The sequence below is a fragment of the Mirounga angustirostris genome, unplaced genomic scaffold (assembly GCF_029215605.1).
Source record: "Mirounga angustirostris isolate CCGP_5_RB_7025 unplaced genomic scaffold, mMirAng1.0.hap1 SCAF_13, whole genome shotgun sequence".
Classification (NCBI taxonomy): domain Eukaryota; kingdom Metazoa; phylum Chordata; class Mammalia; order Carnivora; family Phocidae; genus Mirounga; species Mirounga angustirostris.
In genome coordinates, this window is record NW_026991721.1 from 95,281,570 (window position 1) to 95,407,594 (window position 126,025).

General features: G+C 45.0%; 4 protein-coding genes and 1 pseudogene across 36 annotated transcripts; 2 read left to right on the forward strand and 3 right to left on the reverse strand.

Moving 5' to 3' along the window:
* Window positions 1–2,266: 2,266 nt before the first annotated feature.
* Window positions 2,267–3,884, forward strand: LOC123856768 (large ribosomal subunit protein eL8-like; annotated as a pseudogene).
* A 1,320-nt stretch (window positions 3,885–5,204) lies between these two features.
* IFT46 (intraflagellar transport 46) lies at window positions 5,205–22,383 on the forward strand. The gene is made up of 12 exons (XM_045894916.1): window positions 5,205–5,375; window positions 6,089–6,185; window positions 9,009–9,085; window positions 13,365–13,504; window positions 16,908–16,982; window positions 17,128–17,221; window positions 17,655–17,783; window positions 19,276–19,397; window positions 19,752–19,818; window positions 21,017–21,077; window positions 21,358–21,443; window positions 21,897–22,383. Exons 3-12 carry the CDS (start codon window positions 9,044–9,046, stop codon window positions 21,990–21,992), a joined length of 912 nt encoding a protein of 303 aa, XP_045750872.1. The 5' UTR covers window positions 5,205–5,375; window positions 6,089–6,185; window positions 9,009–9,043; the 3' UTR covers window positions 21,993–22,383.
* On the reverse strand, window positions 5,456–35,180 carry TMEM25 (transmembrane protein 25). 24 transcript variants are annotated; one of them, XR_008507563.2, is made up of 10 exons: window positions 35,104–35,180; window positions 34,493–34,586; window positions 33,942–34,283; window positions 32,951–33,278; window positions 32,646–32,777; window positions 32,052–32,152; window positions 31,837–31,926; window positions 27,715–27,807; window positions 24,591–24,698; window positions 5,456–5,565 (listed from the first exon to the last, which is right to left on the reverse strand). XR_008507563.2 is itself a non-coding variant. In XM_045894913.3 (9 exons), the coding sequence occupies exons 2-9, from the start codon at window positions 34,560–34,562 to the stop codon at window positions 31,612–31,614; spliced, it is 1,098 nt and encodes a 365-aa protein (XP_045750869.1). In that variant the 5' UTR covers window positions 34,563–34,586; window positions 35,104–35,180; the 3' UTR covers window positions 30,334–31,611. The 24 variants fall into 24 exon arrangements, 15 of the variants coding, with proteins under 15 accessions (XP_045750869.1, XP_045750868.1, XP_045750867.1 ...); XR_008507562.2 differs by lacking the exon at window positions 5,456–5,565 and adding an exon at window positions 12,289–12,869; XR_008507561.2 differs by lacking the exon at window positions 5,456–5,565 and adding an exon at window positions 22,263–22,400.
* Window positions 35,181–35,266: 86 nt separating this feature from the next.
* Window positions 35,267–40,118, reverse strand: TTC36 (tetratricopeptide repeat domain 36). Its single transcript, XM_045892887.2, has 3 exons — window positions 39,145–40,118; window positions 37,834–38,022; window positions 35,267–35,620 (listed from the first exon to the last, which is right to left on the reverse strand). Exons 1-3 carry the CDS (start codon window positions 39,260–39,262, stop codon window positions 35,358–35,360), a joined length of 570 nt encoding a protein of 189 aa, XP_045748843.1. The 5' UTR covers window positions 39,263–40,118; the 3' UTR covers window positions 35,267–35,357.
* Window positions 40,119–40,195: 77 nt separating this feature from the next.
* KMT2A (lysine methyltransferase 2A) lies at window positions 40,196–116,269 on the reverse strand. 10 transcript variants are annotated; one of them, XM_064577377.1, is made up of 38 exons: window positions 115,814–116,268; window positions 113,613–113,711; window positions 89,125–89,194; window positions 83,821–86,474; window positions 81,817–81,994; window positions 80,681–80,915; window positions 78,830–78,894; window positions 78,036–78,413; window positions 77,619–77,692; window positions 76,306–76,437; window positions 75,626–75,739; window positions 71,637–71,783; window positions 70,894–70,989; window positions 70,562–70,682; window positions 69,475–69,597; window positions 68,868–69,052; window positions 67,821–67,994; window positions 66,515–66,625; window positions 66,138–66,211; window positions 65,314–65,507; window positions 64,900–65,006; window positions 63,559–63,696; window positions 62,391–62,549; window positions 62,019–62,136; window positions 61,818–61,896; window positions 60,597–60,757; window positions 60,217–60,399; window positions 57,398–60,000; window positions 55,782–56,599; window positions 54,560–54,634; window positions 53,663–53,721; window positions 52,430–52,600; window positions 50,520–50,594; window positions 47,035–47,209; window positions 46,761–46,868; window positions 46,244–46,327; window positions 45,710–45,839; window positions 40,196–45,190 (listed from the first exon to the last, which is right to left on the reverse strand). In XM_064577377.1, the coding sequence occupies exons 1-38, from the start codon at window positions 116,249–116,251 to the stop codon at window positions 44,915–44,917; spliced, it is 11,181 nt and encodes a 3,726-aa protein (XP_064433447.1). In that variant the 5' UTR covers window positions 116,252–116,268; the 3' UTR covers window positions 40,196–44,914. The 10 variants fall into 10 exon arrangements, with proteins under 10 accessions (XP_064433447.1, XP_064433448.1, XP_064433442.1 ...); XM_064577378.1 differs by having other exon boundaries at window positions 55,782–60,000; window positions 83,821–83,957; window positions 86,151–86,474; window positions 115,814–116,267; XM_064577372.1 differs by having other exon boundaries at window positions 46,761–46,864; window positions 47,031–47,209; window positions 55,782–60,000; window positions 115,814–116,269.
* Window positions 116,270–126,025: the final 9,756 nt, after the last annotated feature.

Below are 126,025 nucleotides of genomic sequence, written 5' to 3' on the forward strand. Positions count from 1 at the left end.
CCTATTAAATAAATAAATGAATAAATGGGCAAAATAGACATGTCGCCAAAGAAAGTATACAAATAACCAAAAAGCACATAAAAAGATGCTCAACATCCTTAGTTCTTTGGGAAATGCAAATCAAAACCACAATGAGATACCTCTTCACAGCCAATAGGATGGCTATAATAATAAGTGTTGGTGAGAATTTGGAGAAATTAAAACCCTCTCACAATGCTGGTGGAAATGTAAAATAGTGCAGATGGTTTGGAAAAACAGTTGGGCAGTTTCTCAAAAATTAAACACAGAATTTCCATATGACCTATCAATTTCACTCCTTGGTATATATCCAAGAGAATTAAAAACATATGTTCATACAGGGGCGCCTAGCTGACTCAGTCAGAAGAGTATGCGACTCTTGAACTCCGGGTGGTGAGTTTGAGCTCATGTTGCACGTAGAGATGACTTATAAATAAAAATAAACTTTAAAAAACATATGTTCATACAAAAATTTTACAATGATGTTCCTAGAAACATTATTCATAATAGCCAAAAAGTGAAAACAATGCAAATATCCATCAATAGATGAATGGAAGACAAAATGTGGTATATCTATACAGTGGAATATCAGTCATAAAAAGATACTGATACATGATACAACATGGATGATCCTTGAAAATATTATGTTAAGTGAAGGAAGCCAGTCATGAAAGACCATATCTTATATGGGAAGACTTGCTCTGAACCTGTTCATTTCACTTGTATGAAATGTCCTGAGTAGGCAAATCCATAGAGACAGGAAGTAGGGCTTCGAGGCACTGGGAGAGGGAAGGAATGGCGGGTGAGGTTTGTTGTTGTTGTTTTTTTAAGATTTTATTTACTTATTTGATAGAGAGAGACACAGCAAGAGAGGGAACACAAACAGGAGGAGTGGGAGAGGGAGAAGCAGGCTTCCCGCAGAGCAGGGAACCCAATGCGGGACTCGATCCCAGGACCATGGGATCATGACCCGAGCCAAAGGCAGAGGCTTAATGACTGAGCCACCCAGGCACCCCTGAGGTTTGTTTTTTGAAGTGATGAAAATGTTCTGGAATTAGAGGTGGTGATTGCACAACTTTGTGACTATACTAAAAACCACAGATTGTACACTTTAAAAGGGTGAGTTTTTATGGTTTGTATCTTTTATTTTATTTTATTAAGATTTTATTTTATTTTTTGACAGAGAGAGACACAGTGAGAGAGGGAACACAAGCAAGGGGAGTGGGAGAGGGAGAAGCAGACTCCCCCTGAACAGGGAGCCCGATGCGGGACTTGATCCTGGGACTCCGGGATCATGACCTGAGACAAAGGCAGACACTTAACAACTGAGCCACCCAGGCACCCATCTTTTTTTTTTTTTTTTAAGATTTTATTTTTAAATGAACGTGGGCCTTGAACTCACAACCCCAAGATCAAGAGTCATATGCTCTACTTACTGAGCCAGCTAGGTGCTCCTAAATTATATCCTTTTAAAACATGTGTGCAGGAGGGGCACCCGGGTGGCTCAATTGGTTAAGCGTCTGACTCTTGATTTCTGCTCAAGTCTTAATCTCAGGGCCCTGAGTTCAAGCTCTCTGTTGGGCTCCACGCTGGGTGTGGAGCCTCCTTAAAAAAAAGTGTGCAGGAAGCAAGGCTTATGCCTTTTTTATAAATGAAGAAAATGATGACAAGTTTAAGAAATTTACACAGGGGCGCCTGGGTGGCTCAGTCAGTTAAGTGTCTGCCTTTGGCTCAGGTCATGATCCCAGGGTCCTCGGTTTGAGCCCTGCGTCGGGCTTCCTGCTCAGTGGGGAGTCTGCTTCTTCCTCTCCCTCTGTCCTGCTCGTGTTCTCTCCCTCCCTTGCTCTCTCTCTCTCAAATAAATAAATAAAATCTTAAAAAAAAAAAAAAGAAATTTACACAAAGTTCTAAGCCAGTATATAATGGAAATAAAACTCAAATCCAGTCTTCTGATTCTGTTGGCAGTTCCCCCATGCCAAAAGTCAGACTTTGAGTAGACCTGATTCAGCCGTTCTTCCCTACATCCTATATCATTTTATCCCATATCACTGGCTCAGCTCTGTAGCACTCATCCACTGCTGAAATGGATAAACAGCATTCTTTTATTGAGTGTTTATTTTGTGTCAGGTACTTTACATGTTATCTCCAATCCTTTACAACAATCCAGATAAGGACACTGAGGATCAAAGAAGTTAAACACCTCTCCAAACTCAAACAGCCTGTAAATGGTAGAGCCAGGATTCAAAGCCAGCTTTTCTCAAGATGACACTGCCTCTTTTTATGTCTTGTATATTCCTTGATGCTTACTGAACACTTACAATGAGCCAGGCATTACTCTAAATTCTTCACATGGATTATCTCATTTATTCCCCACAAAACTCTCTCTCCTCCAGCCATTCAAGATGACAAAAGAAAAGGAGGTTAAGGGGAACAAGGTGGCCCCAGCTCCTGCTGTCATGAAGAAGCAGGAGGCCAAGAAGGTGGTCAATCCCCTGTTTGAGAAAAGGCCCAAGAATTTTGGCATCAGACAGGACATCCAGTCCAAAAGGGACCTCACCCTCTTTGTCAAATGGCCCCGCTACATCCGACTGCAGCAGCAAAGGCCTCTTCCCTGTATATGTCTACACGTGCTTCCTGTGATTAACCAGTTCACCCAGGCCTTAGACTGCCAAACAGCTACTCAACTGCTTAAACTGGCCCACAAATACAGACCAGAGACAGAGCAAGGAAAGAAGCAGATTGTTGGCTGGGGCTGAGAAGAAAGCTGTCAGCAAAGGGAATGTGTCCACTAAGAGGCTGGCTGTCCTTTGAGCTGGGGTTAACACTGTCAACACCTTGGTGGAAAACAACAAGTCTCAGCTGGTAGTGATTGCATATGATGTGGATCCCATTGAGCTGGTTGTCTTCCTGCCTGCCCTGTGTCATAGGATGGGAGTTCCCTACTAGCATTATCAAGGGGAAGGCCAGGCTGGGGCGTCTGGTCCACAGGAAGACCTTCACCACTGTTGCCTTCACATAGGTTAACTCAGAAGACAAAGGAGCTCTGGCTAAGCTGGTGGAAACCATCAGGACCAATGACAATGACAGAAATGATGAGATCTGCCGACACTGGGGAGGCACCATCCGGGATGCAAAGTTGGTGGCTCACATTGCCAAGTTAGAAAAGGCAAAGGCTAAAGAACTGGCCACCAAATTGGGCTAAATGGATGCTTTTAAATTTTCTGTACATAAAAGTAATAAAAAGTTCTCTTTCAGTGAGTGTCAAAAAAAAAAAAAAAATCCTCACAGGAATTCTCTGAAATAGGTACCACTAATATCTCTATTTTACAGGTGGGGAAACCAAGGTATAAAGAAGAAATCTAGGGGCACCTGGGTGGCTCAGTTGGGTAAGCATCCAACTCTTGATCTCAGCTCAGGTCTTGATCTCAGGGTAGTGAGTTCAAGCCCCGAGTTCGGCTCCGCCACTAGGCGCAGAACCTACTTAAAACAAAAACAAAAACACAAAGAGGAAAACTATTCTATCACAGATGTCAGGGCTAGAGAGTAGCAAAACCAGGATTTAAACAAAGGCTACTCAACTTCAGAATCTGTACCCTTAAGCACTGCATTATAGAAGCTCACAGATTTTAAAACTTTGCATGCCTGGGAGTATATATGTCAAACTGTATTTTTTATTTTTGTTATAAAAACATACTGTAGAGCGCCTGGGTGGCTCAGTCAGTTAAGCGTTAAGCGTCTGCCTTAGGCTCAGGTCATGATCCCAGGGTCCTGGGATCGAGTCCCACATCCTGCTCCCTAATCAATGGGGAGTCTGCTACTTCCTTTACCCCTCCCCCCTGCTTGTGATCTCTCTCTCACGATCTCTCTCTCAAATAAATAAATAAATACATACATACGTACATAAACATATTGTAAAAAAGTCAAATTGTTAATTTTAAAGAAGTACAAATCTTGCCTGGAATTATTGTTTTATTGTGGCAGCTTCCAGGGGCCTTCGATATGGACCACCGAAGCTCAGACAAGATGAATTGATGCTGATTCTTTGGAAATATGACATTAGCTAAATTACACTGCATAAGAAAAGCACCCCTGCAAACGTGCTTCCTGAGGAGAGCTTTAGAGGCAGTTTGTCATAATGATTAGAAGCTGAGACTTAGGAATTTGACCCGTGCTTGACTCCCATTTTGACCACTTACTAGCTGAGTGCCTCTAGGCAAGTAACTTTTATCTAATCTGTCAATTGGCAGGAACATCTATCTCATAAGGTTGTAAAGTTAGATAATATATTAATAAATAAGGTTATATAATCTAAGTGCTGCTACATAGTAAGTGCTCAACAATACATACACATTATTATTAGCAATAACAGACAACACAAAAATTTTAAAATGTTTTGCAATTCCATTTTTAACCCCATGTGTCTCAGGAGAGGTGTCTTCTCATTTTCCTTTTTAAAGCCACATCCCACTTTCCTCTGGCAGGTTTTCAGGGTCAAATTTCAACACTTTTGTTTCTCTCCCTCTCTCCCTCCCCAAATTAACTATGTTTATGGTTTTGAAATATTTGTTACTTCATCTTCATTCACTCATTCCTTCATTCACCTATCCAACAAGCATTTTTAAAAGTGCCTAATTTATGGGGCGCCTGGGTGGCTCAGTTGGTTAAGCGACTGCCTTCGGCTCGGGTCATGATCCTGGAGTCCCGGGATCGAGTCCCACGTCGGGCTCCCTGCTCAGCAGGGAGTCGGCCTCTCCCTCTGACCCTCTTCCCTACTCATGCTCTCCCTCTATCATTCTCTCTCTCTCAATAAATAAATAAAATAAAAATCTTTAAAAAAAAGTGCCTCATTTATGCATGGTACTGCTGCTATAAAGAACTTAAAAATTAGACACAGACCCTGCCTAAAGAAGCTCTGTCTTCTCCAGCAAATAAAAATACAGTATTTCTATATACAAAACACTATTTCCAGAGCGGAGGGCTGACTCCACCAACCGACATTCGTCGGCCGGCTGCGCCAAGCTGTGATCGCTAGATGCCGCCACAAATGCATGCCCTAAAACCATAGAAAAACAGGGGACCGCACTGCCCAGAGAGGCTCTGTCCAAACGCCACCAGATCCTCCCCCGATCCCTTTGCTGCTGGGAGAGACGCCAAGCGCGGGTGGAGAAGGTCTCACGAGACTGAAAGCAAATCTCGCGATGTTTATTTATTTATTTATTTTTGCCTAGCGACTGACAACAAGGCCGGTCGCTCCACGTCGAAGCCCCTCAAGTGGCCTGGCCTAATACTGGAGTGAGACCCCGGCCCGAGGCTGGGGTTCTGTCCACATAGAGGAGACGGATTCAGAGGGGCTGCAGGTAATTCGTACTCCCCCTAGCAGAAAGAGCTCTGCCTTTCTCCCTCCCGAGAGGAATCTAAGGGGACTCCCCTTCCCTCCAACCCCCCCATCTCTTCCCTTCTCCTTGACAACCATTCCTTCTCCTCGTCCTTCATGCCACAGCAACCACTCCGCTTCCTTCACTCCCCAAGAAACTGCTGCGATCCGACCTGCAAGACAGGGCGTTGGAGATGGGGGGGATGCTCTTGGGATTATTGGATGGGACCGAGAGACCGGAGTTTATCCTCTCTTCGGGTAAACAAGGTGACTCCGGAGAGAAGAACTCTTTCTAGAGCCTCTGCAGCCCCTTCTCCCCCACCCCCACCCCCGGAAACCCCAACAGCTATGGGAAAACTGAGCGAAACTAAGGAGAGAGCTGCGGTCTAAGACGAATACTGTTCTGCCCTTGTGCGTGTATCTACAGCTTTGGGGAGCTGCTGCCTAGATTAGCTGTCTTTTCCCTCCACGATTCCCTCCTTCCTCAGCCAGGCTGTCAGCAGTTCCTAAATAACAGTTGCAGCAGAATGATTTAACCGATTGACTTGGGGCCAAGAAGCCTTAAGGAAAATTTGAATGAGGGTGAAGGTTACAAGTAAAACCGGTGACTTGGGTAAGGAGGAGGAACCTAGGCTGGTTCGGAATCAGCTCATATCCTGTGATATGAGCTAAGTAATCATGTCTCCTTTCATTTAGACCAAGACTGTTGAAAACCAGACATATGATGAGCGTCTAGAGATTAACGACTCTGAAGAGGTTGCAAGTATTCATACTCCAACCCCAAGACACAAGGGTAAGAGAGAAATAAAGAGGAAAGAAGAGAAATGGTTCTCAGAACAAAGAATAGGATGGATCCATGATGGTCTCCAAGAAATTCCCATTTTATAATAGCAAATGTTGGCTATCAGAGTCAAGTTTGGCAAATACTTGCCATTATTTGTGTTTTCTGACTACTTAAGGCGGGGAGAAAACACAGCCCCCCAGATTCAGGATTTTCCTCCAACATGACCAGTGTTTCCTATCACTATTTGCTTTGTGATATGCTCTGCTCACAATCTGCCAGGGATTCATGGTTGGTTGGTTGGTTGGTTGGTTGGTTTGAACTTATCAAAACTGTTTTGCTCAGTTTTGAAGATGCTTCAGTAACCTGCCCTTAACTTGCAATCCCAATCAAAATCTCAGTAGAATCTTTTAACAGGACTTGACCTGTTATTCAACAAACATTTCTTGAGTGCCTACCATGCGTCAGCTTTATGCATGGCACTAGGCATACAGTATTCAAAGAGACATTGACCCTGCCATCCTGATGCTTGTAACCACGGGAGATCGATGACAAATGAGTAAACAGACATAATTACAAATGTGGTAAGCGCATCGATGGAAGCAAAGGGTTTGATATGATGGAGAATAATAGTGAGGAGTGGGGTCTACTTTTGACGGGTTGGTCAAGGAAGACCTGAGGCAGTAACATTTGAGACCAAAAGATGAGAAGGATTCAGACAGACATTGAGGAGAAGTCGGCCAGGAAAAGGGAGCAGCAGTGAAATGTGAAAAGGACCTCAGGCCAGAACGGACTTGGGTTCATTTGAGGATTTGAAAGAGATCAGCATATGGTAGGAAGGAGTGGTATCAAAGGCACGCAGGCAAGAGGTAGGCAGAGGTAGGCAGGAGGCCTAACAAGAGGAGCTTTTGAGGTCATGTTGCTGGTAGGTGTGTCTTGGATTGAAAGGTACAATGATGAGAGTCAGGAGCCAGTGGGAAGGACTGTTGCAATGGCTGAGTTGAGGTGACAGTGACTGGGATGTGGTGAGGAAGGTAAGAATAGAGAGAGGAGGCAAATAGAAGGTAATTGCTGATGGGTTGGGTTTGGCTCTTGGGTTAGGAATCAAGGATGACATCTGGGGTTGCTTGTTTATTGCAGTAAGAATACCTAACATAAAATTTACCATTTTAATCATTTTTAAGTGTACAATTCAGTGGCATTAAGTGCATTCATATTGTTGTATAACTATCTCTACTGTCTATTTCCAGAGCTTTTTTATCATCCTGAACAGAAACTACTCGTTCAACAATAACTCTCCATTCCCCTGTCCCTGGCAGCCCCTGGTAACCTCTATTCTACTTGGTGTCTATGACTTCATCCATTCTGTGCTCCACGAAAGTGGAATCATACAACATTTGTCCTTTTGTGTCTGGCTGATTTCACTTAGCATAATGTTTTCGTGGTTCATCCATGCTGTAGCCTGTGTTCGTTTCCTTCCTTTTTCTGGCTGAATAATATTCTATTGTATGTATAACCACATTTTGTTTATCCACTTGTCTGGATACTTGGGTTTTTCCACCTTTTGGCTATTGTGACTCTGCTGCCTGAACATGGGTGTACAAGTATCTATTTGAGTTCCTGCTTTCAATCTTTCAGGTGTATATATATATGTATATGTGTATATATATATATATATATATATACCTAGAAAAGGGTTTTGATTTGAGCATGTATATAATCTCGCCGGCCATGGACATTATCATTTGTTTTCAGTTTGGGCAATGTAGTAGGCTGAAAAATGGTGTTTAACTGGCATTAATTTGATTTAGAAATCATTGAACATGGGGCACTTGGGTGGCACAGTCGGTTGAGCGGCTGCCTCTTGGTTTCAGTTCAGGTCGTGATCTCGGGGTCATGAGATCGAGCCCCAGGTCGGGCTCCACGCTCTGTGTGGAGTCTGCTTGGGATTCTCTCTCCCTCTCCCTCTGCCCCCACCTAAAATAAATAAATAAGTCTTTTTTAAAAAGCAATCATTGAACATGGTTTTCATGCGAGTTACTTACATCTGATTATACTTTTATTTTATTTTTTTAGATTTTATTTATTTATTTGACAGAGAGAGACACAGTGAGAGAAGGAACACAAGCAGGGGGAGTGGGAGAGGGAGAAGCAGGCTTCCCGCCGAGCAGGGAGCCCGATGTGGGGCTCGATCCCAGGACCCTGGGATCAGGACCTGAGCCGAAGGCAGACACTTAACGACTGAGCCACCCAGGCACCCCTGATTATACTTTTAATTGTTCAGACTATTTTTATTGCTCTTATCATATAGATGCTGATTCAGACTTACATTTGTGACTATTATTTGCCAGGAGCTGGGTCAGTTCCTTTCACTTGAGTTTTGTCATTTGATCCTTACAGCAGTTCTGAGTGATAAATATTACTGCCTTCCTTCAGATGTGGGAATACTGAGACTCAGGCTAAGTCATTTTGTCCATGTCCTAGAGTTGTTCTTTAATCCCAGTCTTCTATCAATCCAGCCCTCTTATCACTTTATTAATTACTAACCTCATTTTACCAATGTGTGAACTAAGAGCAGATTTTATATGATTTATGTAACAGCAGATAATCAACTAGTATAATGTCTAATCTGATGCCTTACGCACAGTAATGCTTAGTAAATATATCCTGAATTGAGTCGACAGAGCCATGGCTAGAATTCAGTCTCCTGTCCTTTAACTAGATATTCTTACAGACCCTGCTCCATAAAACAGAACAAAAAAAAATATTATAAACTAAAAATATTTGTCTTTAAAAATCATCTTAATAATCTAAAGGGAAAACTTCTCTCCTAAGGACTTCTTCATTCCGCCCATCTTCCTAACAAGACTATGGCCGACAATAGCGATGAGTATGAAGAGGAAAACAACAAGGTATGGTACAACCATAGCTTCTCGTGAACTTTCTTGCTTTGAGCTGTTGGTAGTTAGTTTGAGGTGTTTAGTTTCTTGGATACTCACCTCCAGGGGTTGGTTTGGGTACCTTTGAGCTCATGTAGGAAAATCAGGAGCAAAGAGTCTTAAGATTTTGATTCCTTCAGGAGTAAAGCCTACTAGTGCAGCTCACTTTTTTGGTGAGGAATTTCATATAGCACAGGCCGGAGTTTTGCAAACTTTACTGATCATAAGAATCAAGTAGGATACTTATATTTAACAATACGTATTTCCAGTAGTGCCCACCTGAAACTACTGAATCAGAATCTTGAAGGTAAAAGCCTGAGAATTGATATTTTTAGCAAGCACTCCAAGTAATTCTTAAGATAAAGCAAGTTTGGAATTATTGGTCTGGCCATCTGTTCATTGTCAACATTTGGGATTCTGCCAATATTTTGTGAAAGAGACTTTAATTTTGAAGTTTTAAGACCCAGATGTCACTTTGTTGTTGTTCTGTGAATGTAGAGGATTACTGTTTCTGAATGAAAGATGGAAAGATGCCTACAGCTCTAGGCAGGACCGGGAAGCTGTGCACGTGCTCTGCTTAACGGCCACTGTGGCCGGTCTTAACACGTAATCCAGAGGTTACTTTTTTTTTTAAGATTTATTTGAGGGGCACCTGGGTGGCTCAGTTGGTTAAGCTATTGCCTTAGGCTCAGGTCGTGATCCGGGGTCCTGGGATCGAGCCCCGCATCAGGCTCCCTGCTCAGCGGGGAGCCTGCTTCTCCCTCTCCCTCTGCCTGCCGCTCCCCCTGCTTGTGCTCTCTCTGTCTCTGTGTCAAATAAATAAATAAAAATCTTTTAAAAAAAAGATTTATTTATTTGAGGGGGGGGTCAGAGGGAAAGGGAGAAGGAGAGAAGCAGACTCTCTGCTCAGCAGGGAGTCCCACACAGGGCTATATCTCATGACCCTGAGATCATGACCTGAACCTAAGTCAAGAGTCAGAGGCTTAACCGACTAACATACCCAGGCACCCCCAATGGTTACATTTTAATTGTCCTTCAAGAACAGGAGCTTTGCAGGGGCGCCTGGGTGGCTCAGTCGTTAAGCATCTGCCTTCAGCTCAGGTCATGGTCCCAGGGTCCTGAGATCGAGCCCCACATCAGGCTCCCTGCTCAGCGGGGAGCCTGCTTCTCCCTCTCCCACTCCCCCTGCTTGTGTTCCCTCTCCCACTCCCCCTGCTTGTGTTCCCTCTCTTGCTGTGTCTCTCTCTGTCAAATAAATCAAATCTTTAAAAAAAAAAAAAGAACAGGAGCTTTGCAAACAAGTGAAGGATATCTGAAGAAATGCAAAAAGCTGTAGTAATGTAGACTGACTGCATAAAAAGCCTAAAAGGTCATAAAAAGCCTAAAAGGGCCCACTTTGGGGTGCCTGCCTGGCTCAGTGGGTGGAGCATGCAACTCTTGATCTCGGGGTCCTGAGTTCAAGCCCCACGTTGGGTGTAGAGATTACTAAAAAATATAATAAAGTATTAAAAAAAATAGTAGAGACACCTGGGTGGCTCAGTCCTTTGAGTGTCAGATGCTTGATTTTGGCTCAGGTCATGATTTCGGGGTCGTGAGATTGAGCCCCACCTCCAGCTCCTCACTCATAGGAGTCTGCTTCTCTCCCTTTCTGTCTGCCCCCCCACACACATGTGCACATGTGCGCTCTCTCAAATAAATAATCTTTTTAAAAAAGTAAATAGGGGCGCCTGGGTGGCTCAGTTGGTTAAGTGCCTGCCTCCAGCTCAGGTCCTAAGGTCCTAAGATCGAGCCCAGGGTCCTAAGATCGAGCCCCACATCGGGCTCCCTGCTCAGCGGGGAGCCTGCTTCTCTGTCTCCTCCCTACTCGTGCTCTCTCTCTCTGTCTCTCAAATAAATAAAATCTTTTTTAAAAAAAGTAAATAAAGTAGTCCCACTTTATGACTAGTGTGCTCTTTTAACATCTTACCCACAAAGTAATTTTTAGGCATTTTTCTCTGACATACAAAGCCCTCTGCCTTTAGATCAGAGATTTTGCAAAGCACAGCTTTGAAGAAGCAGACAAAAAAAAAAATGAGCAATTTCCTAAATTGACCTAATTTTGCATATTCACCCTAAATTTCTCTAGTCTCCATCATGCTGTGGCCAATATTCAAGACTCATTTATCTTTCTAATTCAGTGTACAGCCAGAATCAGCAGAAAGGATATATTTTTGAATGGCCTTTAAATTGACCATCAGTATTCTTAAAAAGCTCCCTTTGCCAAACAAGGATAGCTTTGGCAGATTTTGAATTGAGAAAGAACAATTTGGGGCACCCGGGTGGCTCAGTTGGTTAAGTATCTGACTCTTGATTTTGGCTCAGGTCATGGTCTCAGGGTGTAAGATCAGAACCAACCACCCCCCCTCCCCGGCCCGCCCTGCACTGGGCTCGGCGCTGGACATGGAGCCTGCTTAAGATTCTCTCTCTCCCTCACCCTCTGCCCCTCCCACTCTCCCCTCTAGAAAAAAGAAAAGAAAGAAAGAACACATTAAGAGATTCTTATCAATGTATACCAATAGAGCTAAATAAATTGTGCAACATTGTGTCATATGTCACACATATATTACAGATCAGTTAAAATATATCTTTATCCATGTATAATAAATCTGTGTTATGCTTAGAAGAACATGTGACCAAAAGCATTTCTGATGTCCTGTAATGTCACATTTTTTATGTCAATAATTGCTTTACTGTAAGAGAAACATTAAATAATTTTTAAAACTAGAACCAAACATCTGTTAACCTCAATATAAGCCATATGGCATATGGAAACCAAGCTTTCAAAACCTACTTTTATTTTTTTAATTTTTTTTTAAAAAAATTTTATTTTATTTTTTTTAAGTACCCTACGCACGGTGAGGGGGTTGAACTCACGACCCTGAGATCAAGAGTCACCTGCCCTACCAATTGAGTCAGCCAGGGGCCCCTCAAAACCTATTTTTTATTTACTTTTTTTTTAAAAGATTTTATTTATTTGACAGAGAGAGACACAGCGAGAGAGGGAATACAAGCAGGGGGAGTGGGAGAGGAGAAGCAGGCTTCCCGCGGAGCAGGGAGCCTGATGCGGGGCTTGATCCCAGGACCCTGGGATCATGACCTGAGCCGAAGGCAGATGCTTAACGACTGAGCCACCCAGGCGCCCCTCAAAACCTATTTTTAAAGGAGGCCAATTGGTTATCCCTCAGGTCCTACGGATGGGCATACCACGGAGGCAAAGACATGGACCCTGCCTCAGATGCCCCTGCAAGTCCCCAAATCAAACTCCTCAGACACTTGAGAGGGTAGGATGGTACTGAGAGAAACCAGAAGCTCGGGAAGTAGGTTGTAATGCCAAGAACGGAAGGGTCTCTTGAGAGAACATGTAGTCATTGCATTTAATCGATGGGGGGGAGGGCAATAGGGGCAGGTCAGGAACCGAAGAGAAGTGTCACTGAATGGAAGTAGAAGACTCCCAGTCCCTGGCACTGCTGGTCGGAATTCAGGCGCAGGGTTGATTAAGAACCTTCTTCTGATAGTTACAAGCAGCTTACACTGGGCCATCTTGCAAATTAAATGCTAGGTTTCCTGTGATCCTTGTGAGTATGAAGATCCCCTAACGTTGTCTTCTGACTTCATGTTCCCCCATTTCCTTCCAAAATAACTCATCACAGGTGTCTTCGTCCTCTAACTTTTAGAGCTGAAGCTGACTGGATAAGTTTATGCACAATTCTTGGGTCTCCTAAGTAATAGACATAATAGACAATTATTGGATAAAATGTATACTGAAGTCTCAAGGAGAAAGACAGAATATGGTTATAGAAAGTGAGGACTGGGACACCTGGGTGGCTCAATCGGTTAAGCGTCTGCCTTTGGCTCAGGTCTTGATCCCAGGGTCCTGGGATCGAGTCCCCCATCGGGATCCCTGCTCAGCAGGAAGCCTGCTTCTCCCTCTGCCTGCAGCTCCCCCTGCTCGTGCTCCCTCTTTCTGACAAGTAAATAAGTAAAATCTTAAAAAAAAAAAAAAAAGAAAGAAAGAAAAAGAAAGTGAGGACCTAGTTTTTGGCTAAGCAGGAGTAGACAGAGGTCCTTGCGGCCTTTCTGGGGAGTGCCAGCCTCTCTTTCTGGTGAATCAGTGCCAGGCGGGAGGGTATCTGTGTGAGCACTGGGAGGGATCGGGGCATAAGTACACTAAGCTTCTCTTTATGTGATGCCTTCCATGCCTGCCCTATCTCAGGAGAAGAAGAAGCCCACGCAGCTGACACCTCAAAGGGGCTTCAGTGAAAATGATGATGATGATGATGATGATGATGATGACTCATCTGAGACGGATTCTGATGAAGATGATGATGATGAGCACGGGGCCCCTCTGGAAGGGTGAGGCAATCCCCCAGCCGAGGATCCCCAAGCAGGGAGGAAGACACTGGCCTGGGAGGAGATCAGTTGGAGTGAAATTCTAGCATCTCTTTTGATCTCCCCTACTTAGGATTTTCAGATGTCTCAGAAACCAACAGAATGAATTTTCTTTCTTTTCTGGCTATACTGCCTCGCTGAGTCCTATGATGTCACTTGCATGATCTGAAACATTTGTGGGCTCGAGGGTTCATGAGGATTTGCTGAATAAATCTAAAAGGTGGTCCCTGCCTTCAAGGAGCTCCCATTTTGGGAAAGGGAAAATAAAATTTATATAGATACCCAAGCAATTCTGTTTAGCAAGGAAAACACACATGCACAGGAGCATTTCTGCTTTAGGCTCAGCTCCTTTTTGGAGGGGTGGAGAGCAAGTGCTTTAGGAGCCCCAAGTGGAGGCAGATGTTCCTGGGTGATGCTTCGGCAAAAAAATCTCCTTACCCAGGGGCGCCTGGGTGGCTCAGTCGGTTAAGCATCAGCCTTCAGCTCAGGTCATGATCCTGGGGTCCTGGGATTGAGAGCCTCCCCACCCCCACTCGTGCTCGCTCTCTCTCAAATAAATAAAATAAAATCTTTAAAAAAAAATCTCCGGGGTGCTGGGTGGCTCAGTCGGTTAAGCATCTGCCTTCGGCTCAGGTCATGATCCCAGGACTCTGGGATCGAGCCCTAAATCAGGCTCCCTGCTTCTCCTTCTCCCCCCTGCTCGTGCTCTCTCTCACTCTCTTGCTCTTAAATAAATAAATAAATAATCTTAAAAAAAAAAAATCTCCTTACCCTGTTCCAGCCCACATGCTAGATGAGTCATGACCCATCCCTAGAGGTTTTTTTTTTAAAGATTTTATTTATTCATTTGACAGAGAAAGACACAGCGAGAGAGGGAACACAAACAGGGAGTAGGGAGAGGGAGAAGCAGACTCCCCGCCGAGCAGGGAGCCCGATGCGGAACTCGATCCCAGGACTCCAGGATCATGACCTAAGCCGAAGGCAGTCGCTCAACCAACTGAGCCACCCAGGCGCCCCACCCCTAGAGGTTTTAATCAAAGTGGATTCTAAGGCCCATCCATTTCAAATACCATTACTGTTAAAGTGATGATGGTGTAGCCAATCAGTAGGATTCCATCTGGCCATTGAAAAATATAAGGCAGCACTCTCCACACTGTAAAGAACAATCTCCAAGAGAGAGTGTTAAGTTTTAAAAAGGTATAAAGAGTGTTTATGCTGTGCTACCGTGTGTATAAAACAAATATTACAGAGACTATCTCTAGGAAACACTAGAGACTAATAATAGTGATTACATTGGAGGAGGGACTTGGTGGGAAGGGGACAAGGGTGGAAGTGAGCCATAACTTCTCACTATATACATTTGTACCTTTCCCTTTATATCATCAGTATGTATCACTTATTAAATAGTTTAATAAAAATAAGTTACCTGTGGATTATCCACCTGCAGGTAGACACTAAGTAAATGAGACAAAGGTTTAATTGCAGACTGACTTTTCATGCTTCCCAGTTTACTTTATGAATATATATATCCTGCTTTCATAAATTATAATCTGGGGAAATGGAAACTTCATATCAATAATATATTTGATTTTTTAAGCTACTCTCCCCAGAAGAACTTTCCAAGTCACTTATGTACTTTGCCAATGTTCATTACATTTTACTTAATTATAATTAATGTGTTCTACTATTTTTTTTACTGTATACATTTCCTGTATCAATACAAGTACTTTTTTTTTTTAAGATTTTATTTATTTATTTATTTATTTATTTATTTGAGACACAGTGAGCAGGCTTCCCACCGAGCCGGGAGCCAGATGCGGGGCTCGATCCCAGGACCCCGGGACCATGACCTGAGCTGAAGGCAGATGCTTAACGACTTAGCCACCCAGGTGCCCCTACAAGTACTTTTTAATAACTATACAATATTTGAGGTTCCTGGCTGGCTCATCGGTAGAGTGTGCGACTCCTAACCTCTGGGTTGTGAGTTTAAGCCTCACATTGGGCATAGAGCTTACTTAAAAATTAAAAACAATAGTAACTATACAATATTCAACTTAATATATCTAACCGTCTCTCAAGTATTGGATATTTTGTTTCTAATTTTTTACTTATATAAATAACACTGTTAAAAACATCTTTGTAGGGCGCCTGGGTGGCTCAGTTGGTTAAGCAACTGCCTTCGGCTCAGGTCATGATCCTGGAGTCCCGGGATCAAGTCCCGCATCGGGCTCCCTGCTCAGCAGGGAGTCTGCTTCTCCCTCTCCCGTTCCCCTCTCTTGTGCTCTCTCTCTCTCAAATAAATAAATCTTTAAAAAAAAAAATCGGGGCGCCTGGGTGGCTCACTCGTTAAGCGTCTGCCTTCGGCTCAGGTCGTGATTCCAGGGTCCTGGGATCGAGCCCCGCATCGGGCTCCCTGCTCAGCGGGAAGCCTGCTTCTCCCTCTCCCACTCCCCCTGCTTGTGTTCCCTCTCTTGCTGTGTCTCTCTCTGTCAAATAAATAAATAAAATCTTTAAAAAAAAAAAAATCTTTGTAAAAATTCTTATTTTTCTTGGGGCAAGTTATTTTCATGTCAGAAATTAAAATCTCGGGCACTTGGGTGGCTCAGTCGGTTAAGCGTCTGCCTTCGGCTCAGGTCATGATCTCAGGGCCCTGGGATCGAGCCCTGAGTTGGGCTCCCTGATCAGTGGGGAGCCTGCTTCTCCCTCTCACTCTCCCCTGCGCTCTCACTTGCTCTCTCAAATAAATAAATAAAATCTTTAAAAAAGAAAAAGAGGGCGCCTGGGTGGCTCAGTTGTTAAGCGTCTGCCTTTGGCTCAGGCCATGATCCCGGGGTCCTGGGATCAAGCCCCGCATCAGGCTCCCTGCTCCGCGGGAAGCCTGCTTCTCCCTCTCCCACTCCCCCTGCTTGTGTTCCCTCTCCCGTGTTCTCTCTCTCTCTCTCAAATAAATAAAATAATAAAAATCTTAAAAAAAAAAAATTAAAATCTCATGTTATGTCAATTACACCTCAATTTAAAAAAAAGGAAATTAGAATCTCATACCGTACTTTCTCTTCATCCCTTTCATTCAGAAAAAGGGAAAGAATTTATGCTATATTCTAAAATGTTTAAAAATTGTTTTAGATTTTCTGCAGCTCTTTTCTTCTTTGTCAGAGATCACTGAGCTAATTATAATCCATTTTAAAGTTGCCTTGCGAACTACCCTGGAAAGGCAGATGTGGGCAGGGCACAAACCAGGTTCAGAGTCACAGGGTCTGTGGTCAAAGTGAAGGCCGGTGGCGGGGGAGGGGCGGAGCTGGTGCTGAACCAGGGCTCAGCCACATTTGCTCTTCTCTGGCCACCTTGAACCATATTTTCCTTTCCCCAGGGCCTATGATCCTACAGATTATGAGCATTTGCCAGTTTCAGCTGAGATTAAGGAGCTCTTCCAGTATATCAGCAGGTGAGCACTAGGCCCTCCTCCCATGACCCCCACCCCTTTCCTACCTCTAGTCTGAAACAAGCCTGTTCTTCCTAGATTTTTTTAGCCTGAGCAGTAACGTTCATTTCTCTGACTTTCTCTACATTCCCTTGGCGATGTCTCCTAGGTACACACCTCAGTTGATTGACCTGGACCACAAACTGAAACCTTTCATTCCTGATTTTATCCCAGCTGTTGGGGATATTGATGCATTCTTAAAGGTACAGTTGGCACATCCTAAAAATGACTTCTTAGGTGTTTCTTCTGACCTCTCTATACTGTTAACAACTCAACTAATTTCCTTGGCTAGCATTGGCTATCTTGATGTATATTCTTCATTTCACTGGAGTTCTCAACCTTGCTCTCCAAACTCTACTCATTGCTATTTAGGTAATACTTGATTATATCATTATATATTCAAAATTTGTCATTCATTTACCTCCTAATTATCAGCTGTACATTTAGGGCACTGTAGATCATGTATTTTTTTATAGATCGTGTTTTAGTACAGCATGATACACAAACATGTCTTTTTAATACTAGTAATAATAATGAATGGGAAGAGTTCTTCCTCTTCAACTTATTGGAAACAAGAGGTGTGACCTTTTTATGTGCCCCCCCCATTTGTTCTCTTTCTTCCTTTCTCTTAACCAGGTCCCACGTCCTGATGGAAAGCCTGACAACCTTGGCCTGTTGGTATTGGATGAGCCTTCTACAAAGCAGTCGGACCCCACAGTGCTCTCACTCTGGTTAACTGAGAATTCCAAACAGCACAACATCACAGTAAGATACTGGCCTAGTACAGACCCCACCCGGAGAGGGCCAAGAGCAGAGGCTGTCTGGTATCTGTGCCATCAAAAGGGATGGCTGTGGTTTCAGGCCAACCCTATTTTTTAATTTTTTTATTTTATTTAATTTATTTTTTTAAGTGCTTTTTTTTTAAGATTTTATTTATTTGAGAGAGAGAGAATGCGAGGGAAAGAACACATGAGAGGGGATAGGGTCAGAGGGCAAAGCAGGCTCCCTGCCAAGCAGGGAGCCCGATGCAGGACTCGATCCAGGGACTCCAGGATCATGACCTGAGCCGAAGGCAGTCGCCCAACCAACTGAGCCACCCAGGCACCCCAACCCTATTTTTTTAAAAGACAGTTCATTGAGATGTGATTTACTTACCATGAAGTTTGCCCTTTTGGATTATAGAATTCAGTGATTTTTAGTGTATTCACAGAGCTGTACAAACATCACTGCTATCTAATTTAAGAACACTTTGATTATTTCAGAAAGAAACCTCATACCCATTAGCAGTCACTCCTCATTCCCCACTCCTTCTAGACCCTGCTAAGTACTTCAGTTCCTTCTTTTTTTCTATTTGAGTGGAGTTGACACACGTTACGGTAGGTTCAGGTTACAGCACAGTGGTTGGACAAGTTTATACACTCTGCTGTGCTCACCCCAAGCGTGGCTGCCATCTGTCACCACACAGCGCTATTACAGTACCACTGACCTTGTGCCTTTTATTCCTGTGACTTACTCATTCCATAACCGGAAGCCTGTATCTCCCTCTCCTCCTCACCTGTTTTGCCCATCCCTCCCACCCCCTACCCTCCGGCAAACACTAGTTTGCTCCCTGTATTTATAGGTCTGATTCTGCTTTTTGTTTATTCGGTTTTTTTTTACGATTCCCCATTTAAGTAAAATCATATGTCACTCCTTTTTTTATGGCTGAATCATATTCCATTGTATGGACATACTGCATTGTGGTTCTCCATTCTCTAGTTGTTTCCACTTTTATTAACATGCTGTTGTGAACTTGTATGTACGTACAAGTTTTTGTGTGGGCATATATTGTTATTTTATTTTGAGTACATATGTAGGAGTGGGATTGCTGGGCCGTGTGCTAACTGCTTAACATTTTGAGGAACTGCCACACTGTTTGCCAAGCAGCTGAATCATTTTACAATCCCCCCAGCAATGAATGAGAGTTCCAGTTTCTCCACATCCTCGCCAACACTTGTTACTGCCTGTCTTGTTTATTCCAGCCATCCTAGTGGTGTGAAATACCATCTCAGTGTGGTCAGTCCTATCCTGTTGACCTGCCCCCTTTGCATGGCTCCAGAAAATTTTACGAGTTTCCTCTCATCTGCACTGGCTGCCATCAGGCTTCCCCATTCATTAGCTACCTGCTGTATACGAAATAGCGCAAGGATGAGCCATCCAATTAAAATAAGAGAGCTACTTTAATGCCATCAGCCAGGGTTTCCCCTTATTTTTCTAGCAACATATGAAAGTAAAGAGCCTAGAAGATGCAGAGAAGAATCCCAAAGCCATTGACACATGGATCGAGAGCATCTCGGAGTTACACCGTTCTAAGCCCCCTGCGACTGTGCACTATCCCAGGTAAGAAGTAGCAGCCTCTTCCCCACAGTAACCGCTGGGCGCCTTCACCGCCCTCAGGCCCAGTGCTCCTGAGAGGAGGGCCCCCAGGCAGAGGACAGACTGGATTAGCCTGCGGTCCTGTGGATCCTGACAGCTACTGGCTGAGACTGCAGACATAAAGATGATTTATCTGGTATTACTTAGCCATTCTTCCAGACCGCAGAGCTTGGATAAATAAGTCTGCCCAGTCTGTGTTCTCCTGAAATCCACATGTGGCAGACTGACCACCTCCCTTCATTCCAGAATCTCCTGACCCAGCGGTTGCTGATGTCATCAGCCCACATTTCTTGTTCATATTTGCCTCTGTCCATATAGGCCCATGCCTGATATTGACACGCTGATGCAGGAATGGTCCCCAGAGTTTGAAGAGCTTTTGGGCAAGGTAAGTGGAGAGAGCAGGAACTACACAAGTGTGGCATTTACTTGAAGACCCAGTGTTTGCTCTCTTCCTGTATTTGTTTAAGTTTTTTTTTTTTTAATTGACCAACTTTAAGTTTATTTATTTATTTATTTATTTATTTGAGAGAGAGAGAGAGTGCGAGCACCAGCATGCAAGCAGGGGGTAGGGGCAGAGGGAGAGGGAGCATGGAGCCTGACTCGGGTCTCGATCCCATGACCCTGAGATCATGACCTGAGCCAAAATCAAGAGTCGGACACTTAACCGACTGAGCCACCCAGGCATCCCTTAAGTTTTTCTTTTTTTTTAATTTTATTTTTAAGTAATCTCTACACCCAACCTGGGGCTCGAACTTATAACCCTGAGATCAAGAGTCGCATGCTCTACCGACTGAGCCAGCCAGGTGCCCCTCTCTTCCTGTATTTTATTATCATTCACTTTTTAATTGGAGTATAATTCACAACAGAGACATACACACATTAATTTTCAGCATCTGAACAGCTTTGTATAATGAACACATCAGATCAAAACACAGAACATCACTAGCATCCCGGAAGCCCACTCCTGCTTCCATACACTTCCACCTCCAAACGTAATCACTATCCTAATTTTTTTAAGATTTTATTTATTTATTTAACAGAGAGAGACACAGTGAGAGAGGGAACACAAGCAGAGGGAGTGGGAGAGGGAGAAGCTGGCTTCCCGCGCAGTGGGGAACCTGACTGAGGGCCCGATCCCAGGACCCTGGGACCATGACCTGAGCCGAAGGCAGACACTTAATGACTGAGCCACCCAGGCGCCCCAGTGTCCTGATTTCTAACAGCATAGATCAACTTGCCTATTTTGGGTGCTCTCTAGATCTAATCATCCTCTTTTGTGTCTTATTTCTTTTTCTCTTAAGAAAGAAGTCAGGGCACCTGGGTGGCTCAGTCTGTTAAGCGTCTGCTCTTGGCTTAGGTCATGATACCAGGGTCCTGGGATCGAGTCCCGCATCGGGCTCCTTGCTCAGCGGGGAGCCTTCTTCTCCCTCTCCCTCTCCCTCTGCTGCTCCCTCTGCTTGTGCTTTTTCTCTCTCTCTCTGACAAACAAACAAACAAATAAATATCTTTTAAAAAGAGAGAGAGGTGCGGGCCCCGGTGAAACCTCAGCCTTTTGACTCTGGTCTGTCCCATGCTCGTCCTAGGTGAGCCTGCCCACGGCAGAGATTGACTGCAGCCTGGCGGAGTACATTGACATGATCTGTGGTAAGCTCTTCCATCCCTTCCTTTTCCCCGTCTCTGGACGAATACACTGTGGGGTTTTGCAAAGGCTCCTTTGCTCTGGGAAGATAGCATCTTGAGCTACAGCCAGTTTGCTGTTTGGCAGCACTGAAGGTGATATTTGGGCTTATGTGACTCCCCACCAGGTCGGCCCTCAGAGTCATAGCGACACATCCCATCTGGGAGGGCCATGGCCATCCTAAACGTAAATGCCCCATAATTCCCAGTTGTGTTTGGTTCTGCTCATGGGAGCTCTTGATTTCAGCCATCCTAGACATCCCTATCTACAAGAGTCGGATTCAGTCCCTGCACCTGCTCTTCTCCCTCTACTCGGAATTCAAGAACTCACAGGTAAGACTAAAGAAGTGTCTTCTGCCGTAGTGAGGAACGCTCCCGTCTCTACTCCTCCAAGTCAGCTGGGATTTGCCCTTGGACAAGGAAGAGTGTTTCTCCAAGGCTTACCATCACCCTTCCCTGTGACTCAAAGAACAGCAAGCAGGAAGGGTGGGGTTTTCACAGGGAGGGAAGCAGAAGAGCTGTAGGCCTTTGGCCTGGGGGACACGCCAGGGACACTCACCACAGGGCTTAAGGAATGGACGCAGGGCAGAAGGAAAAAAGGGGTTCATCTTTGAAGGGGGTGGGGCAGATTGCTAGCTGTTTTTCAAAGACACCACCAAGGAATTGTTCTGAAAGTGGAATTGGGGAAAAATTGGAGCTTAACGGGCTGTAAAGAGGTTCGTTCTTGCTCAGATGCAGCAGGTAGCCTACCAGATACTCCATGTACCCTCTCCTCTTTCCTCACAGCATTTTAAAGCTCTAGCTGAAGGCAAGAAAGCATTCACCCCTCCATCCAACTCCGCTTCCCAAGCTGGAGATGCAGAGACATTAACCTTCAGCTGAGACACCCCCAGGGTCTCTCTGCTCCCAGGCTGAGCTGCCACCTCTGCCCTGGCTGAGGCGACACAGTCATCAGCCATGTGGCGACCGCGCCCGCACCACAGCCTGACTCGGACGCGGACGTCCTGCTGCCCTCTGTGCCAGAAAGTACTGCATGTGTTCCTTAAATGGCTTCTGCCTGTCTCCGGTTTTCCTCCCGTGGGAATTATGCACCTACACCACTGTGGGGACTTGAGTTAGAAGAATAGAAGGACTGGAACGTCTGGGATTCTGGGGTGCTCAGGTTGGGAGGAAAGCTTCAAAGATGTTCTTTTTGAGACAGCGACGGAATTCTTTTTTTCTTTCATTCTTAACGTTATTGGCAAAGATTTGGCAAATAAAATGCTCTATCTTCCAGGTTGTCCTGCTCTTCTATAATATGAAAAGAGAAAAGACAGACTGAGTATAAGGCGGAGCTAAGGATCAGGCCCAGTAATGGCATTAAGTGAACCGCAGTTTCAGCAAATCAACTCTGTGAAAGAAAAGCACATCCCTCGCCTCCAGGGTTGGCCGTACAGGGCGATGATCTTCTCCCAGAACTGACTTTTCCTAGGGGTCTCTCACCAGTTACTGCTGCCGCCGCCTTATAGTTTACCTGCCTGTCTGGCTCCAGACCTGGCTGGTTGTGGTCTCCAGAGAGCCTAGCTGTTGCACCATCGGGTGGGAGGTGACTGTGCCCTGGACGAGGGAGGAAGCGGCGGTGGAAGGAGAGACGGGACGATTCAGGAAATAATTGGGAGGCTATATCAGCCAAGCTCCAGTCAGGACATCAGAAAACGTGCCAGTTCATTCTTCTTTCTTTTTTTTTAGAGGGTGGGGAGGGGCAGAGGGAAAGAGAATCTGAAGCAGACTACACCTACCCTGGAGCCCAGTCTCACGACCCCGAGATCATGACCTCAGCTGAAATCAAGAGTCGGACACTTAGCTGACCGTGCCACCCAGGCGCCCCCATGCTAGTTATTCTAACACGGGGTGTTAACGGTGGGAAATTGGTCACAAAGCATTGGAAGGGCTGACAGAGCAAAAGGGAGAAGGGAAGGTGGGCTGCAGGAAGGAGAGGTTCAAGGGGAGGCATCTGCTGCAGGTGCCGGAGGCAGAAGGGCTGCTGCAGTGGTCTCGAGGGGCTGAGGGGGCGCCGCACCGAAGCACTGAAGTCCGCACGCCCTCACCCCACTACCGGCTCAGCTGTGAGTAATGGCTGCGACTTCCTTTCTCCCACCTTCTCGTATCCTGCGGGCGCCTCCCACTGGCAGAAATCAATAGCTGGCAGGGGAATCTGGAAACCCAGCAGTAGAAAACAGAAGGGAGGGTGTGGGGCTGAGAGGCAACAAATAGATAACCAGGAGAGGTAGAACCACAGACCTTGCTGGTAGACTGGATGTGGGGGACAGAAGGAAAGGAATCGGGGATGACACCCAGGTGTTTGGGCTTGAGCAGCTGAAGGGGTAAAGGAGCCAAGTACAGATGTGGGGGGAAGTGGGGCAAGAATTGATTGGAGGGGAGAATTACATTAAAGTGCTACACTGTCAGCCTAATCTATACACAATAAACACATAGATGGGATGGGAATTGTTTCTGACAGACTCTTCCACCAGGTGTGAGGTTCACATCATGCTTCAATTTGAGGAAAAGGAACATTCGTGCTCAGGGCTCACTGTGACATCCCACTGGAACCAGGCGCTCTGGTCTCAGATGGATACCAGCAATGCTCACATTTAACTCATAGGGGAAAAGTCAGGCAAAGTATGACAGGAACTCAAATTCCCCATTACTTTTTCAGGGAACACTCAGATTGCCTTCTTTGGCTAGAGCTGAGAGTCAGTACTAATAAATACCATTGATTCTTGTTCTCCACAGTAGTTGCTTTGTTTTGTTTTGTTTTAACCAGGTCCCACGCCCAACGTGGGGCTTGAACTCACAACCCTGAGATCAAGGGTCGCATCCTCTACGGACTGAGCCAGCCAGGTGCCCCATTATCCACAGTTGTTCTGTTCTATAAAGTCACGGCAAACACCCAATTAGCAAATACTCAACCATCGATCCTCGGGGAGATACAAGGTTAGGTTTCTGTGTGCCCCTGGTGTACCATGTTCATCAACCACCCATGGATTCACTGAACTCACAACCCCCAGCACTATAAATCATGCAGTACTGAAGCTTATCTAACACACTTTCTCCATGAGACACATCACGGCCTTATTACATGTAAGAGCGCTAGACAGCACGTCAGCGCCATGCTTGGGGGTCATTTTAAATAGCAAAATCACCAGCAATAAGCAGAAAACGTAGCAATATGTAGAACATGTTTACAGTATGAGAGCTGAAACCAGAAGGCAGAACGTCCCCTTTTTCAGCCTCAACAGGGAAGGTAGGTGTCGGGTGACTTAAATTTTTCACTGCTCTGAGCATGTCTGCAAATCACTGTGGAAACCCTGCAGGTATTGATTTGGGATAGCAAACATATTTTAGTGAGGAAGTGGATTCACAAAGGTGGAACCTGCAAATAACACGGATCAAGTGTACTTCCTGCCGCAGGCACTGTTAACCACGGCCTTTGCTTACCTTGCCGCTCCTTTATATCCAGCGCAGCCCCCCAGTGACCATCCCAGGAGCTCTTCTCTCCGCCTCAACGCCTGTCCTTATTCCCTGCTGACTCCTTGCTCTGTGGCCCTAGAAAAAATCCAGTAACTTCTATACCTCAGTTAACCTAGCTATGAAACAGTTACAATAAACACTAATTAACTGTGAGGCTTGTCCCATGGGCAAAAATATGTGAAAAGATTAAGTGCCCCCACATGTAATATGTGGTAGTTATGTTACTAAGTATAAATTTTCAACTAGGCCTCCTAAAACTGCATTTGGCTACTTTATCCCCACCTGGAGCTCCTCATTTTCCATACTCCCCCAAGGCAAACTGCAAAACCAATCTGCTTGCCCTGCTCTACCCATGATTCAGGAAGCCCCCCTTCTTTTTTTAAAAGATTTTATTTATTTATTAGAGAGAGAGTACGAGCACGGTGAAGGGCAGAGGGAGAAGCAGGCTCCCCACTGAGGAGGGAGGCCAGTGTGGGACTCGATGTGGGCCTCGATCCCTGGACTCCGGGATCATGACCTGAGCTGAAGGCAGATGCTTAACCAACTGAGCCACCCAGGTGTCCGGGAAGTCCCTCTTCTAACTAAACTCGTATGCACGCTATTTCCCTTGCTTGAAGTGTCCCTCACCTTCTCTGCTGATCCTAGGCTTTCGACATTTGGAAATAAACATTGAATACCATATTTACATCTCACTCCCTCCTTTAACCCTATACAATGACAGTATAAGAATAATAATTTTGAAAAAGATATAGACCAGCAAGGATTGATAATAGGAAAGAAAATGACAGAAGACTAGGCAGCAACAATTTTGGAAGATGGATAAGTGGTAATTGATTTAGTGGGGTGGGGGGAGCCTGAAATTTGCCTATAGAGGAGAGAGACAGAGAAACCAGTAAGAAGTGAGCCACGTCACACTGCAGAACCCCGGGAAGGATCAGGGATTGAAACTGCCAGGTATTTCTGACGGCACACATGCAGGGTGGGGCTGAAAACAGGAGAGTTGGTTGGAGGTGTGTAGAAGGATTAAATCCCTAGAAATGTCCCTCTCTGTGCTGCCCACCTCTCTATCCCAACAGAATATAGTCACCTTTGAACCAGGGAGGCTCTGGACATGAAAACACCAAGCCACTATGAGGACAGCAGTAAGGGGCCATATTTAAAAGAAGTGGATAGGGCGCCTGGGTGGCTCAGATGGTTAAGCGTCTGCCTTCGGCTCAGGTCATGATCCCAGGGTCCTGGAATCGAGTCCCGCATTGGGCTCCCTGCTCCTTGGGAGCCTGCTTCTCCCTCTGCCTCTCTCTCTCTCTATGTCTCTCATGAATAAATAAATAAAAATCTTTTAAAAAATAAAAAATAAAATAAAAGAAGTGGATAAAACAGAGGAGTGAGGAATGAGATCCTCAGCTCTTTCCCATGCTTATTTATACCTCCAAAGCAGTATAATGGAAGAGTCCCCTCGGCAAACTGATCAGCCAAAAAGAAAAGAGCTTTAGATATTGACATGGAGTCTTTAAGCACATGTCCAGGTCCCTACCTCCCCATCAGCTTCCAATCAGCTTTCTGGTTATCTCATTCTTGTGTGTGTACACCTGTTTGCAACTCTCATTTTAAACATGAATGTACAGAGATCACCGGACTTTGAAGAAAGCCAGAAAAACAGAGACTAAAACTGGCAAAACAAAGCAAATCAGAGAAACAAAGCAGGTAAGCAAAGGGGAAAAAATCAGTAATATTCATAGACCAGTTCTCAAACTTGGTTGCACATTAGAATCAACTGGAAATCTTTTCTCTCTCTCTTTTTTTTAAGAGAGCATGTGTGCAAGCAGGAGTGGGGGTGGAGGGGAGGATCAGAGGGAGAGAGAGAATCTTTTTTTTTGTAAAATTATTTATTTATTTATTTATTTATTTATTTATTTATTTATCACCCAGCTGCCCCGGGAGAGAGTGAATCTTAAGCAGGCTCCATGCCCAGCACAGAGCCAGACACGGGGGTTGATCTCAAGACCCCGACATAACCTGAGTCAAAATCAAGAACTGGACACTCAACTGACTGAGCCACCCAGGTGCCCTGGAGATCTTTTATTTTATTTTATTTATTATGTTTTTAAATTTTTTTAGTGAGTTCTACACCCAATGTGGGGCTCAAACTCACAACCCTGAGATCAAGAGTCACATGCTCCACCGACTGAGCCAGCCAGGTGCCCCAACTGGAGATCTTTTAAAGAAAAGTTTCCTTGGGATGCCTGGGTGGCTCAGCTGGTTAAACATCTGCCCTCAGCTCAGGTCATGATCCCAGGGTCCTGGGATCGAGCCCCGCGTCGGGCTCCCTGCTCAGCAGGGAGTCTACTTCTCCCTCTCCCTCTGTGATCTCTCTCACTTTCACTCTCTCAAATAAATAAAATCCTTTTTTTAAAAAAAGAAAAATACAAAAATAAAAACATGTTTATTTATTTATTTTAAAGATTTTATTTATTCATTTGAGACAGAGAGATAGAGAGAGAGAGATGAGCAGGGGGCGCGATAGAGGGAGAGGGAGAAGCAGACTCCCTGCTGAGCAGGGAGCTGGACGCAGGGCTCAATTCCAGGACCTGGGGATAATGACCTGAGCTGAAGGCAGACGCTTAACCAACTGAGCCACCCAGGCACCCCTAAAAACATGTTTAAAAAAAAATTGAAAAGCCTTTAGGCAAATTATCTAAAAAAAAAAAGATTCAAATAACTAAAATCAGAAATGAATGTGGAGACAGTAATACCAATTCCACAGAAATAAAAAGTAGAGAGTACTATGAACAACAAATTGGATAACCATTGAATAATGTATAGAATTGTTAAATCAGTATGTTTGTACCCCTGAAACTAATATACCATTGTGTGTTAATTATAAATTTTTTAAAAAGTACCTAAGGGGGGGCACCTTTTATCTTGGGGTCATTTGAGCCCCACAATGGGGTAGAGATTGCTTTAAAAAAAAAAAAGTACCTAAGGTCAGATCATTCAGGGCCTCCCAGGCAATAACACAGTTGAACAGATTAAAAAAAAAAAAAAAGGAAGGTTGAACAGAGTAAATTAGTGGCAGTAACTCCTCACTCACCTACATAGTATGCAGCCCCTCCTGTCATGGTGTCATGGTAAGCCCAGGATGCTTCCTTATCTTTTGATTGTGGGTTGGACCATGTGACTTGCTCTGGGAGGTGAAAAACCAACAACAGATTGGTTAACCTAGATGAAATGAACAAATTTCTAGAAATACAAAGTAGAAAGTCTGAAAGACCGATAGCTAATAAGGAGATTGAATCGGTAATCAAAATTTTTAAATCAAAGTAGAACAGGGGCGCTTGGGTGGCTCAGTCATTAAGTGTCTGCCTTCGGCTCAGGTCATGATCCCAGGCTCCTGGGATCGAGCCCTGCATCGGGCTCCCTGCTCTGCAGGAAGCCTGCTTCTCCCTCTCCCACTCCCCCTGCTTGTGTTCCCTCTCTCGCTGTGTCTCTCTCTGTCAAATAAATAAATAAAATCTTTAAAAAAAATAAAAATAAAAAAATAAAGTAGAACAGGTAGGTTGCTGGTTGGCAGGGAATGGGGGGGTGGAAGAAATGAATTTTTTTTTTAATAAATTGAATAGAATTTTCTCTTTTTTTAAAGATTTTATTTATTTGAGAGAGAGAGAGAGCATGAGCAGGGGGAGTGGGAGAGGGAGAAGTAGGCCTCCCGCCGAGCAGGGAGCCTGATGCAGGGTTTGATCCCAGGACCCTGAGATCATGACCTGAGCTGAAGGCAGCTTAACTGACTGAGCCACCCAGGCACCCCTATCCATCTTGTTTTTTGATACATCTCAAAGGAAGTTGCAGACATCAATACACTTCACCCCTAAACACTTTGTCATGCATATAATTAACTGGAGTTCAATATTTATTTATGGTTCTTTTGTCAGGTGAAATTTATAGTGAAATGTACAAATCATATTACCATTTGATTTTTTAAAAAAATATTTTATTTATTTGAGAGTGAGCAAAAGACCACAAACAGGGGTGGGGTGGGGAAGCAGAGGGAGAAACAGACTTCCCGTTGAGCAGGACCCTGGGATCATGACCTGAGCCAAAGGCAGACGCTTAACTGAGCCACCCAGGCGCCCTTACCATTTGATGATTTTTAAAACTACAGCTTTATTGGAGTGCCTGGCTGGCTCAGTTGATGAACATGCGATTCTTGATCTCGGGTTTGTGAGTTCAAACCCCACGCTGGGGATAGGGTTTACTTTAAAAAAAAAAAATTACAGCTTTATTGAGATATAATTTGTACTTCATGAAGTTCACCCTTGTAAAGTGTACAGTTCAGTGGTTTTTTTGGTCTGTTCACAACGTTGTGCCTTGATCACCACTAATTCCAGAACATTTTTATCACCCCCAAAAGAAATCCCATTTTCATTAGCAGCCGTTCTCCATTCTTCCCTCCCTCCAGTCCCTGGCAACCAGTAACCTATTCTGTCTCCGCAGAATTGCCCATTCTGGGCATTTCATATAAATGGAGTCACAGATGGCCTTTTGGATTTGGCTTCTTTCACTCAGCATCTTTTCAAGGTTCACCCAAGTTGTAATTTGATGGGCTTTGACCTGCATAATGAGCAGGGGCTTCTTCATCAGCATTTCTCAGAAAGGAGTCTTTACATCAAATTCTCCAAGGGGTCTGGGATTCAACAAAGGAACAGGGAATCTCTAAGGGAAAACTGGAACACTGGTTTCAAAGTCCACCCCTTTGCAAACACTTGCGTGGACGGATTTGCCTGGAAGAACCCACCTTTCTGCAGAAGTAAGACCTTGAGGGTAGCTGAGAGGAGCACAAGGCTTGTAGCCTTGCCAAAGAACCATCAAGGAAGGGGCTCCAGGACCTCCCAAAGGAAACAGTGGACGACCGTCACCAGAGAGAGGCACCCTGGCTTCTAAACGTTCTGGGGCCACAAAGCAGCTTACGTGCAAAACCAGTAGAGGCTGGGGCAGCCTCAGCCACTCCCATGGAGGCCAACCCTAATGAACAATTGAGAAGCAGGAAGGTGGGCAGAGAACCCAGAACTATGCAAGCCAAGCCCATCTGTTGCTCAGAAAAGGATATAAATTTGCCCTCAGGAAACTCTAGGGCGCCTGGGTGGCTCGGATGGTTAAGCGTCTGCCTTTGGCTCGGGTCATGATCCCAGGGTCCTGGAATCGAGTCCCGCATGGGGCCCCCTGCTCAGCGGGGAGCCTGCTTCTCCCTCTGCCCCTCTCTCTCTTCCTCTCTGTGTCTTACGAATAAACAAATAAAATCTTAAAAAAAAAAACAACAACAACTCTCATTTCTAGTCTTTTTCCCTGATTCTCCCGAAAAAAAATTTTTTTTTTTTTTTTAAATCACAGCCTAGTCTGAGCCTTCTGTACCTCTAACCAGGACAAAAGAGCTCAGCCTGGCTTAGCCACACTCCTGAGAGATGGGGAGTCTGCCAAGTGGAGAGCTGGGATCCCCGATCTGGCACTCCCAAAAAGGAGCACGCCAGCCCTACATTGAGAACAGTGTAATTAAAGAAATAACATTTATTTTTAAAAATAAAAGACCTGAAGCAAACAAGTTAAAGTGAGAAGATTCAACCGAATCGAGTGGTGGATACACAGGTGTTTCCTCTACTCACTGTGTGATTTAAAGATTTCATTTTAAAACCATAAATGAAGAAATGAAACAGACATGTAACATTCACTTAGTCAAGTTTATTAAATCTACTGTGTGCTCAGCACTGTCCTAGGCAGTAACAGGAGAAAAATTATAAAACAAGATATCAACAAGGGAAAAATAGACTCTGCACTATAATAATCTGCTATCATTTCCATGTTGCTTTCCAAAGAGTTCTTAGGTTGTTTTGGAGTATGTGGTCCCCCCTTTTCCCATGTTCCCCTAAAAGCTTCTAGCTCTGTCCAATAATGTGCCACTATGACCATCCCCTGAAGAACTGAGGGTGGACAGGAAGAGCGGCTTCCTGCTGATGAGGCAGTCAGGGGCTGCTCAGGGGGTCCCATGGCGGGGGAGACATGTTGAGAGGGGAACCATCAACCCCGAGGGCTCAGGGCACTCACAGTGAATCAGAGGAAGGCCAGACTTGGGGAAGCCACAGACAGGGCCCTGGGGCCCTCACTCACCCCCTCCTCCCCAGGGGATGTGCTTAAAGTGCCTACACTGTAAGAAAATGATGCACAGCTACTACATGCTGCCCAGGGTACCACTGGACTTCCCGCCTCCCTCTTTTCCTCCTGACTTGTGCTAACACCAGGCCCTGGCACTGCCAGGGTGAGGTCAATGGGGAAGTATAGTGCCCAGTGGGGAAATGGAGAAGGTCCAATGTATAACATATGATGCCCAAGAGGAGGCGGAGACAGAGAAGGGCAGAGAGGTATGCAGCAAAAGGGATTAGCTTGTGCTTGGCCACTGCCCCCGGGCCAGAGGTTGGTTCCCGTGTAAAGGGCAGTTTGGTTCGATACGGCTATCGGGGTCCTAAATTTTCCCTGAGGGAACAAAGCTGCACAGCATGGGGAGGAAACTGAAGACATGCAGGGCCCTCCCTGTGCCCCCCGCACTGGGCACACCCCCGTGCCTCTGTACAAAGTGCTAAGAGTACTGGTGTGTGGCACAGGGCAGGCCCAGACCGGCCGAGCCATGCCACACTTAGATGCCAGATAACCTGCAAACACACCTGCACAAAGAGCTCCATCCGCCAGGGCACGGGTGTCACTGAAGGGCCCCCCTACCTGAGTTAGAACAAGGGGCTGAGGTGCAGCCGGTGGCTCTGCCAAGATACCCGTGCCCCTGAGGGTCAGATCATGAGGATGACACAGAGGGCACCCCAGCCAGGAGGGCAAGCAGAAGTAGCAGGGGCATGACCTCTTCCCAGTGGCAACAGGGCCAGGCAGCGGTGGCCTTGGAGGAGGAGGAGGGGGCCCAGGAGCCAAGAGGGCACCCCCAATCTTGCCCTGCTCAGAGCCAGATCTCATCACTGCTCACACTGGACACTCGATAGATATAGCCCAGCATGGGGAGCTGGATGAAACCTGCAGGGGCAAAGATGCCCGTGAGACGCAGTGAGCCTCACCGCCTGGAAGTTGGGAGAGCCCTCTCTGCCCATGGAGACTCTGAGGCCTCTGGCAGAAGCACAAGGGCTGGGGAGCAGAGGAGGGGGGCCACAGGCCCATGTCCCAGTACCTCGGCTGGTGAGGAGGCCACCGGGCTCTGGGTCCAGCAGCTCTGGCCGGCTGTTATTCGGAGCCATCTGCCGGTCTGCTGGCTTCCCTGCTGGGTGACAAACGGGTATGCCCAGGATGAGGTGTGTGCCTGATGGGGCCTAGCCCCTCCTAAGTACCAGGGTCTCTCTTTTCCTCAGAAGTACCTCTGAAGATAAAGTGGGGGCAGAGGTGTACCTCTGGAATCTGGAGTGAGGTCGTTGAGCTGCAGGTTGGACGGGAGGGACATGTTCTCCCGTGGCAGGCGCACGTTGTTGAGTTTCAGGTTGTTGGAGTCACTACAGGGCGGACAGAGCCTGGGATATGCCCCGTCTCCAGCAGGCCCAGATTCCTGCTTTGGGGCCCATTCCAGAACTAGGGAGACCCCCGGTTTCCAGCTGTCCCCATGCTGCATCTCAGGTCGGCCCATCCAGCCCGCCCCAGGAAGTTACCTAGAGATCAGGGATGGGCGCCGGGAGGGGCCTAGGGAGAAAGAAACCACACACTTTCTCAGGGAGCCCACCCACTTTGGGTCTCTCCCTATGCCCTTTCAGACCCAGGACCCTCAGGCAAGGGATCTCGCCAATGCCCAGCTTTCGCTCTGGGACAGACTGGGTTCTCAGTGCCCAGCCCTGCTACCTGAGTTGCATTGGGTTTTACCCGTGGACATGCCCAGGAAGATCAGCGATGACCTGTCCTGCCAAGCCCCACGTGCTGCCCTTGCTGCTCCTCCCTCTCCTTCTCCCTGCTCCTCAGCCACCCTCACCACCCGCCCCACTGCTTTGGCCCTACCTTTGGTCTTCTTCTCTTTCCTGCAGACCAGGCAGGCCACCAAGGTGCTGAACCCCACCAGGGTGCCCAGGGCAAGCCCTCCAGCCACAACGATGCCCAGCAGCGGCACTTCCACTCGGGTGGCCAGAAGCCCTGCAAGGTGTCCTCTGGTTAGGTTCGAAGTGGGCAGGGCCCCCCAACTCTGAGATGCCAGAGACAGGTACTACTCTGTCTTCCTTGCTCAAGGTGGTCGGCACAGCTCATTCAGAAGACTCACCCAGAGGGCCCCCAGTCTTCTCATTTCTGCACTGTGATCCTGCACCCACCTGAGGCCGTGCTGGGCCAGTCGCTGGCAGTGCTCACCCGGGGCCGGAAGCGAGGCGCTGGTGACACCCACGTCGTTGGTGGCCACCACGGAGAGGTTGTGTGCCAGGCTGCTGAGCTGCAGCTGCACGGTGTGGTTGCTGAGCCAAGGGTAGTTCTGGGCATCCAGCACCAGGAAGTCAGAGGCGTTGACAGTCACCGGCCCATCCTGGTCGATCCAGGTCACATTGGCAGGTGGGTTGGCACGCACCAGGGCAAAAAGGACAACCAGGAGGCCTGGCCCCTGAGCTTCCCGGTACTTGGCCCCGACCTGGGCAATCTCTGGTTTAACTGTTGCAAAGCAGAAGCCAATATACTCTCACCACACCCCTCAAGACTCCTTGCCCTTTCTTCCCAAACCCAGAAGGGAGCCAGGAGCTTGGACCTCTCCTCAAGGGGGCACTGGGAAACAGGATGGCTGGGTCTCCCTGAGAAGCAGCATTTCATAGTGATTAACAGTAGAAACACTTGGGGCGCCTGGGTGGCTCACTGGTTGAGCGTCTGCCTTGGGCTCAGGTCATGATCCCAGGGTCCTGGGATTGAGCCCTGCATCGGGCTCCCTGTTTGGCAGGAAGCCTGCTTCTCCCTCTCCCCCTACTTGTGTTTCCTTTCTCACTCTCTCTCGGTCAAAATATAAATAAATAAAATCTTAAAAAAAAAAAAAAAGCAAAAAACAAAAACAGTAGAAACACTAGAACCAAAATGTCTCGATTTGAATCCTGGCCGTGCCTACCAGCTGTAGGACTGCAGACTTAACCAATCTGTGGCTCCGTTTTGTCATTTGTGAAATGGGGCTAACAATAATAATTACCTCATAGAATTATCCTGAGGATAATGTGAGTTAATATTTGCAAAGTGCTTAAGTGTTAAGGAGTCTATCAGACCACCTGCCTGGCGGCTGCTGGGCCCCCCTCAGCAGAGAACCTCTGTCCCTGCCCACCTCAGGGCACTCACATTGCACGTTGAGGATGACGGAGGCATTAGCTGACCGGCCACTGCCGGGGTCCTGCAAGGAGCAGTTAAGCTCATGCTGGGCCCTCTGGGCAGTAACAGTGAAGGTGCTGGTGCCTCCAGAGAAGGCCTCCCCGCCCACGCTCAGCACTCTCGAGGTGCTGGCCTCCTGCAGCTGTCCATCCAGGTACCAGGCCAATCGGGGGGTTCCAGGCCCCCCTGCCACCCGGCAGGTGAAGGCGTGCCGCTCGTTCTCCCGAAGTGCCAGCTCGGCCCAGGTCTGACCATCAATTTCTGGTGCCAATTCCCCCCAACCTGGAACACAGCAGGGGGTTCTGCGGAGAGCTGGGGGAGGGGTGGAACTGGTCTGTGACCAGCACGAGATCCAGTCACAGCAGGGCAGCAGACCAAGAGCCGGAGCACCCAGGTTCGCTGGACCGTGGGTAGGTGGGAGAGGGGAAGCCAGCTCTGGTGCTCTGGGGCCTGAAGCGGGTACCCAAACCCAAGGTGAGGGGAGAGGCGGGGGCTTGGCCAAGGGGTGAACGGGGGTGTACCTGAGCTCAGAAGGGCTGGCAGGAGCAGCAGTGTGTGCGGGAGGGCGGCTGGGCCTGGGGGCAGCGCCATGGCGGCTCAGGCCTAGGCCCCAGGCTGCCGAGAGAAGGGACGTTAGCCCCGACGTTAGCCAGGTGACCGCGGGCAGGCTCAGTAATTCCTCCAGGAACTCACTCTCCAGAAACAACAATAAACCGTGCACCGACACACAAATGGAGACTGACCCGCAGTGGCGAAGGCAAGGCCGCCCAGCGCGAAGGCCCGAGCCCACCCAGCACACAGCCGCCCAGCGTGCGGCCGCAGAACCGGGCGCCGCCCCCCGGGGACAAACAGGCGCCGGCCCGCTGGCGCAGAGACCGCGCGCAACCGCGCAGCCCGCCCGGGGCCCGACACGCGCGCGCGCACACGCAGACTCGCGGCGCAGGGCCCCTCCCCCAAAGGGACCGTCCTCCCGGCCCGTCTCTCCCTCGTCCCTTCCCCCTGCCATCTGTCGCCCCACGCCCGCTTTCCAGCCTTCGGGGACTAGGCGGAAGTGGGCCGGAGCGGCGGGGGGTCCGGGCGGTGGGGGTCGCGCGGCAACCCCGCGCCCCCCCGTCCCCCCAGGGCGGCTCACCTGGCGCCCTCCCCGCGCTCAGCACGAGCGACTGCTCAGGTCTGCGGGGCACTGCAGTCCGCGGCGGGGCCGGGCGGGGCCGGGCGGGGCCAATCAACGCTCGAGCCCGCCCGGCCCCGCCCCCGCCCCGCCCGCCCCCCGCCCCCCCGGTCCCGACCGCGGCGGACAGCGGAGTGCCCTGCGGCTGGGGCCCCGGCGGCTGGACGCAGACACGGGCGCGAGTCCGGGAGAGCCAGCAGCTTTATTGGTTCGGCTCAGCGGCCGTTACAGGGCCCGCGCAGCTGCCTCATCACGTCGGCCAGCATGCGGTTGCACAGCGCGGCGTAGGGGTTGAGCAGCACCAGCTGGCGCCGCGCGAACGAGCTGCCCAGCCGCGCCGCCCGCTCGAAGTCCCCGCGGGCGTCGTCGTTCCGGCCCTGCAGCCGCGCCAGGAGCCCGCGCTGCACGAAGCCCTGGCGCGCGGCGCGGCCCCGGCCGCCGCTCAGCGTCACGGCGCGCTCCAGGTCCTCCAGGGCGCCTGCGGGAGGGGCGAGCGGGCGGGTCAGGACCGCGGCCCCGGGGCCCGGCCACCCACAGCCCGCCTGCCCTTGCTCCTCAGCTGGGCACCGTTCCTCCCATCACCCCGAGGCCGACTGGCGAAGCTGGCAAGACCTGCGCTGGGCTGCACAGCCCGTCTATAGTGGCAGAGCTGGGAGTCCCTATTAGCTTTCAGTATCCAGGACACCAGAACACCACGCGTGCTGGGGCGATTTTGAATGGTCACTATGTTCATGAATCCGGCCCGTTGTCCAGCAGTGGTAGAGGGCTCAAGTTCCACTCGGACGCTAGTAAGCATCTATCTACCCTGTGCCGGGGGACTGACTCTGAATCTCAGAGTCTAAACAAATTATAATGTACTGGTAACCATTTCTTACAAATAAAATTCATTTCTCTTTCTTTTCCTTTTGCAGGCGTTTCTCTCCTCTCATTCAGGGTATGCTTTAAACCTGTTCTCCCTCTGACTGCCTTTCCTCATTCTTCATCTCCATGATCTTCTTTATATTGTATACAAATGCAATATTTTGTGTTTCATTAAAGGAGATCTTGGAGCCAGAGCTGGCCCCGGACATGGACATTGTTACGTTTATCATTCTCAAAATACTTGGATTGGGCATTAGAACTCTGAACTCAACCTCAGGCAGCTGGTATGTACCTTAGAGCCCAGCTGCAATTCTTCTGGGCTCTGCCTCGGTTCACTCCTGCTCTCTAGTCCGAAGAGCTGTCAGGGTCTGGAGGAGCTCCAGCATCATCCTACAGAGAGGCCCATCTTTGTCCTGTCTCTGTGTGTTTTGAGCCCAGAACCCAGCAGGGGCTGTGCTCCCCAGGCCACCCAGATGGTTAAGAAGCTCTCTGATCACAGCGGTTCTGGCTTTCCCTCCCAGGAGCTGGTCTGGAGGAATTGAAAACCTTTTCCAGGCAGCATCAGTCACCTCTGTTCCTCTCTGGGGTTTTGGTCTGCAGACTGTCCTTGCCTGCTTTTACAGCCTGGCCCAGCCCTGCCCTGCACTGCCATGCCACAGCCAGGTAACCAAGCCTGGAAAAGGGGCCTGTGGTTCCCCACTGTTCCCAGAGTGGAGTCCAAAGGCCCCAGACTGGCGTTCCTTCACATCCGTCTGCCCTCTGGTCCCCAGCATGGCCTTCTCTGTCCCATTGTCCCCATTCCAGAGTAACCCAAGTGCAGCAGGTTTGATCCAGTCACTCCCCAGTTAAAATCCTTTAACGATTCACCATGTTTTCAAGACACAGTGCAACCTCTGCCTAACATTCCCGGTTCTTCACCATCAGGTCCCTATTTACTTCTCCAGGCTCTACTCTACCCTTTCACTCCTCCCCGATCCAGCCAGCATGGAGATCTGACATTCCCTGTACCTTTTCATGCCTCTGGGTCTCTACAGGCTCCCACTCTGTCCCCTCCATCCAGCTACCTCCTACTCATCCTTTCAAACTCACCCCTCGGGGCACTTGGGTGTCTCAGGCCTCTGCCTTTGGCTCAGGTCGTGATCCTGGGGTGGAGCCCCACATGGGGCTCCCTGCTCAGCAGGGAGTCTGCTTCTCCCTCTCCCTCTGCCCCTCCCCCTCCTCTCTCTCTCAAATAAATAAATAAAATCTTTTTTAAAAATTAAAAAGAAAAGAAAACTCACCCCTCAGGGGCAGATACCACACTGAACCCTCTCAGCTTGTTACACACATAATCACAATTATGTGTCTGTCCTACCCTCTGGACTGTGAGCGTTCAGGGGCATTCGGAGCACAGACTCAAGCCCTGCCACCTGGTTCAAATCCCAGCTCTGCTCCAGGTTCTTCGTCTGTAAAATGGAGGTTACAATAGCACAAACCTTTTGGGGTGGTAGTGAGGATTAAATGGGTTACTATAGCTCACGTGGAAAGTGCTGGATGCCTGGCACGTAGTAATTGCTGTAAGTAGTCTGTCTTGCATCTCTGTCCTCAGCGCCCAGCCCACTGCTACAATAGTAGACTCTCATTAAATGTTTGTTAAATAAACGAGTGGAATGCAATCTCTTCTGATTTTCACAATCGCCCCGAGAGATTACAGGGCCCGTAAGGTATCTCTTATAAGTAAGAACATAGGTTCCAGAACAGTTTAGTGACTCCCCAGCCCCACAAGCACTTCATCTCTGGTCTGTGGACTCCAGGGCCCCCCTGCAGAAGCTCCGGGCCGTCTCCCCTCACCTGCCACATCTCCTTGGAGTCGGCGGGCCTGGGCCCGGTTATTGTAGGCAGAGGCCCTCTCAGGCAGCAGGTTGATGGCTTGGCCAAACCTCTCCAGGGCTGTGCTGAGGTCACCAGCCTCTGCGGCCATCACCCCCTGCAGCTCCAGGACCTTGGACTGCTCCATCTGTGCTCGCGGGAAAACTCCATCTGTGTTGGGGAGGGAGCCAGGAGGGGACAGGTACGCAGTTGGGAGCAAGAAGCAAAAGCTCCCTTGGCTTTAGGAAGCTGGGGCCTGAGCGGGAGCAGACTGGGCTGGGATGTGGGTCACAGCAGAAGTCGGATGCAGTGTCGTGGGCAGAGGGAGCTGAGGTCACCAAGGCTGAGAGCTAGCACTGTCTAAGTTCCAAAGGGACCTGGGAAAGGGACTTTGGTCGGCTCATTGCCAAGAGAATGAAGCCCAAACTCAGCCCATAGCTAAATGCCTTACTCAAGGTCACACAGCTCCTAAATGCACAGCTTGGATTTGAACCCAGGTCTTCCAGGCTCCTTAGCCTGTCCCCATTTTGTTCTACTAGTCTGCCTCCAACATGAAGACCACCAAGACATACTTGGGTCATGAAAACCATGTCAGCTTTTCAGACTGAAGTCTCCATAAGACCCAGGCTTCACTCCTTTAGAAACAAAGCTCATCAAAAACTCCTGATGGGGGTGGGGGTGGCGGCTGGCTGGCTCAGTCAGTAGAGCATGCAACTCTTGACCTCAGGGTCATGAGTTCAAGCCCCATGTTGGGCATAGAGCCTACTTAATTAAAACAAAAAACTCCGGATGGAGATATAAGGCCCCATTAGAGACTGAAGGGCGGGCCAGGGAGTGCATTCACTCTGTGGAGGGATTAGCTCGGGGCTGGGCTTGTAAAGGTGTGTAACACTGAGGGCTTGCTTAGGTTCTTCATGCTAAGATCGGAACAATTCAACTGAGCCACCCCTGCGCTTCCATTCCGTGTGGAGTGAAACGTCCTGTCATGACTAAGATGTGTGTTGAGCATCACCCCACCACCCTTTCCCCCAGCACAGTTGAGCTTGGATTATGGGGTGGGTTAAGTGGTGAGGTTAAGTTCAGAGGTATGATGGCTGAAGGACAGACAAACTGTGACTTGCTCCTTTTGGCAGAGTAACTCCACCAGTGCATTAAGGATCAGCCAACCTCTCGCATTCCGACCTCAATCATTGTCCATGGGTCATGGAACAAGGGGCCTTGTGAGACCACCATCCTCTGCCACCCGGCTGAGGCCAGCCGGTGTGGAGCGCTATAGTCGAAGGTCAAACTCACCTTCATCAACGTCTTCCTTCTCCACTTCCTCTCCCATGTCCAACCCAACAAGGTCTCCAAATGGGTGGTCAGGGTTGAAGATGGCCTGCAACACTGCCTGGTCATTTGGAGTCCCCATGGTGCTCAACTCCCAAGTCCCAGAAGGTGACTCAGGACACAGGAGGGAGGAAGAAGGGGTGGGGGCTGAGCCTCGCGGCCAGTTGATCTAGAGGGCAGAGGTTCTGTTTGAGGTCCATCCCCCATGAGGAGTGTCTTCCATTCCTTGGCTGTAGTGTAAACTCAACCTCATTTGGCCTGGGGTTAGCAACCCTGGCTTAGCAGAATATTTACAACAGTTCTTTTTTTTTTTTTTTAGATAAATGCATTTTTTTTTTTTTAAAGATTTTTATTTGTCAGAGAGAGCACAAGCAGGGGGAGCAGCAGAGGGAGAGGGAGAAGCAGGCTCCCCACCGAGCAAGGAGCCCGATGCGGAACTCGATTCCAGGACCCTGGGATCATGACCTGAGCCGAAGGCAGATGCTTAACGACTGAGCCACCCAGGCGTCCCTACAATAGTTCTCAACTGCCTTTCCACCCCCACCCATCTTAGGGGGAAGAGAGTAAATGAATCCAATTTCTGCCTTAGGGTGGAGTGAAGCAAAGAAGAGTGCTGTTCAGGTTCTCCCCGAAATGCTTTCATTTTCATATATTCCTAGACTGGGAGGAAATCGGCCGAAGGCCTCTTGATCGCCCACGGATAATAAAAGGGGGGCCATTGGGAGGTAAAGCTCTTTGTCTTCCTGACCCCTTCCTCATATCCGGGATTAATTAGGTCCTGAACACAAACCACTGATGAGCATGGGAGGAAGACACAGTTCGGAGAGTCAGTGTGGACTGGGGCCCGGAGGGAGGCGAAGCGGAGTGATTTAATGATTCCACCTTCAAAGAGAGGGCCGTGGCTGGTACTCTGCAATCTGGCCACCAGCCACTCGCTGCTGCTCCCCCCAACGCCCGCCGGCTCTTTTCTCCCCCCCCACCCAAAGCCAAAAGAAAGTTTGATCGTGTGCAGCAATAAACTTGACATGTTTATTAATTAAACTATCACTTAAATAAAAAAAAGTGCATAGAAAATAAACATGTTTAAAAACTCCTTTTTTTTTACAACTATGTACACTTTTTACTTTTACATTCAGTCTTTCGTAGAGAGCTTTCAGCATTATTATTTTTTGAACTATTAAAGTATTTTCCTTCGTCCCTGTCACAGGGAGTTAACACTGATGGACTTTAGACACATTTTTTCCTTTTTTTTTTTTTTTCTCTTTTTCTCTAACCAGAAGCTTGGAAGAACACAAGGAAAAAAACCAAAAGATCTGTTATACATGATAAAGTTGTCAAGAAATGTCTTATTTCTAGAAAAGAAGCTTGTCATCTGTTGAGCTTTTGAAACAATTATTCAACTACCTGTATTTACTAAAGAGACTGTTAAAAGTTCAATAAAAGAAACACCACAAGTCTATTTTCTTGGTTGAAAGACAGAACTAGAGTACCTCGGAACAAGATACCAGGAAAGCACAGAACACAATTTTCCCCTAAATGCAGGTGGTAACCCCAACATTCATAACCGAAAATAGAGAAACAAGGAGTACAGGTACTGACTGGCAACATTCATGGGCAGAAAAAATCTGGGTGACACCATTTCCGCGTTCCTCTCTGACCCTGGGAACGGACCGCGTCACCGTCCCTTTGTGGTTTGGGTCCCCCCCCAACTTCAGAGGATCCGAGGAGCGCCAGACTGACGTTTTCCTGCCACTACTAGCAACTGTAACACAATCCTTATCTATAGTGTTAAGAGAATTAAAAGCCATGGACTGAACTAGGCTTTGTTACATGGTGCATTACTATATTAGTTCCTATATATATCATATTTATATTTATTTGAAAACCAAAACAAAAAAGTTGCAAGTTTTCAGAGTGTGAGACTTGACTGGTATTCATGATTCGGCACAAAACCATCTGCTCAATAACCTTGTATTGCTTTAAAATGAAGGAAATGAAACATAAAATTACACCCAGCCCTTTGCAATGACCCGCTTTTCCTTTAAAAAGAAAGAAAACAAAACAAAACAAAACAAAAAAACCAAAAACCCAAACCCAAACTTGATTTCTAGTTAAAAAAATCCCAAATCAAACTTAAAAGTTAACATGTGATAAGGTTTTGACCTTTAGTATTTTCAGATATTTGATTGAACGTCAGTCCTTTAGAAAGATACATTCATTAAAAGATTTTTTTTTTGTTTTTTTTTTTCCTTAATGTTGTTGTATATTTTCAATCACGGGAGCTGCATGGTGCTCACTGCATTGACCGGGGGGTGCTGACAGAGGCAAGCGGGGTGGCGGACTGTATCCCGGCAAAGGAGTCTGGTTGAAAACTTCTATGGATTATAGCTGCCAGGGCTTCCCCCTTAATTCTGGTGATTGGTCTAAAAACCGGAGGGGCTATGCTGGAGGTGGTGGACGGTGACAGAGGGAGCCAAGGGACCAAGTTCCGGCCGTAGGGTCAGCGCCATGCAGCATTCTGGCTACACAGACATCACCGGCCACCAGGAAATGCGGCCACAACAGATTCTAGCAGCAAAGCTCTCCGGGAGCTGGCTCGCTCCCAGAAAACTGACCAGGCTTGCAGCTGGGACTCCTTAGGGATTCGGGGTGCCCCTTGGGGGATTCCTGGGAATGACCCACCACAGTTCCTCGGTCTGCACTTTTGTGCGGAGATTCCCTTGGTCACTTTCAAAACAAACTCAGGTGTTTTGGAGACAGATATGCCGGTTTGTTTTGTTTGTTTGTTTTTTGCCTTTTTTCCCTCTTGTAGGGAAACCTTAGCTTATTCCCCAAGTTGCTGGCAGGTATGCTGAATTTTGGCAATGGACTCAAGGCTGAGCTAGAAGAGGAATTACTCATTTCTATGGTTGACAGTTGGGGAGTGAAAAGGCAAGGCAAACCATCTGCAGCTGGCAAGAGAAGGAGAGAAGTGGGTCCCTCCCCTGGCCTCAGGGTTCGGGATTGGTAGAAAGAGAATGAGGAGGGGGCTCACAGTACAGCATGGCCTAGCAGGGCATTAACTAGGTCTATTGAGCTGAGTTTCCCCCACCCCCTGACTGGCCTTTGGGTCTTTCTCAAGGTGAATTTGTGACCCATCAGTGCATTAATCATTTCAGTAACAAATGCAGCTTAAGGTTTTTTTTCTTAAAAAAAAAAAAAAAAAAAGGAATAAAAGGATTTACAAAAAAACCTCACACAGTGCAATAATCAAGGAAACCAGACACTAGTGGAACCCCTAGGGCCACTGTATCTTGTTCACGGGCAAAGGAGGAAGGGAGGCGAGGTCTGGGTAGAGTGTTTTTCCCCAGTCCCCTGCTGGCACTTCTCCATGATGACAAGGAAGTCTCTGCCATCCTGGCCACAGTGCTGGGCTCCCTGCATGACAGCAAAAACAGTGACAATGTTCCAGCAAAGCCACCAGACACAGTTCTTAAGGTCACGGAAGAATAGGAAGCCCAGGGTGGAAGGCACAGCAGAGCCATGAGTCCTGGGGCAGAGAGCGCAGGGCTGAGTCGTATTGCTTTGCTAGACTTCCAGAGGAATGGGCTTCTTGTGGGAGAAAAGGGCGCCCTGCCCTCTACTGGACTGCACTGCTCTGAAACCCAGTGGCCGACAGAGGCAGAGAAGAATCTGCGTTATCGTGAGTGGTCAGACTGTGCTTCAGTTTCAACGGGCTGCCCCACAAGAGGGCACGGGGGGGATCCATGGGTTCTTTGCAGGTATAAGGACTTGGTGGGCAGAGGGGAAGGGGACGAGGTGACCGATGAGGCAGATGGTGAGGAAAATGTCAGGCTGCCATTCAACTTGGTTGCTATCTCGGAAGTAGGGCAAGAGGAGGGAAATGGAGATTCCAGCTCTCGCCACTCCGAGCTAGTCCAGAAGGGAGAGAGAGTGTGGGGAAGGAGAGGGGACACTGCTGTGTCAGGATACTACCACTGCCTTTTGAGGAGCTTCGACACGGGAAGGAGGGGAGTGGCCCAATGGAGTAGGGTGACCTTCCTTGTCCATTTATTGTCAAAGAGCAAACCCAGGACACGTTTATGTCAACAGGGCACAAACAAGCTACACATTAAACAACAAAAGTACACCTTCCAGGGGGAAGTTGGGCAGGAAAAACCAGACTTTGTGTGTACAGCTGAATATTTTTCTCTAACTTCATCCTATGAAAATAAAAAATTATTAAAAACCGATCTTCTTTTAAATTAGGATAATACCGCGGTTTAAAAAATAGCCTTGTCATAAGTGCTTCTCCCTATGAAGTGCTTCTCATAGAAAAATATACAAAATATATTTACATTTATAAAACCTTAAATAGTAAACTGTAAACAGAACAGAGTAAAATCCAATGACTTAATTTAACAGGTTCAGGACACCGTCTTGGGGAAAGGAGGAGAAGGAACATTTGATGCTGTTTTGACCACGTCCTAAGGAGTAATCAGGGCAGTAGTGTCATTTAATTTACTTAGCCTGTGGATTTTGCGCAGGTGGCAGAGGTCCCTCGATACAAGGTGGTCTAGTCCCCAAGTTTTGGGCCTTGAAATCTGATTAGTGTTCTGCCTTCAACTGGACACCGACCATTTAAAAATGAAGTCTTCCTATGTCTTAACAAGGGGAAAATAAAGTTACCATGTCCTAGGAATGGGGCCCAGGGGTCATCCTGGTTGTGATACTCTGGTTGTTGCATGATTCAGATCCTATTTAAATAATCGTTTTCCTCTTCTAAAAAATCATGCTACATATATTTCTTTAAAATTCTCCGTGGAGCTTTACGAAAACTCCAAATTCCGTCTGGTTATGACCAATGGCTCCTGTCCACTTCCCCACTGGGCGTGCTTCCAGGCTCAGGGGTTGTGTTGTAGGCGTACACGATGCCTGGCAGGGAGTGTCCTTGAGCAGGGAGTCACTCCCCTCTACCACCCAGAAGAACAGGAAAGCAGTGGGATGAAACAGGGGGGAATGAAGAAGGTGGAGGGAGGCGGAGGAAGAATGAGAGGGACACTGCTCCTATTGTCGAGAAAGGAAATCGGCTGAGATAAGGCTCCTGGGGGTAACACTCCCACTTAAAGCCCACAGGCTCCACGTTTGGTGATTCATTGGCACAACCCCAAGACAGTCTTTTGACACCAAAGGTGCTAAGAATCCTGTCTCCCAACCAGAAGTGAACTCTCAAGTGGGAGGATAGTAGGGAAAACCACCAGACCTTCTCTGTTTGGTCAACAGACGGCTACAGGCTGGGCCCGGCAGGCAAACTATCAGGTATCCAACCAGCTCTCTCTATCGGGGCTCCCGGCTGACCCCTCCCTTGGAGTGCTTGGGAAAGGGCCAAGGCGAGGATGGCAACTTCTCTCCGAGGAGACACTCAGGCCCCATCTCCCAACATAACGAACCCTCCACAGGCTCCTTCCAGGCAAGTCTGCCAGCGACCCCATTTCCCACTCTTTCACGGCGTACAATCAGAGGGGCCCCAGTAGAAAGCCGGCCGCGGATCTTTTCTTCGAGACCTCATCTCTCTCTCCAGGACTAGGATCACACGTCTAATGTGAATATAGGATGTAAGGGAGCCCAGCCATCACGGAGGCCCCTCAACTGTGCCCACTCAATCCTGGAACTCCTAGCTGCTGGCAAAGGCCTTCAGCATTGCTCTGGATGGGCCTGGGTCCTAGGACTCCGACACTGGGGGCGAGGAGCAGCTCTAGTTTAGGAACTTCCGGCATTTCTTGGCACCACAGTTGCAGGGTAGCTTGTTGCTGGCATCCTCGATGGGGAACTTATAGTCGTAGGTGAGCTCCTCCCCACGGTAGATCTTGCGCATAGCAAAGATGACGATGTGCTTCTGCCCGTCGATATTGATGACCCGAGAGTAGCAGTTAGGCTCACACGAGTGATTGATGAAGCGTGCAGCGTTTCCGTGCATGGTGGCATCCACCACCTCCGAGTCATCGATTCGGAACATGTAGCAACCGATGCCCTACACGTGAAGGAGAGAGGGAGACCTTGTCACTTAGCCCAGCTCAGGCTGGAGAACATTTCCCAGCCCTTTTCTGATGTGGCCTACAACCGCTGACGAAAAAAGTTTCTTCTAGTAAAATGTCCAGATTTCTCCCATCTTTCAAGATGCTTCCATAGCAAATTCCTACATTATAGCTACTAGACTAGACGTTTCTTAATGTCTCCACGGGAAAGAGAAACCTAAGACATCGTGTCATTAGGTGCTTTTGATCCTGGGATCCACTCAGACAAACCTTTCAAAGAGTATCCTTGTACACTAATCCTTAGGATGGATTCTGAGCTTCTCCTGGGCCCACCACAAATTTTAAAGATGTCAAAATATCAAAATAAAAAAAAAAAAAAAGGAAAAGGGAAAAAAAAAGTATGTTTGAATTAATAAAATATACTATTTCTTTTGGGATGTAAGGATCATATTTTTAGCTGATGGCTCCTTTCTCAAACAACACAAGAACTGGGACAGTGAAAGCGAGAGACTCACCTTGCTGTCATAATACTTCTCTCGCTTGTCAGTCTGGATGGAGCGGATGACATTGCCAGCATACTCAATCACCATCTCACCTGCGTCAATGTTTCTCTTACAAAAAAGACCCCGGCCGTGGATGGGAGACCTAGGACATAAAGATGGAAAAGAGATCGGCCACCAATTTCGCCAATCAGGTTAACTGTGTGAATACATGAATAAATGAATAAAACCTGCTCTGTCAGTTCCCCAAGAAGGACAGACCCTTGGAAAGAAAAAAAAGAACCTGGACCCACTTGATTTGAGTATATTACTTATTCTAACAAATGGCCAAGAATGAAAGATTTCTCCATTCGGGAGCCCACCAGAGTAGCAATATTTTAATGGTTACTATGTTAAATTCCTTGTTCAACGCAAGGAGGGGCAGGTTCCGTTAATAGCAGCTAGAAAAACCTCACTTACTGAATGAGGGAGGTCACTCCAGCATTTGGTCTGCTTTAATTTTGGAAAACGATTAGTTCTCTGTAATTCTCTCTGCAATGTTAGCCGTACCTGTAGACACCAACTGCCTCCTTAGAAGTCTTTTTTAAGTGCCGGAAACGCATGGGCATTGGCAGATCCATACTAGTTGCCCTCCTACAGAGATAAGGCACATTATTAATGAATTCTCTCCAGGAAGTCATCAGTTTTGAGTCTTGGATTGAAGGTTTCTAGAGAATATGACCACATTATTCCCTTTGTTCAATGCCAAGCATGATAACAAGTGTCTTGTAAAATGAGGCCTATAATATACCCAGTCCTTTCTGACCATGGTAACTGTGGTGGTAGTGGTATGTCCAAAGCGGACAGAGTTCACTTTGGTTAAAGAAAATAAAATATACACCTTACAGTTACCTGAATTTCTCCTCTCCTCTGCCCAAAAGCTAGGGCTACTTTAATACAGACTACAGTTCAGTCTTAAATGTGATCCGGGCAATTCTGATCCAAGCAAAACCACACAGTGCCCTGAACAGCCAGAGTAGAGGGAAGCAAAGAGTGCTCCTGAAGACCCCCTCCACTCCAGACTTACCGAGCTGACTTCAGCTGTACCTCCTCCTCTTCCTCATCATTGGGGTTGTACTCAGGAGGCTGCCGGTGTTTGGAAGCCAGGAAGTTAAACATGTCAAATGCTGACTTCCTGGAGCCAAAAGATTAAAACATGCTTTAACAGAAATGCTTTGAACAGAAGCAGTGAAGGACAGCTTTGACACTGGAAATCTCAAAGGTGATGTGGGGAAAACGATTGTATCATCAGATAATAAAATTGGGACCCAAAGCTGCTTAGGAAAGAGAACGGAACTTGCCTCAGGTGAACTTCAGCCCTGGCTGAGCCATGAGGGTTCAGGGGGGGTTCGTTGGCTTCCTCTGGTTTGTGGAAACGGAATTTGTAATTCCTACAGTGCTTGGCACCAGAGAGCTGCTCAATCAGGAACACGACTGCATCGTGAAGAATCCCCAGCATCCTCAAACCGTTAACACCTGTGGACAGAAGGCACCAGGGAAGCGAGGGTGCGGCCAACAGGAAAGTGCCTGGTACTAAAGAAAGGCCTGAGCGAGAGAACTCTGCCAGAGGCTGCTCACGATGAACGACATTGAACACTAGCCAAGAATTAGCATTAGCGAACCATTAAGATGACAGAGATGCAGGTCTATCAATACAGAAAATGTTCATGGTAGATTGAAAAAAAAAGACAAAACACGTCACCAAACTATTTTCTATGTTCTGTATGTACACAGATAGGCTATATGTATTATTTCATTTCATGGTCACAATGCCCACATGAGGCAGGAATAATTACCAGCTTCATTTTCAGGTCAGTCAACCTAGGCTCAGAGAATTTGAATACCACACCCAAGGTCACACAACTGGTGTGACAAGATTTGAAGCTTGGGCTATGGAGCTCCAACCATGACCGCGTTTTCGTTTATAGGTTAATGGGGTATCTGGGCTCTGTAACTTCATACTCACATGGGTACCTCACTAAAATTTAAAAGAATGATTAGTAATAACCCCCTAACACAGAACTCTCTTTTGTATTGTTATACTGAATGTCTGGAATAATACACTCGATAGATGCTTTGTTTTACTCAGTCTCATGCCATTAATGAGCATTTCTGATTTCTTTTTATTTTATAAAAATAAATGTATGTAAGTTGCTGGCATAGATGGGGAAAGGCTCTCTGAAATAACTGGTTTCTTTCACTAAAGGGATGGGATGGGGCATCCCAACAACTGCCACCCCGCTTTGACACGAGAAATAGCAATGTTTGGGGCGCCTGGCTGGTTTAGTCGGTACAGCATGTGATTCTTTTTTAATTTTCTTCATCTTTTTTTTAAAGATTTAATTTATTTATTTGAGAGAGCACATGAGCAAGGGGGAAAGGGAAGAGGCTGAGGGAGAGGCAGGCTCCCCACTGAGCAGGGAGCCTGATGCGGGGCTCGATCCCAGGACCCTGAGATCATGATCTGAGCCGAAAGCAGACGCTTCACCGACTGAGCCACCCAGGCACCCCTGTCAGGTTCATTTTTTTAAAAACTTTTTATTTGAGTATAGGTGACACAATAAGTTCATTATTTAATTAATCCTCACCACAAATTTTTGAGGTCACAGTTACATTCCTTTTTAGATAAGGAGACTGAGACTCAGAGAAGTCATTTAGCTTGCACTCAATGTAATATTGATCGCAAAGGGGCAGAAATGTAGTTTGTACTGTTTTTTTCTGCCTCCAGAGCTCATGGTTTCTTACCACCATTCCATGTGGCAGTAAAGGACATGGATAAATCAAAGGAATTTCTGTCCTGTTGGCAAAAACAAGGGGGGGTGGCGGCTACTCAGTGTGAGGCCGAGAACACATAGTTTAGGACACTGGCTTACCCCAGGGGCAGGATTTTACACATCAAATAATCAGTTCAAAGTGACTACTGGCAGAGGCCATGTACAACTATCCTTTCTTGGGGTGCCTGAATGACTCTTGATGTCGGCTCAGGTCATGATCTCAGGGTCGTGGTATCGAGCCCCACATCCGGCTCCATTCTCAGCGTGAAGTCCTCTTGGGATTCTCTCTCCCTCTCCCTCTCCCCCTCCCTTCTCTCGTGTGCTCTCTCTGTCACATTAATAAATAAAATATTTTTTAAAAAACAGGGACGCCTGGGTGGCTCAGTCCTTTAAGCATCTGCCTTTGGCTCAGGTCATGATCCCAGGGACCTGGGATTGAGCCCCGCGTCAGGCTCTCTGCTCAGTGGGGAGTCTGCTTCTCCCCCTGCTTGAACTCTTTCTCTCTGTCAAATAAATAAATACAATCTTAAAAAACAAAAAACCAAAAACTAAATTATACTTTCTTGCCTCCTAAATATTTCCTTCACCAATCTAAAAAAAAAAAAAAAAGATACTATCCAAAGTTAAAAGGCAGCCCACAGAATGGGGAAAAACATTTGCAAATCATCTCTGATTAATATCCAGAATATATAGAGAACGCCTAAAACTCAACCATAACAACAACAAAGCCTGATTAAGAAACAAGCAAAGGCCTTGAATAGACATTTTTCCAAAAACGATCTACGAATGACCAGTGAGCACATGCAAAGATGCTCAATGTCATGAATCATTAGGGAAATGTAAATTGAAACTATAATGAGATACCGTCTCATACCCATTTGGAGGGCTTCTATCAAAAAAGCAGGGGATGTGGAGACATTGGAACCCTTGGGCACTGCTAGTGGGGATGTAAAATGGTACAGCCACTGTGGAAACAGTATAGCAATTCCTCAAAAAATTAAAGATGGAATTACTATTTTTTTAAAAAAAAAGGAATTATTGCATGATTGAGCAATTCCACTTCTGGGTATCTGCCCCCCAGAAATGGAAAGTAGGGTCTTGAAGAGATATCTGTACACTCACATTCACACAGGAGAATTATTCACAATAGCTAAAATGTGGAAGCAACCCAAGTACCCACTGATGGATCGATCAATAAGCAAACTGTGGCATATAAAAACAATGGGATATTATTCAGCCTTAAAAAGGAAGGAAATTTTGCAATATGCTACAACATGGATGAACTTCGAAGACATTATGCTAAGTGAGATGAGCCAGTCCCACTTACATAATTCCACTTACATGAGGTACTGAAAGTAATCAAAATCGTAAAGACAGAAAGAATAACGGTGGTTGCCAGGGTCTGGAGAGAATGGGGAATTTCAGTTTTACAAGAGAAAAAATGAGTTATGGGATGGATGGATGGTTGCTCAGCAATGTGAATGCATTTAACACCCCTGAACTGTACACTTAAAAATGGTTAGGATGGTAAATTTTATGTTATATATACATTTTACCTCAATAAAGAAATTCATCTGCTTAGAAAAAAAAGAAAAGAATAAAGTCCCAATGCAATATTACAGCAGATAGGAAGCCTGAAAGCATTATGCTAAAGAATCCAGTCGCAAAAGGCCATACATCGTATGATTCCATATAAATCCCTAGAGACAGAAAGTTGTTTAATGGTGGCCAGGCACTGGGGCTGAGGCATGACTGCTAATGAGTATGGGGTTTCTTGGAGCGATGATGAAAATGTTCTGGAATTATACATAGTGATGGTTGCACACCTCTGTCAGTAGACTAAAAACCACTGAACTATATGTTTCAACATGGGTTAACTGTATAAGAATTATATCTCAATGAAGTTGTGAAAAATTATTTTAAAAAAGGTTGATGCTTTTGTAGAATCAACTCTATAGCTTTAGACCAGAATACTCTGAGACAGGAGTAAAATCACCCCTTGTGGTCGTTACCTGCAAACGAGAGCTGCTTTAGGCGGGCATTTGACCGAGCTTCCTGGACTTTATCTGTCAGTGACTTCCAGGCATCTGTGAGGAAATAAAATATTCCATCAATTATCTCTAACACCAGTGGCAAGCAAAAGCATTGAGCTTAGAATCCTTACAGGGTGAAAACACCCTGCTAAAATGGCTTTTTGTTGTTTTCTTAGTTTCGATGAGTTCCGTGCATAAGAAAGCGGCCGAGAAGGTGCATTATCCAACAGTTAGACAGGAGGCTCACGCCTTCTGAAAATGACCCCTGAATCCCCAAAGCATTCACATCCTTTGATGGTAGTCTGGGTCCCAAACCTGAATGCTGGATATCACTTCTACTCCCTATGCTTCTAAACAAAACAATACTAGCGTTAACGATTTAACCCAGACTACGGGGAGACCTTAAACCTCTGTTCTGTAAAACTAAGGGGGTGTGACTAGAAAACCTCTACAATCCCTTCCAGCTCCAACTTAAGATTCTAGGATCTCCTACTGTCTGTTGGGCTCATTACCACCGCTTCACACTCAGTGTGTTGTACGTGGCACTCATACACTCAACGTAGTCTTTCTGTTCTCCTTATGTATCTTTTTTTTTTTACGTATCTTTTTTTTTTAGTGATCCAGGCCTGAATCTTCAGAGTCACAATGGACTCCTCTCTCTACTCTCCATATTCAAGCAGTCCTGAAGAGTGTCTGTTCTTTCCTGCTGGGAACGGGCTTTATTACCTGACATCTCTGCTGTAGCGATGGCCTCATTAGTGAACTCTTGCCACCTCATGTCTCCAATTTAGTCCACCTTAAAGGGAGCTACCCCGTTAAGCTTCTTGAAATTCTGCTTTTATTCCATGTCCCCAGATTTTCAAAGGCCTCATGGTTTGGCACTGAAGGCCCTTCCAAAACCAGTGCCCAAACCACCTTCGCAGTTTTCTCTCTCACTAGTACCTGACTGGGATTTCAACATCCTCTCCCACCTGAGGGCACTCTAAACCCACCACGTGCAATCCTAACTTTGCTGATGTCCCTTTTTAGAAAGCCTTTCTCATTCCTCTTTTCCTAACCCAAATTCTATCATCTCCTTTAACGGACTCTTCTATTCTACCATTCTTCCTGGGTTCGACAACCCTAACTCAGTCCCAGGGATCTTTCCTTCAAATTCCTTTATTACTCACTGCCTAGATAACATTTCACTAGTCCTTCGGTAGCTAATGAACACCTATATGCTTGGGATACAAAGAGGAGTGAGAAAATAAAATGCCAGCCTTTCCACGAAGTTCCCTGTTGAGTAAGACGTAAAAAAGTAAACAGACTTTATAAAAACAAAATTTAAGCTATAAGAAAAGCATTTAAGATTCTAAAAGGAGCAGAAAGGAGGGAATGGGAGTGCTTATCTGCCTCAGAAGGTCAGGGAAGACTTTCCAGGCTGAACCCTGAAGGACAAGGTAGAGTTCACCAGATAAGCCAGGGTAAAAGAACATTCTGGGCAGAGGGAAGAATTGGGTGAAGGCACAGGGGTGAGAGAGAATGGCATCTGAGGTACACAAAGAGGTGGTAGAAAACACGACCGGAGAGAGAAGACGTCTCACGTGCTCTGCTACGTTATGGACTATTACTCCAATAACACCAACTTCTTAAGGACGAGTTAGACGGATAATGGTGTCAAGCATCTTCCGTAGCACCAAGCACACGAACTGCCCACATCAACAGTACTAACACAAGCCAGTGTGGAGCTGGCTGAGACAGAGCTTGCACTGGTGAGCCAACCACATTTTTTTTTTTTTTTAAGTAATCTCTACACTGAACGTGGGGCTTGAGCTCATGACCCTGAGACCCAGACAGAGTCAGAAGCACTACCGACCGAGCCAGCTGGGCGCCTCATTTAATCCACTCACCTTCAATACTTTCTGCACAGATCTGGAAGCCATCATCACTTGAAATTTCAAAAACAAGTCCTTTCTTGGGCTTTTTCTCAGCAATGCTTTCTTTCCTCTTCTGTTCTTGCTGGAGCCAAAGCATCAGTGGAGAGCTGAAATTACTTTCTTCTTCTTCCACTGTTTTAGGTTCTACGAGGGAGAAAATAGATAGGGGCCAAACTGAGCACTGATACATTATCTTCAAGCCTACCAACATTCCACAGTTGGTAGGATTACTCCCATTTACAGATAACAAAACCAAGACTCAAAGATGTGGAGCAACTTGCCCTGGGTCATAGCTGGAAAGTGACTAAAACTAGGTTTGTTTGTTTTGTTTTACCTGAAGTCATGCTGTCTCTGTGGTAGTTTCTGGTATGAGAATTTGACAGTTTTTCAATAAGCAATTGCCCTCAATAAGGTCAAAGCTAAAAAATAATAATGATTAATATGAATGAAGCACTATACACGAGGCACTCTTCTAGGAACTTCCTGTAGATTAATTCAGATAAACCTCACAATGACCCAGGGAGGTGTTATTATTATGTACACTTCAAAGGCGAGAAACCTGAGACAGAGAGATGGTAAGTAACTAGCCCAAGTTCACATAATTAGTGAGTGGTAAGCTGAGATTTCAACCCATTTGGCTCCAGAGTCTGCCACCACCTTGCTCTGCGTTCTGACAGAAAGAGGTGCCTCTGTCCTCTTGAGGAATGAGCCACCAACAGAATGTGATCACAGCCCAAATGTTATGCCTGAGCATTTTCTCTATCTTCCTCTCTTCTGGGAAGTTCCTTCGATGGAAATGGGCAAACCTTATATCCAGATCTCTGTAATCTTGAAGTGGCCAGTTCTTAATGATCAAATTCAGTAGTACAGATGGAAAGTGCTATGGAGATACATCTGCGGCTGTGACCAGATACATGGTTTTCTTCAGCGACAACTAAGGGATGGGGTCAGGTAACCACTAGTTATGAAGACCACACTGTTGTTAAAGCAAGTAGAGCAGAACAATGGACAGATGTCCCAGACTCTATAGTGGAAGGGCACCGGACCAGGGAATAGATGCCCTGGTTAGTCTACACCTTTGGCCAATCACTTAACTTCTTCGGAGCTTAAACTTTTTAATTTAGAGAATTTGTAGATAATGCAGGCAATTTTTATAGTACTTTTGACTTCGAAGTTCTAATTCTAACCTGTTACCCACCCACATACCTGTACTTTCTTGCTCATTTGCTGGATTTTGTGTTGCCTGAATCTCAGGAAGAACTTGCCTAAATGAGAAGAAAACCCAGTGTGAGATGTAACAACAGCTACTCTTCAAAGATAAACACTGTCCACGCCGGCCATACCACTGTATCGATTACATAAAACTACTAGAAATGGACCACAGGATGTCTTGTATATAACCTGCTGGATAAACACCACCACACTACTGTATGGTACGTAACATAAAACTCTCTTTTATGAGATTCTTTCCTAAATATTGACATTAAGCTTGGGCTTTTGGAGTTTGTAGATTATGTCCTTGAAATTTTTCTCATACCCTTGGTATTAGAAAAAAACGAAAGGACACTTGTTAGAAGCAGTTTTGGAGTTACTTAAGTAAATTAACCGATTTAACTAAAAACAAAAGCAAGCTGCAGGAGCCAGTAAACCACAACCAATTTTCATTTTTGAAAATTAAATATATCTTGGCAACAACCCAAATGCATATCAATAAGGGGCTGTTTAAATAAGTAAAAAAAAAAAAAAATCAAGTACAGAACAGTAATGATAGCATTATTCATTTTATGTAAAAAGGGTATATATATATTCATATACACACTGTGTGTATCTGTGTTTGTATAGAAACGTGTACATGGATGAAAACACATTATTAGTGATGGTTATTACCAGGGAACAGAGGGGAGGAGGGTAGGCAGGACGAGCACGGAACCACTTATCTATTATTTAAGTAATTATGCATTAAAAAAATTGTAAGTATGTGTTACTTCCATTAAAAATAAAAAACTTCGGTACCAAGAACAGTACAAATGAGGAGGAATTATTGCTTCAATGAGGTGGACAAAACGGAGGGCTTGACCTTAGACAAACGATCTTCGTATTTACCCTGTGGGCTGCCCACACTCCTTTGACTGCTCCACGTTAGCTGTGTCCTGCTGCTCAGCCTCTGCTCCTGGAGCCCTGGAACAGAATCATTGGATCTTTTCAAGAAAAACCACCAGTAGGTATGTACTGAATGTGGAGGTCAGTCTAAAGAAATGACTCTGTCGGGATCTGACAAAATTTATGAGCTGGGAAAACTAATCTGTGCTTCTAACAAGTTAGCCAGTGGTTACCCTGAAGGCATTCTGACTAAGAGAAGGCACGAGGAGCCTTCTGGAACACCAGGAATGCTTTGTATCTTGATCAGAATGGTGGCTACATGGGTGCATACATATGTAAAATTTCACCTGTGCACTCAATGCACGTTACACCCCGTGCTTTCAAAAAGGACTTCATGAGGATCTACAACAGGTGGCTTTGCCCACCAGATAGGAATAATCATCATCCCTCAGCATCCTAAGACTCAGCAAAAAAATCCCCAAACAACAACAACAACAAAACCCAAAAGCAACAAACCCAAGAGCAAACAGCAGCATTGTTTTAAATCAGAGCAAAGCGGGGCCTGGGTGGCTCAGTCGGTTAAGGGTCCGACTCTTGATTTCGGCTCAGGTTATGATCAAGGGTTCTGAGATTGAGCACCGCATTGGGCTCCATTCTGGGCATGGAGCCTGCGTGTGATTCTCTCTCCCCCTCTGCCCGTCCCCACCCTCCATAAAAAACAACAAAAAACCCCCACAACCCCTCCTCCCAAAAAAAACCCAAAGACAGGGGCGCCTGGGTGGCTCAGTTGTTAAGCATCTGCCTTCGGTTCAGGTCATGATCCCAGGGTCCTGGGATCGAGCCCCACATCGGGCTCCCTGCTCAGCGGGAAGCCTGCTTCTCTCTCTCTCACGCTTCCTGCTTGTGTTCCCTCTCTCACTGTGTCTCTTTCTGTCAAATAAATAAATAAAATCTTAAAAAAAAAAAAAAAACCCAAAGACAAAGCGTAATTAGAGATGTGGTTCTATCCAAGAGACAAACTGTCCACGGATGGCACTAAATTTTGCTCTATAAATCACCACTGTAAGGGGGAAAAAAAAAAAAAAGTCAAAACCCAGAACAGCCCCGAGTAATGCAACGTGGAGACAAGAGTGTCCTTCCCAGGAAAACTGCCACTTCAACAGCCTCTCACCCAGAGCAAAAACAATCCCACCTACCCAGAGTAGCTAATATTTCGATCTCTCACCCTGTGACTGAGGTCAGGGATGGCGTGCTGGCTTCTTGGTCTGGAATGTGTGCTTCAGAAGAACTGGTCCGCAAATGGGAAACTTTGTGCTTCTTGCCATTCCCTTTGTCCAAAGGCAGCTGAAACCGTTTGATTTTTGGTTTGGGTTTAGTGGGAGCCGGCAGCGCGGGGCTTGCTGAGGGCTGTCCAGAGGATGGAGAGCCCCCGGGAGAGGCCGGGCTGGCTTGCATAGCTGAGGATAAAGCCTTATTCTGCTCTAGCCCCATGCTATTAGGAGCATCTCCTGTCTGGGTGAAGTTGGATCCCTGGGTCCCTGCAGCAGAATCAAGTTCGCGCTGGGACGGGAGAATCCCAGTTTTGCTGGCAAGGAGCTGGTTCACGCGCTGAAGCTGATAGTGTTCTTCGGCGTCCCCAGAAGGAGAGGCGGCTGCGACGCCCGCAGTCTGAGCAGAGGGGAGCACGCAGATGCTAGATGCCGCTGCCCCCAGTTGTGGAAACATTCCCGCGCTGGGCGGTAGAGCCACGGGCTGGTCCTGCATCCCCAGGCTCTGCTGGCTAGCTTTGATTAAAAGGTTGCTGATTGAGCCAATATCCGGGGCACTGAGCAACCTGGGGTTGGTTAACGCAACATGTCCCGGAACGGACGTGCCACTTGCAGGGGCGGTTGTGGTCTGCATGGACACCACATTCAAGACGGAGGCACCGGACGCCAGGCCGGACCCAGGCCCCGCGGTGAGGTGGCCAGTATCCTGGCTTACGGTGGACGCGCCCGCCGCCGCGGACGCTGTGCCGCCCACACTCTGGGGTAACAGGGGTGCCTGTTCAAAATACATGATGCCAGATTTAGACCTTTTTATGATGTTGGGGACAGTTCGGTGAGATGACGTATTAAGTGACCCCAGATCTAACAGATTGGGATGGTTTGGCAGCTGGGAGGGTGTGAAGTTAATCAGGGTCATGTTAGAGACCACATCGGAAGGGGCAATGGTTGAAGGGGTGCTAGAGGGAGCGAGTTTTTTATTCTTTCGGGTCTGTAGACGAGATATGGGTCTTTTCTTGAGTGCAGAGGGTGGAGTGGCTACTGTGGTACTGAGGTCTGTCCTCTGGCTGGCTTCTGAAACCAAAAGTTGGGGATCTGGAGGAGGCTGAACCCCAATAAGTAGGCCTGAAGGAGGACTGCTGATGTTAGGTGGGAAACTACTTTGAGCAGCTGCAGGGAAGGAATGTAAGTGCTGGTGATGAGGCATGGGGAGCAATCCTTTGCTAGCAGGAGGGAACAGAGATGGAGACGTTGGCAAGCTTGGATTTAGTCCCGTGGCTAGGGTGAGACCACTTCCCATGGGCCCCAATACTGAAGTATTTGTCTCCATCACATTGGGTGTAGAACTAACAGAAGAGGTCAATTGGATTTTTTGGGTCACTCCATTTGGAAGAGTTTGGAGAACATAAAGTGGCTGCATGTTCTGGTTAACCACAATGAGTTTCTCAGTGGCTGGTTTCAGGTGGGGTGGAGTGGTCTGGACAGCTGCATTAGAAATCTGAGATGGGCCAGGACTCTCAGTAGAATTGGGCACATATTTCTGGTTCTGGATAGGAACAGTAGGGGAAACAGGTACCTGCAGGCCGGGGGTGCTACTGTTTCTAGTTAAATCCTGATTGTTGCCATGCCCTTGCTCCACCGAACCACAAGGAGGGCTGGAGATGTGGTCTGCGTCCATGTGTCCTTGAATAAAATGATCTGGAGTCATGTGGCCTTCGGGGGTGGGATCCACTCCTGGACTCAGCAGTGCCGAGTCGCCTTCAGAGGAGGCCACAGACTTCTCGGTGATGGTCACTCTCTTCTCTCCTGAGTCAGAGATTACAGCCAGTCTACTGGCATTCTGGCTAGGGACGGTGGGACTCCGCGTGGTCAGGACAGACAGGTCGGACGGTAGCTCCAGAGGCAGCTCAAACTGCTCCTCTGCCGAGATAGAGGAGGAGACGCTACTGTCCACGGGTTCCGCCGTCGGCAACTGCTGAGAAAAGACCTCGAAAAGACCCATGTCCTTTTCCCGATTACTGTCGAGACCCAAACCTTCACCCAGATTCAGGAGTTCCGACGAAGAGGACTCCGGGCTCTCGCCCAAAGCCTGCATGGAAGGAGTATTCTTCAGTACAAAGTCCATAATGTCCGAGGGCAGGATATTCCCACAGTCGTCACTGTTGTTGTTATCCGAGTCCGACTTGAGGAGCTCGGTATTGTAGGTGTCCAGGAGGTTCTTGTCCGACGGGGTGCTCGTGTGGACCCGGCGGCTGGACTCCAATGAGCTGAGCTGCGCCTCCAAGGAGTCCTGTCCCTGTGTTTTCACTCTGCTTACGGAGTGGCAGTTATCCATCTTTGGCTCGTTTTTGTGGCCAACGGAACTCTTAATGACATGTTCTTTCTCCCCGGCATCTTCGGGTCGCTCGATCTTTAAGTTCTCCGTTCCGTTTTCTTTCCCGTTTCTTTTTGGAATCTGGCTGCTCTTCCTCGTGGTGGCGGTGACGCTAGTATCGCTCTCCGTGCCATCATCGACACCATCCAGCTGTGAGATTTTGGGAAGGTCACACTGCTCCTCCTCCCGAAATAAATTATGGGATGCCAGCCGCTCGTCTCCGCCTGAGGAAATCACTGTTCTGGTGAAATTATAATAGTACAGGTCATCTTCATCGGAGGTGCTCAGGTCGTCGGCCCCATCCACCTGTCCTTCAGCTGATCTCTTGCCCCGTTTCTTGCCTGTGGAGCTGCTGTAGAATGGAATGTCTTCTTCGCCGTAGGATCTCACTCCGTAGAGCGGGGTGAGCCCGAAGAACATGTTCGAGCGCGCCCGGGCACTGCGACGGGGATATCTCCTCTTGAAAGAGCCATCCTCCTGAGGTTTGGGACCATCTGGAAGCATCAGGTTTCTGTCCTGTACCGGAAGATTCTGATAGTTGTTACTCTGAGGATCCTGGGATGAGGTATCATTGGGGCTTGGCTGGGCCACCGGACCATCTCCTGGACTTTCGGAGGCTGCAACTGGTTCTGTGGGAGGAGATGCGGACTCTATTTGCAAAGGGGAAACAGGGCTACCTTCTTTCAGGGGATTCTTGGACTGGCCCTCACTTTCCATTTTGAGGGGTGTCAGTGTTACTTTGACCGTGCGTTTCCGGGGTGTCTGTAATTCCTTGGCAGATCCTTCTACTTGCATGGATGGAGCTTTGGGGACTCCCGGAATAGAGAGGACTTTGTCTCCGATCTTATCAGAAGAAACATTATTACATGGTCGTTGCCCCATAAACTCAGGAGTCAAAACCTCGTCCACAAACTCCGGCTTTAGGTTTCCTTCCTCACCAGCTGACACCTGACCAGGTTCCAAAAAAGATTTACTGGAATGTTTTTCTTTGAAAGTTTCTTTACAAGACTTTTTCCCTTTCTGTCTCCGGTCTCTGGAACTAGATCCCACGTGTTCATTGATGATGGATGATCTGTTGCTCACTCCAGATAGCTTCAAGGTTCTGACTCCCGCGTCTTCATCGGGAGGGGGGTTTACCGATTGGTTAGAATCTGTGTGTTGGTCCCGATCATTCCTCTGCCCTCTCAGATGGAGTGGGGGGAAGGAGAGGGCCTCTTTAGAAGAAAACGGCCCTGAAGAGAGTTCAGCAAAAGTACCAATCTTGCTAGCATTTAATTCTCCAGGTGTTGTGTTATGAACCTGAGCAGCCAGTTTGGGAATGCCAGGATAAGCCATGGTATGTGCAGACCCCTCCGAACTCTTGGAACTTGGCACTTTGGTCTTTTCTCCCTTCAAAGAGGAGCCCTTGGATGCCAAGTCTGAAGCGCTGGAATGCTTCATTTCGGAAGAGGAAGACCCATCCAAGTGGCTGGTTTTAGTGCCCATAGTAACCACTGTCCTTTGCAAATTTGAAGAGGTGGAAGTGTTTTGCCCTAAATTAGTATTTGAATTCAGTGGTCCTAAGACATGATCAACTGCTTTGGCACTTGACTCAAGATCTGTGGCAGTCCCGATGGTAGAGACTGAGGAAACACTATTCCTGGAGTAAGTACCCCCAGTTCTCATTGGAGACATGATCCGGAGTTTAGACCGCTGGGGTGACAAGGAAGAAGTGCTGTGACGCCGGGAGCCAATGCTTCGGAGTCCAGAGGAGAGTAAAGGGTCACCCACCGTGACTATTTCATGAGTGGTTGGGGTAGGACTTCCTGAACAAGAGAGAAAAAGTAATAAAGTCGATTACAGAGAGAACGAATGTGTGGTGGCCATTGCTTTCAATGACTTGGCAATGGCTTATAACTGAAAACTGCAAATCAAGACTCAATGAGCAAAAGCCACTAAGATAGAGTGGCCTGAAAGAATCACAAGCTCATCTCTGAGCTGACCTTTTTGGGTCAAGTTAGTCAATGAGGTAGGTCCTTTACCTGCAGAAGGCAACGGCCGACAGCCAGGGGATCTCTGTGTTGGAGAATAACTAGGTGTGCGAATCCTAGGGACCTTTGAGATGACGTGATAAAAACAGGAGCCAGAGGTTTGCGAATGAGGTCGGTCTGGTGAGGGAGGACTTACAATTTCAGCTGTGTTTTGACTTTCTTTAGATGCAATTTCTGTGGTAGGGAAGAAAAACTCTTACTTTTAAAAAAGGTCCAATTAAAATATCAAACAAATGAACCAACACAAAGCAAGCTATTAGGTAAAGATCAAAATAGAAACAAATGAGACCTCCCAGAGAGACGACTTTCCCCACCTTCAATCACAGTACTCCCCCAATCTAATTCGAGTCCCACCTTGATTACAGACTCACCTGCAAAAGATGTGGGACTGTGAGCGATGGTCCTATTTTCATCGTGCTCGACAGTGCTGTTGATATCCGGCTCTACAACTGGAGGACGGCATTCTACGATCTTGCACGTATACACACAGCGCTTGCGAGCGTCCGTGGTGCTCCAGTAAACCCTGGAACACCTGGGGAACAGATTCACACAAATCCCCATGAGTGAGAGTACAGAAGTGGAGACGAACATTTGTCAAAGCGTCTTCTCATCCTAGCTTCCCTGCTCTCCTTGATTTACAGAATTTAGCTTGACTTCACGGATTCTTATTATAGATCCCCCTGGCTAGGGTGTTCCAGGCTTTTCGAAGTTCCTGGTTCTTCCTAGCCTCTCAGAAAATAGCATCAAATCTTTTTTTATTGTAGTGTAAGCAGGAGACAAAAATAGTAAAGTATCCTAAAATGCAGAGAAAGGAAAATACTAACATCTACTACATGAAATAGTTATTGGCCTTCAGGAAGGGACGCCTGTCCCCCGCAAGGTGTACACAGCGAGGAAAGAGCAAACCTGAAGTGTCCCCTGTGGGAGAAAAGCCCCATTAAGACAAGGGAAGTGTAACTGCTTCAGATCTGCTGGATGCTGATGGAGCCTGGCTTATACAAAGAGCTGCCAGCTAAATGCACAGACTGTTGCCAGAATTGGAATGCAGAATAAACTGGGGTACAGACGGCAAAATGGGACTCCAAAATGGGAGAGACCGAAAGGGAGTTTTAAAGTTATACTGTCAGCATGCTAGAAGTTTAAGCCATTTGCTTCACATAGGAAAGAGGATAAATGTTCACTGGACAATATGATTATTATTGTGGGGGTTTATATTTTTAGATTGAGGACAGGGGCATGAGGTGTTTGATCCACTACAATAATCTGGACTTTTGAATGCAGATAGATGGAACTCAGAGGAATCTTAAGAGACTGACCTTGCGTTTTTTTGTTTTTTGTTTTTTTTTTTAATTTAGGTTTTATTTGGAAATGATTCTGAAAGTATGCCAATAATACTTTCCTTCTGTAACTGGATTTAGTGGACATAAAAGGATACTTCAGTCCTAATCTACAAAAAGTAGCAACAAAAGTAGTTAATTTTCGGTAGCAATTAAAAGCAGCTAACAAGTATGACTCTCCATTCAAAGACCTGCTCATTGCTCAGGGTGCTCAGGCTGTGGGGGCTGGAGTCTTAGCTCTACAGAGCTACTTACTGATATCCAATAGGAAAAAGCTTATCTTCACAGTCGGAGAGATCATTCAGAATTCCTAAGCAGTCAATTGTCATTGAGCCTGACCAAGGAAAGAAGAACTGATTAGAGAAGGTAGGGAGAAGGCTCACTTTATACCCAAAGACCAGCAAGTCCCCCAGCGATACATTGAGCCTTCCCCCACAATAGAAGCCCATGTCATACCAATCATCATGTGGATATTTTCTGGTTCCAAGCCATTGAGAAACTTTCTTCTCAAGCTGATTCCTTCAAAGTCCACAAACACTCTTCTAAAAACTTCAAATCCATTCTCAGGAACCACCTGAAACGAAAACCCGGCTGTTAACAACAGGCTGTCCCTTTACACATTGTACGCATGATACTGACTCTCTCGGAGGTCAAGTACAGAGCGTATCTCAGAATCACCCTGCTGTTTCACAGGAGGACCGCGGTGTTTCTAAGAAGGTGATTCTAGGAACACACAGTAGGAAGGTAAAACAAAGCTTACCATCTTGCTGTTTCAGCCTATCTTCCCTGTAGTCCTATAGAATTCGGAAAAGCAACGGAAGCTCTCACCTCGCCTTTGATCAGATCCCGATGGCGTTGGCAATACACTTTCTTATCATCCAGAAAGACACAGTTCTTGGCGCGAGAACACATGAAGTGATAGTTGCTGGTGCAGGAGGTAAGGCAGCAGCCCACAGTGGCTCCTGGCTTTTGGCAGAACTCACATCTCTAACCATCCAGAGAGAACAGAGGCCTAAGTCAGACTTTCAGATGTTTTAAGCCATTTTTCTTCTCTACAGAATTACCCCATTCTGGGTTTCCTACAAGGCCTTTTTTAAATTGGTAATCAGCTGAATTACAGAGGACTGATATGAACCCTAAAGCCTCCTCTCCAGGTCCTCTCTCTCCCACTGTCCCTGGGGCCCTGTAACTATTAAACGTAAATATTACACTTTGATTTAGAACTTAAACCAAAACACAGTTTTGTTCCTAGGATGCACGATGGATTTAGAGAAGATAAAACTTCGAATACTGATACTAAAAACATCATCTTACTAGAAAGCTACCATATCCAAAAGAACTTAGTTCTAGAAAGATTATAACTGTCAGAAACACAAGGGTTCTCTAGTTACTAGACTTAACAGATTAAATTTATTGTATGATTCAAAGATTTCCTTCAACTAGCCTGTATGTCACCACTTTATTCTATCGAGGTCACAGTCTGGGCTCCTCTTTCCACAGAAGACTTTTTGTTTGTGCTCTCCCCACAAATTACATGGGCTTTTTGTTTGTTTGTTTCTCTCTCGCTCGCTTTCTTTCTGATAATCCTTCATCTTCTCCCTTCCTTTCAATATAGCTTTTAAAATTTTACTCCTCCGTGGCCTTTTCTGACTACTCTCAGCTTCTACTGATCATTTCCCACATCCCCTCTTCGTGTGTATATTTATGTGGGTTTTTCCTATGGAATCAGAGTGGTGATTCAACTGGGACCTCTGAGATCATTTTGTCTAAATCACTTAATTAATTAACACCTTTCTTGCACATTCAGATCATCTCCCAAACTAGATAATACTTTGTCCTCTATTTCCTTTGAACCATCCCCCAGGGGTCAGAGTAGCAACCTGCCTACCCATCCTGAAGGCACTGTGAAAACCTCAATGAAGTAGCATGAAGCCACAGAGAGAACATCTGGAAACTGAGGGGAAATCTTTTCCATAACATTTACACAGGGTCTTACCAGCTGCTTGCCCCTGATCACAGCCATGTGCACATTCTTTAGTGATCCATCATCGTCTTCAAACACTTCTGCTGACCACAAAGCGCAATTTACATGTGTCCACTCATTTTGGCCAATGTAAAGCAAACGGCCAGCATCCTAAGAAATCAAGAGATTTCTTTTTTCTTTAAAGAATATAATGTCAAAGAAGGTTTTCCTTGGTATTAGCTTTACCTCAGTCAAGATAACATCAATAATAATTCTTTAACTTGGGGATGCAAACAAAAATCAAAACTCATTTCTCAATGTTCCTGTTTCCACTTCTCACCTTTCTAGAATCCACAGACGGGAAATATTTTATAAACACAGGGAATCAAAACATAAGCAGTATGTGGTAAGTTTATAAAAGTGTGCATGGACTTCTTTACAACCATATTTCAAAGCCAGTTCTCTCAGCTTGCATTACAAAACCTTTTTTTACTGTAAGCTTACTTTGTGCCCAGCACTAAATAAAGCTTTATAAACATTATTTCCTTTAATCCTCATAACCGTTCTGAGGTTAAGTATTATTATTATCCTCATTTTAAAGATGAAACTGGGGCGCCTGGGTGGCTCAGTCGGTTGAGCGACTGCCTTCGGCTCAGGTCATGATCCCAGGGTCCTGGGATCGAGTCCCACATCGGGCTCCCTGCTCTGCGGGGAGCCTGCTTCTCCCTCTCCCACTCCCCCTGCTTGTGTTCCCTCTCTCGCTGTGTTTCTCTCTGTCAAATAAATAAATAAAATCTTAAAAAAAAAAAAAAAAGATGAAACAGAGTCAGAGAGGTTAAGCTCCTCGCCAAAGTCAACAAGTAGGCAGTAGAGCATGGAGATGAATACAGGCAGCCTGCCAGAACTGGAGATCTTAACCATTCTGCCCTCCTCCATTACACACAAGCCTTTAATATGCAAACTTACATATATTTTATTGACTTTCATAAAATCTTATTGAGAAATCTCCTGTAAAAACTATTAGACGTCAACAGGTTAATTTAAGACAAATCATCTTTTTTTTTTTTTTTTTAATTTTAAGTGGGCTCCATGCACAACGTGGAGCCCAGTGTGGGGCTTGAACTCACGACCCAGAGATCAAGACCTGAGCTGAGATCAAGAGTCAGATGCTTAACCGACTGAGCCACCCAGGTGCCCCAAGGCAAATCATCTTTTAAATCAATTAAATCCGTTATAGAAAAAAACCCAAGTGACATAAGCTAGGTGACAAACATTCATTAAATAAATGGAACCCAGTCATCGAATTTAGACACCAAGGACCAAGAGTTCACATGAGCATCTGCTAAGTAGGACCCCGTTCGCCAAGGTACTTACATTAGCACTGTCATCACCATAGGTCAAACACAATGCACATTGTCTGTTATCTTCTATGCCTGGGGGTGGGTTCAGTTCTGGACTATCTTCTCGACTCCTATCAGTACCTTGGAACCCAAAAGATATCCAGTTAAAAGTGGCAATACTAGGTCTGATTTCCAGAAGGAAAAAAACCAATTCAGTTTAAATAGTCTGTGGCTTATAAAATAAACACTTTCAAAAAGTGTTCAAAGTTATGCTATCTCACCATCTGTTAGAGTATTTATATCGATTTCTTGCTACCAGGCCAAGCTAAGCAAAAATTAGGATGACCTGAGAATTTCTTTCCAATATGCAAGTATATTAAATTTAGGTTCACAAAGTTAATCATTTGCATCTAGAGAGAAATGAATAATGACTCATTTGGTGCCTTACTCAAAATTGGTGGTGTAGGAGGATGGAGAGGAGTTGGAGAGTCTGGTTCTCCAGGCCCTTTAGGTTTGGGAGCTGGAATGATTTTCTTCATTAGAGGAGGCTGCTCAGTGTGGCTGTTTTCCTCTCGCTCCTGCCACTGAGCATAATTATGGTCAAGTGAAGGTGGAAGCACTGCGTTTGGTAACATCCCACTGCTGAAAATAATTGATTCAACAAGCATTTATTGAACTCCTACGATATACCTGGAACTATACAAAATAATCAAACTCTTGATATCATCAGGTCACAGCCCCATGCATGAGCCATTCACAGCATATAAGGACAAGCCACAGAATTTGAAAACTGTCTAAATACACAGGACTTTATTATCTAAAGATATATATATTCTCGATATATGACTCTTGGTTAAACTTCCGGAAGCAAGTGATAACTTTCCCAAAGAATCAAAAGGATTCACTGGAATAAAAATTTCAGGTTAAATATGGAGAGTCAAGAGCAATAGAGAGCACAATTTGAACCGAATAACACAGAACCCAATTTCTGCAAGTCCAAATACTGAGTTACATATAGAAGCACGAGTACTGTACATATGTCACAAGTTAAGCCAAGTTGCAGAAAACATAATATATAAAGAAAAAAAGGGGGGCAATAGGCTATAATAAACATTAAGTATTATCTCTCAATCGGCACTGAAAAGGCATTTCAAGTGATTAAATTTTAATCTTAAAATCTAGTCTGAAGAACCCTTAATCTAGAAATATAAGAACTCTCAGATTTCTAGCTGATGAGGTGGGGGAAAAAAAAGTAACAACAAATTTACTTACTTGCTCGATACTTTATTTGGCTCCCAAAACCTAGACTTTTTGACACTGAACCATGGAAAAACACGTTCCATTTGCTAACAGAAAAACAAACAAACAAAACGTAAGCATGTGAACATTCATTTGGAAACCACATAAAAACCAACAACTTCACACTAGCTTCTCTGTCAATATGAGGATGATTTCAGGCCACCAAGAGAAAGATCCATCCACTTGGGTGACCCCACCAACTTCCTCCCAAAGAATCAGAGGAATGAGTTAAACCAAAAGATGTTTTATACACATAGCAAAACAAAACGGAGAAGAGAACAAATCCGTTCTGTTCATGGATAATTATCCATAGATAAGCATTAAAAACATGAACTATTAATATCATTCACCCGAATAAAGAAGGACTTGACCATGCTGTTGGCTTTTTTAATCTCTGGCTGCCCTCCATCTGAATTAATGGCTGCTTGAATGATCTTCACGATATCATCACTGAACTCCAACTGTATACAAAAACAAAGTATTAATTATTCATAAAACAGTGCGCTCTCCAAAACCACTTCCTCTTTCCTCCTAAATCACCCAGCCCTGAGATCCAACAGAAAATGGACACCCTATTTTAATGCAGTGTAATTTCTCTTTAGTGGAGGCCTCTGGAATTCAGTTCACAATTAACTTGGGGTAGTCAAGAGAAGCCAGGCTAATAAGGCAAGAATGCAAATAAATTGGCTGTATCACGGTAAGTTACCCAAATAGGGCCATAATTTTTTATTTCGGTTAAAATAAACAACTGAATAGCAAATATGGACCATAACAAATGATCATTCCCATACATTCTTAAAACCATAACTTTAAAAGACCTCTATCTATAAATGAGTATCCTATATAGAAAATGAGGCATCTGTGCAAATTCTATTAAAATATATAGAAAGACACATTATTTAGACGTGATTTCAAGAGAGGCAAACCAAGGAACTTCACATTAACATTTTTCCATAAACTAGTGTTTTGTTTTGTTTTTGAAAGATTTTTATTTATTTATTTGAGATAGCAGGAGCAGGAGAGCAGAGGGAGAGGGAGAAGCAGGCTCCTGCTGAGCAGGGAGCCTGACGTGGTGCTCGATCCCAGGACCCTGGGATCATGACCTGAGCCGAAGGCAGAAGCTTAATCGACTGAGCCACCCAGGCGCCCCTCCATAAACTGTTTTTTTTTAAGGGGGAAATGTACAACTGTGAAGCTTTTTATTTCTTTTTTTTTTTTTTTTTAAGATTTTATTTATTTATTTGACAGAGAGAAACACAGCGAGAGAGGGAACACAAGCAGGGGGGTGTGGGAGAGGGAGAAGCAGGCCCCCCGCAGGGCAGGGAGCCCGATGCAGGGCTCAATCCCAGGCCCCTGGGATCATGACCTGAGCCGAAGGCAGACGCTTAACAACTGAGCCACCCAGGCACCCCCATAAGCAGTTTTAATAAAAAATAATTTTCAGAGAACTCAGATGACAGCCAAATAAAAAAATCATTTTGAGACACTACCTTCCCATCTTCTGAAACACGGAGCTAAAAGAACTCATATATTCTTAGGTATTTAAACCCACAAGACATTTCTAAATATAACACAAGCCATCTCTTGGTGCTTACTCCCAGCCCTGTCTCTTAAAGACCCAAAGGCACTAAACTGACGTTTGAGGTAGAGACATACCACAGATGTATAGTTCCCTTGGTCCATTTTCCTCTTGACTCCTTCCAGATCTAAGGGCTGTTGATCTTCCTGTTTGCTGACCTCAGTAAGCACAGGTGGGTCAGGTCCTTCTGGGGAGCTGCGGGAAGGTATACTCTCCTCTGTCTCAGGATTTAAGTCTGGAGGTTTGGCAGCCTGTTTCCAGGAAAGACAGGCTTCTTTTATCTAACACTGAAAATGAGGCATCTGTGCAAATTCTATTAAAATTAATAAAGATGGTACTGAATGATTCATATTATAAAACCTAAAGAACATGAAAATAATCAGAGATTTCTTAAATAATACAAAAAGAAAGTTAGAATGAGCCGGTTCTCTAATAGTTTGACCAGATGAACTTAAGAGCTTTGCTTGATAACTTCCAAACGGAGTATGAAGACATAGAAACTGTCCAGTTCCTTCTGAGGGAGAGAGAGATAGCAAATCTTCCTATTAAAAAAAAATGGAGCTCTATGAGGAGAAAAAGCAGCAGGCTAGCTCTGAGTTCGAGTTATCTGTGCGGTTCTTCCAACATTTTACATTGTGTTTCCAGTGACCACTCTTTAGATGTACAGTTCACAACTTCAATGGACAAAAAGTAGTGGTTTACAAATTGTGCCGAGGAGCCCTAGGGATTTCCCAGTGACAGCCATATGACTGTCAGATTAGGCCACCACTCTCTCACCCAGATTACTCCAACTGCGTCCTGACCACCGTTCCTGCCTCTAGCCTCAGTCCTCTCCAATCCTTCCTCCCTCTTTAGTCAGAATCTTTTTCTTTTTCCCTTAAAAAGCAACTCTGATGGGTTACTCTTGGGTAAAGCCTTTCGCCGCCGCTCCCCAGAGTATAAAGTCCAAATTTCTTATTATAACAGCAAAGAAAGCCCCCAAAGAAGGTCCTACACTTGGTCCTAAAGATTTCCTTAATGGTTGAAAGCCAAAGCAAATAACTCTACAAAACTAAATGAAGAATGGAGCAAACGAACGTTCCCTCGCTGGGGAAAACCGCTTAAAACAAACTCTCAAGGCCTACCTGTCGGTAGCGAAGCAAGTGGCTGGTGGTCCGAGAGTTGAGCAAAGCTGTCAGAACTTGCTTCAGAGAGATCTGCAGCTCTTTTTCCAGGGCCAGTCGCCACTCTGCAGGATGCCGCTCAGTGCAGTTCACACAGGTGTAGGCCACGCTTTCTGGCAGGTTAGACAGAATCTCATACATCTCGTCTAGAAAAACAAAACCCCACAATGCTGAGGAGCTCTGAAGAGTGGCAGAGAGGGAGGACACTACTCCCCTGAACCTACTACAAAGCTGGACCCTGGGGACAGGAGCAGGACTCTAATGTCCCCCAGGAACCCAGCACGTATTGATCTCTGAAGGGACACTATTAATACTAGCCACCCAGGATTTGGTTACTGGAGAACCAAGAGGTTAAGGTACGCACAGAAAACAGCAAATAAATATTTTAAAGGGATATGTTCACGATAAATGAGCACAACTTGACACAAAGGTGCTTATTCTAGAGACCAGAAATGGGAATTCCAGAAGACTTCAAGCAACAACACGGCTACAATTTTACGCTTACAGATTACTTTGGGGGCTATAACTATATCAAGCAAGAAGGAAACTGTAATAAAAAGACTCCAACCTTCTGTACCTGAAAGATTCTCACATTTGGAATGGACCCAGCGATCACACTTCCCACACTGCATCATCTTACTCTCGTAGTCATCGTCATCATAACACTTATCACAGAGAGGACAGAAGTTCCCTGAAAGCAAAGCACACTTTTCAGCAGTGCTCTGGCTCACACACCGGTGCCTCTCAGGCCCTCACTTCCACGAGCCAACTCTCTTCTGGAACTGCTCACAGATGCCAGCAGGGACCTACTATGCAATGCTCACGCATCTATAAAGTGTCCAGATTTTTCTGAGCTCTTAGAACATGCCACTGATTTTATTTAGACTCATTTTTAAAGGTCATGAGGTAGAGTTTACAAAGAACACAGTAGAAAAGAAGGAGAGAACGTTCTCTTATACTTTCCAAAGGGATTCTTTTCTTTCTTTTTTTTTTTAAAGATTTTATTTATTTATTTGACAGAGAGAGACACAGCGAGAGAGGGAACACAAGCAGGGGGGGGAGTGGGAGAGGGAGAAGCAGGCTTCCCGCCGAGCAGGGAGCCCGATGCGGGGCTCGATCCCAGGACCCTGGGATCATGACCTCAGCCGAAGGCAGACGCTTACCCAGCTGACTGAGTCACCCAAGCGCTCCCCCTCTATTATTCTTTACTTAATAGATTTAACATTGATTTGATTACTTTAAATAACTTCAATAGTAAACTTTGTATCATTATTATCCAAAGTCAGTAAAAGGAGTTTAATGTATTAGGTATAATTTTTTTTTATTGTAACTATTAAAATGTTTGACTTGGTACCACCTAGAATCATTTCTGAAACAATCAAACATCTATGTACCTCACTTTGGGAAATACTGGCTTAGAGCATTTCTTTGTGGTTAGTTATTACAGAAATCCCCTTAATTCTTCCCATGTAAGCTAACAAAACATTTTAGTTGCTGTAATACTCTGTGTAAAGGAAAGGGTAAGACCAGGAACTTAGTAAACCCTTGACAAGATGTGTAAAACATTTTACTTCATTCCACTGGAGGGTCCAGCTCACCCTGTAAACACCAAATACAATTTCTCGAAGTTGACAAAACGGGCTTTTCTGAAGTACCTTTAGCAAAGAGTTTGGCACAGTCATGGCACAGTGAAAAATCGTGAGACCACTGTGCGTCCCACCCTTTGCCTGGAGTTGTGGATCCGCAGCTCTTGCAGCGAACACACTTGGTGCAGATCTGGAAAAGAACAGAAATTCAACAGGAGTTTCTTATTTTTAATATCTCGTCTCATTTCAAGAGACCTCAGATGCAATCCGTTTCTCAGGCTGACCTCTTTCCTGGGATGGCTCTTCCTAATAATGAGACCAAGGGGACTCCTGTTACACGGTGCGCAAGCCCAAGAGCTCCATGACAGTTCTCTCTGCAACCGTGTCATATGGGTACTCACCCAAACTTTCTTTTTCTTGGTGGGCTTGGTGGGGTAGTTTGGTCCCAGGCACTCGGGGTGATAGCTGTTTCGGCACTTATTACACTCCAGCAGCTGCTGTAGGGAACACAAAGGCAGGGGATGAAGAGGTACACGCTTCCAGTTATGAAAGAACTAAGTCGTGGAGATGGAAAGTACAGCCGAGGGAACAGTCCGTGAGACTGCGGATGGGGACGGTGCTTCTTATGGTGAGCACTGAGTCATGGGTAGAAGTGCTGAGTCACTGAGTCATACACCTGAAACTCACATCATATTGTATGTCAGCTATACACTAATCATAAAAAAAAAGAAAATATAAAGGCAAGAAGTGGGAATCACATCAAAAAAAAAAAAGATGGGCATCACATCGACTCACTTAGAGCACCCATTTCATATTTACCTTCAAGTAAGCATAGCACATCACTAGAACAGTTTAAATCGTCCCATAAATTATTTTACTCTCAAAGAAAGCACTGGGGTGTATGTCCTGCCAAAGGCACTCAGTGATGAATATTCTTATCAGGGAGACTGGCGTTACTGGGGGGATTTTATCTAATGCCATGTTTTCTCCTATATTCCCCAAATTAAAACACAGAAATGGGCAATGAATTATACCAAATTAAATAGTCGCGATAGACTAAGTCAGCAGAGGAAGAATACAGGTACAAAACCCTAAGCCAAAAGGCAGAAACGGAAATCGAGAGTTCCGTTACTTCGTTTTATACCTTCGTGGCCTGATGCTGCCTTCCGCAAACGTGACAGAACTTGCAGCGGCGACAACACCAGTTCTCCAGCTGGTCCTCCAGGGGGCGCTCGTTCTCCTCTAAACAAAACTTGTGGAAGGGCTCACAACAGACTTGGCAATACACAAACTAGGGTAAGAGGGGAACACAGAAGTTGTCAAACAACATGTAGAGATCAACCAAATGCGATTTACAGACCTCAGGCTTTAGGAGTCCAATGGTGTGTGCATATATATACATATATATTATTTTTATTTTTAATTTTTTATTAAAGATTTTATTTATTTATTCATGAGAGACACAGAGAGAGAAGCAGAGGGAGGAGCAGGCTCCCAAGGAGCAGGGAGCCCGATGCGGGACTCGATCCCAGGACGCTGGGATCATGACCTGAGCCGAAGGCAGACGCTTAACCATCTGAGCCACCCAGGCGCCCACATATATATATTTTTTAATTTAATACATAATCATTTTACAATGACTATGTAAAAAAAAAAAAAAGCACAAGATTAGGCACTGAGGGGATGCAGGGGCCTAAAGTAATAATGGTAGAATTTAAAAAGTAACAAGATAAATATAATCCCAGATTTACCAGAATGCGTTAAGTGCCTAAGGCTAGGTACAAGCAAGAGCTGTGGGAAGGGGGAAAGAGGGAGGATTTTAAAGGCTTCCTATAAAATACTAAAGACAGTTGTAAGCTCTGGTTTGTCCTTTCCATCTCTAATTGTAGAAATGTTATTTTCATGTAAGGAGTTTTTAAAAATTTGAATGAAGATGACCCGGACTCTTCTTTTGCCATAGCAAAAAATATGAACATTTGGGCAATCTGGGTGAAAGGTATATGGGAATTCTTTGTACTACTCTCATAACTTTTCTGCAAATCTGAAATGATGTCAACATAAAAAGTTTTTAAAAATTCGAGGGGCGCCTGGGTGGCTCAGTTGGTTAAGCATCTGCCTTCAGCTCAGGTCATGATCTCAGGGTCCTGGGATCAAGTCCTGCATCGGGCTCCCTGCTCAGCGGGGAGTCTGCTTCTCCCTCTGCCTGCCACTCCCCCTGCTTGTGCTCTCTCTGTCAAATAAATAAATAAAACCTTAAAAAAAACCAAAACTCCAATGTCTGGGGATCCACAGGTGGCGCAGTTGGTTAAGCATCTGACTCTTGGTTTTGGCTCAGGTTGTGATCTCACAACCGCGCATCAGGCTCTGCATTCCATGCGGAGTCCTCTTGAGATTCTCTCTCTCCCTCTCCCACTGCCCCTCCCCACAGGATGCTCTCTCTCTCTAAAATAAATAAATCAATCTTAAAAAAAAGACAACAAACAAACCTCGAATGTCAGAATTCATCAAACACTAGTTATGCTTTGGTAGGAGTATAATGCAGGCAGAGAGCTATTCATTCTCTAGTTTGGTTTTTAGGAATCCTGTGGGATTGCTGTGCACAACTACTCAATTTAAATTAAAGCAATTATACTCTGAAAAAAACCCCATTTTATCACGGAAGTTGAAGGACTGGTGCTACAAGTTATTCCTGTGAGCAGCATTATGTGTGGACGTAAAACATTATGTGCAAAAGAGATACAGTAGACCCCTGACACTTAAAAACTGAATATTCTTAGTCTCAGTAGTATCTAAAGCAGCCTCACCACTTAGAACAATATTATTGTTCATAATAGGCACTAAAATATTTGCTTAATGAACAAATACCAGACAATAATCTGTAATTTTGCTACTGTATAATTTAACATAGCAAGTGGGCAGGACTGAATCTCTTAACTAGTGAGTGAGTCTCCCTGATTGCTCAATATGTACAATATAATCTGGCCTTGGAATTTCTTCATGACCTTAAAATACATGTGATAAAATAATAAGCTAAGGAGGTATTCTGGAATTGAGAATTGTATGGATGACAAACTACTGCTTCCTATTTAAAATTGTGCTTTGCATTGTAAAGGTGGCAAATACACACTGCAAAAGACTCAAAAGGATAAAGAAAAATAAAGCGAAAACAAGGCACCCATAATCCAATCACACTTTTAAGATTTTGGTGTAAGTCCTTCCACAATTCTTTCTGCATGTATATATATATTTTTAAAGATTATTTATTTATTTATTTGACAGAGGGAGACACAGCGAGAGAGGGAACACAAGCAGGGGGGAGTGGGAGAGGGAGAAGCAGGCTTCCCGCAGAGCAGGGAGCCCCATGCGGGGCTCGATCCCAGGACCCTGGGATCATGACCTGAGCCGAAGTCAGACGCTTAACGACTGAGCACCCAGGCGCCCCTGCATATATATATATTTTAAAACAACGTCCAAACCAAAATGGGATCACGCTTTACATACTACTTTGTAATCTGCTCTTTTATTAACTCAGTGACGTGTCATGGACACCTTCCCATGTCATTATCAATCTATATTATTATCTAGGACTTCATATTTGCCCTTATATGCATGTCCTATGATTAAAGACTCCCGCCCCTTATTGACAAACTTTTGGTTGTTTCCTATTATTTGTTATCATAAGCAGTACTGAAATAAACCCTTCTGTTTATTATATATAGAGAGAAAAGGGTTTATTACATATATATGTGTACTGCACACACACACATATACACACATACCTATGCATATAGCTATTTGCTGTTTCTCTAATTATATTCTTAGGATAAATACCTGGAGTGCCACTGCTGGGTTAGACAGTATGTTCATTTTAAAAATAAATACATATTTCTGAACAATCTCCTCAGAAAGAAAGATTGCAACCAAGTCAGATTCCACCAACAGGAAGTCTCTATTTCCACATGCTCTTTTTTCCCCCACATGATTTTTTTTTAAAGATTTTCTTTATTTTTAAGATTTTATTAATTTATTTTTTGAGAAGGGGGGCAGGAGAGGGAGAGAGAGAATCTCCAGCAGACTCGGAGCTGATGGGAGCTCGATCTCACAACCCTGAGATCATGACCTGAGCCAAAATCGAGAGTCAGACACTTAACCGACTGAGCCACCCTGGTGCCTCTAAAGATTTTATTTTTTTAAGTAATCTCTATAGCTAACATGGGGCTCGAACTCACAACCCCCAAAATCAAGAGTCGTGTGCTCCACCGACTTAGCCAGCCAGGCTCCCCTTCCCACATGATCTTTCTTTTCAAAGATTTTATTTATTTATTTGACAGAGAGAGACAGCGAGAGAGGGAACACAAGCAGGGGGAGTGGGAGAGGGAGACGCAGGCTTCCCGCTGAGCAAGGAGCCCGATGTGGGGCTCGATCCCAGGACCCTGGGACCATGACCTGAGCCGAAGGCAGACGCTTAACAACTGAGCCACCACCCAGGCGCCCCCCACATGATCTTTTTAATCATGCTTTAACGTCCAATTTTTGGTCATCAGAAGGCTTTGCCCCTGCCCACCATGTTTTTATTTCTCATTTTGTGAATTACATATTCCTGTCTGTAGCCTATTTTTTTTACTGGGTGTTGTTCCTTTTTCTTATTAATTGCTAAGAGCTCTTTGTAGACAAGGGGATTTTGATAATCAATATAAGATAGCCATCTCTTTTTCCAGAAGTGCGCTCTATCATTTTTGCCATGTTTGGACATTTAGCAGAACTATCAGAACTCTAATAAAAAGAGTGCATTTAAGACATGAGACCATTAATCCTTTCACGCTCAATAATTTTGCTCCTCTACTAAGCAGCAGATTCCTTCATGAAATCTCTAAAAAACTTGTAAAGCATTTCATTAGCTGGACAGTAGGGGCGCCCAGCTGGCTCAGTCGGTGGAGACCAAGACTCTTGCTGTCTGCGTTGTGAGTTCGAGCCCCACGTTGGGCGTAAATATTACTTTAAAAAAACAAATAAAAAATAAAGAGGGGACAGTACCTGCTACATACCAACAAGACAGAAGAAATGATTTCTTTCATCAGAGCAAAATCATCTACCATTCAACTGTCTGGGGTACCAAGAAGCAGCTTCTCTTACCTCCACGTGCCCACTGCTGGCACACAGAAAGCAAACCACTCTGGGTGTTATAGGAACAGAGGTCAAGATTCCTAAGCCTCCCATCTCCCACACATTTTCTGCTTCACAATCCTCCTGTAGAGAGAGAGACGGATCGTTTATGAAAGCGTTCCAGGGACACACAGCTTTGGATTGAGAGCAAGGCCAGCAAGCATAAAGTCATCAGAGTGACATCAGAGTGTAAGAAGACTTCGTTTCAGTGGGTTCAAGAACAACCTGCTACTTTAAAAAATTTTCATCTCAGACACAAACTGTTAAAATGCTCACCTACTGGTTTAATTCATGTTAACGAGAATGCAAAGATATCCTGGGAGTGACTTTTCCTTAGAGTTTTGCTGATTCAAGCAATCATCATGGTTGGAGAATTCCCACGTGAAAGAATTATTTCCTCAGACGCTGTTCTCATCCGAATGCACTTTCTTGCTCAGGCCGATGCCTGCGTTCGTTCATCAGCTCGTAAATGGTGACCTCACGACACTGACCAGAGTTCTCTCACACCTGAACCCACCTGCCAATGGTAGTTCTTATTCCCTGACTGGGTGCTGAATTCCCCCTCTTTCATCAACACCTTGGATAACATCATTTTTCTGATCTGAAGTCCATGACGCTCGACATACTACATGGTCACAAAACGCTTTTACCTTAAAGTCCACTCTGATCCTGTGGACTCCATCTGCTGGGATTTTTTGCTTCGAACTATTGCCATTGGAGAGAGTGCTGAGGATGTTCAAAGTGCCTGTGTTCTCCTGCTTACTGACTGGAGGTGGCTTTTCCTACAGAGACAGAAGATGGATAAAGAAAAAAACCACATCCCACTTGCCTTCACTTTTGCAACAGGTAACGATGCAAACAAAAAATCTTATTAACAGCTCTGGAGAACACGTTTCCAACACAAGTATTCCACAGACACAGAGAGTTGATCTTCAGATTCTTTTTTCCATGGGGGCTTTTATGTATGTATCACAGCCCCAGGAGAATCCCAGGAGAGTCCCAGGACTCTCCCTCCTGTGGGTTTTTGTCTTGCTTCTTCGTGGTCCACGAGGTCAGCTGCGGTTGTTGGCACAACGAAACCAAAGGGACAGCATGGGAGCAGGTTTTTCTGCCATTTTTCTAGATCTTTAAGTTGCACATCCAATCTGGGGCTGACCATTCTACTCTTGTTTAACTGGTCTAGGATGGTCACAACAGTATTCGCAGCTCTGGGACCATTAATGATTTCAACTCACCAGTGTAACCATGCTTTATCACCACAGTCAGAAGCCAGACAATGACCTTGGAGCAAGGCTTAATAAGACCCTGGCATCTGCCTCTCTTTGGCATTGTTGATGCATCAGCCAGGACGCTCATGCACCACCATTATGGTGGCACAGAGAGACGGCAGAAAGAGCCAGAAGATTCTTTCTTTTAACAATTTATTTATTTGAGAGAGAGAGAGAGAGCACGCGAGTGTGACACGCGTGTGCAGGGAGAGGGGCAGAGGGAGACATGGAGGGAGACTCTGTGCTGCCCAATGCGGGGCTTGATCCCACGACCCTGAGATCACAACCGGAGCAGAAATCAAGAGTCGGATGCTCAACCAACTCAGACACCCAGGCGCCCCGAGCCAGAAGATTCTTAAAGACCTCTCTCTCTCCACATAAAAACATAGTGGACACAGGGAAGGGTGATGGCTATAGACAAATACCGCTAAAGGACATCGAGGGCAAAAACAATCACAGTAAGCGGCCTGCGGCATCAGCCTAAGCACGGAAGGCCACAAAGAAGGGGAAAGACAAAAAACAAGACGAGCTAAAGCCTAAACCTGCTTTGTTCATTTTAAGGAAGTCCACGGCCATCTGGAGAGAAGCAGATACGCAGTTTCCTTCACTCAATCACGTAAATGTCAAGGATAAGACTATGTCTTATGAATGCAACACATCCCTGAGCAATGGCAGAGAAACAAATCTCTCCTCACCTTTTCTTTTGGTTTTTGTTTTACAGGAATACTTGGGCGAGGAGCCACTTTTTTCTGCTTGCTTTGCTCTGGACCTAAAGAATTCAAAATAAATTGCAATCAGACACCACTAAACTCAAGTTCGTGCTAAACAGCAAGGACCACCTCAGGACTAACTGGCCTGTGAAGAAAGGGGCATTAGAAAACACAAAAACCAACTTAAACTCTAGGCTTCACACAGGAAATTAAGACAATACCTCCAACTTAACTGGTTTTTTGCTTCTATTTATTATTATATAAATAGCTTAAAAGAAAGCTATTTTTCCTTAACTAAAAGCTTAAAAATATACATTTCGGGTTTCCAAATGCTGTTTAAGACATCGGTGTTCTTTGCTGGTACTTCTGGTTCCGCAACTCCTTCTTGCCTTCCTCACTCACCTGATTCTGGTGGTGGAGGCTGCTTTTTCTTGGGCTCACTAGGAGTGGTCTTGGGAACTTCTTTTCTCAGTGGTGCTGTGCTCGGTGGCTGTGGAGGGGTGACTGGCACTGGCTGGGAGGCCTGCTTGCTGGACTTCCTGGAAGCTGGAGTGGTAACTTGTTTGGATTCAGGAACTGGGGCAGAGGCGTTCCCTTCTTCGCTCTTTTCCTCGATGGGCTTTCGAGGCGGAGGTTCACTATTGCTTTTCTTGGGGGCAGGGTCCTCTCTTGCTGATGGGACAGGTTTCTGACCAGAGTCCACCACGCTCTTCCCAACATTGCTCTCCTTGCTCTCTTTCTTTTCGCTGGTTTTAGACTTTTTCTCTTTCTTTTTCACAGCTAGGGGGAAAAAGACCAAGATGATTTATCTGTAAGTGAGAAAAACTTTCTTTAAGACAGAAGCAGAGGAATGTAACACTATCTTATTCACAGTGCCCTGCGCTGAAGTCAACACTGGAAAGAGCAAGTTGGTCAGGTGAGACAGGTACACTTGTGTTGCTCTCGGAAAAGAATGGACTGGAATTGTTACAGGAATTTAAAAATTTTTTTGATTACAGAAAATTTCAAAGTAAAGGGAATAGTAAAATGAACCCTCATATAACTACCACCCAGCTTCCACAACCACCAACTGGCTGGGAAAAGCAGTTAAACAAACAAACAAATGAACAACCAGCATTCTCCTGACACTAGATGTACGTGACTACGTACATTATTACAGCAGGAAACATCTGGGAAAAATCTTTTTACAACGCTACCTTTTGCTTGCTTCTGAAGGTAGGCTTTGGAAGGCATCCATTGTAGATTCTGACATTTTCTCATCCTAGGATAACAAGGGATACCATACAGTAAACTACATTTAGAAGAAAAGCCATTGAAACAAGTGTTAATTGGTCTGCAACAATCAGTGAACCTTTACTAGGGTTCATTTTGAGAGCTGAAAAAAGTACTCAGATTCAATCTGAGCCTCTGAATGCTTCAATCAGCAATTTTACCTACCTTTAGGGTCTAAAAGGAATAAATATCAAATTATTTTTGAAATGGGACTCAAATTTCTTATAACCCAGTACTAACTAGCACCACACACAAAATGATCAGCTGGTGTTTTATAGTCAAATCGGTTCTGCTCCCTTATGAGATTAACATTCATATAGTAATCTGAATAAAAAACGGACTAAAATTAACCAACAAGTCCTTTATCTGACACTACAATGCTACAGGTCTATCTCAGGGCTTTGATACATAGTTCACCCCTCAATTTAATGCAACTAAAACTTACTTTGAAGTCTAAAACTGAGCTAAATACATTTCAACCCCTAAATTATAGTGCAGGTTTATCCTGCAATCATGTACCTTTCTGCTGATCAGTGATTTGTCTCACTTCCTTCCACTAATGGGACTGAGACAAGATTCTTGCTTAAGGCCAGACTAAACGAAAGCACAAAACTACTTACTGTCTCTTGGAAACTATCTCCCCTGAACTAATTTCTCCCAGCCACATTTTCTATAAATCACTTTCATGTTACCATTCATTCAACAAATACCTATTGCTAATAACTACTCTTTGTGCCAGGCACTTTATGAGATGCTCAGTCACTAAAATTTGTTTGTGCAACTTTCTCGATCCATTTAAAACAAATTATGCCAAAGAGCAGAAAGTGAATCCACAAACTGACTTTAAAAAGGGAGAAAAGATCAAGTAATCAGGGGCGCCTGGGTGGCTCAGTTGTTAAGCGTCTGCCTTCAGCTCAGGTCATGATCCCAGGGTCCTGGGATCGAGCCCCGCATCGGGCTCCCTGCTCTGTGGGAGGCCTGCTTCTCCCTCTCCCACTCCCCTTGCTTGTGTTCCCTCTCTCGCTGTGTCTCTCTCTGTCAAATAAATAAAATCTTTAAAAAAAAAAAAAAAAGATCAAGTAATCAAAACTTTTAGGTCAAAAACTCCACGTGCATGAAAATATTCTGGGAGTTAGAAAGCCAAGGGTCTCAGACTAAGATATCACCACTTTTTCCTCAATGCCATAAAGGTAATTTCAGTTGACCTGAAAAATTATAATACAAATAGATATTATAATATATAGTTAAATTAAATATAAATTATAGCTCAATTATATGTGAATATTACATATGCATGTGGCTTATATATATAACTTATATAACATATAAAATATAAATATATAAATTTGTCAGTTTTTACGTGGAAGCCCTCCATAGCTACACTGATATGGTAGCCACTAGGCACATGTGGCCATTTAAATTTAATTAATTGAAATGCAATGCAATTAAATATGTAGTTCCTCGGTCACACTAACCACCCTGCCAGTGTTCTACAGCCACGTTCGGCTAATGGCTACCACACGAACTGAGCAGACAGAGAATCTTTCCACCGCTGCAGGACTTTCTACTACACAGCACTGCCCTGAGTATTTCTTATTTCAGGACAGCCCCAATCCTGGCCACATCACAAAATCCAACTCTGCAACGAACCTTGCACCTCAAGGAGACTCGACACAACCACACTCAGTTTTCTGATGCATCCCTGCGACAGACCAGGCATAAACACAACCTCCACGGCTGAGAGGTCAACACCTCAGAGTAAGACACCCACTCACTTGCAGCACTGCTTCTTTATATTTCGGCCACCAAACTTGGGTTTGTCTAAGCAATTAGTACAAACACCACAGTCCTCAGGCACCTGGCAGCCGGGACACTGCCCACACCGCCTGGATCGTCGCCCTTTCTTTACTGGAGGTTCCTGAGGCGCCTTGTTTCTGGTAACGGGTTTAATTGGTTTGATGGGTGGAGCAAGAGGTTCAGCATCTTCTGAGCCAGCAATTGATGACTTGTCTGTTAAAGAAACGTGTCGTTAGTTCTGAGGGAGTATCTAATTCCTTCTTGGGAGCAGAGGCGGAATTCCTCAAAATCCGTTTATATCATTATATACATTCAAGCCTCATTTTAATTGGGACTCCAAACATGAAATACGTAATAAAAATATTCATAGGCAGAAATCAGAGCCTGTTTTAAATAATTCTTTAAATGTTTTAAAACGCCTATAACTTGCAGCTTGATGAAAGCAGAAATCCAAACACTGAGAACAAAACACAGTCTAACCTAAAACCAGGAATGCGAATTGAATGCTTCTTAAGATTCTCTAAACCTCTACATTTTATATAAGCAGTCACCTAGCATTTAAGTCACCCAGCATCTAAAGGCAACCGTGAGAATGTGCCCCACAGACCTCCAACAACAGGGAACGAAGCTAACTGACCAACGGCCCCAACTGCTGTGCTCTGAAATCCAGTGGTACACCAAGCCCACACTTACCATGGGGGTTGCTCCTAGGTAGTGACTGAGCATGGCAGGGATACTAAGGCGGGCCTGTTCCTGGGAGACACAAAACTCCCCTGACAGTCAGCTTTTGCTCAAGGACTCCCCGACAGCCTTGCCAAACTCTCTGGGAAGACAGTCTGGGAAGATTCTGCCCAACCCTCCCTCCCTCTCTCTTTCCCTGGGGTCAGACTTGCAGAGCAGCCTGACCATTGTCCAGCCTTCCCCAGCTCCCCCCCGATTTTTCTCTCTCGGGCATTTCCTCTAGGGTAATCCTTGCACATTGAATATACGCTTGCCATTTGCTTTTTGGAGGACCCAGACTAACACACAGTGCTATGAAGAGTGTCCCCAGAATGACCAGCAAACAAATAAAAAAACGTCTGCTCAGACTTCGAGGTTGACACCCCTGACCTACCATCATTCCCCATGGAAGACAAAATCTTCTCTCGTTCTTCCCATGGTAAGGCACTCAGGGTGGGCATGTCATCAGGAAACACAGCTCGTTTCCGGCCAAGGGCAACGGCAGCTCTTCTGCAGACATGTTTGATGCGGGGTCCTCGCACAGAGGTCTCTGACGAATCACTTTCTTGACCCTGAGTAAGAGGCAGGTCAAAACAAACAACAGCAAGCAAACATGTTGAAAAGGTCATTAAATGAAAAAAAAAAAAAAAAAGAAAATGTCATTAAATGAAGCCAAGGTACAGCTGGTACGTCATTACAATCTAGAATCAACACATACAACTCTAGCTATTCCCAGCTGATAAGCCGTGACAATCTACAGAAATCAACTAGTTCTGTATCCTAAAATTGGCAGCCAAAAGGGGGGGGGGAGGGCAGGGCTTTTAATCAAAAAACAGAAATCAACTAAATTTCTATTCCCCATTATACTACTGCTTTAAAACTCCCCTCAAAACTCAAGCTGCCAGTCTACGTTATCCAAAGTTTGGCCTGGAGTTAACAGGGCTTATCTAATCACAGACTATTTCTTCTATTTCCCTGATCAACAGAGAAGTAGGGGAAACAACTTATAAATGTAAGCATGAAAAGGCCACAGATCTGCACAGAAACGTCTTGCATTTTATTTTTTATTTCAAATTAAGTCTCTTTTTATTTTTTTAATTTTTTAATTTTTAAAGATTTTATTTATTTATTTGACAGAGACACAGCGAGAGAGGGAACACAAGCAGGGGGAGTGGGAGAGGGAGAAGCAGGCTTCCCGCAGAGCAGGGAGCCTGATGCGGGGCTCGATCCCAGGACCTGGGACCACGACCCGAACCGAGGGCAGACGCCTAACGACTGAGCCACCCAGGAGCCCCACCTCTTACATTTTAAAGAGCCACTGCTCCTATCACTAGGAGGCTAACCAAAATACATCCAAAATGGTATCAGAAATAAATCCCATCATCCTCCTGCTAGAACTGTCAACTGGTAAAATTACTAAATGTAAATATGGCCCTAGGTTGAATAACATGAAAAACCTAAATGTGTGGTCATCTTAACCTAACTTGGTGTGTTGGCATAAATATGTATCTATTACATGGCAATTTTAAAAAAGAACCTAAAGATCCATGGGTTTTCTCAGAAAAGGCCAGTGCCTAGCTACCTTTGTAAAAAGAAGAAGAAAAAAAAAAGCTGTTCTTTGTAAAATTTGTCATCATCTTAATGAACTGAATCCTACAGCTTTTCTGCCTGCAACTTAAGGCTAAGGGCTTCTCATCTGTGTTCTGCAAATACCTATCATCTATTGCTCTAATCACTCACTGCTCAGAGGAAGAGAAGCCCCCCCACCCCATTTTCTTTGGTAAATAATAGTAAAACAATGTGACTACAAAAATGCACCGTCACCATTAGGTCACAGATTCCACTACACCAAACCCATGAAGCACAAACCACCTTTCAGTCTTAAGTCACCACCTTCCTGTGCATCACAGTCCAGCGATCCGCCGTACCTCTCAAATGTGTCTCATACTTTTTCATCTCTACCCACACTGTGCCCTCTGTTTAGAATGTCCTCCCCTATGGCACGTGGGTGGCTCAGTCAGTTAGGCATCCGACTCTTGATTTCAGCTCAGGTCATGATCTCAGGGTGTGAGATCGAGCCCCGAGTTGGGTTCTGCGCTGGGTGTGGAGGCTGCTTGAGATTCTCTCTCTCTCCCTTTGCCGCTCCCCCCACCACCTGCTTGCCCTGGCGTGAGGGCACGCGCGCTCTCTCTTAAAAAAAGAGAAGAGGAAGAATGTTCTCCCCTGTCATTTCCTACCTATCAAAATCCTACCAGTCCTTGAAGGGACGCTGCAAATGCCACCACTTCTGCCCTTCTCCTGATTCCCAGAACCGTCACTGAAACACTTCACCGAAAACTCACTCACAGAAGAGGCTTGATAAACTATTGAGTTTAACAGGCAAGATGGAAAAGAGTACCTGTGCTTTGGGCTGGTCGGTTTGTTTAAGACTCTTACTCTTCTCAATCTTGCAGAGCTGGGCTTTGGCCTTTTTTAGGAGGCTGGCAACCCTCTTGTCCGTCATAGGAAGCTTGTCTGCCTGAGCCAACATGGAGCCTATGGAGGAAGTGGAATGTTTAACAGTGCTAGATGAAGGAGTGGAAAGGCAGAGGGTTTTCTCCTTCTCCAGGGATGGGGCAGTTGGGCCGAGGTCCAAGTTGTTTTTTTCCAGATTTCCTCTCCCTTTCTTTATAAGTATTTTGGTTTTGACAGCTGTTGTATCCCCAAGAGTCACAGAAGCAATATCAGTCCCAGAATCAAGTGATGAAGACTTCTTCCGCCCTGTTGCTTTTTTGGCAGAAGATGAAGTGGCAACATCTTCACCGACAACCTTGTCTTTGGAAACCCTACCCACAGGATACAAAGCAGAACTACTCTGAATTTCTGATCCCTTTTTCCTTTTCTCTTTCCTTGACTCCCGCTTATTCTCTTTTTCTCTCTCCCGGTCTCTCTCTCTACTCTTGTCCTTCTCCACGCTCTTGTCAGCATCTCGATCTTTGGACAGCTCCTCAGGGGCCTTGTCTTTATGTCTCCCTCTTTCAGTCTGAGAGCCTGGGGTAAACCAAGGGAAGAGAGGAGCGGGGCTGCCGGATGAAAACGGCTCTGCTGGAGCGCTAGCCTGCTTCCTCGGTCTCTGGCCTTTCTCTGCAGATTCCCCAGACTGAGTCAGGGAATGAGAAGGAAAAGTAAAAGTCGGGTTTAAGGCACTAGTGGCAAGAGGACTAACAGAGATGCTTAACGAGGAAGAGACAGAAGACGGCGGGGTGAGAGGCGACAGCTCGGCAGTACTAAGCCTTCCACTTCTTGTCCTCATGGAGTGAGAAGGAGATCGTGGTTCAGATCGAATAGGGCTGAAGACTTTTCTCTTCCTTTTTCTGTTGGATACTCCTGAAGAAGATGTTCCAGCAGAAGTTCGGTTACTAGGCAAGGTGACAGACTCAAATATTCTAGAGTGAGCCTCACTTGGAGTAAATCTCGGAGCTCTCAGAAGAGGGCTCCTCTTGTGCATATCGAACCTTGTTCCCGAGTGGAGTGGTGAAAACAATCGGGCTGAAGCAGCAGTCCCGGATGTAGAAAAACCGGACGCGAAGCCAACATCCTCAGGAGTTAGTGGAGGGGGTCGGAAATTATCAAATATTGGTTTGCGAATAAGACCTTCTTTGGCATACTTTGCTGAGGAAAAGTATTGTGGCTCTGACCTAGAATGCTTTAAAGAAGTCCACCTAAACGTCGGTTCTCGCAAAATAGACTTGCGCTTCCCTTGCATGGGAGCAGAAGAAGCAGGCAAAAATGGTGATGCTAAGGGGATCGTTGGAGGCATAAGCCAAGGTGTGTGGTCAGAGATGCTGGAGGCTGGCTGCAGTGGCGGGGGTGGAGTAAGCAGAGGTGGAGGAGGAGAGGAAGAGGGCTGCTGCTGGGGGGCACTTTGTAGAGTTGATAGCTTTTTAGTTGTTCTAGATCCAAAACTTCTCTCTGACACGGAATACCTTCTGCTTCTCCTATCATTACTATCGTTTTCTGGGGACTGGGAAATAGGCAGTGGAGTATGAACTTCGGGGGTCTCGCTCCGCTCTTCAGGAAGTACCTGAATCTCCTCAGAGGCCTGAGAATCTGTGGAGGTATCAACACTGGGGCTACTAGATCGGGAGGAGTCTGAAGACATCTGAGAGGAGTGCTGAGAAGCTGCACTTGATTTTTCAGAAGATCCACAGGACGTGGCACTGAATCTACTGTTCGGTGTAGACTCTAGTCGGGCAATTTTAATTGGAGGGTCATAATCCTCATCCTCTATAAACCGCCGAGGGGTTTTAATGATCCGTGAGGAGATGGCACTGACAACAGGCATAATGAACTGTCGAATATTTTTAACCTGTGTCTTCACCTTTCTTCCCTGCAGCTGAGCTGCTTCTTTCTCAATTTTCTTTTGAGCCCCCTTTTTTGCCCTCTGCAAGAGCTGCTTAGCAATTGTTGCATCTGTCCTTTTAGAAGAAGGAATAATCCTAACCGGCTTAATCCTTCGGGGGCTTTGTCTGACTACTGTCTTATCTTCTTTTGTGAGTGGAGGTGTTCCTTCCTTGTCCTTCCGGACCTTCTGGGGCTTTTCCAGTTCAGAGTTAATGAGGAGGCCTGAAGGGGTCTTTACTCTTTCCGTCGATGGAGGCCTTCCTCGCCGCCGGACAATCTGTACCCCCTTCCTTCCTATTTGAAGCTTCCCTGTCTTAAACTTAGACTTGAGAGGAGAGAGTTTACCTGCTCTTAATTTTTTAATCTTTGTGGCTTGTTGAAATGTAGCAGAAGGTGTCCGTTTAATCTTTTTCAAGCTATCTTCTTTGCTTCCCTTTGGTAGCTCTGAAATGTCCTTTCCGTGTGTTATTTTGATTTTTACTCCAGGGAAGGTGGGGGGTCTTCCTCTCTTCTTTTCTATGCTTTTAGAATCTTTCTTCTTGATCTTATCTCCAGATTTGGTCTCTGATTTATTTAGAGGGGAAAACACAGACGGATCTGAGAGGATAGCTGAATTTCGGTCAGAGCCACTTCTAGGTCTCCCGCGAGGCTTTCGAGGGCTAGTTTTAACTGTATATAAAAATTAAACAATGAAGAGCATACATTTAGCTTTGTAGTTCAGGTCGTGACTAAGCTGAATATACTTTAGCACAAGCCATTTTGTACTGACCTCTACCTGGTCTAGTGAGTCACTTAAACATCTTAATTGGGCTTAGTTTCTTTTCACCAAAAACTTGCCTCAAAGAAACCAAGTAAATAACATTCCACCTACAACACCTAACTTTTGGGACAGAACAACTAAGATAATGATAACAGATTTTCAACCAAGCAATTAATATGCAAAACTGATTTTCCTACCATTTCAGGTGAGCGAGGGTGTTTTTTTTTTTAATTAAAAAAAATATAGGTTTACAAAAAAATCTGTGCCACCTTTTCCATAGCCTAGCCACGAAGATTAATATTTGGGAACATGTTCATAGTAAGTCATCCCATCTTTTCGGTGGAATTTTGGCTTTCACAAATTTGAACAGGAGCTCTTCAATCGATAACATACCAACTTTTGTCAGGAGAGCACCTGGGCAGCTCAGCTTCCTATAGTTTCAGTCTGTTTTGTCAAAGTAAACTAAGAAAGCTTTATTGAGTAGAAAAATGTTCATCCGTGAGACATCAGAATAAGATCACTGAACTCAGTGGCATGTGAACTCCTCAGTGAAGTGACACGATGATGTGTCCATTAATCTACTCCCCTACTTACAGGTTCTTGAACTAGTTAGTCCCAGGTTACAAAAAAAATTTAACCCTAATTGACATCAAGAGCAAATCAACAATTTATTAAATCAGACTTCTTCTAGTCTAAATAAAAGGACTTTGCCCAATTAATAAATCAGCTCAATGTGCTACTTTTTCAAGAGACTTGAGAAAACAAGGCTGTTTTCTAAAATTCTTTGTATAAACCTGGATTTTCTAAATGGATTAAGAGTTTCCTGGTCTATCACATCTTCTCCTCCCTCATGACTTTCCAATGTCTGATATGACTCAACATTCTTCTGAGACTAAAACCTCCCCTAACAGGCATCAAAAGACATTTATGCCAGTATGATGAACATTTTAGACTATGGAACCAACTTCCTAACAGAACAGAAATCAACAAAGGTCTTACTCTTGAGCTTTCTAAATATAAATGTTTTTCTCACCAATTAACTTGAAACTGCCTTTAATACATTAAGGATTCATAAATCCATTCTCAATATATACTAATTACAACAAAAGTAATGGACTAGGAGACAGTAGGAAAACTAGGTTTCATTTCTTAAATAATGAAGCATACCCAGATGGTTTAAAAAACAAAAACAAGACAACATTCAAGGCAGACTGATAACCATTCAAGGAAAGGTTGTGAATTACTCCTACCCCGAAGTATATCACAAGATTCCTTATCATCATGCTAGACTTGAACCTGGACACTCATAGGGCTTTATTAATCTGGAAAACCTCTTCTATCCAATTTTTAAAAGAATTTTTTGGTGGACAAGGAAAAACACTAAAACAGAGAAGAGTCCAGCTCTGTTAATCACAACATACTCAGAGAACTCAAAAATGAGTAACCGCATCATATATTTTCCCGGCCTCATTCTGTCATCTAGAAATGAAGGGTCAGACCGGATGATCTCTAGAACCGTGTTCCTATAGGAAGTTTTAGGATTCCACCGCATCTTCAAGAGAACATGGCTACTACGTATGTGGCACAGACACTGGGTACTACAGGCTAAGTCCTCCCAACTAGGATGGCAACACTCCTGCCATTTGGGAAAAAAGATACTGTCAACTTATGTGTTTGAATTAGATTACTAGACAAACATGATGACTTTTAAATGAAACCCAAATGCTAACAAACACCAAGAACTAAGTCGCTGTCAAAGAGCAAAACCACTAACGACATCATATTTAACTAGACTGTCCATCCAAATCAAAGCAAAGCAAACCATAGAAGTCAGAATGGCAGCACAGATGGGAAATGGTTTCTTCCTCAGAAGAGCCCTCTCCTATACAGACTAGAATCCTGCAAGCCATTGCATGTTATTTCCACTGAGGACTGTCTCTCAGGAAACTTCTTGAAGTCTAGAATTTCACGACATTCTAGATATTTTCTTGGCGAGAACAATGACAAATATTGCTTAAAAATGGAAATACCCCCATATCATTTTTATTTTCTTTATTTTAATATAGCCTTTCAAGGATCAGAAAAAATAAATATTTTGTTTTTATTTTGTTTGTTTTGTTTTTATTTTATTTATTTTATTGACAATAGTAGACCACATTTCATCTGTAAAAAACAACAGTCAGATTATTCCCAAAGCTGTATATACTACCGTATCATTCAAAATCTATGAATCTGAGGATGCTCTGAGTAGGTTACCTTCAATTCAACTACCAGGTCTTTTAGTCATTCCATGGAAATTGACCACACACACACCCCCCATGCCCCCCCCACCTAGTTCCCAAAGAGAAGCATTATAAAGAATAAAGCATAAGTGGCCTGACAGAGAAGAGCCCCATAAAGAGGTCTAGCTCATAAGCCATCTCTTACTTAGTGTGAGAGAAAGGGAAGGATGCAAGCCCCCCTCCCAGTATTTAAGATCATCCTTTACATGCAAAGAAAGCAAGGGGAAGCCATGGTCTCTTAACAAACAAAAGGTACCATGCACTTAACTGGCCATACCTGAAGGAGACCTTGTGGGACTTCGTACTCGGACTTCTTCATCTGAGCCAAAACCTAAGAACTGCTCATCCTACAACAAAGGAAAATTATTTTAAAATCAGAAACAAAAACACAAGTGTGAACATATCCCAAAGAAATGCCCAGAGGAGACACAAATGAATTTGGAAAATCAGACTCTATATATTAATCATTATCATTTATATGGATAATATAAAAAATAATATTGAAATAAATGGACCCAGTCATACAGCTTCATTACAGACAAATAGGAGCTGTGTAGTAATTGAACAATGCATTGAAATGTCATCTTTGGTGCATAGTACACAGGGGATAGTCCTTAATTTCAAACTATAGATACAGCCCAAAACAATTAAAGAACGGCTTTAATTCAAGTAAGCAAATCAGTACAATGGCAGAAATATACAGCCCCAATAAAACAAACAAATCTTTTCAACAAGTAGATAAGTTTACACACACATAAGGAATAACATAAACCATATCATAATCTCTTGTCTACTAAATATTAATAGAGACTGAAATTGCCATAATTGTCAGTTCCTTAACTCAGGAATTGACATTTAGATGTGATTTCTATACATTTGAGATCCAAAGATTCTCAACATGCATTTTATGGCATCAATTTAAAATGCCCTGTGATAAGAGACTTAATGGTGGGCAGCAGCATCTGTGAAAGGGATCATGAATTGACCGCATACAGGATGAAATAATGCATTCAAGAACTTACGGAAGCATCTTACTCTCTGTTATACTTGGAAAAGGCAAAAGGCAAAAACTTCCCCTTACCTCTAACTTTTAACCTGCCCTTTGAAAAAAATCCTTAAGGATTTAACTTATTTTGACAAGTTCTCAAGAAAGGTGGTCTATTTAAACAAACTAACAGAAATTCACTGATTCAGAAACAGTTCTTTCCAGAAAGAGACAAGAGAGACAGAATTTCAAATCCCTGAAACAAAATCCACATACAACAAGAATAAAATAAGGATTGAGAGACAGATTTTCTTGAATCTCCAATTTATACTGATAAGCCTAGCCCCAAAATATGTTCCAACAATTAAAGCCCCAATTTTCCTCTCAAGAGCAAAGACCACATGCATATGGACAACATCTGTGGATTTTCTGAAAAGTTGTTTCCCCAGTTAGTGTAAAGCTAGAGTCAGGTGCTAATCTGTTCAACCACTTATTAATCAGGAATATATGAAAAGATACATGCAACCTTTTAGACAAATTAGCAGGTTCAGCTCTTAAATTTAAATGCTTTAAGAAGCAAAATGTTTGAGTCCAAGATCTTGCAAACTACGCAACTGAGAGACAGTTCTTAGAATCTAAGGTTTTTGTTCTGAAGTTGCTAACATTATTAAAGCATTTAACTATTTAAGAAAAACCTGAAATTATCCTCTTCAAAGGGATTTGTCTGAAAAGCACTATAATTCTAAGAATGTGTAAAACCTAAGTTTAAAGAATACAAGAGTAGGATGCTTTTTACAGTCCTTTCTCTCATCATTAAATTAAATTTAAATTCTTATTATGAACATTATTTGTGAATAAGAATAAATCTACCTCTTCATCTTAAAACAAATTAGGACAACCTCATACATGTGGGGCTTAACCCCAAATAAATTTCTGGAATGACTTTCAGGGTTTACACTTGCAAACTACAACATTACAAAAAGAGAAGCCCAAACTCACAAGACCCAGTTAATCCAAAAACCTGTCACAATAATGGAAATTCCATACTGTTAATTTTTTTTTTTTTTTAAGTAAGCTCTATGCCGAACATGGGACTTGAACTCATGAGCCCCAGATCAAGAGTCGCATGCTCTACCGGCTAAGCCAGCCAGGTGCCCCCATATTGTTAATTTTTTTAAATACACTTTTGGGCAGGAAAAAACGACATTTAAAATAGTAATCCTACAATGTACTTTGAGAAAAAAAGCAGGCAAAGAAAATAGCCTCGTGGTAAGCTGCCTCAAATGCTGAAGAAAAAAAAAAAAAAAAAACAATAAAAAAATGACAGTACCTTAGAATTTTAGAGGGGCCCAGTCCACCACTGGCATGTCCGCACATGACATGACTAAGGAGCGCGCTCGTGGGCCTCGACTGAGGACTCAGTTCTAGCACTTCCAGGCTATCTGATCTTAGACAAGTAACTTACTATTTTTTTTTTTAAAGATTTTATTTATTTATTTGACAGAGAGAGACACAGCAAGAGAGGGAACACAAGCAGGGGGAGTGGGAGAGGGAGAAGCAGGCTTCCCGCAGAGCAGGGAGCCCAATGCGGGGCTCGATCCCAGGACCCCAGGATCATGACCTGAGCCGAAGGCAGACGCTTAACAACTGAGCCACCCAGGCACCCCGTAACTTACTATTTTTATGTCTCAATGTCTTCGTTTACTGAAGTGTTATAAGGAGTAAATGAAATAATTTATGTAAATTATGTAATTACATTATGTAAAATCACTCAGAAAATTATAAGGCAACATCCATACTGTAGTTCTTATTATTGATGTGGTTTTAGAAACTGACTGGAGGGGCCAAATGACTTGCCTAAGATCATACAGTTAGTTACAAAGATTTCCTACCAAAATAGTTACAATTTAAAATTATAAATATTTAAAGGAATCAAATAAATAATCTCCAGTACAAAATTTGCTATTCCTAACATGTAAGTTAACATGACGCCCATTTTCAGATCCTTAAAGTTTGATTTAACTCATTCTTTTCCTGCATTATCCTCATGGAACGACATGCTAATCTAGACACTTCACGGAAGACTCCTGGAGGTTTCCCAACACTACCCAGGGACTAACTACACTGCTACATGCATGGATTTTATGCTCCCAGTGCTGCAGGGAGAGAGTTCTAGCAACTATATACATAATAACTAACCGGTGAAGTATCCAACAGGTGAGGTAATGAAAAGATTATTAATCCTTAAAAGAAATGGAAGCGATCCACCCTGCTATGTTCACCATCAGCCACCTGGTGAGGCACGATACAATCCTAATTGCCACGCGCTCCAGAACAGAGTACTCCTGAGCTGTCAAGCGCTAACTGAACTAACTGCCAATGTTTAAATTTCACAAGTACTTTCCAACATGACAGAAAGTGTTAACTCTTTCCTTATGATCTCGCAGTTGGAATAAGAAAAGAATGAGTAGTCAAAAAAGACTCCACCTCCCCCAAGAACTTTCTTTTCACTTGAAATACAGGTTGACTTCTTCAAGCTTGCTTAAAAGTAACTACCCATTGCTTTAATAATCCAGTTAAGCCAAAAACAAAAGCCTGCATTGTTATGTTAAAGAGCTCTAACCTTCTGACTCCGAACTTCAAGTAAGAGCCGTAAAAAAAAAAAAAAAAAAAAAAAGAATGAACGAACAAAAGAAAGAAATAGAAGGGAAGCCAAATTGAGAAAGTGCTGGGAACGAGCTGCTACAAGAGGGTGCTTGCTCCGTGGAAGTCCTTCCTGCCTCCCTCTCATCTCGCTGCCATCACCCCCTTTCACAGGTGGGGTTCCTGGAAGATGTGGTCAACAAGGTAACAGTGCTGGCCTCCCAAGGATTTAGACTTGCCTAAAAATCAAAAGGCTAAGACAAAATGTCTACCAAAAAAGCCAACAAAGGGAGCTGCAATTAAATTCACGTTTTGCACTGTAGCATAAGCCTGGACAGCCCTGAAGAGAGAAAGGACAGGAGACACCATGCTACACATGATCAAGTATTCCTGGGAACTGGGCCCAAACAGCCATACATCACACATACTTTTCCTTTCAACATGGCTTTCCCTGATGAGCACAGCATTCTAAAGACAGAGTACAGGGAAGAGCCATCAAACCGATGCCTTCTGTACAGTGATGTCCTTGGGAGTCCAGACTGCCAAGATTTTAACACTTTCTTTCCTCCAAACAGAAAAATATCCTTGCCAAGTGGAGCACGGTAAAATACTATTCTGTCCTATTTAGCTTCCAGTGATCAAGAATGCAATGAACCTATCTAATGTCACTTCCTAAATGAAATCTAACTGTATAAATAATAAATGTGTAGAATGTCTGTCTTTATGACCCATACCCCTAACTCTAGGGTAACCAGTTATTTGAGAACTTCTGGCATACCTTTAGCAGGTACACCTCTGCTAAATTCTACTTTATAAGTACCTTAACATTTGAGGATTTTTATTTTAATGGAAGAATTTTAATTCTTTAGAGTCTGGTTCTATTTGTAAATGATGGGGCAACAGGAATATTTTTTTTTCCACCAGAGAACCTAAGTGAACCCAAAGTAAGTATTCAGATAATAATGTTTACATATGAAATATAAAGAAGACATTTGAGAAAAATACATGAAATTCCGTGTTTCAAGGAATTATGTACTACCAAGCCAACTTTTCAAACAAAGCACTATTTCTTTTACTTCTTCATTCATTCAAAAACCATTTATATGCTTGCCATTTACATGCTATCTGCTCCAGATGCAAAGATAAGTAAGACATGATTCCTTCTCCCAAGAAGTATCTAAAGGCAGACAGGCAGGTGCATGATTTCATTCTTCCTTTCAAAAACCAACGCCAGTGAAGGATAAAATACTATGTAACTCGTATTCTGGAATAAAAAATTGGCTTACCTCTTGGAACAGTTCATTCTTCCTTTTATATTAGTATTCGGTTCATAGAGAAACATTTAACAAATTTCAGAATCCTTCCAAAGGACAGCAATGTGCATTTCCATCCCTCAGTACTGCAACTAGGCACCACTCCAGCATCAACAATCAGAGTTTAGGTAATCGAAACCTAAGCCATCTGCACTGATTAGATGTGACACAGTTCCTAGTAACACCAGTGATCTGATAAACTTTCAGCTGATGCACCTCAACGCCTTTTCCTCCCTACCCCTAACTAAAATACATAGATTTTTAGTTCCTCCCTTAAATTCTTCCCAGTTTACCATGGTCAGAGCAAAAATCACTCACCTGGAGTTCTTCACCTCCCAGGCGAAGGTGGAGGTACCAAAGCTAATTTGAAAACTTTTCTATTAAATAAACAAGCTCAGCCGCTTCCAGCCTCAGATGAGTAAGGTCTAGGATAAGTCTGCTCACTTTCTTTTCTGGCCAGAGACTCATCTGCATATTCGGTCTCCAAAATGTTTAGTCTTAAGAGTTTGAATAATCAAATTTCTTCAACTACAAAGGTTTATCGGTGAATCAACTGGAGATTAACATCAATAACCACAGACAGTATCAAAATCACCCCAATACTCTAATTGTTTGAAATTCTTTGAAATTTGAAGCTTCTAAGTTTTGTTATCATCATATATGGCTTCATCATATGAGGAGGCCACAGGAGAACTAAGAAGATCATGAAGAGGGCGCCTGGGTGGCTCAGTCGGTTAAGCGACTGCCTTCGGCTCAGGTCATGATCCCAGAGTCCCGGGATCGAGTCCCGCATCGGGCTCCCAGCTCAGCGGGGAGTCTGCTTCTCCCTCTGACCCTATCCCCTCTCATGCTGTTTCTCTCTCTCTCTCAAATAAATAAAAAAATAAATAAAATCTTAAAAAAAAAAAAATCATGAAGAACAACCAGAGAAGATGAAGAAACTGCACAGAAGCATACTGTGTATCTCAGGTCTAGTTAAAAAGGAGTAACACGGCTCCTTTGGGAGTTTATTCCAGTTAGCTATCACTTCTGCTGGCACATTTCCCTTTCTGTCTCCTGCTTCCAGCTCTAAAACAACAAGGTCTTGATGTTGCATTTTAAAGACATGTACACATAATTACTAGTACTTAATTAGCATAAGGGTTTTTTTTAAAAATGTGCTTACATGTTTATTTCCTTCTCTAGAGTGTTCACTCTTTGAGGATAGGGACAGTGTACTCATTTTTTTATTCCCAGTATCTGACACAAACTTGGCACTCAATAAATGTTTGTAAAATGAAAATAAAAGAAACACAATTGTTTATAAAACATTAAGTAGCTAAGTAGCTACTGTGGTAATAGCACTGTAGTAGAAAACACTGGTGGACTCCAAAGAATTAGACAAAATGATTCTTCTTTTTAAGAATGCTGTGGGAGAATGTACTCAGGCTAGCAGGACAGACTAAACCAATTCACTGACTGATTCATTCATTCAAATACGTAAGCCCATTTCTGGCTTAAGGGATGAGGACAGCTCATCTAAACATAAAAGACAGCTTCTGCCTTCCAGGACCTGCTAGCCTGTTATGAAGAGATGCTGAGGGGCGCCTGGGTGGCTCAGTCAGTTAAGCATCTGCCTTCAGCTCAGGTCACGATCTCAGGGTCCTGGGATCGAGCCCCGCATCGGGATCCCTGCTCCTCGGGGAATCTGCTTTTCCCTCTCCTTCTGTGTGCTCTCTCTCTTTCTTTCAAATAAATAAATAAATAATCGTTTAAAAAAATAGATGATTAAGTTAATGGAATACAAGTGTGTTGCCTGCCATGCTGGAGGAATACATGTGCTAATGGAATGAATACGGCAGCACAGCAGAAAGACGAACACAAGGAAGGAGAAAGGGTCAGGAAAGCCATTACAGAAAGGACGAAAACTTAATCTAACTTTTGAAGGATGAGAAATCAGGGTCAGGCAGAGAACAGTTCAAACAAAGGCACAGACGGACAAGAGTACATGGCGTGAAACAACAGTGTAGGACGGCTGAGGCCCCAGCCGATGTGGCAAAGGGGCGTAAGATGCTGAACAGGGATAAAAAAGAGAGAGGCAGGTCATGAAAGGTGTTAAATGCCTTCACGAGTCGGAAGTTGATCTTCAGGGACACGCGGGTCTCATCCCGAAGGCTCTACAGCTCGTCCACAATGCGTTCAGGCAGAGACGCATGATTAGATTTATATTCTTTTTTTTTAAAGATTTTATTTATTTATTTGACACAGAGAGAGAGACAGCAAGAGAGGGAACACAAGTAGGGGGAGTGGGAGAGGGAGAAGCAGGCTTCTGCTGAGCAGGGAGCCCGATGCGGGGCTCGATCCCAGGACCCTGGGATCATGACCTGAGCCAAAGGCAGATGCTTTATGACTGACCCGCCCAGGCGCCCTAGATTTATATTTTCAAAAGATCACTATGACAGCAGTGGGTAAGCAGAGATTGCCTTTACAACCACAGGCAGGAAAAGTTGTAAAATGACAGCAGCAACACTGGGGATTGAGGGAAAAGGGCAGATTCCACAGACAGGAAGCAAATGGACAAAGTTTTGATATGAAGGGTTAAGGCAATAGAAAGAATCAATAAAAACTTGCAGGTGTTTGGCCTAGGCTGATTAGGTTTGTGGCGATATTTACCAAGATTGGGATTACGGAAAGAAGAAAGGTTTATAGAAGTGGAAAGGGAGATCACTTCAGATATCTGAATTTGAAATGTCCATCCAAATTGTAAGATAGGATAATGATCTGGAGAAAACACATCTGATTCCATGAAAAAAATATATATATATACACACACACATATGAATGATGAAACTGTATGTATAAATGCAAGCAATCACCCAAGGACAGAATAATGAGAGAAAAGGAGGGTCAATGGCAGATGCCTATGGAATACCTACACTTAACAACATAAAGGTGAAAGCCAAGGACGGAGATGAAGATGGAATGGCCAAGAGGAAGGTCATGAGTGGTAGGCACACAATAGTCAAGGGAAGGAATATATAGCAAGGGATGGTCAAGCTGGGTAAGGGCCGAAACTCGTACAGTGGGAGAACAAAATTAGGGGGTCACCCCTAACCTTAACACAGCCAACTTTAATGCAGTGTTAGAGGCAGGAGGAGCCAAACTGCAGTGGGTAGAGATGTGATTAGAAAGTGACAAAATGGGGGGTGGCTGGGTGGCTGTCAGTTGAGCCTCTGACTCTAGGTTTTGGCTCAGGTCGTGATCTCAGGGTTGTGAGATGAAGCCCCGCGTCAGGCTCTGTGCTCAGCGGGGAGTCTGTTTGAGATTCTTTCCCTCTCCTCCCACCACCCCCGCCACTCACACAGGCATGCACACACTCTCTCTCTACATTAAATTAAATAAATAAGATCTTTTTTTTTTAAGATTTTCTTTATTTATTTGACAGAGAGAGACACAGCGAGAGAGGGAACACAAACAGTGGGAGTGGGAGAGGGAGAAACAGGCTTCCCGCCAAGCAGGGAGCCCGATGTGGGGCTGGAGCCCGATGCAGGGCTCGATCCCGGGACCCTGGGACCATGACCAGAGCTGAAGGCAGACGCTTAACGACTGAGCCACCCAGGCACCCGAATAAATAAAATCTTAAAAAAAAAAAAGTGACAAAATGGAAATGAGTATAGCCTCGTCTTTTGAAAAAACTCAGTTATGTGGGAAACAAGAGATAGGCACAAGGCAGGGAAAGACCAGCTTGGGAGGATTATTTCTTGAGTAGAATATGTTTATATGCCAAAGGGGAACACAGCAGCAGGAAAGAGACTGAAAATCCTCAAAAGCAAAGCGGCAATAAATGGAAAAAGCACTGGGAGGAGGCATCAGTCCTGGGAAGGAATGAATACAAAGCACAATGGAGGGAAATTCTCTTCTTTTAAGAAAAGGGTTAAGCAAGGATTTAGTCAAAGAAGTTCATGGGCGGGAGTAAGCTGAGAAATTTCTCTCAAAGTACAGGCAAAACTTCGTTTATATAGGTATCTGTCAGGTGAGAAACACAACAGATTTCTCCAGCTTCTCTCAAAGAGGCTTATAACCTACAAAAGTTTTTAAGAACAGAGTTCTGAAGGACATATATCATGGACAATGGCTAATTAATAAATGGGATCGGGTGCCTGGGTAGCTCAGTCCGTTGGGCATCGGACTCTTGGCTTCAGCTGGGCTCATGATCTCATGGGTCGTGGGGTCGGCCCCTGCATGGGGCTCTGCGCTTGGTGGGGGGGTGGAGGGTGGGGTCTGCTAGAATATTCTCTCCCTATGCCCCTCCCCCACTCACACACACATTCTCTCTCAAATAAATTTCTCTTTTTTAAAGATTTTATTTATTTATTTGACAGAGAGAGAGAGAGAGAGCAAAGGAGGGAACACAAGCAGGGGGAGTGGGAGAGGGAGAAGCAGGCTTCCTGCTGAGCAGGGAGCCCGACGAAGGGCTCGATCCCAGAATCCTGGGACCATGACCGGAGCCGAAAGGAGACACTTAACGACTGAGCCATCCAGGCGCCCCTCAAATAAATCAATCTTAAAAAACAAAGAGAATAAATGGAAGGGCACAATAATGGGGAGAAAATCAGATGTAAGCATTAGTAAAAACTGATCTGGTTGGAAAAGGTAGCCGCAGCAGGCTCAAGATAAGAGACACATGAAGTATCAGAACCTTGTTAATTCTAGGATGGTATGGTCAAAGCTGATACACTGAACAGCAAGGAGCTACCACCGGTTCTCAGATGTAGAAAAGGCGTAACTCGGAAGTTTACTCTGGAAAAGGTGCACACACACACACAATTAGAGTACGAAAGAGACTGAATAAAGGGAGACCAGATAGCAGTCTACAGCCATGGTTTGAATGGGGCTGGCATTCCTTCACTCAGCAAGCATTTACTGAGAACTGCTAGGCACTGTTGTAGCCTCTAAAGATACACTGACGAAATTCCTGCCCCATGCGGCTACAATTTAGTGGAGACAGAAAATAAACATACAACAAATAAATAAAGAGACCAAGGCAATAGGACCGATGGGAGTTAGCTGTGGGGGTTATTTTCCGTGGTCAGGAAAGGCTTCTCTAAAGTGATGGTTCGCCAAGGACTGGCAAACTGCGGGTCACTGGCTAAATCTGGTCTGCCACCTGTTTTTGTTCAGTCCATGAGCGAAGAAGGGTTTTTAACGTTTTTAAACGGTTAGGAAAAAAAAAGAAGAAGAAGAAGAATATTTTGTACACACGAAAATTATATGGAACCCAAATTTCAGTGCACATAAAGCTTTACTGGGACACCTCCACGCTCATCCGTTTACGTACTGTCACTGCCGATGCGTTAAACGACAGCACAGGTTGAGTGTTACAACAGAGACCATTTGGCCCTTTGCAGAAAAAACTTGCTGAACCCTGGCTTAGGCCTAAATGAGAAAAAGACAGACATATAAAGATCCAGGTGGAGCAGTATCCTTGCTTGACCGAAAGCGCAAAGCCCCAGAGACGGCCATAGGCCTGGCATGTACGCCAGACAAAAAGGGCGGCCTGGCTCTGGAGCAGAATGAGAGAATGAGGAGAGACGGTGCCAGAAAAGCAGACCTGACAGAGGCCAGAGCCTGTACGGTTTTGATGGCCACGGGAAGGAATGGGGATTATTTATTCTGGCAGTGGGGGGATGGAGGGTGAGGCGAGTGCCACTGACAGATTTAAAGAGAGGGAATAATAAGATTGGACTCGGTTCCACTTGGAGTACATAGTGGCTGTGTGAAGGACAAGCTTTAGCGAGGTAAGAACACAAGTAAGGAGATGACAGAATAGTCCAGTGACAAGATTATAATGGGTGAGTCGGGGGTTTGGGTGGTAGCAATGAGAAGTTGGGATTTTGGAGGTAGCACAGAAAGAATTTGCGGATGGGTTATTTGGGATATGAATAAAACAGAGAAATCAAAGGTAACTCTTAAATTTTAGGCCTGAGCAATTGGGTAAATGGCAGAGTCATTCCCAAACACAGAGAAAAGAAGAAATCAAGACTTTTTGGCTATGTTAAGTGGAAGACACATTAGATATCCAAGTGCTTCAATGTCTACTTGTTTTCTTGCCTGGGAATAGTAGTGGCTACCTCGGAGAGTGGTCAAGATTAGGTAAAATGATCGATGTAAGGTACTCAGAATACTGGCTAGCCCGTAATAAACAATAAATGCTAACTACTCCTATTATTATTACCCAAATGGAAATGCCAAATACGCACTTGGTTATATAACGCTGGTACTCCAAGAAGTAGTCAGAGTTAGAGACAAAAACTTAGTAGTCCCTGCACATGTAGATGAGGCCTGGATGAGATCACCTAGGAAGAGGATGTAGCCAAAGGCGGCCTCCTAGACGACCCCAACATTCAGAAAAGTGAAGCAGGGGAGGGAAGCCATACAGAATACTGAAAATTAATGACCAATGACTTAAGAAAAGAGCAGGGGAACTTAGTGTTACAGAATCCAAGAAAAGAAATGTTTCAAGGGAGTGGTCAGCCGATTCAACGCTGCCCAGAGGTTTAACAGGATGAGGACCAAGAATTATCTATTCAATCTGGCAAGACTGCGCTCCTGAGGACTCTGATAAGAGCTATTTCAGTAGAACCAGGGGGAGAAAGCCCAGCTACAGTGGCTGAGGAGGAGAGAGAGGTGAGGAAGTGGACAGCAGTGACACACAGCACTTTCAAGGAGTTTTGCTGTGAGAAGGAACCGAGAACTGGGTAGTCGCTGGAGGAGGACATGAGGTCAAGGTTTCTTTCTTTTTTTTTTTTTTAAAGAAGGATTATGGGCGCCTGGGTGGCTCAGTTGGTTAAGCAACTGCCTTCGGCTCAGGTCATGATCCCAGAGTCCTGGGATCGAGTCCCACATCGGGCTCCCGGCTCGGCGGGGAGCCTGCTTCTCCCTCTGACCCTATCCCCTCTCATGCTGTTTCTCTCTCTCTCTAATAAATAAGTAAAGTCTTTAAAAAAATAAAATTAAATAAAGAAAGAAAGAAGAATTATATTAAGATACTTGGGTGCACCTGGCTGGCTCAGTCAGTAGAGCATGGGACTCTGGATCTCGGGGTCCTAAGTTTGAGCTCCACATCAGGCATGGAGTTTACTTAAAATTAATTAAAATCTTAAAAAAAAAAAAGATAATCAGTTTTATATGTTAATGAGACCAATCCAGATGTGAGAGAAAAACTGTGGATGCAGGAGAGAGGTGATAATTGCAGGAACAACCCTGAGGAGATGAGAGGGATGGAATCCAGAGTACAAGAAGAGAGTGGTACTTTCTTTGATTGTAGAAGGTGGCAGAGGATATGGTAGTACTTAAGTTCCCTTTTAACATGAAGGGAAAAACTATTAAATACCTTAAGAATATTTAAAATATCGGGGCGCCTGGGTGGCTCAGTCGTTAAGCGTCTGCCTTCGGCTCAGGTCATGATCCCAGGGTCCTGGGATCGAACTCTGCATCGGGCTCCCTGCTCCACGGGAGGCCTGCTTCTCCCTCTCCCACTCCCCCTGCCTGTGTTCCCTCTCTTGCTGTGTCTCTCTCTGTCAAATAAATAAATAAAATCTTAAAAGAAAAAAAAGAATCAGTAAATCAGTAAATGAAGAACACACTTGAATTGCTCCCAAGGACAATTCCGTTAATATTAGTTGTAAGAACTTCAACCTTCAAATGACCAATTTCCAAAGTATCTTGCAAGTACTACAATTTTCGTACTTATATTCACGCTGTATTTTAAGCAGAGCTCAGGAAAAAGAAGTTAGATAGTAAGTTCCATGAGAGAAGGGACTTGTTCATTGCTAGTGCCCCAGTACTTGATCATCTGTCTGGTACATAAAAGATGTTTTTTGAAAAATGAATTAGAGGGGCGCTTGGGTGCACAGTCGGTTAAGCATCCGACTCTTGATTTTGGCTCAGGTCATGAGATTGAGCTCAGTGAGGAGTCTACTTCAGATTCTCTTTCCCTCTCCCTCCCTCTCTGCTCCTCCACTTGCTCGCATGTGTGCTCTCTCTCTCCCTTTCTGTAAAATAAATAAAATCTTTTAAAAAATGAACTAGATTTTCCAATCTCTCTCCATTTCTTACATGTATAGTGATACATTTATGAATGTCACTTAGGGGGAAGGTGAGCCTCATTGCAAGTACTTTTTTATCATTTGTAATGGAAGAAAATATAGTGACGTCTCTAATTCATTTCCAAAAAGTGGAATACAACAATAATTAGAAGGAGAGGGGGAGAAGTATAATATACTCAAGCACAGTCAAATACACCGACATTAAGAGACAAACTTCCTAAGCCAAGATGGTTTCTGAAAGCAACTATCAAGAAATGTATGCAGTTACTGAACTAACATCACAGTCTCTTGTCAACAGATTGTCAGGGGTATTGCCAAGGCCAAACTTTCTCTTGTTATTGGTGCATTAAAGAGAACAGTGGTTATTTGAATTATGTAACAGCTAGGAAGAGATTTAAACTGTTTTAGGGGCACCTAGGTGGCTCAGTCGGTTAAGCATCTGCCTTTGGCTCAGGGTCGTGGTCCCAGGGCCCTGGGATCAAGCCCCGTATTGGGCTCCCTGCTCATCGGGGCGTCTGCTTCTCCCTCTGCCCCTCCCCACTGCTCGTGCGTGCTCTCTCACGCTGTCTCAAATAAAATCTTTAAAAAAATAAACTGTTTTAAATATGATCTCTGCCTGATATTGAGAAATGTTAACGCAAAAAAGTCACCTAGGATTAAAGAGTGCAAAGCAATACTACACTCTTGTTCAATAATAACAGCTGGTAAAATTTTCACCCACGCAAGAATGAAGTTCAGTTTTCAAATATTTAATTCAATTCTACCTAGCAACTGCCACCTGAGAAACAGAAATATTACCCACTTTGTCATTAGAGAAAGTAGTAGTACTCTTCATCCTCATTCCATGTCAACAAGGGCAAAAAGCAAAGATGCTCAAAACAGCCAAGCAAATGAGACAGGTGAACCCCACCCATCTCATAAAGTAGCTCACTGGTGAAAGAAAAGAAAAGAAAAGAAAAGAAAAGAAAAGAGAAGAGAAGAGAAGAGAAGAAAAAAGAAAAGGAGAAAAGAAAAAGAAAAGAAAACACAGCAAATGAATATACTACATCAGATAGTAAGCTATACAGATTCTTGGCAATGCCCCAAATTATTTCACAGGATATTAAAAAACCAAACCAAAACAAATCAAGAAAGGTATATTTTCAGACTCCTAGGTTCCAAGTTTGAAGCAGAAGAAATAAGCCTGATATACTATAGAACTTAAGTTAATCATCACCATTCACAGGGTTTATTCTTCTCTGTTTAACAGGAAAGTACCACAACATGCCCAGATCCATTTGAATAGGCTGGAAAAATTAAGCCAACAAACACCAACATTGTTTTCAGAGATGGTTTTTTTTATTACAAGAGGTTTGGGTCCCCCATATGCCAACTTTAAGTAGTTAATTTCATTTTGAGTTATATGCTCATTCGATTGCAAGATTCTACTACAAAATTTCAACTTTCTTCTTCCAGCTTGTTGCTCATATCTTGGTACAAAAGGTAGGGTGCATCTTTCCTTCTGAGAGGACAGATGCGCTGCTGAATGACCAAGAGCAACTCCAGTAACACGAGGTTTTCACAACTTCCTTCTTTCTGAAGGTAAATAGGGTTATCTTTCAGTAAAGTCAGTTTTCTGAAGGAGCAACGTGAAGTTAGATAACAAAAGTGAACATTCTCCTTGGCAAAACAACAAAGCTACCAAGTCAGCCAACATCATTTTCACCTCATATTTTTCAGGAATTAATGTTCAATGTAAGAGTTGGGAAGTTTTGTGTTCTTAATATCTTGAAAAACCAATTGACTCTCCTGACTACCACATCGTATTTGGAAGTTTGCCATCACATTCTGAGAAGCCCACATTATGTGGCATTAACCTATTAAAAAAAAAAAAAAGTCCCTGGTTTTTTTTTTATTACTCCAGCTCTAGAGTCTCTCAAGTAGAATACAGAAACATGACAATTATTCTTTGCCTTCATAATCGCTTGCTTTCCAAATTTAAACCTGTATGACTAGCAATTAAAAGTTCCAGGAAAAGGGGTGCCTGGGTGGCTCAGTTGGTTAAGCGTCCGACTCTTGATTTCGGTCAGGTCATGATCTCAGGGTCATGGGATCGAGCCCACATCAGGCTCCGCAGGGATTCTCTCTCCCCTCTCTCCCTCTGCCCCTCGCTGCCCCCCCCAAACCGGCTACTGCTCACTCTCTCTAAAATAAATAAATAAAATCTTTAGAAAAAAAAGTCCCAGGAAAAGCATGTATCTCTTATAATTCCCAGAGTTTCTTAAGTGACACCCAATTTTACGATTTACAACCACCCTTGACTTTGCCACCACTTGCAGAATTCCTGCAAGAATCCAGCTACCTTTGAACTCCAGTCATTTAATGAGATTGTCTGGTTAAGAGTGGACAGCATTTACTATATGAAACTTAGAAAATTCATTATATGTACAAAACCTTAAATAAACCTCATATCACTTCACCTAAAGGAAGGCATTTATATGTAATTCCAGTACTAAAAGTCCTAAAGTGTCAATAACTCAATCAAGGTTTTGGAACAAGGTGGTAGGAAAAAGAGCTGGCGTTAATACCAGCTCTACCCAGGCTCTTGGTAATCTATATGAATAATCCCAATTCACAGTTTTCATTCTGACTGTACAGGAAATGCTTTCTGCAACCCAACATATCTAAAAAGGTTTCATTCTGAGTGATGCAAGCCCTCCACACAGCCTCAAAAGCCAAGGGTCAGAGGCCTTTGTAATCCTCATTCACATGAAGCAAGCTTGTATTAGATTGGAAAGGATTTACAAAGCACTTGTTACAATATGTCCACAAGCAGTGATAACCCTACCAAGGGATATTCTGCAGCACATCTCTTTAAACTACAACTGAAAATGGACATAAAAGCTACAAACACTTATTGGTTTCCCCAGTAAGACCACACCTACTGTTTTCCCCGGTTTTTCTTGATGTTAAGATTTCTCTCTTAGCTCCATTTACTACATTTTTATTCTCCTATAAAACTACTATAATATCGTTTCATAAAGACATTTCTCTGGAGCTTAACTACTGAAAGTTAATTATTGCCACAAATTGACAATTCAAGTCAAATACTTAAGGAGCCAGTAGGGCCCCAGGACCCCTGGGGGAATATTGAGAAGTACAAAACATGATCCACACCCTCTAGGATCTGAATGAAAATACACTTTTTGATTCCCTGAATGAGAGGGTAGCTCGAGAGATCATTTTATACATATATAGGCAGGACAGCACTTTAAAAATTCACCTCCAGAGAAGATGGTAACGTTATTCTGGTAACCTTTTCAACCATCACTATGACAAACATCATCAGTAACGAGTTCTTTACCTAACTACCCTTTCTTTGCTTTAGTGTAGACCTATTTTCTCTTACTCTTGGACCCGTGGGGCTGGGAAACAGCTGGTTACCATTCCTAATAATGGACCCTTTTAAGTCTTTGGAAGAGTTATTAAATTGCCTCTTAACCTTTCATTCTCCCAACCTTTCCTCACAGGACTGACTTCCAATCATATAATCATCTTTTGAGTCTCCTCAGAACCGCCTCCAACGTCTCCTCATCCCCTTTAAGTTGAGGAACCTAGAAACGGAAACAACACTCAAGTAAGGGGATGGTCAGCGCTGGCATTATCTACATAAAAGACGATGGTATCCTGTCAGGACACCTCAACATCACTTGTAAAACCCCACTTAGTACTATTACAGAAATGTCCTCTGATGGCTCTTAGATGTTCCTCTGGCACACCTGAATTCGTTTACTTTTTTTTTTTTTCCAGAGATGGGGGATGTGGGACAGAGGGAGAGGGAGAGAGAAAATCGCAAGCAGGCTCCATGCCCAGGTGGGCAGCTGACGGAGCACTCGATCTCATGACCCTGAGATTATGAGCTGAGCTGAAATCAAGAGTCGGATGGATGCTTAACCCACTGAGCCACCCAGGAGCCCCAGTTCACTATTTTTAAAAAATCACTCACAATTAGCCTGCTAATAAGTCTTGTACAACGTAACAGCTTTGGTAACGCTGTCCTTGCAAGATATTCCTAAAAGTTGTATGTGTATCAAATTTTCAATTCAACAGATATTCACTGATCACCTTCTATATGGAAAGTCACCACCATAAACAATATAAAACACAAACGGTGACTTAGAAATGGTCCAAGTCTTAAGGACATCACAATCTAATGGGGGAAGACAGACATAATCAAAGATATTTACACCAGGGGCACCTGGTCGGCTCAGTCGGTTAAGCATCCGACTCTTGATTTTGGCTCAGGTCATGATCTCAGGGTCGTGAGATGGAGCCTCATGTTGGGCTCCATGCCAGGCATGAAGCCTGCTTGGGATTCTCTCTCTCCCTCTGCCCCTTCCTGCTCGCATGCATGCTCTTTCTCTAAAAATAAACCAAAAAAGTATTTACACTATAAGGTAACCTGGAGTAAACTCATTAAAGGTAGGTATTAAGTACAGTAAGAAAACGGGAAAGGAGAAGTTGAGTTTCCACTATAGCAGTGGCATCTGTAAAAGCTTCTAAGAGGTGGGATCTGGGGATCGAGCTGAGCCACGAAAGATGAATGAGCCGGAGGCAGGACAAGATGGGCAAGACTTTAAGGCAAAGGAGAGGCATTGGCAAAGGTATAAAGGCAGGTACACACAGCCCGTGGAGAACATCCACTAGATCGGTAGTCCAGCACGGCTGAAGCACAGAAGTGAGAATGTGTGTTCGGGAGATAATGCTCAAAATGCAGAAATGTAGGCCAGCTAGATCATGGGGGGCTGAGAATTTTAAATCTTATTTTATGTTCAGTGAGGAGGCAAAGGGTTTTAGGAATAAAGTGACATAATCAGATCTATATTTAAGAAAACCACTGGCAACGCTGTATATAGTGAAAAGGAAGGCAGGGAGACCGGTTAGGAGATTATGGTAATAATCCATGCAAAGGTAATGGAAATTTCAAGTAGGATGGTAAAAACAGCACAGCAGGGCCAGATTAAACACTGCAATAGCATCAGCGACAAGCCTCACAAACTGACTGGAGGGTGTGCGGAGAAAAGAGGTAAAGATAGCGACAGAGAGTATGAATGAGTGTTCCAATGGATACGGGTTTAGATTTGAATTCTAGCTCTGCCGCTTAGTCGCCATGACTTCGGGCAAACTATCTAGCTTGCCTGTGCCTCAGGTTCTTCATCTGTAAACGATGAGGTGTATTCGGTATTTCAGCAAACCTTTTTTTTAAGAGAGAGAACGCAGAACTGTATGTTTCCTCCTTAAGCGTACTACCCTCTACTGGTTATTCTTAAACTTTAATCTGTTTTTGACTATTCTACTTGTGGTTCTTTTTTATTTCTCAAGCTAAGCTCCAACCCCCAGGAACTGTAACCTACAACTCAGCATTTCTTCTATAATTAAATTATTAATTGTGTTGATCTCTGTAGACCAACACTTAATTCTCCCTGCGCTGACATTTGAGAGCAAATGTCAACTAGTTACCAAGTACAGACGAATGGAGCCGAACCCGGGGGCCGAGGACCATGAAGAGCCTCAGAATCATTGCAAAGGATCCCTGAGTACTTACACTCATACACAAAAAGGTAAGGGACACTAGTTATGGAGACCAAGAGTAGCAACCCCAACATAGCTGCCTTGGCCTGATAACTATGCAACTTCTGGAGGCATTGAATTCCTCGGTGTCCTACCTGCCTATTTACTGTCTTGTTCTCTCTCCTCCCTTTTCTGCCTTATCTCTAATTATGTTCTCATTGGACACCAATGGTACCCCCTGTTGCCGAGATGCATAGCTGGCCTTCAGTTTGGTTATGCCTAGCTTACAAATGAACTTGACAACCAGACCCAAATCAAGAACATTCTCCCTTCCAAGTACTAACCAGGCCCGACCCTGCTTAGCTTCCGAGATCAGACGCGATCGGGCGCGTTCAGGGTGGTATGGTCATAGACCCAAATCAAGAACATTCTAAAGTCAAGATTATAGCTCTCACATAGGTATGTATGTGTACACATATGCATGTATACATCAGAGTAATAAAACCCAGTTATCTTGATGGGAAGAAAATATTATAGCCCTCATGGCCTTTCAAACTTTGAGTCCTAATAATAATTAGGGATTCTTATGTACCAGGCAAATTGCTAAGTACTTTGCATGCATAATTTCAATTAAGCCTCACAATAATTTTACAAAGCTTGATTACTGCTAATTTACAAATGAAGAAACTGAACCACGGAGAGGTTAAGAAACTTTTCCAAGGTCATCCAGCTAATAAACGGGGGAGCAACCATTTGAACCCAGGCAGTCTAAATCCAGTGCCTGTGGTCTTAACAGCTCTTAATTACTGTGTTGTACTATCTCACACTATTACAGATTAGATAATGAGATTCTCCCCCTCCTTTATAAAGGTATTTATATATGCACAAATAAAAAATCCTAGCCCGAGAGATTACAAAAGGATTTCCTCATTAGCTGAGCTTAGAGAGATGTTATCCACATGGTTTTACTGCTTATAATTAAAGGCAGTAATCTTGGAACAATGTTGTATGTTTGCATTTGATCTAAAAATTAGTCAATACTCATGGATGGACAGAATTTGAATACAGACATGTGTAAATATTTATTCCTCTGGGTGTAGATAACGTATTGTAGAGATATTTGTGATTAACTTCTCCTCAGTTTTCCAAACAGAGATAGTACAAAGGAGAGCTTCCTGGAAAAAAATGTTCTCCAACAACACTCCTCACAAGTAGTATTACTCTCCTAACTCAAGACAGAAAGCCACAGTTACTTTGATGCTGTAGAAGGAGAATGAAACAATGATGCCTCAGCAAAGCACCGATCATAAGGGTTGGATCTGGCTAAAACCGTTCCAATGTTAGAAAGGTTCATGGCTCTGGCTGCTGAAAGACATGAAAATACCTACAGCCAAGCATCCCAACCAAACATAACAACAAAAATGCAAGAGATAAAATATATGAAAGAAACTCCAACTCTAGAGATAAATGCCAGTGGAAGAGATCTGCCCCACTGGTGGGACACAAAGCATTGCTGTCGTGATAATTAAAGGTAAGTTTTCTGGGGAAATCCCTTCAGTCTATTTGTCAAATAGAAAAACAACTACTCATTTCAAAGGAAGGGGAATTTTCATAGCCAGTGCAGAAAACTGTCAACTAACTCTTACATTTCTATCTCTATTTCTTTAAAACTAAAGCTCATTAAAGATGTCCAACATCTAAAAAGTGAAGCCAAGTTTGGCCCCTAAGAAGTTTTGTACTAATCCTACAAGGGGACTTATGTCATCCCAAACAACTACAAATCACACGACAAAATTCATCCTTCAAATGCCTTGGTCTTTAAAAAGCAACCGTCTGGCAGTGGCTACAGCCTCATGGGTCAGCTTCCCCTGGTGTGTAACCTGACAAGGTACAAAGCTCACTGAAATATTTATCAGTGGTGGTATGGATTTCTTGGGATAGGTCAAGAAAAGCAGCTCATCCTTTTTAAAAACATAAAGAACCATTTTATGGGATGTCACTCCCTCAGTTCAAGAGTCTGTGCATTTCCTCGGGGCCTTCTCAGAGATCTTATTGAGGGGGAAAATGAAAAGGCCAACAAAAGGACCCCTTTTCTCTCCCTATTCCCAACATAATCCACCTCGGCCACAGGGCCAGTAGCATCCACACTGTCATAAATGCCAGCAATTAGAGAATTAGGCCATAAAACCACCCACTCAGGTATAAGAGCGCAGGCCTCCAGCTTTATTTAATGCATGCCATAAAGATCCTGTACTTCCTTCTTTCAGGCCTTCTTCACAACCAATGAAATGACAATAACAACAAAAAAGTAACCCTTTGTCTGCCTGCCTCATACTGATGTGATCAATGAAACCATCTGGGCCCAGGTGAAGGATTTAAGATTCCTTTTTCCTAATAAAGACTGCATTTCCTCTAGCATGCCGCATTTAGATCCATTAAAGGATAGGCTGCATTTTGAGCATTCGTATACTGGAAACTAAAGTGGAATTATTCTCCCGTCTTCTGAAACTACTCTAGAAGCCTAGCCAATTCCCAAACTTCGCAAGAAAAACTGGAACCTACAAGAGTATTCCTAATTAACTCAATAATTTCTAGAACCTCCCGAAGTCTTTTCTAATGAAAAAAGTTCATTCAAATCTCCAAGTGAATGTTCATTCGGTCTATGTTTTAAAATCTGATACAATTCAGGAGCTATCAATAATTTCATTTGATTATCTTCACAACCTTCCAGTTCACAAAAATCATGAGTCTGTGATTTAATCCATGATAAAACTGTATTTATCAAACTTCAAACCAATCTAGGTAAGACCCAAACAAGTACTTTTTAACAGCGAGCTCTTTCCTACTAATGCCCACGGGGTTAAAAACCTGATTAAAAAGCACAGGTAGGTTATGTCAGACTCATTAATAATTTAACTTTCCTTAATCCCTGAAAATAACATATGCAGACAACAGAGGTTCCCATCTCAGCAATCCTGGAGTAAATTCCTCCCAAAGTAGTGACAGTCACATAGCTTCCCCCTTTCTCAAAGGTCTATGCCACTGGGCTCTCCACCTTGGCAGAGGACGAATGGAAAGACAAGATATTCACAAAAGGCCCTACCGAAGGCCTTCAAGTTAAGTGCTAGAAGGAAACTGAAGTCCTCTGCCAACACTAGTGGAATGTGGGCAGGCACAAAGAGATCTTAATTAGGAGACCTACAATTAAAACAGTGAGTCTCCAGAAGAGGGAGAGGCACTGCAGAGTGTTAGGCCTCAGAGCAAAGCAAAGTACCCTCGCCACCCCCTCTAGCTACAGGGCGACGGAGGCAAAGGGTATCCGCTCAGAGGCTCTACAGAAGGGCAGCTTTAAGGTGAGCAAAGATATGGAAATGGAGTCAAGATGGGAGTATTTTCTCTTCTCAACTTCTAATCAGAAGGCAAATCACTATTTTGTGAACGATGGTTTCCTACGGGAGCACCGTGCCTTAAGACAATCAAATGGAAGGAAGAGATGGGGACATGTTATATGGTTCTCAGTGAGAATGAAGAAAAGTTCTAAAGACTACATTTCTGATGCTCAGTATAAACCAAAGTCCCACATTTCAGAGCCTATTGCCAGCTGCTCCCTGCAACATAGGCACTGTCACTTTGGATTGAGAAATTCATTAATGCACAGTATTTTTCTTTTCATGTAAAAGCTCACACACCTAAAGGAATACACCACCTAGACGGAAAATAACTTCCCTTTTGCAGTCAGGAATCTATGACATGGAAAACGTGAAACAAACGGAGTCAAACAAGAGGGCCTCTCAACACAAGATCATGATTTGTATTTAAAATCTGATCTTCACTTTTCTTATAAATGAAATTGGTCAACTCCAGCAAAGAACTTTTTCCATACGCTTCAGTCCTTATAGCTTGTCCATACAATGAAAACTTTCCCACTAAGTTGACATTTTTCTTCCCAACAATTACGCCGATTAAATGGGCAAATGTACAAACTAATATTAAAAATTACCAAATAGGCTCACTGACTCTGACTCTTTAAATAAACGCAGAAGAAGAAGTTCTGCCTTGACCAAAAAAATTATATAATAGAAAAGAATCAGAATCCTGGAGCAGAAAAGATCCATGAGCTAATATTTAGCCCGACCTTTTCATTTTACAGATCAGATATTCAAGGTTAAAAGTGAATTGCCCAAGGTCCCATAACTGGTCAGTGAGAGAGATGAGTGAATGGAGAACCCTTGTCCACCGACTTCCACTCTGAGGCTTCTTCTACTCCCCTTGTGTTCTCTGCTTCATTTTCCCTCTGTCAAGCTCAGGATTAGCTGCTAAGGCCATGAAAGAACAACTCCCCCTCTTGGTACATATGCCCAGTGAACATCCAAAACAAAACAAAAAAACAGAATCACAGATACTCTCCAACTACCTTCTGCCTACAGGAACATCATCTTTTCTAGGCCCAACCAAGAGTGTGTCCACCTCAACTAAACTGCCATTTCAAATGAAAACAAATAGAGACCAATGTTGTCATTCAGTTTCAATTTATAACTACTTAAAATGTTCTATCACTTTATGATCCGGGTGGAAATTTTGCTTTTAACATTTTATGAGGTGGTAAGGAAGGTAAGTGGATTATGGAATTAATAAACAGACTAGTTGCTGATATATAAACCACTTGCAGGGTTTATATTAAAAACAGCTCAAATTCTAGTCAACAGAGAGGATGCTGTACCATGTTTATTTAGATGGCAAAGTATGGTGGCATTAACAGTACCTGAGAAAATCCTCAGAAAAGTGGGACAATACGGAGGGGAAAGGGCAGATGAAGAAGCAGACCTCTGTGATTTCCTACTGCACTCAGTAAAATCAAACTTAAATTCTACTTCCTGACTGTCAGACAAAAAGCCCAAATAGAGGAGAGCAGCAACACCTACATATTTTTTAAAAATAATCCCATTCTGGCAGAATTTGGTCATAAAGAACTCTTACATGTAGCTGTTACCCAGACATATTCAGTCCAAGGGAAGTTGGGGACCCGTGGCAGTGAAGGACAAGTCTCCCATGGCTAAAGGATTTTAAACAGGGAAGTCATTCTGGAAGTTCTATCACCTTTCAACCAACTGAACTTACTAGTTCTCTAAGTATTAACTTACATTTCATCATAGACAAGTTACAGTCATTATTCACTTAAAGCAAACCAGAATTTGAAGAGGCTAGACTCATTTTAGGTCTCAAAACCATTTCTTCATGAATCCAGACAAGCCTTGATACAGATCTGTGAGTGAGTTCTGAGAAACAATCTTTAGAATTCCGTAAGTATGTCAGCCCAGGGGAACCCTGAACTTCCCTTTTGGAACCTTATCATTGATTTGTGAGACTCTGTAACAAAAGGCTTGGTTTCTACACTGAAAACTACCAGGTCAAAGGCTCTAATCACTACTAAGTGAGTTAGTCCTAAGCCATACTATGGGTTAGCAATAATCAACCCATACCCACAACCCATACTAGACTGCCTCCAACTACCACATAAAAAGCTTACCAGTGGAACAACAGCTCATTCAAACCCAATTCAGAAAAAATACTGAAGTTGAACGTAAGGAGTCAACCACTCTTCTCGGAGTAAAGTATGTTCAGGCAAAAGTTTTAAAGAAAACAACAACGCATTAATCTAATCTTATGTGAAGGAACTGCAGTTCCTTAACAGGCTTGGCACTGTGTATACCACTGCTCAGCAATATAATGCTGGTGGATAAGGAAGTGTTAGCACCTGATTAAAACTTTAAAGGTGATTTGTCAAAGACCAACAGATAAAACATTCTGGTGCCCAGACATTAGGTCCCTGAATCCAGGTGGCTCTCTTTCTAACCAGTCTCTTGAAAAGCTACGATTGCAAGCTGTCAGCATAAAACTTTGCTTTTGAATATGTGATAACAACATTTGGAATGTGAACACTTCGTCCCTCGATACAAAATACATAAGCATGCTAAACAAGAAGAAAATACTTCTCAGGATCCCTTTAAAATAGACTAACTCCTCCTAATACAGACTTTCTTATTATACTCAAATATACATGGGGCTAAAATGCTACATATAACCAGGCAAGTCTCAATTTCGAAAATAAGCAGGTAAATGAAATGTCAGTAAGTCTTTTTTTTTTTTTTTTGCTGCTGTATCTTTTAAAAAAGCAAAATCAACTCACATTTAAGCACCAACTCCATGCAAGTAACCTGAACGGTTCAGTCTTTTTGTCATGTATGAGGCCTTTGGTTCTCCAACTACATGGGATCTGTGTTGTTAGCTTAAAAAATACAGAATTGGCCTTTCAAAAAAAAATAATAATCTACAGCAACCAATAAATAGTCTCAATCAACCCTGCTGACTGCAGCTGCCTTCTGAAGGCTGGGAAAAGGAGGTGGAGAGAGCAGAGAGAGGCTGGGAAGAGGGACGCTGCAGCTAGCTAGCTACATAGCAAGGAACACGCCCCCATCATGTCCTCCCTGCTCTGTCAGAAGGCGGGTTGTTGTCAGTCTCCTGATCAGGCTGCCTTAGAAACGATTTTAAAAAGGAGGCAGGAAGACTAACAACTAAAAAATGCCAGCTCCTTGAAAGGAGGGGCCAGGGTCTCTGGGACCTCCTCCCTCCCCTTCTTCCCAGGATCTTTCCGTATATCTAGAGGGGTGCAGGGCACAATAGGGGACAAGGGGTTTGCCCGGGACCAACGGCAGAGCACGCAGGAAACGGCTGGTTGTTATCTTTCCCTTTCTGTTTCAATCAAGAGCACTCCAGAGCAGCAACCCCCTTACCCCCCCCTTCGCTTCAGCCCCTAGCAGCTGCTCTTCCTCCTCCTAGCATCCCCCATCTCATTCTCCCCCCTCCCCTACAATTCAAACTCCCCCTTCTGCATCCAATGGAAAACAAATGCGCAACGCCACTGGCTGAACCTGAACTCAACTTCCCTTCCCAGGGCAACTTTCCTTTTTGCTGGAGGGGGCTGAATGACGCTCATCAAGGCATCCCCATTCCCGCCCCGGTACTAATGGGGAAGGAGCAAAGCTCTTGACCCCTTCATCCACCTCGGGTCACCCTGTAAGAATCAGAGAGATAACCCTAACTCCTCCTTCTAAGGAATAACTTTGCTTCATAGCCCCCCCCCCTTCTCCCAACCAAAAGCAACCACCACCACCAGCATAATAAAGTAAAACTGTCCCTTATCTAGTCTCTTCACCCCAACCCTGCTTCCCCCACCCCTTCCAAGCCCCAGGATTGGCCTAGGAAAAGGTGGATCAATAGTGAAATGACGGAGAAGAGGAGAAGGGCGGGAGGGAGCTAGGGTTGGAGACTGCGTGCTCTCAGGCGCAGTGGGTGGGGTAGGAGAGCAGCTGCTTCCCCTGGGAGGATGCTGCCCAAGTCCCCCCACAAACACCTCCCCTCGCAGGGGCCCCCTTCCCCAGAGCTGGAGGGAAAGCCTGCCTCCTCTCCAGGGGGAATGGTGGAAAGCTGCTCCTCTCTGAGCCTAGGGGACAGTGGACTATTTTCCTCCCAAAGATGCCACTAATCCTTCATTCTAAAGGAGGGAAAGGGTGGAGTGAAGGTAGCGTAATTCCCGGCTACCAGCAGGCTAGAAACTGTAGCTCTGTAAAATGGGGGAAACAGACGGCTGGACGAGGAGATCACCGTTATCTTGAGAGGGAAAGGAGGGGAAGGGAGGCAAGGTGGAGAGGAAAGTAGATTTTTCCTGGCGGGGTGGGGAAGGAGGAGGAGGGAGGCTCTACCTGCGTGGGGTGGGGGGTGGAGGATGGAGGGTGGAGGTGAAGGAAGGGGGAGTGGCTGGTAGTGCAGGGACCTGGCCCGGGGATGGGGCGAGGGTTCACCAGGTTTTCGGAAGCAAGGTGCTGGAAGGGACATCGGTCCCCAAGGGGCAGGAGAAGAACGTGGCCCTGGACGAGGCCATCACCCGAGAGATGCCCAAGAGGAAAACTGCCCCAAGAGTAAAACATCTGCCCAGAGAGGGAGGCGGGGATGTGGCGGGATCAGGTCTCTAGGAGGGAGGGAGGGAGGAATCTTGCTCGGATGAGGTAATCTGTGAAAGGGAGGAGGGGTTCAGTCCCGGGATGGGAAACCCCGGCGAGGGGTCTGTGCCAAGGGATTTGGGGAAGGGTCAGGGGAATGAAGGGGGGGGGGGCAAACGCCCTTAGCCAGATGGGTCCAAACCCCGGGGTGGGGGCGCCTGGGGGTCTGCACCCATGTGCGGGGATCCCGAGATGGGAGGGCTGTTCGGCCCGGGTCAGGGACCCCAGGAGGGTCCCGGAATTGGGATGCTCCACAATCCCGGATGGGGGAGGGGAGGGGGGCTCCGCAGAGGGTCGAGACCCCGGACCTGGGGGTTCCTCGCCCCCTTACCTCTCCGCTGCCGCCTCCCCCGCCGCTCTCCCCAAACACAGCCCGGAACCGGCGCAGGTTGGTGCCGATGGCGGCCGAGACCTGCAGCGCCGCGTCGAAGCCCGGGCCCACCCGGAGCAGGGCCGGCCCAGAGGAGGCTGAGGACGATGACGAAGACGAAGACGAGGCGGACGACGAAGAGGCTGCTGAGGCGGCGGCCGCTCCCCCTGGAACCCCAGCCCCGCTGCTTCCCGCCGCCGCCGCCGCCGCCGCGGCCGCCACAGCCGGGGGGGAGGGGGGCGCCCCGGGGCCGCCGCCGCCGACCGGGGGCCCGGGGGGAAGCAGCAGGGCCGGGACGCGTTGCCGCGGGGCGCCCCCCAGGCCCCGGCGCCCCCCGCCGCCGCCGCCCCCGGTGGTCCCGGGTCGGGCGGGGAAGCGCCACCGACAGCTGTGCGCCATGTTCGCCCCGTGAAGTGAAGCAGCGAGAGGGAGAGGCGACAACACAGGGGGGCGGGGAGGCGGAGGGGGGGCCCCAGGGCCCCGGAACCTGCCTGAGCCGCTCGGCGCCGCCCGGCGGCCAGCACCCGGCCGGCCGCTATGCAGAGCGCCGGGCCGCGGCCGCCCGCCCCGCAATCTGTATGGCGGGCTCGGGCCTACGCTCCCGACGCCGGGCCGCCGCTGCGCCAGGCCGAGGCCCGGGCCGCCGCCGCCCGCCCGCCCGCCCGCCCCGCAACCTGGATAAGTGCATGCCCCGCCCTCCGGGAGCGGCATTGCTGGGGAAAAGGCGGGGGGGAAGGAAGCCCAGGAGCCCGACGCGGAGCGCGGGTTCCGGGGAGAGGGGGAGGGGGGCGAGGACTACGGGGAGGATGGAGGCGGAGGGAGCCCGGCCGCCTGCAGCCTCGAGAGCCGAGAGGCCGATTACACACGTTCCCGGGATGCGCTGGGAATCGAACCGCCCGGGAGAGCGGCTTCCACTATAGCGCGGCTGCCGGGTCGGGGACGAGCGAGCCTTCTCCGCCTCGAGGCACGGATACAAGATGGGTTAGCCCTCATTTAACGCTTCTAGAATAAAAGGGCCCTTATTGTGCCGTATGCAAAACGGAAGCGTTGCCCAGTTTACTCTATGCAAAATAGAAAGGCCCTCAATGAACGCGCTTTAAACATTAAAAAAAGAGAGAGAGAGAGCCCCTCCCATTTTCATGCTGGAGCTCTCTCCAAAATGCACACACCGAGTGGCAGGTCTCCCGCCACCTCCTCGCCCTACTGTGCACTCGGGGCTGAGGAACCTCTGGCTCTCGTGCCCTTTTGCAGAGAGTTGGGTCGTGTTTCTCCAGCCCGGGCATTGGGGCCACGGCGTGCTCCGCTAACGAGGCGGTGTTACAACGAAGCTGAAGCTGGATGGCTAACGGGGCCTGGAGGGAAGAGGCGGGCAAAAGCGCCCCCGCCCCTTCTTCCTCAGTTCTCTGCCTGCCGCTGCATGCAAAGCAGACCCTAATGTATGCATGCAGAGGGAGGGGGGCTCGCGAGCACGTTTCTGATTAAGAGAGGGGGAGGAGAAGAGCGTTGGGCATTATGATACACTGGGTGGAAGGGGCCCGCCGGCGGCGAGCTCTGTGCGCGGGGTTAGTAGGCTGAGGGGGAGGGGGGAAGGAAGGAGGAGGGTGAGGGCGGGGGATGAATATCCACCCGGTTTACTTTATTGCGGGAAAGAGGGGAGGGCGCCTCAAGCTAGGCGTTAGAAGCCTACAAGGCTGGAAAAGCGGAGAGGGGAGGGAGGGGTTTGTACCGGGAGAACTTGTGTTGACTGAGGCTGGGGGATCGATGCACAGCCTGCAGGCCCCGGGGCAGCCTCCATCCCCCCAGCCGAGGTGGAGTTCGCTGGAAGGTCACGCAGCCTTCCTGGACTCCCGCACGGGTACAGAGCACACTGCTTGTAATATTACAGCCTGGGGCGGCGAATTTGGGAAGGAGGGGGAGGGTCGTGGTGAGCAGGTTGCAATCAGCTCTGGCCCTCTGGAGGGTGCACTGCACGCCTCCAGAGAAGGTCCACGGCCTCCTGGTGCTGAAAACCTACGTCCCTCCGCCGGCGAAACGTTAGTGCAGAGGGAACGGTGGGGTGGGGGCGAGAGGCGAGCAGAGAAAGGGAGGAGACACAGGCAAGCTCCAACTCCCCCAACTCGTCCGGGATCGATCGTCGTTCCAACCGCGCAGGATGGAGCCCAGATGGTTTGCAAAGCGCACACTCACAGCGCACACACAGAACCAGATTCCGTTGTTACATCGCGTGGTTTACTGGGTGCAAAAGGGGTGGGAGTAACGGGAGAGTCTCTTAAGCGGCAGCCCCAAGACTCTGGTAAGGAGATAGACACCCCATTGTGGACGGTTTCTCCATTGCAATGTATTTGGCGGTAGGCGCTGGGGGTTTTGCTTCAGTGTAGCTGCTCTGATCAGTTACAGATTGGCGACCACGTGGATTCCCTCATGCATCCTGATTTGTTCACTCTCTCACTCTTTCTCGCTTATTTTTCTTTTGTATTTGCCGCCCCCCCTTCTTTAATATGCATAACGGTCTGCAGAGGTAATAAGCAGGGGACTGAGTGACAGGCTTTACATAACTGTGTCAACAGGATTTCTTCCCGTCCTCCACCCCTGAGAAAACAAACTGGCTGGGTTCTAAGTAACCTCACTTCAAGCTCACTTCATTTGGCACAGGTGGGAGGTCTGCAGGTCGGGTGGGGGCAGCAGGAAGAAGGTCAGTGAAGAATGTATGAAGTCCCCCAGACCCAAGCCCCTAGGTAGAAAAACTCCTTGAGAAATCTAGTTTGTCTCTTTGCCTCCAGAACTGGTCCAAAGGAGCCAGAGCAAATCAGATTTTGGTTTATTGTTGGAGCTTTTAAGGCAGAAATGATAGTAACTTACATTTGTTGGGTGCCTTCCGTGACCTGAGTGTTTTATGTGCATGCAGTTCTGGCCAGCCCTCTGATTTTACAAATGGGGAAACTGAGGCCTAGGATTATGTCCAAGGTCACACGGCTAGTAAGTAGCAGCACTCAAAGTCTTGGGGGTTTGACACCAATATCCACTAACCATACTGCTGATCCCCCAAGATAAACTATGCCACCTCACACCCATTAGGAGAGCTACTATAAACAAACAAAAAACAAAACCCAGAAAATCAGTGCTGATGAGGATGTAAAGAAATTGGAACACTTGTCGGTGGGAATGTAAAATGGTACTGCTGCTGCTGTGGAAAATAGTAACAAAACATTATGATGGTTCCTCAAAAAATTAAAAATAGAATTATCATGTGATCCGGCAATTCCACTTCTGGATATATACCCAAAAGGATTGAAAGCAGCATCTCAAAGATTTGTAGACCCTTGCTCATCGCAGCATTCTACGCAATAGCTAAAACACGGAAACAACTTATGTGTCCATCAACTGACGAATGGGTTACCAAAATGTGGTATATTCATTTACTGGAATATTATTCAGCCTTAAAAAGGAAGGGCAAAAATAGGAAGGAAATTCTGCACTATGCTATAATCCAGATGAATCATGGGCACAGCACACCAAGTAAAATCAGCCAGTCACAAAAAGACAAATACCGTATGATTCCACTTGTGTGAGTTACTTAGAGTAATCAAAATCATAGAGACAAAGTATGCGGTTGCCAGGGGCTAGGGTGAGGGGAAGGTGGAGTTATTGTTTAATGGGTATAAAGTTTCAGATTTACAAGAGGAAAACAGTTATGGGGATGGATGGTGGTAACGACTGTACAATGTGAATGTCTTAAAAACGCATATGCTTTATTTTTATTTTGATTTATTTTTATTTTTTAGATTTATTTATTTATTTATTTATTTGTCACACAGAGAGAAAGCACAAGCAGGCAGAGAGAGAGGCAGAAGCAGGCTCTCCACTAAGCAGGGAGCCCGATGCGGTTCTCGATCCCGGGACTCCAGGATCATGACCTGAGCCGAAGGCAGTCGCTTAACCAACTGAGCCACCCAGGCGCCCCTATTTTTAAATTTTAATTCAGTTTCTTTTTCTTAAATACCTAATACATTTGTATGGTTAAAAGTTTAAAGAAATTAGGGGCGACTGGGTGGCTCAGTCAGTTAAGTGATGGGTAAACGTCTCACTCTGGATTTCATCTCAGGTCATGATCTCAGGGTCGTGGGATGAGCCCCAAGACAGACTCCATGCTGAGCGTGAAGCCTGATTAAGATTCTCTCTCCTTCTCTCTCTGCCCCTCCCCCAGCTCATGCTCTCTCTCTCTCTCTCTCAAAAAAAAAAAAGTTTCAAGGAATTCAAGTCTTCACTCTTGTTCTGAACTCTCCTCCCCCAGTCATACCACACCTTTTCTTAGGAGCAACTAATGTGATAGTGTCTCAAATAGTCTTCCAGGGAGAGTTTGTGCCTAGACAAGCAAGTGCATATAGAAGTTGTCTCTCATAAATGAGAGAGTATCGACCACGCTTCCTGGATCTTGCTTGGAAATCTATATCTCGGAAATAATTCCTATTAGTAGATGGCACTTCCTCATTCTTAGGGCCGAGTGGAGTAGATGTTTATTCGCACAGTTGATTTCACCTGTTCTCCAGAGGTGGCCACTTAAGTTGTTTCCAAACTTTTGTGATTTCAAACAATTTTGCAGCGCATTACTTTGGCCATTTGTAATTTTGCAAATGTGCAAATATCTCTGTAGCATAAATTTCTAGAAGTGGAATCACTGAGTCAAAACGTATGTACCTTTCAGGGCGCCTGTGTGGCGCAGTCGGTTAAGCATCCGACACTTGACTTCGGCTCAGGTCATGATCTCAGGGTCATGAGATTGAGCCTGACATTGGGCTATGCACTCAGTGCAGAGTCTGCTTGAGATTCTCTCTCTCCCTCTCCTTTTGTCTCTCCCTCACGCTCATGGGCTCTCTCTCTCTCTCCCCCTCGCTCTCTAAAATCAATCAATCTTTTTTTTAAAAAGGTACCATATGTTTGTAATTTTGATAGATGTTGCCAAGTTATCCCCCATAAAGATGATACTAATTCATAACTCCCACCAGCAACGTTTAAGAGTGCCTCTTTCCCCCCAGCCTTCCAGAAAGGATTTTTAACTTCTTGATCTTTGCCAACCTCATGGAAATGCACATATTTGACATTTTTTCCAAGTGACAAAAGGGAAAATTTAAGACAGGAACCCCAAATTGTGCCCCTTTTTGCAAGCTTATGAACTACTTCTGGTTTGAATGGACCTCTAGATGTTCACTCCCTTTCCCCCTCTCTAGAAAGACTTTTTTTTTTTTTTTAAAGATTTTATTTATTTATTTGAGAGAGAGGATGAGAGGAGAGAGAGAGCACATGAGAGGGGGGAGGGTCAGAGGCAGAAGCAGGCTCCCTGCCGAGCAGGGAGCCCGATGCGGGACTCGATCCCGGGACTCCAGGATCATGACCTGAGCCGAAGGCAGTCGCTTAACCAACTGAGCCACCCAGGCGCCCTAGAAAGACTTTTCATCACAAACCAGTATTGTGGTGGAACTAACATGGGCTCAGAGTCACCAATCTGGCCTTGAATTGCAGGTCCCGTAATTGCAGCTATGTGATCTTGAACCAGGCGCCTAGGCTTATCACACCTGTTTCCTAATTTGCAAAAATAAGGATATTAATAGCAACGTCACAAGAGTATTATCAAGACTGAATGACATAATCTAAGTAAAGTGTCTTCTCTCTCATTCAGGTAGACACATGTTACCCCCAGGGATTTCCTTAGGCATTGGGGAAGATGCCTTCTCTCAAACCATCAATGTCCTTTCTCCGAACGGCCCACCAATGGAAAACATTGCATTAGTAGTCCTAAAAGTCATCGAACTAAGAACAGTGCCTGAGTCATTCAAGCTTGCCCATTGGACAGCTTGATCATCACTAACAGAAGATAGTTCAGAATCTTAATAATTTTTTAAAAGATTTTATTTATTTATTTTGAGAGAGAGAAAGCAGGGGGTGGGGGAGGTAAGGGGTAGAGGAAGAGAAGCAGACTCCCCGCTGAGCAGAGAGGCGATGGGGGGTGGGGGAGCTCAATCCCACAACCCTGAGATCAGGACCTGAGCTGAAATCAAGAGCCAGGCACTCATCTGACTGAGCCATCCAGGTGCCCAGACAGTTCAGAATCTTTAGATGCTACTGTCTTCTGGGGATGGAAGGGCCAAGTCTAGTACCCTTCTACACAGGCACCATTTATTATAAAGGAAGCGATGGTTACATTTTGCTACTGCCCTGAATCCATGAGTTTCCATTTCTGAGTTCCAAAATATTAGGTATAGTGACACCTATGACTAAAAGGAGTTTATTATTTTTAAGATTTTATTTATTTATTTGACAGAGAGAGACACAGCGAGAGAGGGAACACAAGCAGGGGGAGTGGGAGAGGGAGAAACAGGCTTCCCGCGGAGCAGGGAGCTCGATGGGGGTCTCGATCCCAGGACCCTGGGACCATGACCCGAGCCGAAGGCAGATGCTTAACGACTGAGCCACCCAGGCGCCCCGACTAAAAGGACTTTAAATATTGACCCCAGGGGCGCCTGGGTGGCTCAGTTGGTTAAGCGGTTGTCTTCGGCTCAGGTCATGATCCCAGGCCCTGGGATCCAGCCCCGCGTTGGGCTCCCTGCTGAACTTCTCCCTCTCCCTCTGCCCCTCCTCCCCACTTGTTCTCTCTCTCTCTCTCTCTCCCTCTTTCTCTTTCAAATAAATAAATACAATCTTTTTTTTTAGGGCGCCTGGGTGGCTCAGTTGGTTAAGCGACTGCCTTCGGCTCGGGTCATGATCCCAGGGTCCTGGGATCGAGTCCCACATAGGGCTCCCAGCTCAGCAGGGAGCCTGCTTCTCCCTCTGACCCTCTCCTCTCTCATGCTGTTTCTCTCTCACTCGCTCTCTAATAAATAAATAAATAAATAAAATCTTTTTTAAAAAAATCTTTTTTTTAATTAGCTAAAAAATAAAATAAATAAATAAATACTGACCCCAGCGTGGACAACTGGCTTTCTGTAAAGGATTAGGTATAGTTCTGGCCAAAGGCAAGGGCTAGCTGATTTGGGGGCGATGAGCTCTTTGAGAACAGGAATCATGTATTACTTATTGTTGTAGCCCCTGTGCTAAGCAGTATCTGTACCAGCCCAATTAATGTTTGCAGAATAAATGACCCTTCCCAGCTGAACCCTCAGACCTTGGGATTCATACCCAAAGGGTCTTGTTTTATCAGGAGATTATGGCAGTAGCATGTGCTGGGCTATTTGTTTGTTTAAAAAAAAAATTTTTATGTAAAATCAGTTTAATTGTCTGCCTTTGAAATTGTACTGATGATGGGGTGCCTGGAGGGCTCAGTTGGTGAAGCCTCCAACTCTTGATTTTGACTCAGGTCATGATCTCAGGGTCGTGAGATCAAGCCCCTCACCAGGCTCCATGCTGGGCTCGGAACCTGCTTAAGATTCTCTCTCTCCCTCTCCCTCTGCCCCTTCCCACCCCCTGTGCATGTGTTTTCTTTTTCTCAAAAAAAAAAAAAAAAAAAATTGTACTGTTGACCAAAGTTCATATCTCTTGAAGAAAGAAAAATGATAAGAATTATTATTTGATTATTATGATCTCACCTTGTACAAGCTTGAAGCAAGTGTGGCATTAAAGCATTTCCTTTCCCTCTCTTCCTAGTTACCTCTAAAGTGTACTCTTACTCTTAAGCATAGGAAAGAAACTGAGGATTGCTGGAGGGAAGGTGGGGGGATGGGGTAACTGGGTGGTGGGCATAAAGGAGGGCACATGATGGAATGAGCACTGGGTGTTGTATGCAACTGATGAATCACTGAACTCTACCTCTGAAACTAATAATACACTATATGTTAATTAATTGAACTTAAATTAAAAAAAAGGAAACCCCCCAAAAATAAAATAAAGTGTACTCTTTTTTTTCTTTTTAAAGATTTATTTATTTGGGGCGCCTGGGTGGCTCAGTCGATTAAGGGTCTGCCTTCGGCTCAGGTCATGATCCCAGGGTCCTAGGATCGAGTCCGACGTCAGGCTCCCTGCTCCACAGGGAGTCTGCCCCTCCTCCCACTCATTCTTTCAACCTCTGTCTCAAATAAAATCTTAAAAAAAAAAGGATTTTAAAAATCTTTTTAAAACTTAAAAAAAAAGATTTATTTATTAGAGAGAGAGAGAGAGCATGCTCACACACAAATGTGGAGAGGGGCAGAGGGAGAGAAAGAGAGAGAATCCCAATCAGATTCCCTGCGGAGCACGGAACCGGGGGTCGGGGGGGGGGGGGGACGACGACTCACCTTAGGGCTGGATCCCATGACCCTGAGATCATGACCTGAGCCAAAATCAAGAGGCCAGTGCTTAACCGACGGAGCCACCCAGGTGCCCCTAAGGTGTACTCTTAAAGTCTTCTGATTTGGGTGTCCTTATCTTCAACTTTCTGTCCCTTTACTTACTCACGGAGCCTTTACTGAACATCTGCTTTGTACCAGCTATTAGTTTAGACCTGGAGAAACGACAATGCCATGTGACAAAACTTTCACAGAAACATGCAAAAGAAAGAGGCCTTTGGAAAACAAAGAATACTTCAGTGTTGCTTGAATGTAAGGGACATGTGGGGAAGTGTCAAAAGAGGACAGGGCAGATCCTACCAAGGATTTTGGATTTCATTCCAGAAAGGTTCGGAGAAAAATGGAAAGATTTCAAGGAGGTTCTGACATGATGGGAGTCTCTGCCACGTCACTGTGACAACTGAGTGTAAGAAAGCAGGCTGACGGTGAGACTCGAGGCGGAGAATGCAGTTAGAAGGTCTCTGAGCTCTTCCCGGGACTTTAGACGCACATACCCATATGCAATGGTCTGGATTTGAGTGCCGGCCGGGGCAGTGGAGACATAGGAATGAGGACAGATCCCAAAGATACTTAGCAGATAGAATGACTTTTGGTGTCCACTTCGATACGGAGGGTGAAGAAGAGGGGTTTTTCTCAGGTTGCAGCTAGGGTCAACCAAGCAGATGCTGATTGCACCAACGACGGTAAGGACAACAGGAGGAAGATGATATTGTTTGGTGATGATGAGCTTGCTTTTGGAACAGTCATGGTTGAGATGCCTGTGAGATGTGCAGGAGGAGCTGTTTAATAGGCAGCTGGATATATGGGGCTAGAGTTCAAGAACAGGCTGGAAATCTAGATCTGGGACTTGGCAGCATGGAGAGGGTCTCTGAAAGCGCGGGCCTGGATGAGGCCACACGGAAAGAGTGTGCATAGCACACAAGAGGCAAATGGGTCAAGGATAGAACCAGAAGAAACCCAGGTCTATTGGGTGGGCTGATAAAAAGTAGCCAGTGGAAGTAATCGGAGGAAGAAGGTTCTGTGGGGTCGAAGTGGGCAAGTGGGGAGCCAAAGGAGAAAGCGTTTCAAACAGAAGAGCTGTAAACAACGTCAAATGTAGCTGAGAGATGGAGAAGCAGGACTGCAGAGTGTCCTTGGGAGTCCTGGGGAATGGCCGTGGGAGCCGTAGCAGGGCAAAGGTGAAGTCTGAGGTCAGAGTGTATTTGGTTGAGGAGGAAATAAAAAGGACAAGGAGAAGCGAGTGAAGGCCACATGGGGTTGCTTTTTAGGCTAATTTTTCATTATTATACAAGTAATGTATGCAAGGTGAAATTTTTCAAGTAGTATGAAACAATATAAAGTTAAAAGTCTGAATGTCCCTTCCTTCCCTCAAAAGGTAATCACTGTTAAGTTTGTTGTCTAATATTTCAGAATATCCATAAATATATATATAATGTATATATCTAAATATATGGACACACACACACACTCCGTTACTCAATGTGATTATAACATACAAGCTAATATGTCTGATCCCTTCATTTATTTCACTTATGTGAAATATGTCACTTCTGTGGCCTGGAAACCTTCCCGTATCTTTCTTTCTTTTTTTTTTTTTTTTAAAGATTTTATTTATTTATTTGAGAGAGAGAGAATGAGAGACAGAGAGCATGAGAGGGGGGAGGGTCAGAGGGAGAAGCAGACTCCCCGCCGAGCAGGGAGCCCGATGCCGGACTCGATCCCGGGACTCCAGGATCACGACCTGAGCCGAAGGCAGTCGCTTAACCAACTGAGCCACCCAGGCGCCCCTTCCCGTATCTTTCTGACGGTATCACCTGCCCCTCTCTCCCTCGTTCACGGTGCTGCCCCTGCAGTGACCTCC

Excerpts from the sequence above, each read along its gene's own strand:
- IFT46 (XM_045894916.1), top strand. The coding sequence starts at position 9,044 with ATGGCCGACAATAGCGATGAGTATGAAGAGGAAAACAACAAG. Across the intron at positions 9,086-13,364 it reads ATGAAGAGGAAAACAACAAG|GAGAAGAAGAAGCCCACGCA; the intron begins GTATGGTACAAC and ends GCCCTATCTCAG. Across the intron at positions 21,078-21,357 it reads GTACATTGACATGATCTGTG|CCATCCTAGACATCCCTATC; the intron begins GTAAGCTCTTCC and ends TCTTGATTTCAG.
- TMEM25 (XM_054512252.2), bottom strand. The coding sequence starts at position 34,562 with ATGGCGCTGCCCCCAGGCCCAGCCGCCCTCCCGCACACACTGCTGCTC. Across the intron at positions 34,284-34,492 it reads GCCAGCCCTTCTGAGCTCAG|CTCTCCGCAGAACCCCCTGC; the intron begins GTACACCCCCGT and ends CCCCTCCCCCAG. Across the intron at positions 32,778-32,950 it reads CTGGCCCAGCACGGCCTCAG|GGCTTCTGGCCACCCGAGTG; the intron begins GTGGGTGCAGGA and ends GACACCTTGCAG.
- TTC36 (XM_045892887.2), bottom strand. The coding sequence starts at position 39,262 with ATGGGGACTCCAAATGACCAGGCAGTGTTGCAGGCCATCTTCAACCCT. Across the intron at positions 38,023-39,144 it reads GAAGGAAGACGTTGATGAAG|ATGGAGTTTTCCCGCGAGCA; the intron begins GTGAGTTTGACC and ends TCCCCAACACAG. Across the intron at positions 35,621-37,833 it reads ACTCCAAGGAGATGTGGCAG|GCGCCCTGGAGGACCTGGAG; the intron begins GTGAGGGGAGAC and ends CCCCTCCCGCAG.
- KMT2A (XM_064577372.1), bottom strand. The coding sequence starts at position 116,251 with ATGGCGCACAGCTGTCGGTGGCGCTTCCCCGCCCGACCCGGGACCACC. Across the intron at positions 71,784-75,625 it reads CCAGCAGTGGGCACGTGGAG|TTTGTGTATTGCCAAGTCTG; the intron begins GTAAGAGAAGCT and ends CTCTTACCCTAG. Across the intron at positions 46,865-47,030 it reads CTGAAGTTCACCTGAGGCAA|TCAGCATTTGACATGTTTAA; the intron begins GTTCCGTTCTCT and ends GGCTCCAGGAAG.